Source organism: Paroedura picta, chromosome 10 (genome assembly GCF_049243985.1).
Source record: "Paroedura picta isolate Pp20150507F chromosome 10, Ppicta_v3.0, whole genome shotgun sequence".
NCBI classification, from domain to species: Eukaryota; Metazoa; Chordata; class Lepidosauria; order Squamata; family Gekkonidae; genus Paroedura; species Paroedura picta.
In genome coordinates this window covers 10,950,467-11,094,645 of record NC_135378.1, presented here as the reverse complement: position 1 = coordinate 11,094,645, position 144,179 = coordinate 10,950,467, and the positions used below count along the sequence as shown (strand labels likewise).

Sequence of the window (144,179 nt, the reverse complement as noted above, 5' to 3'; positions counted from 1 at the left end):
CTAAGCAGTTTAAAATCACCTTTTCTTTCTCTACCCATACTTCCTATGAGAGAGGTCTGAGAGAACTGGAAGGGTCCACAGTTTCCCACTAGGCCTCAGTTCTCCCTAAGCAGTTTAAAATCACCTTTTCTTTCTCTCCCCATAACATACTTCCTATGAGAGAGGTCTAAGAGAACTGGAAGGGTCCACAGTTACCCAGCAGGCCTCAGTTCTCCCTAAGCAGTTTAAAATCACCATTTCTTTCTCTCCCCATAACATTCTTCCTATGAGAGAAAACTGGAATGGTCCACAGTTACCCAGCAGGCCTCAGTTCTCCCTCAGCAGCTTAAATCATCTTTTCTTTCTCTCCCCATACTTCCTATGAGAGAGGTCTGAGAGAACTGGAATGGTCCAAAGCTACCCAGCAGGCCTCAGTTCTCCATAAGCAGCTTAAAAGTCATCTTTTCTTTCTCTCCCCATAACATCTATGAAAGAGCCTGGAATGGTCCACAGTTACCCAGCAGGCCACAGTTCTCCCTCAGCAGCTTAAATCATCTTTTCTTTCTCTCCCCATACTTCCTATGAGAGTCTGAGAGAACTGGAATGGTTGACAGTTACCCACCAGGCCCCAGTTCTCCCTAAGCAGCTTAAAAATCACCTTTTCTTTCTCTCCCCATAACATTCATCCTATGAGAGAGGTCTGAGAGAACTGGAATGTCCACAGTTACCCAGCAGGCCTCAGTTCTCCCTAAGCAGCTTAAAAATCATCTTTTCTTCATCTCCCTATAACATCCCTCCTATGAAAGAGACTGGAATGGTCCACAGTTACCCAGCAGGCCTCAGTTCTCCATAAGCAGCTGAAAAATCATCTTTTCTTTCTCTCCCCATAACATCCCTCCTATGAAAGAGCCTGGAATGGTCCACAGTTACCCAGCAGGCCTCAGTTCTCCCTCAGCAGCTTAAATCATCTTTTCTTTCTCTCCCCATACTTCCTATGAGAGAGGTCTGAGAGAACTGGGATGTCCACAGTTACCCACCAGGCCCCAGTTCTCCCTAAGCAGCTTAAAAATCACCTTTTCTTTCTCTCCCCATAACATTCATCCTATGAGAGAGGTCTGAGAGAACTGGAATGGTCCACAGTTACCCAGCAGGCCTCAGTTCTGCATAAGCAGCTTAAAAATCATCTTTTCTTTCTCTCCCCATAACATTCCTCCTATGAAAGAGACTGGAATGGTCCACAGTTACCCAGCAGGCCTCAGTTCTCCCTAAGCAGCTGAAAAATCATCTTTTCTTTCTCTCCCCATAACATTCATCCTATGAGAGAGGTCTGAGAGAACTGGAATGTCCACAGTTACCCAGCAGGCCTCAGTTCTCCCTAAGCAGCTTAAAAATCATCTTTTCTTTCTCTCCCTATAACATCCCTCATATGAAAGAGACTGGAATGGTCCACAGTTACCCAGCAGGCCACAGTTCTCACTAAGCAGCTTAAAAATCATCTTTTCTTTCTTTCCCCATAACATCCCTCCTATGAAAGAGACTGGAATGGTCCACAGTTACCCAGCAGGGCTCAGTTCTGCATAAGCAGCTTAAAAATCATCTTTTCTTTCTCTCCCCATAACATTCCTCCTATGAAAGAGACTGGAATGGTGCACAGTTACCCAGCAGGCCTCAGTTCTCCCTAAGCAGCTGAAAAATCATCTTTTCTTTCTCTCCCCATAACATGCTTCCTATGAGAGAGGTCTGAGAGAACTGGAATGTCCACAGTTACCCAGCAGGCCTCAGTTCTCCCTAAGCAGCTTAAAAATCATCTTTTCTTTCTCTCCCTATAACATCCCTCATATGAAAGAGACTGGAATGGTCCACAGTTACCCAGCAGGCCACAGTTCTCACTAAGCAGCTTAAAAATCATCTTTTCTTTCTCTCCCCATAACATCCCTCCTATGAAAGAGACTGGAATGGTCCACAGTTACCCAGCAGGCCTCAGTTGTCCATAAGCAGCTTAAAAATCATCTTTTCTTTCTCTCCCCATAACATCCCTCCTATGAAAGAGACTGGAATGGTCCACAGTGACCCAGCAGGCCTCAGTTCTCCCTCAGCAGCTTAAATCATCTTTTCTTTCTTTCCCCATACTTCCTATGAGAGAGGTCTGAGAGAACTGGAATGGTCCACAGTTACCCACTAGGCCTCAGTTCTCCCTAAGCAGTTTAAAATCACCTTTTCTTTCTCTCCCCATAACATACTTCCTATGAGAGAGGTCTGAGAGAACTGGAATGGTCCACAGTTACCCACCAGGCCTCAGTTCTCCATAAGCAGCTTAAAAATCATCTTTTCTTTCTCTCCCCATAACATCCCTCCTATGAAAGAGCCTGGAATGGTCCACAGTTACCCAGCAGGCCTCAGTTCTCCCTAAGCAGCTGAAAAATCATCTTTTCTTTCTCTCCCCATACTTCCTATGAGAGAGGTCTGAGAGAACTGGAATGGTCCACAGTTACCCAGCAGGCCTCAGTTCTCCCTAAGTAGCTTAAAAATCACCTTTTCTTTCTCTCCCCATAACATTCATCCCATGAGAGAAAGGAATATCCACAGTTACCCAATAGGCCTCAGTTCTCCCTAAGCAGCTTAAAAATCACCTTTTCTTTCTCTCCTCATATCATCCCTCCTATGTAAGAGACTGGAATGGTTGGCAGCTACCCAGCAGGCCTCAGTTCTCCCTAAACAGTTTAAAATCACCTTTTCTTTCTCTACCCATACTTCCTATGAGAGAGGTCTGAGAGACTGGATTGTCCACAGTTACCCAGCAGGCCTCAGTTCTCCATAAGCATCTTAAAAATTATCTTTTCTTTCTCTCCTCATAACATCCCTCATATGAAAGATACTGCAATGGCGCAAAGCTACCCAGCATGCCTCAGTTCTCCCTAAACAGCTTAAAAATTATCTTTTCTTTCTCTCCTCATATCATCCCTCCTATGTAAGAGACTGGAATGGTTGGCAGCTACCCAGCAGGCCTCAGTTCTCCCTAAGCAGTTTAAAATCACCTTTTCTTTCTCTACCCATACTTCCTATGAGAGAGGTCTGAGAGAACTGGAAGGGTCCACAGTTTCCCACTAGGCCTCAGTTCTCCCTAAGCAGTTTAAAATCACCTTTTCTTTCTCTCCCCATAACATACTTCCTATGAGAGAGGTCTAAGAGAACTGGAAGGGCCCACAGTTACCCAGCAGGCCTCAGTTCTCCCTAAGCAGTTTAAAATCACCTTTTCTTTCTCTCCCCATAACATTCTTCCTATGAGAGAAAACTGGAATGGTCCACAGTTACCCAGCAGGCCTCAGTTCTCCCTCAGCAGCTTAAATCATCTTTTCTTTCTCTCCCCATACTTCCTATGAGAGAGGTCTGAGAGAACTGGAATGGTCCACAGCTACCCAGCAGGCCTCAGTTCTCCATAAGCAGCTTAAATGTCATCTTTTCTTTCTCTCCCCATAACATACTTCCTATGAGAGAGGTCTGAGAGAACTGGAATGTCCGCAGTTACCCAGGAGGCCTGTTCTCCCTAAGCAGCTTAAAAATCATCTTTTCTTTCTCTCCCTATAACATCCCTCCTATGAAAGAGACTGGAATGGTCCACAGTTACCCAGCAGGCCTCAGTTCTCCATAAGCAGCTTAAAAATCATCTTTTCTTTCTCTCCCCATAACATCCCTCCTATGAAAGAGCCTGGAATGGTCCACAGTTACCCAGCAGGCCTCAGTTCTCCCTCAGCAGCTTAAATCATCTTTTCATTCTCTCCCCATACTTCCTATGAGAGAGGTCTGAGAGAACTGGAATGGTTGACAGTTACCCACCAGGCCCCAGTTCTCCCTAAGCAGCTTAAAAATCACCTATTCTTTCTCTCCCCATAACATTCATCCTATGAGAGAGGTCTGAGAGAACTGGAATGTCCACAGTTACCCAGCAGGCCTCAGTTCTCCCGAAGCAGTTTGAAATCAACTTTTCTTTCTCTCCCCATAACATCCCTCCTATGAAAGAGACTGGAATGGTCCACAGTTACCCAGCAGGCCTCAGTTCTCCCTAAGCAGCTGAAAAATCATCTTTTCTTTCTCTCCCCATAACATACTTCCTATGAGAGAGGTCTGACAGAACTGGAATGTCCACAGTTACCCAGCAGGCCTGTTCTCCCTAAGCAGCGTAAAAATCATCTTTTCTTTCTCTCCCTATAACATCCCTCCTATGAAAGAGACTGGAATGGTCCACAGTTACCCAGCAGGCCTCCATAAGCACCTTAAAAATCATCTTTTCTTTCTCTCCCCATAACATCCCTCCTATGAAAGAGACTGGAATGGTCCACAGTTACCCAGCAGGCTACAGTTCTCCCTAAGCAGCTGAAAAATCATCTTTTCTTTCTCTCCCCATACTTCCTATGAGAGAGGTCTGAGAGAACTGGAATGGTCCACAGTTACCCAGCAGGCCTCAGTTCTCCCTAAGTAGCTGAAAAATCACCTTTTCTTTCTCTCCCCATAACATTCATCCCATGAGAGAAAGGAATATCCACAGTTACCCAGTAGGCCTCAGTTCTCCCTAAGCAGCTTAAAAATCATCTTTTCTTTCTCTCCCCATAACATCCCTCCTATGAAAGAGACTGGAATGGTCCACAGTTACCCAGCAGGCTACAGTTCTCCCTAAGCAGCTTAAAAAGAATCTTTTCTTTCTCTCCCCATAACATCCCTCCTATGAAAGAGACTGGAATGGTCCACAGTTACCCAGCAGGCCTCAGTTGTCCATAAGCAGCTTAAAAATCATCTTTTCTTTCTCTCCCCATAACATCCCTCCTATGAAAGAGACTGGAATGGTCCACAGTGACCCAGCAGGCCTCAGTTCTCCCTCAGCAGCTTAAATCATCTTTTCTTTCTCTCCCCAAACTTCCTATGAGAGAGGTCAGAGAGAACTGGAATGGTCCACAGTTACCCACTAGGCCTCAGTTCTCCCTAAGCAGTTTAAAATCACCTTTTCTTTCTCTCCCCATAACATACTTCCTATGAGAGAGGTCTGAGAGAACTGGAATGGTCCACAGTTACCCACCAGGCCTCAGTTCTCCATAAGCAGCTTAAAAATCATCTTTTCTTTCTCTCCCCATAACATCCCTCCTATGAAAGAGCCTGGAATGGTCCACAGTTACCCAGCAGGCCTCAGTTCTCCCTCAGCAGCTTAAATCATCTTTTCTTTCTCTCCCCATACTTCCTATGAGAGAGGTCTGAGAGAACTGGAATGGTCCACAGCTACCCAGCAGGCCTCAGTTCTCCATAAGCAGCTTAAAAGTCATCTTTTCTTTCTCTCCCCATAACATCCCTCCTATGAAAGAGCCTGGAATGGTCCACAGTTACCCAGCAGGCCACAGTTCTCCCTCAGCAGCTTAAATCATCTTTTCTTTCTCTCCCCATACTTCCTATGAGAGAGGTCTGAGAGAACTGGAATGGTTGACAGTTACCCACCAGGCCCCAGTTCTCCCTAAGCAGCTTAAAAATCACCTTTTCTTTCTCTCCCCATAACATTCATCCTATGAGAGAGGTCTGAGAGAACTGGAATGTCCACAGTTACCCAGCAGGCCTCAGTTCTCCCTAAGCAGCTTAAAAATCATCTTTTCTTTCTCTCCCTATAACATCCCTCCTATGAAAGAGACTGGAATGGTCCACAGTTACCCAGCAGGCCTCAGTTCTCCCTAAGCAGCTTAAAAATCATCTTTTCTTTCTCTCCCCATAACATCCCTCCTATGAAAGAGCCTGGAATGGTCCACAGTTACCCAGCAGGCCTCAGTTCTCCCTCAGCAGCTTAAATCATCTTTTCTTTCTCTCCCCATACTTCCTATGAGAGAGGTCTGAGAGAACTGGGATGTCCACAGTTACCCACCAGGCCCCAGTTCTCCCTAAGCAGCTTAAAAATCACCTTTTCTTTCTCTCCCCATAACATTCATCCTATGAGAGAGGTCTGAGAGAACTGGAATGGTCCACAGTTACCCAGCAGGCCTCAGTTCTGCATAAGCAGCTTAAAAATCATCTTTTCTTTCTCTCCCTATAACATCCCTCATATGAAAGAGACTGGAATGGTCCACAGTTACCCAGCAGGCCACAGTTCTCACTAAGCAGCTTAAAAATCATCTTTTCTTTCTCTCCCCATAACATCCCTCCTATGAAAGAGACTGGAATGGTCCACAGTTACCCAGCAGGGCTCAGTTCTGCATAAGCAGCTTAAAAATCATCTTTTCTTTCTCTCCCCATAACATTCCTCCTATGAAAGAGACTGGAATGGTGCACAGTTACCCAGCAGGCCTCAGTTCTCCCTAAGCAGCTGAAAAATCATCTTTTCTTTCTCTCCCCATAACATGCTTCCTATGAGAGAGGTCTGAGAGAACTGGAATGTCCACAGTTACCCAGCAGGCCTGAGTTCTCCCTAAGCAGCTTAAAAATCATCTTTTCTTTCTCTCCCTATAACATCCCTCATATGAAAGAGACTGGAATGGTCCACAGTTACCCAGCAGGCCACAGTTCTCACTAAGCAGCTTAAAAATCATCTTTTCTTTCTCTCCCCATAACATCCCTCCTATGAAAGAGACTGGAATGGTCCACAGTTACCCAGCAGGCCTCAGTTGTCCATAAGCAGCTTAAAAATCATCTTTTCTTTCTCTCCCCATAACATCCCTCCTATGAAAGAGACTGGAATGGTCCACAGTGACCCAGCAGGCCTCAGTTCTCCCTCAGCAGCTTAAATCATCTTTTCTTTCTTTCCCCATACTTCCTATGAGAGAGGTCTGAGAGAACTGGAATGGTCCACAGTTACCCACTAGGCCTCAGTTCTCCCTAAGCAGTTTAAAATCACCTTTTCTTTCTCTCCCCATACTTCCTATGAGAGAGGTCTGAGAGAACTGGAATGGTCCACAGTTACCCACCAGGCCTCAGTTCTCCATAAGCAGCTTAAAAATCATCTTTTCTTTCTCTCCCCATAACATCCCTCCTATGAAAGAGCCTGGAATGGTCCACAGTTACCCAGCAGGCCTCAGTTCTCCATAAGCAGCTTAAAAATCATCTTTTCTTTCTCTCCCCATAACATACTTCCTATGAGAGAGGTCTGAGAGAACTGGAATGGACCACAGTTACCCAGCAGGCCTCAGTTCTCCCTAAGCAGTTTGAAATCTACTTTTCTTTCTCTCCCCATAACATCCCTCCTATGTAAGAGACTGGAATGGTTGGCAGCTACCCAGCAGGCCTCAGTTCTCCATAAGCAGCTTAAAAATCATCTTTTCTTTCTCTCCCCATAACATACTTCCTATGAGAGAGGTCTGAGAGAACTGGAATGGTCCACAGTTACCCAGCAGGCCTCAGTTCTCCCTAAGCAGTTTGAAATCTACTTTTCTTTCTCTCCCCATAACATCCCTCCTATGTAAGAGACTGGAATGGTTGGCAGCTACCCAGCAGGCCTCAGTTCTCCCTAGGCAGTTTGAAATCTACTTTTCTTTCTCTCCCCATAACATCCCTCCTATGTAAGAGACTGGAATGGTTGGCAGCTACCCAGCAGGCCTCAGTTCTCCCTAAACAGCTTAAAAATTATCTTTTCTTTCTCTCCTCATATCATCCCTCCTATGTAAGAGACTGGAATGGTTGGCAGCTACCCAGCAGGCCTCAGTTCTCCCTAAGCAGTTTAAAATCACCTTTTCTTTCTCTCCCCATACTTCCTATGAGAGAGGTCTGAGAGAACTGGAAGTGTCCACAGTTTCCCACTAGGCCCCAGTTCTCCCTAAGCAGCTTAAAAATCACCTTTTCTTTCTCTCCCCATAACATTCATCCTATGAGAGAGGTCTGAGAGAACTGGAATGGTCCACAGTTACCCAGCAGGCCTCAGTTCTGCATAAGCAGCTTAAAAATCATCTTTTCTTTCTCTCCCCATAACATTCCTCCTATGAAAGAGACTGGAATGGTCCACAGTTACCCAGCAGGCCTCAGTTCTCCCTAAGCAGCTGAAAAATCATCTTTTCTTTCTCTCCCCATAACATTCATCCTATGAGAGAGGTCTGAGAGAACTGGAATGTCCACAGTTACCCAGCAGGCCTCAGTTCTCCCTAAGCAGCTTTAAAATCATCTTTTCTTTCTCTCCCTATAACATCCCTCATATGAAAGAGACTGGAATGGTCCACAGTTACCCAGCAGGCCACAGTTCTCACTAAGCAGCTTAAAAATCATCTTTTCTTTCTCTCCCCATAACATCCCTCCTATGAAAGAGACTGGAATGGTCCACAGTTACCCAGCAGGGCTCAGTTCTGCATAAGCAGCTTAAAAATCATCTTTTCTTTCTCTCCCCATAACATTCCTCCTATGAAAGAGACTGGAATGGTGCACAGTTACCCAGCAGGCCTCAGTTCTCCCTAAGCAGCTGAAAAATCATCTTTTCTTTCTCTCCCCATAACATGCTTCCTATGAGAGAGGTCTGAGAGAACTGGAATGTCCACAGTTACCCAGCAGGCCTCAGTTCTCCCTAAGCAGCTTAAAAATCATCTTTTCTTTCTCTCCCTATAACATCCCTCATATGAAAGAGACTGGAATGGTCCACAGTTACCCAGCAGGCCACAGTTCTCACTAAGCAGCTTAAAAATCATCTTTTCTTTCTCTCCCCATAACATCCCTCCTATGAAAGAGACTGGAATGGTCCACAGTTACCCAGCAGGCCTCAGTTGTCCATAAGCAGCTTAAAAATCATCTTTTCTTTCTCTCCCCATAACATCCCTCCTATGAAAGAGACTGGAATGGTCCACAGTGACCCAGCAGGCCTCAGTTCTCCCTCAGCAGCTTAAATCATCTTTTCTTTCTTTCCCCATACTTCCTATGAGAGAGGTCTGAGAGAACTGGAATGGTCCACAGTTACCCACTAGGCCTCAGTTCTCCCTAAGCAGTTTAAAATCACCTTTTCTTTCTCTCCCCATAACATACTTCCTATGAGAGAGGTCTGAGAGAACTGGAATGGTCCACAGTTACCCACCAGGCCTCAGTTCTCCATAAGCAGCTTAAAAATCATCTTTTCTTTCTCTCCCCATAACATCCCTCCTATGAAAGAGCCTGGAATGGTCCACAGTTACCCAGCAGGCCTCAGTTCTCCCTAAGCAGCTGAAAAATCTTCTTTCTCTCCCCATACTTCCTATGAGAGAGGTCTGAGAGAACTGGAATGGTCCACAGTTACCCAGCAGGCCTCAGTTCTCCCTAAGTAGCTTAAAAATCACCTTTTCTTTCTCTCCCCATAACATTCATCCCATGAGAGAAAGGAATATCCACAGTTACCCAATAGGCCTCAGTTCTCCCTAAGCAGCTTAAAAATCACCTTTTCTTTCTCTCCTCATATCATCCCTCCTATGTAAGAGACTGGAATGGTTGGCAGCTACCCAGCAGGCCTCAGTTCTCCCTAAACAGTTTAAAATCACCTTTTCTTTCTCTACCCATACTTCCTATGAGAGAGGTCTGAGAGACTGGATTGTCCACAGTTACCCAGCAGGCCTCAGTTCTCCATAAGCATCTTAAAAATTATCTTTTCTTTCTCTCCTCATAACATCCCTCATATGAAAGATACTGCAATGGCGCAAAGCTACCCAGCATGCCTCAGTTCTCCCTAAACAGCTTAAAAATTATCTTTTCTTTCTCTCCTCATATCATCCCTCCTATGTAAGAGACTGGAATGGTTGGCAGCTACCCAGCAGGCCTCAGTTCTCCCTAAGCAGTTTAAAATCACCTTTTCTTTCTCTACCCATACTTCCTATGAGAGAGGTCTGAGAGAACTGGAAGGGTCCACAGTTTCCCACTAGGCCTCAGTTCTCCCTAAGCAGTTTAAAATCACCTTTTCTTTCTCTCCCCATAACATACTTCCTATGAGAGAGGTCTAAGAGAACTGGAAGGGCCCACAGTTACCCAGCAGGCCTCAGTTCTCCCTAAGCAGTTTAAAATCACCTTTTCTTTCTCTCCCCATAACATTCTTCCTATGAGAGAAAACTGGAATGGTCCACAGTTACCCAGCAGGCCTCAGTTCTCCCTCAGCAGCTTAAATCATCTTTTCTTTCTCTCCCCATACTTCCTATGAGAGAGGTCTGAGAGAACTGGAATGGTCCACAGCTACCCAGCAGGCCTCAGTTCTCCATAAGCAGCTTAAAAGTCATCTTTTCTTTCTCTCCCCATAACATACTTCCTATGAGAGAGGTCTGAGAGAACTGGAATGTCCGCAGTTACCCAGGAGGCCTGTTCTCCCTAAGCAGCTTAAAAATCATCTTTTCTTTCTCTCCCTATAACATCCCTCCTATGAAAGAGACTGGAATGGTCCACAGTTACCCAGCAGGCCTCAGTTCTCCATAAGCAGCTTAAAAATCATCTTTTCTTTCTCTCCCCATAACATCCCTCCTATGAAAGAGCCTGGAATGGTCCACAGTTACCCAGCAGGCCTCAGTTCTCCCTCAGCAGCTTAAATCATCTTTTCATTCTCTCCCCATACTTCCTATGAGAGAGGTCTGAGAGAACTGGAATGGTTGACAGTTACCCACCAGGCCCCAGTTCTCCCTAAGCAGCTTAAAAATCACCTTTTCTTTCTCTCCCCATAACATTCATCCTATGAGAGAGGTCTGAGAGAACTGGAATGTCCACAGTTACCCAGCAGGCCTCAGTTCTCCCGAAGCAGTTTGAAATAAACTTTTCTTTCTCTCCCCATAACATCCCTGCTATGAAAGAGACTGGAATGGTCCACAGTTACCCAGCAGGCCTCAGTTCTCCCTAAGCAGCTGAAAAATCATCTTTTCTTTCTCTCCCCATAACATACTTCCTATGAGAGAGGTCTGACAGAACTGGAATGTCCACAGTTACCCAGCAGGCCTGTTCTCCCTAAGCAGCGTAAAAATCATCTTTTCTTTCTCTCCCTATAACATCCCTCCTATGAAAGAGACTGGAATGGTCCACAGTTACCCAGCAGGCCTCCATAAGCAGCTTAAAAATCATCTTTTCTTTCTCTCCCCATAACATCCCTCCTATGAAAGAGACTGGAATGGTCCACAGTTACCCAGCAGGCTACAGTTCTCCCTAAGCAGCTGAAAAATCATCTTTTCTTTCTCTCCCCATACTTCCTATGAGAGAGGTCTGAGAGAACTGGAATGGTCCACAGTTACCCAGCAGGCCTCAGTTCTCCCTAAGTAGCTGAAAAATCACCTTTTCTTTCTCTCCCCATAACATTCATCCCATGAGAGAAAGGAATATCCACAGTTACCCAGTAGGCCTCAGTTCTCCCTAAGCAGCTTAAAAATCATCTTTTCTTTCTCTCCCCATAACATCCCTCCTATGAAAGAGACTGGAATGGTCCACAGTTACCCAGCAGGCTACAGTTCTCCCTAAGCAGCTTAAAAAGAATCTTTTCTTTCTCTCCCCATAACATCCCTCCTATGAAAGAGACTGGAATGGTCCACAGTTACCCAGCAGGCCTCAGTTGTCCATAAGCAGCTTAAAAATCATCTTTTCTTTCTCTCCCCATAACATCCCTCCTATGAAAGAGACTGGAATGGTCCACAGTGACCCAGCAGGCCTCAGTTCTCCCTCAGCAGCTTAAATCATCTTTTCTTTCTCTCCCCATACTTCCTATGAGAGAGGTCAGAGAGAACTGGAATGGTCCACAGTTACCCACTAGGCCTCAGTTCTCCCTAAGCAGTTTAAAATCACCTTTTCTTTCTCTCCCCATAACATACTTCCTATGAGAGAGGTCTGAGAGAACTGGAATGGTCCACAGTTACCCACCAGGCCTCAGTTCTCCATAAGCAGCTTAAAAATCATCTTTTCTTTCTCTCCCCATAACATCCCTCCTATGAAAGAGCCTGGAATGGTCCACAGTTACCCAGCAGGCCTCAGTTCTCCCTCAGCAGCTTAAATCATCTTTTCTTTCTCTCCCCATACTTCCTATGAGAGAGGTCTGAGAGAACTGGAATGGTTGACAGTTACCCACCAGGCCCCAGTTCTCCCTAAGCAGCTTAAAAATCACCTTTTCTTTCTCTCCCCATAACATTCATCCTATGAGAGAGGTCTGAGAGAACTGGAATGTCCACAGTTACCCAGCAGGCCTCAGTTCTCCATAAGCAGCTTAAAAATCATCTTTTCTTTCTCTCCCCATAACATACTTCCTATGAGAGAGGTCTGAGAGAACTGGAATGGTCCACAGTTACCCAGCAGGCCTCAGTTCTCCCTAAGTAGCTTAAAAATCACCTTTTCTTTCTCTCCCCATAACATTCATCCCATGAGAGAAAGGAATATCCACAGTTACCCAGTAGGCCTCAGTTCTCCCTAAGCAGCTTAAAAATCACCTTTTCTTTCTCTCCCCATAAAATCCTTCCTATGAAGGAGACTGGAATGGCCCACAGTTATCAGAACAGGTCTCAGTTCTCCCTAAGCGGCTTAAAGTCACCTTTTCTTTCTCTCTCCATAACATACTTCCTATGAGAGAGGTCTGAGAGACTGGATTGTCCACAGTTACCCAGCAGGCCTCAGTTCTCCATAAGCATCTTAAAAATTATCTTTTCTTTCTCTCCTCATAACATCCCTCATATGAAAGATACTCCAATGGCCCAAAGCTACCCAGCATGCCTCAGTTCTCCCTAAACAGCTTAAAAATTCTTTTCTTTCTCTCCTCATATCATCCCTCCTATGTTAGAGACTGGAATGGTCGGCAGCTACCCAGCAGGCCTCAGTTCTCCCTAAGCAGTTTGAAATCACCTTTTCTTTCTCTACCCATACTTCCTATGAGAGAGGTCTGAGAGAACTGGAAGGGTCCACAGTTTCCCACTAGGCCTCAGTTCTCCCTAAGCAGTTTAAAATCACCTTTTCTTTCTCTCCCCATAACATAGTTCCTATGAGAGAGGTCTAAGAGAACTGGAAGGGTCCACAGTTACCCAGCAGGCCTCAGTTCTCCCTAAGCAGTTTAAAATCTCCTTTTCTTTCTCTCCCCATAACATTCTTCCTATGAGAGAAAACTGGAATGGTCCACAGTTACCCAGCAGGCCTCAGTTCTCCCTCAGCAGCTTAAATCATCTTTTCTTTCTCTCCCCATACTTCCTATGAGAGAGGTCTGAGAGAACTGGAAGGGTCCACAGTTTCCCACTAGGCCTCAGTTCTCCCTAAGCAGTTTAAAATCACCTTTTCTTTCTCTCCCCATAACATAGTTCCTATGAGAGAGGTCTAAGAGAACTGGAAGGGTCCACAGTTACCCAGCAGGCCTCAGTTCTCCCTAAGCAGTTTAAATTCTCCTTTTCTTTCTCTCCCCATAACATTCTTCCTATGAGAGAAAACTGGAATGGTCCACAGTTACCCAGCAGGCCTCAGTTCTCCCTCAGCAGCTTAAATCATCTTTTCTTTCTCTCCCCATACTTCCTATGAGAGAGGTCTGAGAGAACTGGAATGGTTGACAGTTACCCACCAGGCCCCAGTTCTCCCTAAGCAGCTTAAAAATCACCTTTTCTTTCTCTCCCCATAACATTCATCCTATGAGAGAGGTCGGAGAGAACTGGAATGTCCACAGTTACCCAGCAGGCCTCAGTTCTCCCTAAGCAGCTTAAAAATCATCTTTTCTTTCTTTCCCTATAACATCCCTCCTATGAAAGAGACTGGAATGGTCCACAGTTACCCAGCAGGCCTCAGTTCTGCATAAGCAGCTTAAAAATAATCTTTTCTTTCTCTCCCCATAACATACTTCCTATGAGAGAGGTCTGACAGAACTGGAATGTCCACAGTTACCCAGCAGGCCTGTTCTCCCTAAGCAGCGTAAAAATCATCTTTTCTTTCTCTCCCTATAACATCCCTCCTATGAAAGAGACTGGAATGGTCCAAAGTTACCCAGCAGGCCTCCATAAACAGCTTAAAAATCATCTTTTCTTTCTCTCCCCATAACATCCCTCCTATGAAAGAGACTGGAATGGTCCACAGTTACCCAGCAGGCCACAGTTCTCCCTAAGCAGCTTAAAAATAATCTTTTCTTTCTCTCCCCATAACATCCCTCCTATGAAAGAGACTGGAATGGTCCACAGTTACCCAGCAGGCCTCAGTTGTCCATAAGCAACTTAAAAATCATCTTTTCTTTCTCTCCCCATAACATCCCTCCTATGAAAGAGCCTGGAATGGTCCACAGTGACCCAGCAGGCCTCAGTTCTCCCTCAGCAGCTTAAATCATCTTTTCTTTCTCTCCCCATACTTCCTATGAGAGAGGTCTGAGAGAACTGGAATGGTTGACAGTTACCCACCAGGCCCCAATTCTCCCTAAGCAGCTTAAAAATCACCTTTTCTTTCTCTCCCCATAACATGCATCCTATGAGAGAGGTCTGAGAGAACTGGAATGTGCACAGTTACCCAGCAGGCCTCAGTTCTCCATAAGCAGCTTAAAAATCATCTTTTCTTTCTCTCCCCATAACATACTTCCTATGAGAGAGGTCTGAGAGAACTGGAATGGTCCACAGTTACCCAGCAGGCCTCAGTTCTCCCTAAGCAGTTTGAAATCAACTTTTCTTTCTCTCCCCATAACATCCCTCCTATGAAAGAGACTGGAATGGTCCACAGTTACCCAGCAGGCCTCAGTTCTCCCTAAGCAGCTGAAAAATCATCTTTTCTTTCTCTCCCCATACTTCCTATGAGAGAGGTCTGAGAGAACTGGAATGGTCCACAGTTACCCAGCAGGCCTCAGTTCTCCCTAAGTAGCTTAAAAATCACCTTTTCTTTCTCTCCCCATAACATTCATCCCATGAGAGAAAGGAATATCCACAGTTACCCAGTAGGCCTCAGTTCTCCCTAAGCAGCTTAAAAATCATCTTTTCTTTCTCTCCCCATAACATCCCTCCTATGAAAGAGACTGGAATGGTCCACAGTTACCCAGCAGGCCACAGTTCTCCCTAAGCAGCTTAAAAATCATCTTTTCTTTCTCTCCCCATAACATCCCTCCTATGAAAGAGACTGGAATGGTCCACAGTTACCCAGCAGGCCACAGTTCTCCCTAAGCAGCTTAAAAATAATCTTTTCTTTCTCTCCCCATAACATCCCTCCTATGAAAGAGACTGGAATGGTCCACAGTGACCCAGCAGGCCTCAGTTCTCCCTCAGCAGCTTATATCATCTTTTCTTTCTTTCCCCATACTTCCTATGAGAGAGGTCTGAGAGAACTGGAATGGTCCACAGTTAACCACTAGGCCTCAGTTCTCCCTAAGCAGTTTAAAATCACCTTTTCTTTCTCTCCCCATAACATACTTCCTATGAGAGAGGTCTGAGAGAACTGGAATGGTCCACAGTTACCCACCAGGCCTCAGTTCTCCATAAGCAGCTTAAAAATCATCTTTTCTTTCTCTCCCCATAACATCCCTCCTATGAAAGAGCCTGGAATGGTCCACAGTTACCCAGCAGGCCTCAGTTCTCCATAAGCAGCTTAAAAATCATCTTTTCTTTCTCTCCCCATAACATACTTCCTATGAGAGAGGTCTGAGAGAACTGGAATGGTCCACAGTTACCCAGCAGGCCTCAGTTCTCCCTAAGCAGTTTGAAATCAACTTTTCTTTCTCTCCCCATAACATCCCTCCTATGAAAGAGACTGGAATGGTCCACAGTTACCCAGCAGGCCTCAGTTCTCCCTAAGCAGCTGAAAAATCATCTTTTCTTTCTCTCCCCATACTTCCTATGAGAGAGGTCTGAGAGAACTGGAATGGTCCACAGTTACCCAGCAGGCCTCAGTTCTCCCTAAGTAGCTTAAAAATCACCTTTTCTTTCTCTCCCCATAAAATCCCTCCTATGAAAGAGACTGGAATGGCCCACAGTTACCCAGCAGGCCTCAGTTCTCCCTAAGCAGCTGAAAAATCATCTTTTCTTTCTCTCCCCATACTTCCTATGAGAGAGGTCTGAGAGAACTGGAATGGTCCACAGTTACCCAGCAGGCCTCAGTTCTCCCTAAGTAGCTTAAAAATCACCTTTTCTTTCTCTCCCCATAACATTCATCCCATGAGAGAAAGGAATATCCACAGTTACCCAATAGGCCTCAGTTCTCCCTAAGCAGCTTAAAAATCACCTTTTCTTTCTCTCCCCATAAAATCCCTCCTATGAAAGAGACTGGAATGGCCCACAGTTATCAGAACAGGTCTCAGTTCTCCCTAAGCGGCTTAAAGTCAACTTTTCTTTCTCTCTCCATAACATACTTCCTATGAGAGAGGTCTGAGAGACTGGATTGTCCACAGTTACCCAGCAGGCCTCAGTTCTCCATAAGCATCTTAAAAATTATCTTTTCTTTCTCTCCTCATAACATCCCTCATATGAAAGATACTGCAATGGCCCAAAGCTACCCAGCATGCCTCAGTTCTCCCTAAACAGCTTAAAAATTATCTTTTCTTTCTCTCCTCATATCATCCCTCCTATGTAAGAGACTGGAATGGTTGGCAGCTACCCAGCAGGCCTCAGTTTTCCCTAAGCAGTTTAAAATCACCTTTTCTTTCTCTACCCATACTTCCTATGAGAGAGGTCTGAGAGAACTGGAAGGGTCCACAGTTTCCCACTAGGCCACAGTTCTCCCTAAGCAGCTTAAAAATAATCTTTTCTTTCTCTCCCCATAACATCCCTCCTATGAAAGAGACTGGAATGGTCCACAGTGACCCAGCAGGCCTCAGTTCTCCCTCAGCAGCTTATATCATCTTTTCTTTCTTTCCCCATACTTCCTATGAGAGAGGTCTGAGAGAACTGGAATGGTCCACAGTTAACCACTAGGCCTCAGTTCTCCCTAAGCAGTTTAAAATCACCTTTTCTTTCTCTCCCCATAACATACTTCCTATGAGAGAGGTCTGAGAGAACTGGAATGGTCCACAGTTACCCACCAGGCCTCAGTTCTCCATAAGCAGCTTAAAAATCATCTTTTCTTTCTCTCCCCATAACATCCCTCCTATGAAAGAGCCTGGAATGGTCCACAGTTACCCAGCAGGCCTCAGTTCTCCATAAGCAGCTTAAAAATCATCTTTTCTTTCTCTCCCCATAACATACTTCCTATGAGAGAGGTCTGAGAGAACTGGAATGGTCCACAGTTACCCAGCAGGCCTCAGTTCTCCCTAAGCAGTTTGAAATCAACTTTTCTTTCTCTCCCCATAACATCCCTCCTATGAAAGAGACTGGAATGGTCCACAGTTACCCAGCAGGCCTCAGTTCTCCCTAAGCAGCTGAAAAATCATCTTTTCTTTCTCTCCCCATACTTCCTATGAGAGAGGTCTGAGAGAACTGGAATGGTCCACAGTTACCCAGCAGGCCTCAGTTCTCCCTAAGTAGCTTAAAAATCACCTTTTCTTTCTCTCCCCATAACATTCATCCCATGAGAGAAAGGAATATCCACAGTTACCCAATAGGCCTCAGTTCTCCCTAAGCAGCTTAAAAATCACCTTTTCTTTCTCTCCCCATAAAATCCCTCCTATGAAAGAGACTGGAATGGCCCACAGTTATCAGAACAGGTCTCAGTTCTCCCTAAGCGGCTTAAAGTCACCTTTTCTTTCTCTCTCCATAACATACTTCCTATGAGAGAGGTCTGAGAGACTGGATTGTCCACAGTTACCCAGCAGGCCTCAGTTCTCCATAAGCATCTTAAAAATTATCTTTTCTTTCTCTCCTCATAACATCCCTCATATGAAAGATACTGCAATGGCCCAAAGCTACCCAGCATGCCTCAGTTCTCCCTAAACAGCTTAAAAATTATCTTTTCTTTCTCTCCTCATATCATCCCTCCTATGTAAGAGACTGGAATGGTTGGCAGCTACCCAGCAGGCCTCAGTTCTCCCTAAGCAGTTTAAAATCACCTTTTCTTTCTCTACCCATACTTCCTATGAGGGAGGTCTGAGAGAACTGGAAGGGTCCACAGTTTCCCACTAGGCCTCAGTTCTCCCTAAGCAGTTTAAAATCACCTTTTCTTTCTCTCCCCATAACATACTTCCTATGAGAGAGGTCTAAGAGAACTGGAAGGGTCCACAGTTACCCAGCAGGCCTCAGTTCTCCCTAAGCAGTTTAAAATCACCATTTCTTTCTCTCCCCATAACATTCTTCCTATGAGAGAAAACTGGAATGGTCCACAGTTACCCAGCAGGCCTCAGTTCTCCCTCAGCAGCTTAAATCATCTTTTCTTTCTCTCCCCATACTTCCTATGAGAGAGGTCTGAGAGAACTGGAATGGTCCACAGCTACCCAGCAGGCCTCAGTTCTCCATAAGCAGCTTAAAAGTCATCTTTTCTTTCTCTCCCCATAACATCCCTCCTATGAAAGAGCCTGGAATGGTCCACAGTTACCCAGCAGGCCTCAGTTCTCCCTCAGCAGCTTAAATCATCTTTTCTTTCTCTCCCCATACTTCCTATGAGAGAGGTCTGAGAGAACTGGAATGGTTGACAGTTACCCACCAGGCCCCAGTTCTCCCTAAGCAGCTTAAAAATCACCTTTTCTTTCTCTCCCCATAACATGCATCCTATGAGAGAGGTCTGAGAGAACTGGAATGTGCACAGTTACCCAGCAGGCCTCAGTTCTCCATAAGCAGCTTAAAAATCATCTTTTCTTTCTCTCCCCATAACATATTTCCTATGAGAGAGGTCTGAGAGAACTGGAATGGTCCACAGTTACCCAGCAGGCCTCAGTTCTCCCTAAGCAGTTTGAAATCAACTTTTCTTTCTCTCCCCATAACATCCCTCCTATGAAAGAGACTGGAATGGTCCACAGTTACCCAGCAGGCCTCAGTTCTCCCTAAGCAGCTGAAAAATCATCTTTTCTTTCTCTCCCCATACTTCCTATGAGAGAGGTCTGAGAGAACTGGAATGGTCCACAGTTACCCAGCAGGCCTCAGTTCTCCCTAAGTAGCTTAAAAATCACCTTTTCTTTCTCTCCCCATAACATTCATCCCATGAGAGAAAGGAATATCCACAGTTACCCAGTAGGCCTCAGTTCTCCCTAAGCAGCTTAAAAATCATCTTTTCTTTCTCTCCCCATAACATCCCTCCTATGAAAGAGACTGGAATGGTCCACAGTTACCCAGCAGGCCACAGTTCTCCCTAAGCAGCTTAAAAATCATCTTTTCTTTCTCTCCCCATAACATCCCTCCTATGAAAGAGACTGGAATGGTCCACAGTTACCCAGCAGGCCACAGTTCTCCCTAAGCAGCTTAAAAATCATCTTTTCTTTCTCTCCCCATAACATCCCTCCTATGAAAGAGACTGGAATGGTCCACAGTTACCCAGCAGGCCTCAGTTCTCCATAAGCAGCTTAAATGTCATCTTTTCTTTCTCTCCCCATAACATACTTCCTATGAGAGAGGTCTGAGAGAACTGGAATGTCCGCAGTTACCCAGGAGGCCTGTTCTCCCTAAGCAGCTTAAAAATCATCTTTTCTTTCTCTCCCTATAACATCCCTCCTATGAAAGAGACTGGAATGGTCCACAGTTACCCAGCAGGCCTCAGTTCTCCATAAGCAGCTTAAAAATCATCTTTTCTTTCTCTCCCCATAACATCCCTCCTATGAAAGAGCCTGGAATGGTCCACAGTTACCCAGCAGGCCTCAGTTCTCCCTCAGCAGCTTAAATCATCTTTTCATTCTCTCCCCATACTTCCTATGAGAGAGGTCTGAGAGAACTGGAATGGTTGACAGTTACCCACCAGGCCCCAGTTCTCCCTAAGCAGCTTAAAAATCACCTATTCTTTCTCTCCCCATAACATTCATCCTATGAGAGAGGTCTGAGAGAACTGGAATGTCCACAGTTACCCAGCAGGCCTCAGTTCTCCCGAAGCAGTTTGAAATCAACTTTTCTTTCTCTCCCCATAACATCCCTCCTATGAAAGAGACTGGAATGGTCCACAGTTACCCAGCAGGCCTCAGTTCTCCCTAAGCAGCTGAAAAATCATCTTTTCTTTCTCTCCCCATAACATACTTCCTATGAGAGAGGTCTGACAGAACTGGAATGTCCACAGTTACCCAGCAGGCCTGTTCTCCCTAAGCAGCGTAAAAATCATCTTTTCTTTCTCTCCCTATAACATCCCTCCTATGAAAGAGACTGGAATGGTCCACAGTTACCCAGCAGGCCTCCATAAGCACCTTAAAAATCATCTTTTCTTTCTCTCCCCATAACATCCCTCCTATGAAAGAGACTGGAATGGTCCACAGTTACCCAGCAGGCTACAGTTCTCCCTAAGCAGCTGAAAAATCATCTTTTCTTTCTCTCCCCATACTTCCTATGAGAGAGGTCTGAGAGAACTGGAATGGTCCACAGTTACCCAGCACCCTCAGTTCTCCCTAAGTAGCTGAAAAATCACCTTTTCTTTCTCTCCCCATAACATTCATCCCATGAGAGAAAGGAATATCCACAGTTACCCAGTAGGCCTCAGTTCTCCCTAAGCAGCTTAAAAATCATCTTTTCTTTCTCTCCCCATAACATCCCTCCTATGAAAGAGACTGGAATGGTCCACAGTTACCCAGCAGGCTACAGTTCTCCCTAAGCAGCTTAAAAAGAATCTTTTCTTTCTCTCCCCATAACATCCCTCCTATGAAAGAGACTGGAATGGTCCACAGTTACCCAGCAGGCCTCAGTTGTCCATAAGCAGCTTAAAAATCATCTTTTCTTTCTCTCCCCATAACATCCCTCCTATGAAAGAGACTGGAATGGTCCACAGTGACCCAGCAGGCCTCAGTTCTCCCTCAGCAGCTTAAATCATCTTTTCTTTCTCTCCCCAAACTTCCTATGAGAGAGGTCAGAGAGAACTGGAATGGTCCACAGTTACCCACTAGGCCTCAGTTCTCCCTAAGCAGTTTAAAATCACCTTTTCTTTCTCTCCCCATAACATACTTCCTATGAGAGAGGTCTGAGAGAACTGGAATGGTCCACAGTTACCCACCAGGCCTCAGTTCTCCATAAGCAGCTTAAAAATCATCTTTTCTTTCTCTCCCCATAACATCCCTCCTATGAAAGAGCCTGGAATGGTCCACAGTTACCCAGCAGGCCTCAGTTCTCCCTCAGCAGCTTAAATCATCTTTTCTTTCTCTCCCCATACTTCCTATGAGAGAGGTCTGAGAGAACTGGAATGGTCCACAGCTACCCAGCAGGCCTCAGTTCTCCATAAGCAGCTTAAAAGTCATCTTTTCTTTCTCTCCCCATAACATCCCTCCTATGAAAGAGCCTGGAATGGTCCACAGTTACCCAGCAGGCCACAGTTCTCCCTCAGCAGCTTAAATCATCTTTTCTTTCTCTCCCCATACTTCCTATGAGAGAGGTCTGAGAGAACTGGAATGGTTGACAGTTACCCACCAGGCCCCAGTTCTCCCTAAGCAGCTTAAAAATCACCTTTTCTTTCTCTCCCCATAACATTCATCCTATGAGAGAGGTCTGAGAGAACTGGAATGTCCACAGTTACCCAGCAGGCCTCAGTTCTCCCTAAGCAGCTTAAAAATCATCTTTTCTTTCTCTCCCTATAACATCCCTCCTATGAAAGAGACTGGAATGGTCCACAGTTACCCAGCAGGCCTCAGTTCTCCCTAAGCAGCTTAAAAATCATCTTTTCTTTCTCTCCCCATAACATCCCTCCTATGAAAGAGCCTGGAATGGTCCACAGTTACCCAGCAGGCCTCAGTTCTCCCTCAGCAGCTTAAATCATCTTTTCTTTCTCTCCCCATACTTCCTATGAGAGAGGTCTGAGAGAACTGGGATGTCCACAGTTACCCACCAGGCCCCAGTTCTCCCTAAGCAGCTTAAAAATCACCTTTTCTTTCTCTCCCCATAACATTCATCCTATGAGAGAGGTCTGAGAGAACTGGAATGGTCCACAGTTACCCAGCAGGCCTCAGTTCTGCATAAGCAGCTTAAAAATCATCTTTTCTTTCTCTCCCTATAACATCCCTCATATGAAAGAGACTGGAATGGTCCACAGTTACCCAGCAGGCCACAGTTCTCACTAAGCAGCTTAAAAATCATCTTTTCTTTCTCTCCCCATAACATCCCTCCTATGAAAGAGACTGGAATGGTCCACAGTTACCCAGCAGGGCTCAGTTCTGCATAAGCAGCTTAAAAATCATCTTTTCTTTCTCTCCCCATAACATTCCTCCTATGAAAGAGACTGGAATGGTGCACAGTTACCCAGCAGGCCTCAGTTCTCCCTAAGCAGCTGAAAAATCATCTTTTCTTTCTCTCCCCATAACATGCTTCCTATGAGAGAGGTCTGAGAGAACTGGAATGTCCACAGTTACCCAGCAGGCCTGAGTTCTCCCTAAGCAGCTTAAAAATCATCTTTTCTTTCTCTCCCTATAACATCCCTCATATGAAAGAGACTGGAATGGTCCACAGTTACCCAGCAGGCCACAGTTCTCACTAAGCAGCTTAAAAATCATCTTTTCTTTCTCTCCCCATAACATCCCTCCTATGAAAGAGACTGGAATGGTCCACAGTTACCCAGCAGGCCTCAGTTGTCCATAAGCAGCTTAAAAATCATCTTTTCTTTCTCTCCCCATAACATCCCTCCTATGAAAGAGACTGGAATGGTCCACAGTGACCCAGCAGGCCTCAGTTCTCCCTCAGCAGCTTAAATCATCTTTTCTTTCTTTCCCCATACTTCCTATGAGAGAGGTCTGAGAGAACTGGAATGGTCCACAGTTACCCACTAGGCCTCAGTTCTCCCTAAGCAGTTTAAAATCACCTTTTCTTTCTCTCCCCATAACATACTTCCTATGAGAGAGGTCTGAGAGAACTGGAATGGTCCACAGTTACCCACCAGGCCTCAGTTCTCCATAAGCAGCTTAAAAATCATCTTTTCTTTCTCTCCCCATAACATCCCTCCTATGAAAGAGCCTGGAATGGTCCACAGTTACCCAGCAGGCCTCAGTTCTCCATAAGCAGCTTAAAAATCATCTTTTCTTTCTCTCCCCATAACATACTTCCTATGAGAGAGGTCTGAGAGAACTGGAATGGACCACAGTTACCCAGCAGGCCTCAGTTCTCCCTAAGCAGTTTGAAATCTACTTTTCTTTCTCTCCCCATAACATCCCTCCTATGTAAGAGACTGGAATGGTTGGCAGCTACCCAGCAGGCCTCAGTTCTCCATAAGCAGCTTAAAAATCATCTTTTCTTTCTCTCCCCATAACATACTTCCTATGAGAGAGGTCTGAGAGAACTGGAATGGTCCACAGTTACCCAGCAGGCCTCAGTTCTCCCTAAGCAGTTTGAAATCTACTTTTCTTTCTCTCCCCATAACATCCCTCCTATGTAAGAGACTGGAATGGTTGGCAGCTACCCAGCAGGCCTCAGTTCTCCCTAGGCAGTTTGAAATCTACTTTTCTTTCTCTCCCCATAACATCCCTCCTATGTAAGAGACTGGAATGGTTGGCAGCTACCCAGCAGGCCTCAGTTCTCCCTAAACAGCTTAAAAATTATCTTTTCTTTCTCTCCTCATATCATCCCTCCTATGTAAGAGACTGGAATGGTTGGCAGCTACCCAGCAGGCCTCAGTTCTCCCTAAGCAGTTTAAAATCACCTTTTCTTTCTCTCCCCATACTTCCTATGAGAGAGGTCTGAGAGAACTGGAAGTGTCCACAGTTTCCCACTAGGCCCCAGTTCTCCCTAAGCAGCTTAAAAATCACCTTTTCTTTCTCTCCCCATAACATTCATCCTATGAGAGAGGTCTGAGAGAACTGGAATGGTCCACAGTTACCCAGCAGGCCTCAGTTCTGCATAAGCAGCTTAAAAATCATCTTTTCTTTCTCTCCCCATAACATTCCTCCTATGAAAGAGACTGGAATGGTCCACAGTTACCCAGCAGGCCTCAGTTCTCCCTAAGCAGCTGAAAAATCATCTTTTCTTTCTCTCCCCATAACATTCATCCTATGAGAGAGGTCTGAGAGAACTGGAATGTCCACAGTTACCCAGCAGGCCTCAGTTCTCCCTAAGCAGCTTTAAAATCATCTTTTCTTTCTCTCCCTATAACATCCCTCATATGAAAGAGACTGGAATGGTCCACAGTTACCCAGCAGGCCACAGTTCTCACTAAGCAGCTTAAAAATCATCTTTTCTTTCTCTCCCCATAACATCCCTCCTATGAAAGAGACTGGAATGGTCCACAGTTACCCAGCAGGGCTCAGTTCTGCATAAGCAGCTTAAAAATCATCTTTTCTTTCTCTCCCCATAACATTCCTCCTATGAAAGAGACTGGAATGGTGCACAGTTACCCAGCAGGCCTCAGTTCTCCCTAAGCAGCTGAAAAATCATCTTTTCTTTCTCTCCCCATAACATGCTTCCTATGAGAGAGGTCTGAGAGAACTGGAATGTCCACAGTTACCCAGCAGGCCTCAGTTCTCCCTAAGCAGCTTAAAAATCATCTTTTCTTTCTCTCCCCATAACATCCCTCCTATGAAAGAGCCTGGAATGGTCCACAGTTACCCAGCAGGCCTCAGTTCTCCCTAAGCAGCTGAAAAATCTTCTTTCTCTCCCCATACTTCCTATGAGAGAGGTCTGAGAGAACTGGAATGGTCCACAGTTACCCAGCAGGCCTCAGTTCTCCCTAAGTAGCTTAAAAATCACCTTTTCTTTCTCTCCCCATAACATTCATCCCATGAGAGAAAGGAATATCCACAGTTACCCAATAGGCCTCAGTTCTCCCTAAGCAGCTTAAAAATCACCTTTTCTTTCTCTCCTCATATCATCCCTCCTATGTAAGAGACTGGAATGGTTGGCAGCTACCCAGCAGGCCTCAGTTCTCCCTAAACAGTTTAAAATCACCTTTTCTTTCTCTACCCATACTTCCTATGAGAGAGGTCTGAGAGACTGGATTGTCCACAGTTACCCAGCAGGCCTCAGTTCTCCATAAGCATCTTAAAAATTATCTTTTCTTTCTCTCCTCATAACATCCCTCATATGAAAGATACTGCAATGGCGCAAAGCTACCCAGCATGCCTCAGTTCTCCCTAAACAGCTTAAAAATTATCTTTTCTTTCTCTCCTCATATCATCCCTCCTATGTAAGAGACTGGAATGGTTGGCAGCTACCCAGCAGGCCTCAGTTCTCCCTAAGCAGTTTAAAATCACCTTTTCTTTCTCTACCCATACTTCCTATGAGAGAGGTCTGAGAGAACTGGAAGGGTCCACAGTTTCCCACTAGGCCTCAGTTCTCCCTAAGCAGTTTAAAATCACCTTTTCTTTCTCTCCCCATAACATACTTCCTATGAGAGAGGTCTAAGAGAACTGGAAGGGCCCACAGTTACCCAGCAGGCCTCAGTTCTCCCTAAGCAGTTTAAAATCACCTTTTCTTTCTCTCCCTATAACATCCCTCCTATGAAAGAGACTGGAATGGTCCACAGTTACCCAGCAGGCCTCCATAAACAGCTTAAAAATCATCTTTTCTTTCTCTCCCCATAACATCCCTCCTATGAAAGAGACTGGAATGGTCCACAGTTACCCAGCAGGCCACAGTTCTCCCTAAGCAGCTTAAAAATAATCTTTTCTTTCTCTCCCCATAACATCCCTCCTATGAAAGAGACTGGAATGGTCCACAGTTACCCAGCAGGCCTCAGTTGTCCATAAGCAACTTAAAAATCATCTTTTCTTTCTCTCCCCATAACATCCCTCCTATGAAAGAGCCTGGAATGGTCCACAGTGACCCAGCAGGCCTCAGTTCTCCCTCAGCAGCTTAAATCATCTTTTCTTTCTCTCCCCATACTTCCTATGAGAGAGGTCTGAGAGAACTGGAATGGTTGACAGTTACCCACCAGGCCCCAATTCTCCCTAAGCAGCTTAAAAATCACCTTTTCTTTCTCTCCCCATAACATGCATCCTATGAGAGAGGTCTGAGAGAACTGGAATGTGCACAGTTACCCAGCAGGCCTCAGTTCTCCATAAGCAGCTTAAAAATCATCTTTTCTTTCTCTCCCCATAACATACTTCCTATGAGAGAGGTCTGAGAGAACTGGAATGGTCCACAGTTACCCAGCAGGCCTCAGTTCTCCCTAAGCAGTTTGAAATCAACTTTTCTTTCTCTCCCCATAACATCCCTCCTATGAAAGAGACTGGAATGGTCCACAGTTACCCAGCAGGCCTCAGTTCTCCCTAAGCAGCTGAAAAATCATCTTTTCTTTCTCTCCCCATACTTCCTATGAGAGAGGTCTGAGAGAACTGGAATGGTCCACAGTTACCCAGCAGGCCTCAGTTCTCCCTAAGTAGCTGAAAAATCACCTTTTCTTTCTCTCCCCATAACATTCATCCCATGAGAGAAAGGAATATCCACAGTTACCCAGTAGGCCTCAGTTCTCCCTAAGCAGCTTAAAAATCATCTTTTCTTTCTCTCCCCATAACATCCCTCCTATGAAAGAGACTGGAATGGTCCACAGTTACCCAGCAGGCTACAGTTCTCCCTAAGCAGCTTAAAAAGAATCTTTTCTTTCTCTCCCCATAACATCCCTCCTATGAAAGAGACTGGAATGGTCCACAGTTACCCAGCAGGCCTCAGTTGTCCATAAGCAGCTTAAAAATCATCTTTTCTTTCTCTCCCCATAACATCCCTCCTATGAAAGAGACTGGAATGGTCCACAGTGACCCAGCAGGCCTCAGTTCTCCCTCAGCAGCTTAAATCATCTTTTCTTTCTCTCCCCAAACTTCCTATGAGAGAGGTCAGAGAGAACTGGAATGGTCCACAGTTACCCACTAGGCCTCAGTTCTCCCTAAGCAGTTTAAAATCACCTTTTCTTTCTCTCCCCATAACATACTTCCTATGAGAGAGGTCTGAGAGAACTGGAATGGTCCACAGTTACCCACCAGGCCTCAGTTCTCCATAAGCAGCTTAAAAATCATCTTTTCTTTCTCTCCCCATAACATCCCTCCTATGAAAGAGCCTGGAATGGTCCACAGTTACCCAGCAGGCCTCAGTTCTCCCTCAGCAGCTTAAATCATCTTTTCTTTCTCTCCCCATACTTCCTATGAGAGAGGTCTGAGAGAACTGGAATGGTCCACAGCTACCCAGCAGGCCTCAGTTCTCCATAAGCAGCTTAAAAGTCATCTTTTCTTTCTCTCCCCATAACATCCCTCCTATGAAAGAGCCTGGAATGGTCCACAGTTACCCAGCAGGCCACAGTTCTCCCTCAGCAGCTTAAATCATCTTTTCTTTCTCTCCCCATACTTCCTATGAGAGAGGTCTGAGAGAACTGGAATGGTTGACAGTTACCCACCAGGCCCCAGTTCTCCCTAAGCAGCTTAAAAATCACCTTTTCTTTCTCTCCCCATAACATTCATCCTATGAGAGAGGTCTGAGAGAACTGGAATGTCCACAGTTACCCAGCAGGCCTCAGTTCTCCCTAAGCAGCTTAAAAATCATCTTTTCTTTCTCTCCCTATAACATCCCTCCTATGAAAGAGACTGGAATGGTCCACAGTTACCCAGCAGGCCTCAGTTCTCCCTAAGCAGCTTAAAAATCATCTTTTCTTTCTCTCCCCATAACATCCCTCCTATGAAAGAGCCTGGAATGGTCCACAGTTACCCAGCAGGCCTCAGTTCTCCCTCAGCAGCTTAAATCATCTTTTCTTTCTCTCCCCATACTTCCTATGAGAGAGGTCTGAGAGAACTGGGATGTCCACAGTTACCCACCAGGCCCCAGTTCTCCCTAAGCAGCTTAAAAATCACCTTTTCTTTCTCTCCCCATAACATTCATCCTATGAGAGAGGTCTGAGAGAACTGGAATGGTCCACAGTTACCCAGCAGGCCTCAGTTCTGCATAAGCAGCTTAAAAATCATCTTTTCTTTCTCTCCCTATAACATCCCTCATATGAAAGAGACTGGAATGGTCCACAGTTACCCAGCAGGCCACAGTTCTCACTAAGCAGCTTAAAAATCATCTTTTCTTTCTCTCCCCATAACATCCCTCCTATGAAAGAGACTGGAATGGTCCACAGTTACCCAGCAGGGCTCAGTTCTGCATAAGCAGCTTAAAAATCATCTTTTCTTTCTCTCCCCATAACATTCCTCCTATGAAAGAGACTGGAATGGTGCACAGTTACCCAGCAGGCCTCAGTTCTCCCTAAGCAGCTGAAAAATCATCTTTTCTTTCTCTCCCCATAACATGCTTCCTATGAGAGAGGTCTGAGAGAACTGGAATGTCCACAGTTACCCAGCAGGCCTGAGTTCTCCCTAAGCAGCTTAAAAATCATCTTTTCTTTCTCTCCCTATAACATCCCTCATATGAAAGAGACTGGAATGGTCCACAGTTACCCAGCAGGCCACAGTTCTCACTAAGCAGCTTAAAAATCATCTTTTCTTTCTCTCCCCATAACATCCCTCCTATGAAAGAGACTGGAATGGTCCACAGTTACCCAGCAGGCCTCAGTTGTCCATAAGCAGCTTAAAAATCATCTTTTCTTTCTCTCCCCATAACATCCCTCCTATGAAAGAGACTGGAATGGTCCACAGTGACCCAGCAGGCCTCAGTTCTCCCTCAGCAGCTTAAATCATCTTTTCTTTCTTTCCCCATACTTCCTATGAGAGAGGTCTGAGAGAACTGGAATGGTCCACAGTTACCCACTAGGCCTCAGTTCTCCCTAAGCAGTTTAAAATCACCTTTTCTTTCTCTCCCCATAACATACTTCCTATGAGAGAGGTCTGAGAGAACTGGAATGGTCCACAGTTACCCACCAGGCCTCAGTTCTCCATAAGCAGCTTAAAAATCATCTTTTCTTTCTCTCCCCATAACATCCCTCCTATGAAAGAGCCTGGAATGGTCCACAGTTACCCAGCAGGCCTCAGTTCTCCATAAGCAGCTTAAAAATCATCTTTTCTTTCTCTCCCCATAACATACTTCCTATGAGAGAGGTCTGAGAGAACTGGAATGGACCACAGTTACCCAGCAGGCCTCAGTTCTCCCTAAGCAGTTTGAAATCTACTTTTCTTTCTCTCCCCATAACATCCCTCCTATGTAAGAGACTGGAATGGTTGGCAGCTACCCAGCAGGCCTCAGTTCTCCATAAGCAGCTTAAAAATCATCTTTTCTTTCTCTCCCCATAACATACTTCCTATGAGAGAGGTCTGAGAGAACTGGAATGGTCCACAGTTACCCAGCAGGCCTCAGTTCTCCCTAAGCAGTTTGAAATCTACTTTTCTTTCTCTCCCCATAACATCCCTCCTATGTAAGAGACTGGAATGGTTGGCAGCTACCCAGCAGGCCTCAGTTCTCCCTAGGCAGTTTGAAATCTACTTTTCTTTCTCTCCCCATAACATCCCTCCTATGTAAGAGACTGGAATGGTTGGCAGCTACCCAGCAGGCCTCAGTTCTCCCTAAACAGCTTAAAAATTATCTTTTCTTTCTCTCCTCATATCATCCCTCCTATGTAAGAGACTGGAATGGTTGGCAGCTACCCAGCAGGCCTCAGTTCTCCCTAAGCAGTTTAAAATCACCTTTTCTTTCTCTCCCCATACTTCCTATGAGAGAGGTCTGAGAGAACTGGAAGTGTCCACAGTTTCCCACTAGGCCCCAGTTCTCCCTAAGCAGCTTAAAAATCACCTTTTCTTTCTCTCCCCATAACATTCATCCTATGAGAGAGGTCTGAGAGAACTGGAATGGTCCACAGTTACCCAGCAGGCCTCAGTTCTGCATAAGCAGCTTAAAAATCATCTTTTCTTTCTCTCCCCATAACATTCCTCCTATGAAAGAGACTGGAATGGTCCACAGTTACCCAGCAGGCCTCAGTTCTCCCTAAGCAGCTGAAAAATCATCTTTTCTTTCTCTCCCCATAACATTCATCCTATGAGAGAGGTCTGAGAGAACTGGAATGTCCACAGTTACCCAGCAGGCCTCAGTTCTCCCTAAGCAGCTTTAAAATCATCTTTTCTTTCTCTCCCTATAACATCCCTCATATGAAAGAGACTGGAATGGTCCACAGTTACCCAGCAGGCCACAGTTCTCACTAAGCAGCTTAAAAATCATCTTTTCTTTCTCTCCCCATAACATCCCTCCTATGAAAGAGACTGGAATGGTCCACAGTTACCCAGCAGGGCTCAGTTCTGCATAAGCAGCTTAAAAATCATCTTTTCTTTCTCTCCCCATAACATTCCTCCTATGAAAGAGACTGGAATGGTGCACAGTTACCCAGAAGGCCTCAGTACTCACCAAGCAGCTGAAAAATCATCTTTTCTTTCTCTCCCCATAACATGCTTCCTATGAGAGAGGTCTGAGAGAACTGGAATGTCCACAGTTACCCAGCAGGCCTCAGTTCTCCCTAAGCAGCTTAAAAATCATCTTTTCTTTCTCTCCCTATAACATCCCTCCTATGAAAGAGACTGGAATGGTCCACAGTGACCCAGCAGGCCTCAGTTCTCCCTCAGCAGCTTAAATCATCTTTTCTTTCTTTCCCCATACTTCCTATGAGAGAGGTCTGAGAGAACTGGAATGGTCCACAGTTACCCACTAGGCCTCAGTTCTCCCTAAGCAGTTTAAAATCACCTTTTCTTTCTCTCCCCATAACATACTTCCTATGAGAGAGGTCTGAGAGAACTGGAATGGTCCACAGTTACCCACCAGGCCTCAGTTCTCCATAAGCAGCTTAAAAATCATCTTTTCTTTCTCTCCCCATAACATCCCTCCTATGAAAGAGCCTGGAATGGTCCACAGTTACCCAGCAGGCCTCAGTTCTCCCTAAGCAGCTGAAAAATCTTCTTTCTCTCCCCATACTTCCTATGAGAGAGGTCTGAGAGAACTGGAATGGTCCACAGTTACCCAGCAGGCCTCAGTTCTCCCTAAGTAGCTTAAAAATCACCTTTTCTTTCTCTCCCCATAACATTCATCCCATGAGAGAAAGGAATATCCACAGTTACCCAATAGGCCTCAGTTCTCCCTAAGCAGCTTAAAAATCACCTTTTCTTTCTCTCCTCATATCATCCCTCCTATGTAAGAGACTGGAATGGTTGGCAGCTACCCAGCAGGCCTCAGTTCTCCCTAAACAGTTTAAAATCACCTTTTCTTTCTCTACCCATACTTCCTATGAGAGAGGTCTGAGAGACTGGATTGTCCACAGTTACCCAGCAGGCCTCAGTTCTCCATAAGCATCTTAAAAATTATCTTTTCTTTCTCTCCTCATAACATCCCTCATATGAAAGATACTGCAATGGCGCAAAGCTACCCAGCATGCCTCAGTTCTCCCTAAACAGCTTAAAAATTATCTTTTCTTTCTCTCCTCATATCATCCCTCCTATGTAAGAGACTGGAATGGTTGGCAGCTACCCAGCAGGCCTCAGTTCTCCCTAAGCAGTTTAAAATCACCTTTTCTTTCTCTACCCATACTTCCTATGAGAGAGGTCTGAGAGAACTGGAAGGGTCCACAGTTTCCCACTAGGCCTCAGTTCTCCCTAAGCAGTTTAAAATCACCTTTTCTTTCTCTCCCCATAACATACTTCCTATGAGAGAGGTCTAAGAGAACTGGAAGGGCCCACAGTTACCCAGCAGGCCTCAGTTCTCCCTAAGCAGTTTAAAATCACCTTTTCTTTCTCTCCCTATAACATCCCTCCTATGAAAGAGACTGGAATGGTCCACAGTTACCCAGCAGGCCTCCATAAACAGCTTAAAAATCATCTTTTCTTTCTCTCCCCATAACATCCCTCCTATGAAAGAGACTGGAATGGTCCACAGTTACCCAGCAGGCCACAGTTCTCCCTAAGCAGCTTAAAAATAATCTTTTCTTTCTCTCCCCATAACATCCCTCCTATGAAAGAGACTGGAATGGTCCACAGTTACCCAGCAGGCCTCAGTTGTCCATAAGCAACTTAAAAATCATCTTTTCTTTCTCTCCCCATAACATCCCTCCTATGAAAGAGCCTGGAATGGTCCACAGTGACCCAGCAGGCCTCAGTTCTCCCTCAGCAGCTTAAATCATCTTTTCTTTCTCTCCCCATACTTCCTATGAGAGAGGTCTGAGAGAACTGGAATGGTTGACAGTTACCCACCAGGCCCCAATTCTCCCTAAGCAGCTTAAAAATTACCTTTTCTTTCTCTCCCCATAACATGCATCCTATGAGAGAGGTCTGAGAGAACTGGAATGTGCACAGTTACCCAGCAGGCCTCAGTTCTCCATAAGCAGCTTAAAAATCATCTTTTCTTTCTCTCCCCATAACATACTTCCTATGAGAGAGGTCTGAGAGAACTGGAATGGTCCACAGTTACCCAGCAGGCCTCAGTTCTCCCTAAGCAGTTTGAAATCAACTTTTCTTTCTCTCCCCATAACATCCCTCCTATGAAAGAGACTGGAATGGTCCACAGTTACCCAGCAGGCCTCAGTTCTCCCTAAGCAGCTGAAAAATCATCTTTTCTTTCTCTCCCCATACTTCCTATGAGAGAGGTCTGAGAGAACTGGAATGGTCCACAGTTACCCAGCAGGCCTCAGTTCTCCCTAAGCAGTTTGAAATCAACTTTTCTTTCTCTCCCCATAACATCCCTCCTATGAAAGAGCCTGGAATGGTCCACAGTTACCCAGCAGGCCTCAGTTCTCCATAAGCAGCTTAAAAATCATCTTTTCTTTCTCTCCCCATAACATACTTCCTATGAGAGAGGTCTGAGAGAACTGGAATGGTCCACAGTTACCCAGCAGGCCTCAGTTCTCCCTAAGCAGTTTGAAATCAACTTTTCTTTCTCTCCCCATAACATCCCTCCTATGAAAGAGACTGGAATGGTCCACAGTTACCCAGCAGGCCTCAGTTCTCCCTAAGCAGCTGAAAAATCATCTTTTCTTTCTCTCCCCATACTTCCTATGAGAGAGGTCTGAGAGAACTGGAATGGTCCACAGTTACCCAGCAGGCCTCAGTTCTCCCTAAGCAGTTTGAAATCAACTTTTCTTTCTCTCCCCATAACATCCCTCCTATGAAAGAGACTGGAATGGTCCACAGTTACCCAGCAGGCCTCAGTTCTCCCTAAGTAGCTTAAAAATCACCTTTTCTTTCTCTCCCCATAACATTCATCCCATGAGAGAAAGGAATATCCACAGTTACCCAGTAGGCCTCAGTTCTCCCTAAGCAGCTTAAAAATCATCTTTTCTTTCTCTCCCCATAACATCCCTCCTATGAAAGAGACTGGAATGGTCCACAGTTACCCAGCAGGCCACAGTTCTCCCTAAGCAGCTTAAAAATCATCTTTTCTTTCTCTCCCCATAACATCCCTCCTATGAAAGAGACTGGAATGGTCCACAGTTACCCAGCAGGACACAGTTCTCCCTAAGCAGCTTAAAAATAATCTTTTCTTTCTCTCCCCATAACATCCCTCCTATGAAAGAGACTGGAATGGTCCACAGTGACCCAGCAGGCCTCAGTTCTCCCTCAGCAGCTTATATCATCTTTTCTTTCTTTCCCCATACTTCCTATGAGAGAGGTCTGAGAGAACTGGAATGGTCCACAGTTAACCACTAGGCCTCAGTTCTCCCTAAGCAGTTTAAAATCACCTTTTCTTTCTCTCCCCATAACATACTTCCTATGAGAGAGGTCTGAGAGAACTGGAATGGTCCACAGTTACCCACCAGGCCTCAGTTCTCCATAAGCAGCTTAAAAATCATCTTTTCTTTCTCTCCCCATAACATCCCTCCTATGAAAGAGCCTGGAATGGTCCACAGTTACCCAGCAGGCCTCAGTTCTCCATAAGCAGCTTAAAAATCATCTTTTCTTTCTCTCCCCATAACATACTTCCTATGAGAGAGGTCTGAGAGAACTGGAATGGTCCACAGTTACCCAGCAGGCCTCAGTTCTCCCTAAGCAGTTTGAAATCAACTTTTCTTTCTCTCCCCATAACATCCCTCCTATGAAAGAGACTGGAATGGTCCACAGTTACCCAGCAGGCCTCAGTTCTCCCTAAGCAGCTGAAAAATCATCTTTTCTTTCTCTCCCCATACTTCCTATGAGAGAGGTCTGAGAGAACTGGAATGGTCCACAGTTACCCAGCAGGCCTCAGTTCTCCCTAAGTAGCTTAAAAATCACCTTTTCTTTCTCTCCCCATAAAATCCCTCCTATGAAAGAGACTGGAATGGCCCACAGTTACCCAGCAGGCCTCAGTTCTCCCTAAGCAGCTGAAAAATCATCTTTTCTTTCTCTCCCCATACTTCCTATGAGAGAGGTCTGAGAGAACTGGAATGGTCCACAGTTACCCAGCAGGCCTCAGTTCTCCCTAAGTAGCTTAAAAATCACCTTTTCTTTCTCTCCCCATAACATTCATCCCATGAGAGAAAGGAATATCCACAGTTACCCAATAGGCCTCAGTTCTCCCTAAGCAGCTTAAAAATCACCTTTTCTTTCTCTCCCCATAAAATCCCTCCTATGAAAGAGACTGGAATGGCCCACAGTTATCAGAACAGGTCTCAGTTCTCCCTAAGCGGCTTAAAGTCAACTTTTCTTTCTCTCTCCATAACATACTTCCTATGAGAGAGGTCTGAGAGACTGGATTGTCCACAGTTACCCAGCAGGCCTCAGTTCTCCATAAGCATCTTAAAAATTATCTTTTCTTTCTCTCCTCATAACATCCCTCATATGAAAGATACTGCAATGGCCCAAAGCTACCCAGCATGCCTCAGTTCTCCCTAAACAGCTTAAAAATTATCTTTTCTTTCTCTCCTCATATCATCCCTCCTATGTAAGAGACTGGAATGGTTGGCAGCTACCCAGCAGGCCTCAGTTCTCCCTAAGCAGTTTAAAATCACCTTTTCTTTCTCTACCCATACTTCCTATGAGAGAGGTCTGAGAGAACTGGAAGGGTCCACAGTTTCCCACTAGGCCACAGTTCTCCCTAAGCAGCTTAAAAATAATCTTTTCTTTCTCTCCCCATAACATCCCTCCTATGAAAGAGACTGGAATGGTCCACAGTGACCCAGCAGGCCTCAGTTCTCCCTCAGCAGCTTATATCATCTTTTCTTTCTTTCCCCATACTTCCTATGAGAGAGGTCTGAGAGAACTGGAATGGTCCACAGTTAACCACTAGGCCTCAGTTCTCCCTAAGCAGTTTAAAATCACCTTTTCTTTCTCTCCCCATAACATACTTCCTATGAGAGAGGTCTGAGAGAACTGGAATGGTCCACAGTTACCCACCAGGCCTCAGTTCTCCATAAGCAGCTTAAAAATCATCTTTTCTTTCTCTCCCCATAACATCCCTCCTATGAAAGAGCCTGGAATGGTCCACAGTTACCCAGCAGGCCTCAGTTCTCCATAAGCAGCTTAAAAATCATCTTTTCTTTCTCTCCCCATAACATACTTCCTATGAGAGAGGTCTGAGAGAACTGGAATGGTCCACAGTTACCCAGCAGGCCTCAGTTCTCCCTAAGCAGTTTGAAATCAACTTTTCTTTCTCTCCCCATAACATCCCTCCTATGAAAGAGACTGGAATGGTCCACAGTTACCCAGCAGGCCTCAGTTCTCCCTAAGCAGCTGAAAAATCATCTTTTCTTTCTCTCCCCATACTTCCTATGAGAGAGGTCTGAGAGAACTGGAATGGTCCACAGTTACCCAGCAGGCCTCAGTTCTCCCTAAGTAGCTTAAAAATCACCTTTTCTTTCTCTCCCCATAACATTCATCCCATGAGAGAAAGGAATATCCACAGTTACCCAATAGGCCTCAGTTCTCCCTAAGCAGCTTAAAAATCACCTTTTCTTTCTCTCCCCATAAAATCCCTCCTATGAAAGAGACTGGAATGGCCCACAGTTATCAGAACAGGTCTCAGTTCTCCCTAAGCGGCTTAAAGTCACCTTTTCTTTCTCTCTCCATAACATACTTCCTATGAGAGAGGTCTGAGAGACTGGATTGTCCACAGTTACCCAGCAGGCCTCAGTTCTCCATAAGCATCTTAAAAATTATCTTTTCTTTCTCTCCTCATAACATCCCTCATATGAAAGATACTGCAATGGCCCAAAGCTACCCAGCATGCCTCAGTTCTCCCTAAACAGCTTAAAAATTATCTTTTCTTTCTCTCCTCATATCATCCCTCCTATGTAAGAGACTGGAATGGTTGGCAGCTACCCAGCAGGCCTCAGTTCTCCCTAAGCAGTTTAAAATCACCTTTTCTTTCTCTACCCATACTTCCTATGAGGGAGGTCTGAGAGAACTGGAAGGGTCCACAGTTTCCCACTAGGCCTCAGTTCTCCCTAAGCAGTTTAAAATCACCTTTTCTTTCTCTCCCCATAACATACTTCCTATGAGAGAGGTCTAAGAGAACTGGAAGGGTCCACAGTTACCCAGCAGGCCTCAGTTCTCCCTAAGCAGTTTAAAATCACCATTTCTTTCTCTCCCCATAACATTCTTCCTATGAGAGAAAACTGGAATGGTCCACAGTTACCCAGCAGGCCTCAGTTCTCCCTCAGCAGCTTAAATCATCTTTTCTTTCTCTCCCCATACTTCCTATGAGAGAGGTCTGAGAGAACTGGAATGGTCCACAGCTACCCAGCAGGCCTCAGTTCTCCATAAGCAGCTTAAAAGTCATCTTTTCTTTCTCTCCCCATAACATCCCTCCTATGAAAGAGCCTGGAATGGTCCACAGTTACCCAGCAGGCCTCAGTTCTCCCTCAGCAGCTTAAATCATCTTTTCTTTCTCTCCCCATACTTCCTATGAGAGAGGTCTGAGAGAACTGGAATGGTTGACAGTTACCCACCAGGCCCCAGTTCTCCCTAAGCAGCTTAAAAATCACCTTTTCTTTCTCTCCCCATAACATGCATCCTATGAGAGAGGTCTGAGAGAACTGGAATGTGCACAGTTACCCAGCAGGCCTCAGTTCTCCATAAGCAGCTTAAAAATCATCTTTTCTTTCTCTCCCCATAACATACTTCCTATGAGAGAGGTCTGAGAGAACTGGAATGGTCCACAGTTACCCAGCAGGCCTCAGTTCTCCCTAAGCAGTTTGAAATCAACTTTTCTTTCTCTCCCCATAACATCCCTCCTATGAAAGAGACTGGAATGGTCCACAGTTACCCAGCAGGCCTCAGTTCTCCCTAAGCAGCTGAAAAATCATCTTTTCTTTCTCTCCCCATACTTCCTATGAGAGAGGTCTGAGAGAACTGGAATGGTCCACAGTTACCCAGCAGGCCTCAGTTCTCCCTAAGTAGCTTAAAAATCACCTTTTCTTTCTCTCCCCATAACATTCATCCCATGAGAGAAAGGAATATCCACAGTTACCCAGTAGGCCTCAGTTCTCCCTAAGCAGCTTAAAAATCATCTTTTCTTTCTCTCCCCATAACATCCCTCCTATGAAAGAGACTGGAATGGTCCACAGTTACCCAGCAGGCCACAGTTCTCCCTAAGCAGCTTAAAAATCATCTTTTCTTTCTCTCCCCATAACATCCCTCCTATGAAAGAGACTGGAATGGTCCACAGTTACCCAGCAGGCCACAGTTCTCCCTAAGCAGCTTAAAAATAATCTTTTCTTTCTCTCCCCATAACATCCCTCCTATGAAAGAGACTGGAATGGTCCACAGTGACCCAGCAGGCCTCAGTTCTCCCTCAGCAGCTTATATCATCTTTTCTTTCTTTCCCCATACTTCCTATGAGAGAGGTCTGAGAGAACTGGAATGGTCCACAGTTAACCACTAGGCCTCAGTTCTCCCTAAGCAGTTTAAAATCACCTTTTCTTTCTCTCCCCATAACATACTTCCTATGAGAGAGGTCTGAGAGAACTGGAATGGTCCACAGTTACCCACCAGGCCTCAGTTCTCCATAAGCAGCTTAAAAATAATCTTTTCTTTCTCTCCCCATAACATCCCTCCTATGAAAGAGCCTGGAATGGTCCACAGTTACCCAGCAGGCCTCAGTTCTTCATAAGCAGCTTAAAAATCATCTTTTCTTTCTCTCCCCATAACATACTTCCTATGAGAGAGGTCTGAGAGAACTGGAATGGTCCACAGTTACCCAGCAGGCCTCAGTTCTCCCTAAGCAGTTTGAAATCAACTTTTCTTTCTCTCCCCATAACATCCCTCCTATGAAAGAGACTGGAATGGTCCACAGTTACCCAGCAGGCCTCAGTTCTCCCTAAGCAGCTGAAAAATCATCTTTTCTTTCTCTCCCCATACTTCCTATGAGAGAGGTCTGAGAGAACTGGAATGGTCCACAGTTACCCAGCAGGCCTCAGTTCTCCCTAAGTAGCTTAAAAATCACCTTTTCTTTCTCTCCCCATAACATTCATCCCATGAGAGAAAGGAATATCCACAGTTACCCAATAGGCCTCAGTTCTCCCTAAGCAGCTTAAAAATCACCTTTTCTTTCTCTCCCCATAAAATCCCTCCTATGAAAGAGACTGGAATGGCCCACAGTTATCAGAACAGGTCTCAGTTCTCCCTAAGCGGCTTAAAGTCACCTTTTCTTTCTCTCTCCATAACATACTTCCTATGAGAGAGGTCTGAGAGACTGGATTGTCCACAGTTACCCAGCAGGCCTCAGTTCTCCATAAGCATCTTAAAAATTATCTTTTCTTTCTCTCCTCATAACATCCCTCATATGAAAGATACTGCAATGGCCCAAAGCTACCCAGCATGCCTCAGTTCTCCCTAAACAGCTTAAAAATTATCTTTTCTTTCTCTCCTCATATCATCCCTCCTATGTAAGAGACTGGAATGGTTGGCAGCTACCCAGCAGGCCTCAGTTCTCCCTAAGCAGTTTAAAATCACCTTTTCTTTCTCTACCCATACTTCCTATGAGAGAGGTCTGAGAGAACTGGAAGGGTCCACAGTTTCCCACTAGGCCTCAGTTCTCCCTAAGCAGTTTAAAATCACCTTTTCTTTCTCTCCCCATAACATACTTCCTATGAGAGAGGTCTAAGAGAACTGGAAGGGTCCACAGTTACCCAGCAGGCCTCAGTTCTCCCTAAGCAGTTTAAAATCACCATTTCTTTCTCTCCCCATAACATTCTTCCTATGAGAGAAAACTGGAATGGTCCACAGTTACCCAGCAGGCCTCAGTTCTCCCTCAGCAGCTTAAATCATCTTTTCTTTCTCTCCCCATACTTCCTATGAGAGAGGTCTGAGAGAACTGGAATGGTCCACAGCTACCCAGCAGGCCTCAGTTCTCCATAAGCAGCTTAAAAGTCATCTTTTCTTTCTCTCCCCATAACATCCCTCCTATGAAAGAGTCTGGAATGGTCCACAGTTACCCAGCAGGCCACAGTTCTCCTTCAGCAGCTTAAATCATCTTTTCTTTCTCTCCCCATACTTCCTATGAGAGAGGTCTGAGAGAACTGGAATGGTTGACAGTTACCCACCAGGCCCCAGTTCTCCCTAAGCAGCTTAAAAATCACCTTTTCTTTCTCTCCCCATAACATTCATCCTATGAGAGAGGTCTGAGAGAACTGGAATGTCCACAGTTACCCAGCAGGCCTCAGTTCTCCCTAAGCAGCTTAAAAATCATCTTTTCTTTCTCTCCCTATAACATCCCTCCTATGAAAGAGACTGGAATGGTCCACAGTTACCCAGCAGGCCTCAGTTCTGCATAAGCAGCTTAAAAATCATCTTTTCTTTCTCTCCCCATAACATTCCTCCTATGAAAGAGACTGGAATGGTCCACAGTTACCCAGCAGGCCTCAGCTCTCCCTAAGCAGCTGAAAAATCATCTTTTCTTTCTCTCCCCATAACATTCATCCTATGAGAGAGGTCTGAGAGAACTGGAATGTCCACAGTTACCCAGCAGGCCTCAGTTCTCCCTAAGCAGCTTAAAAATCATCTTTTCTTTCTCTCCCTATAACATCCCTCATATGAAAGAGACTGGAATGGTCCACAGTTACCCAGCAGGCCACAGTTCTCACTAAGCAGCTTAAAAATCATCTTTTCTTTCTCTCCCCATAACATCCCTCCTATGAAAGAGACTGGAATGGTCCACAGTTACCCAGCAGGGCTCAGTTCTGCATAAGCAGCTTAAAAATCATCTTTTCTTTCTCTCCCCATAACATTCCTCCTATGAAAGAGACTGGAATGGTGCACAGTTACCCAGCAGGCCTCAGTTCTCCCTAAGCAGCTGAAAAATCATCTTTTCTTTCTTTCCCCATAACATGCTTCCTATGAGAGAGGTCTGAGAGAACTGGAATGTCCACAGTTACCCAGCAGGCCTCAGTTCTCCCTAAGCAGCTTAAAAATCATCTTTTCTTTCTCTCCCTATAACATCCCTCATATGAAAGAGACTGGAATGGTCCACAGTTACCCAGCAGGCCACAGTTCTCACTAAGCAGCTTAAAAATCATCTTTTCTTTCTCTCCCCATAACATCCCTCCTATGAAAGAGACTGGAATGGTCCACAGTTACCCAGCAGGCCTCAGTTGTCCATAAGCAGCTTAAAAATCATCTTTTCTTTCTCTCCCCATAACATCCCTCCTATGAAAGAGACTGGAATGGTCCACAGTGACCCAGCAGGCCTCAGTTCTCCCTCAGCAGCTTAAATCATCTTTTCTTTCTTTCCCCATACTTCCTATGAGAGAGGTCTGAGAGAACTGGAATGGTCCACAGTTACCCACTAGGCCTCAGTTCTCCCTAAGCAGTTTAAAATCACCTTTTCTTTCTCTCCCCATAACATACTTCCTATGAGAGAGGTCTGAGAGAACTGGAATGGTCCACAGTTACCCACCAGGCCTCAGTTCTCCATAAGCAGCTTAAAAATCATCTTTTCTTTCTCTCCCCATAACATCCCTCCTATGAAAGAGCCTGGAATGGTCCACAGTTACCCAGCAGGCCTCAGTTCTCCATAAGCAGCTTAAAAATCATCTTTTCTTTCTCTCCCCATAACATACTTCCTATGAGAGAGGTCTGAGAGAACTGGAATGGTCCACAGTTACCCAGCAGGCCTCAGTTCTCCCTAAGCAGTTTGAAATCTACTTTTCTTTCTCTCCCCATAACATCCCTCCTATGAAAGAGACTGGAATGGTCCACAGTTACCCAGCAGGCCTCAGTTCTCCCTAAGCAGCTGAAAAATCATCTTTTCTTTCTCTCCCCATACTTCCTATGAGAGAGGTCTGAGAGAACTGGAATGGTCCACAGTTACCCAGCAGGCCTCAGTTCTCCCTAAGTAGCTTAAAAATCACCTTTTCTTTCTCTCCCCATAACATTCATCCCATGAGAGAAAGGAATATCCACAGTTACCCAATAGGCCTCAGTTCTCCCTAAGCAGCTTAAAAATCATCTTTTCTTTCTGTCCCCATAACATACTTCCTATGAGAGAGGTCTGAGAGAACTGGAATGTCCGCAGTTACCCAGGAGGCCTGTTCTCCCTAAGCAGCTTAAAAATCATCTTTTCTTTCTCTCCCTATAACATCCCTCCTATGAAAGAGACTGGAATGGTCCACAGTTACCCAGCAGGCCTCAGTTCTCCATAAGCAGCTTAAAAATCATCTTTTCTTTCTCTCCCCATAACATCCCTCCTATGAAAGAGACTGGAATGGTCCACAGTGACCCAGCAGGCCTCAGTTCTCCCTCAGCAGCTTAAATCATCTTTTCTTTCTCTCCCCATACTTCCTATGAGAGAGGTCTGAGAGAACTGGAATGGTCCACAGTTACCCACTAGGCCTCAGTTCTCCCTAAGCAGTTTAAAATCACCTTTTCTTTCTCTCCCCATAACATCCCTCCTATGAAAGAGCCTGGAATGGTTGACAGTTACCCACCAGGCCCCAGTTCTCCCTAAGCAGCTTAAAAATCACCTTTTCTTTCTCTGCCCATAACATTGATCCTATGAAAGAGGTCTGAGAGAACTGGAATGTCCACAGTTACCCAGCAGGCCTCAGTTCTCCATAAGCAGCTTAAAAATCATCTTTTCTTTCTCTCCCCATACTTCCTATGAGAGAGGTCTGAGAGAACTGGAATGGTCAGTTACCCAGCAGCCCTCAGTTCTCCCAAAGCAGCTGAAAAATCATCTTTTCTTTCTCTCCCCATAACATTCTTCCTATGAGAAAGGTCTGAGAGAACTGGAATGGTCCACAGTTACCCAGCAGGCCTCAGTCCTCCCTAAGCAGCTTAAAAATCACCTTTTCTTTCTCTCCCCATAAAATCCCTCCTATGAAAGAGACTGGAATGGCCCACAGTTATCAGAACAGGTCTCAGTTCTCCCTAAGCGGCTTAAAGTCACATTTTCTTTTTCTCTCCATAACATACTTCCTATGAGAGAGGTCTGAGAGACTGGATTGTCCACAGTTACCCAGCAGGCCTCAGTTCTCCATAAGCATCTTAAAAGTCATCTTTTCTTTCTCTCCCATTAACATCCCTCCTATGAAAGAGCCTGGAATGGTCCACAGTTACCCAGCAGGCCTCAGTTCTCCCTCAGCAGCTTAAATCATCTTTTCTTTCTCTCCCCATACTTCCTATGAGAGAGGTCTGAGAGAACTGGAATGGTCCACAGTTACCCAGCAGGCCTCAGTTCTCCATAAGCATCTTAAAAATTATCTTTTCTTTCTCTCCTCATAACATCCCTCATATGAAAGATACTGCAATGGCCCAAAGCTACCCAGCATGCCTCAGTTCTCCCTAAACAGCTTAAAAATTCTTTTCTTTCTCTCCTCATATCATCCCTCCTATGTAAGAGACTGGAATGGTCGGCAGCTACCCAGCAGGCCTCAGTTCTCCCTAAGCAGTTTAAAATCACCTTTTCTTTCTCTACCCATACTTCCTATGAGAGAGGTCTGAGAGAACTGGAAGGGTCCACAGTTTCCCACTAGGCCTCAGTTCTCCCTAAGCAGTTTAAAATCACCTTTTCTTTCTCTCCCCATAACATTCTTCCTATGAGAGAAAACTGGAATGGTCCACAGTTACCCAGCAGGCCTCAGTTCTCCCTCAGCAGCTTAAATCATCTTTTCTTTCTCTCCCCATACTTCCTATGAGAGAGGTCTGAGAGAACTGGAATGGTTGACAGTTACCCACCAGGCCCCAGTTCTCCCTAAGCAGCTTAAAAATCACCTTTTCTTTCTCTCCCCATAACATTCATCCTATGAGAGAGGTCTGAGAGAACTGGAATGTCCACAGTTACCCAGCAGGCCTCAGTTCTCCCAAAGCAGCTTAAAAATCATCTTTTCTTTCTCTCCCTATAACATCCCTCCTATGAAAGAGACTGGAATGGTCCACAAATACCCGGCAGGCCTCAGTTCTGCATAAGCAGCTTAAAAATAATCTTTTCTTTCTCTCCCCATAACATACTTCCTATGAGAGAGGTCTGAGAGAACTGGAATGTCCACAGTTACCCAGCAGGCCTCAGTTCTCCCGAAGCAGTTTAAAATCACCTTTTCTTTCTCTCCCCATAACATTCTTCCTATGAGAGAAAACTGGAATGGTCCACAGTTACCCAGCAGGCCTCAGTTCTCCCTCAGCAGCTTAAATCATCTTTTCTTTCTCTCCCCATACTTCCTATGAGAGAGGTCTGAGAGAACTGGAATGGTTGACAGTTACCCACCAGGCCCCAGTTCTCCCTAAGCAGCTTAAAAATCACCTTTTCTTTCTCTCCCCATAACATTCATCCTATGAGAGAGGTCTGAGAGAACTGGAATGTCCACAGTTACCCAGCAGGCCTCAGTTCTCCCAAAGCAGCTTAAAAATCATCTTTTCTTTCTCTCCCTATAACATCCCTCCTATGAAAGAGACTGGAATGGTCCACAGTTACCCAGCAGGCTGCAGTTCTCCATAGCAGCTTAAAAATCATATTTTCTTTCTCTCCCCATAACATCCCTCCTATGAAAGAGACTGGAATGGTCCACAGTTACCCAGCAGGCCTCAGTTCTCCATAAGCAGCTTAAAAATCATCTTTTTTTTCTCTCCCCATAACATCCCTCCTATGAAAGAGACTGGAATGGTCCACAGTTACCCAGCAGGCCTCAGTTCTCCCTCAGCAGCTTAAATCATCTTTTCTTTCTCTCCCCATACTTCCTATGAGAGAGGTCTGAGAGAACTGGAATGTCCACAGTTACCCAGCAGGCCTCAGTTCTCCCGAAGCAGTTTGAAATCAACTTTTCTTTCTCTCCCCATAACATCCCTCCTATGAAAGAGACTGGAATGGTCCACAGTTACCCAGCAGGCCTCAGTTCTCCCTAAGCAGCTGAAAAATAATCTTTTCTTTCTCTCCCCATAACATACTTCCTATGAGAGAGGTCTGACAGAACTGGAATGTCCACAGTTACCCAGCAGGCCTGTTCTCCCTAAGCAGCGTAAAAATCATCTTTTCTTTCTCTCCCTATAACATCCCTCCTATGAAAGAGACTGGAATGGTCCACAGTTACCCAGCAGGCCTCCATAAGCAGCTTAAAAATCATCTTTTCTTTCTCTCCCCATAACATCCCTCCTATGAAAGAGACTGGAATGGTCCACAGTTACCCAGCAGGCCACAGTTCTCCCTAAGCAGCTTAAAAATAATCTTTTCTTTCTCTCCCCATAACATCCCTCCTATGAAAGAGACTGGAATGGTCCACAGTTACCCAGCAGGCCTCAGTTGTCCATAAGCAACTTAAAAATCATCTTTTCTTTCTCTCCCCATAACATCCCTCCTATGAAAGAGAATGGAATGGTCCACAGTGACCCAGCAGGCCTCAGTTCTCCCTCAGCAGCTTAAATCATCTTTTCTTTCTCTCCCCATACTTCCTATGAGAGAGGTCTGAGAGAACTGGAATGGTCCACAGTTACCCACTAGGCCTCAGTTCTCCCTAAGCAGTTTAAAATCACCTTTTCTTTCTCTCCCCATAACATACTTCCTATGAGAGAGGTCTGAGAGAACTGGAATGGTCCACAGTTACCCACCAGGCCTCAGTTCTCCATAAGCAGCTTAAAAATCATCTTTTCTTTCTCTCCCCATAACATCCCTCCTATGAAAGAGCCTGGAATGGTCCACAGTTACCCAGCAGGCCTCAGTTCTCCCTCAGCAGCTTAAATCATCTTTTCTTTCTCTCCCCATACTTCCTATGAGAGAGGTCTGAGAGAACTGGAATGGTTGACAGTTACCCACCAGGCCCCAGTTCTCCCTAAGCAGCTTAAAAATCACCTTTTCTTTCTCTCCCCATAACATTCATCCTATGAGAGAGGTCTGAGAGAACTGGAATGTCCACAGTTACCCAGCAGGCCTCAGTTCTCCATAAGCAGCTTAAAAATCATCTTTTCTTTCTCTCCCTATAACATACTTCCTATGAGAGAGGTCTGAGAGAACTGGAATGGTCCACAGTTACCCAGCAGTCCTCAGTTCTCCCTAAGCAGTTTGAAATCAACTTTTCTTTCTCTCCCCATAACATCCCTCCTATGAAAGAGACTGGAATGGTCCACAGTTACCCAGCAGGCCTAAGTTCTCCCTAAGCAGCTGAAAAATCATCTTTTCTTTCTCTCCCCATGCTTCCTATGAGAGAGGTCTGAGAGAACTGGAATGGTCCACAGTTACCCAGCAGGCCTCAGTTCTCCCTAAGTAGCTTAAAAATCACCTTTTCTTTCTCTCCCCATAACATTCATCCCATGAGAGAAAGGAATATCCACAGTTACCCAGTAGGCCTCAGTTCTCCCTAAGCAGCTTAAAAATCATCTTTTCTTTCTCTCCCCATAACATCCCTCCCATGAAAGAGACTGGAATGGTCCACAGTTACCCAGCAGGCTACAGTTCTCCCTAAGCAGCTTAAAAATCATCTTTTCTTTCTCTCCCCATACATCCCTCCTATGAAAGAGACTGGAATGGTTCACAGTTACCCAGGAGGCCTCAGTTCTCCTTAAGTAGCTTAACAATCATCTTTTCTTTCTCTCCCCATAACATCCCTCCTATGAAAGAGACTTTAATGGTCCACAGTTACCCAGCAGGCCTCCCTAAGCACCTTAAATCATCTTTTCTTTCTCTCCCCATAACATACTTCCTATGAGAGAGGTCTGAGAGAACTGGAATGGTCCACAGTTACCCACTAGGCCTCAGTTCTCCCTAAGCAGTTTAAAATCACCTTTTCTTTCTCTCCCCATACATCCCTCCTATGAAAGAGACTGGAATGGTTCACAGTTACCCAGCAGGCCTCAGTTCGCCTTAAGCAGCTTAAAAATCATCTTTTCTTTATCTCCCCATAACATACTTCCTATGAGAGAGGTCTGAGAGAAATGGAATGGTCCACAGTTACCCACTAGGCCTCAGTTCACCCTAAGCCATTTAAAATCACCTTTTCTTTCTCTCCCCATAACATGCTTCCTATGAGAGAGGTCTGAGAGAACTGGAATGGTCCACAGTTACCCACTAGGCCTCAGTTCTCCCTAAGCAGTTTAAAATCACATTTTCTTTCTCTCCCCATAACATACTTCCTATGAGAGAGGTCTGAGAGAACTGGAATGGTCCACAGTTACCCACTAGGCCTCAGTTCTCCCTAAGCAGTTTAAAATCACCTTTTCTTTCTCTCCCCATAACATACTTCCTATGAGAGAGGTCTGAGAGAACTGGAATGGTCCACAGTTACCCACTAGGCCTCAGTTCTCCCTAAGCAGTTTAAAATCACCTTTTCTTTCTCTACCCATACTTCCTATGAGAGAGGTCTGAGAGAACTGGAAGGGTCCACAGTTTCCCACTAGGCCTCAGTTCTCCCTAAGCAGTTTAAAATCACCTTTTCTTTCTCTCCCCATAACATTCTTCCTATGAGAGAAAACTGGAATGGTCCACAGTTACCCAGCAGGCCTCAGTTCTCCCTCAGCAGCTTAAATCATCTTTTCTTTCTCTCCCCATACTTCCTATGAGAGAGGTCTGAGAGAACTGGAATGGTTGACAGTTACCCACCAGGCCCCAGTTCTCCCTAAGCAGCTTAAAAATCACCTTTTCTTTCTCTCCCCATAACATTCATCCTATGAGAGAGGTCTGAGAGAACTGGAATGTCCACAGTTACCCAGCAGGCCTCAGTTCTCCCAAAGCAGCTTAAAAATCATCTTTTCTTTCTCTCCCTATAACATCCCTCCTATGAAAGAGACTGGAATGGTCCACAAATACCCGGCAGGCCTCAGTTCTGCATAAGCAGCTTAAAAATAATCTTTTCTTTCTCTCCCCATAACATACTTCCTATGAGAGAGGTCTGAGAGAACTGGAATGTCCACAGTTACCCAGCAGGCCTCAGTTCTCCCGAAGCAGTTTAAAATCACCTTTTCTTTCTCTCCCCATAACATTCTTCCTATGAGAGAAAACTGGAATGGTCCACAGTTACCCAGCAGGCCTCAGTTCTCCCTCAGCAGCTTAAATCATCTTTTCTTTCTCTCCCCATACTTCCTATGAGAGAGGTCTGAGAGAACTGGAATGGTTGACAGTTACCCACCAGGCCCCAGTTCTCCCTAAGCAGCTTAAAAATCACCTTTTCTTTCTCTCCCCATAACATTCATCCTATGAGAGAGGTCTGAGAGAACTGGAATGTCCACAGTTACCCAGCAGGCCTCAGTTCTCCCAAAGCAGCTTAAAAATCATCTTTTCTTTCTCTCCCTATAACATCCCTCCTATGAAAGAGACTGGAATGGTCCACAGTTACCCAGCAGGCTGCAGTTCTCCATAGCAGCTTAAAAATCATATTTTCTTTCTCTCCCCATAACATCCCTCCTATGAAAGAGACTGGAATGGTCCACAGTTACCCAGCAGGCCTCAGTTCTCCATAAGCAGCTTAAAAATCATCTTTTTTTTCTCTCCCCATAACATCCCTCCTATGAAAGAGACTGGAATGGTCCACAGTTACCCAGCAGGCCTCAGTTCTCCCTCAGCAGCTTAAATCATCTTTTCTTTCTCTCCCCATACTTCCTATGAGAGAGGTCTGAGAGAACTGGAATGTCCACAGTTACCCAGCAGGCCTCAGTTCTCCCGAAGCAGTTTGAAATCAACTTTTCTTTCTCTCCCCATAACATCCCTCCTATGAAAGAGACTGGAATGGTCCACAGTTACCCAGCAGGCCTCAGTTCTCCCTAAGCAGCTGAAAAATAATCTTTTCTTTCTCTCCCCATAACATACTTCCTATGAGAGAGGTCTGACAGAACTGGAATGTCCACAGTTACCCAGCAGGCCTGTTCTCCCTAAGCAGCGTAAAAATCATCTTTTCTTTCTCTCCCTATAACATCCCTCCTATGAAAGAGACTGGAATGGTCCACAGTTACCCAGCAGGCCTCCATAAGCAGCTTAAAAATCATCTTTTCTTTCTCTCCCCATAACATCCCTCCTATGAAAGAGACTGGAATGGTCCACAGTTACCCAGCAGGCCACAGTTCTCCCTAAGCAGCTTAAAAATAATCTTTTCTTTCTCTCCCCATAACATCCCTCCTATGAAAGAGACTGGAATGGTCCACAGTTACCCAGCAGGCCTCAGTTGTCCATAAGCAACTTAAAAATCATCTTTTCTTTCTCTCCCCATAACATCCCTCCTATGAAAGAGAATGGAATGGTCCACAGTGACCCAGCAGGCCTCAGTTCTCCCTCAGCAGCTTAAATCATCTTTTCTTTCTCTCCCCATACTTCCTATGAGAGAGGTCTGAGAGAACTGGAATGGTCCACAGTTACCCACTAGGCCTCAGTTCTCCCTAAGCAGTTTAAAATCACCTTTTCTTTCTCTCCCCATAACATACTTCCTATGAGAGAGGTCTGAGAGAACTGGAATGGTCCACAGTTACCCACCAGGCCTCAGTTCTCCATAAGCAGCTTAAAAATCATCTTTTCTTTCTCTCCCCATAACATCCCTCCTATGAAAGAGCCTGGAATGGTCCACAGTTACCCAGCAGGCCTCAGTTCTCCCTCAGCAGCTTAAAAATCACCTTTTCTTTCTCTCCCCATAACATTCATCCTATGAGAGAGGTCTGAGAGAACTGGAATGTCCACAGTTACCCAGCAGGCCTCAGTTCTCCATAAGCAGCTTAAAAATCATCTTTTCTTTCTCTCCCTATAACATACTTCCTATGAGAGAGGTCTGAGAGAACTGGAATGGTCCACAGTTACCCAGCAGTCCTCAGTTCTCCCTAAGCAGTTTGAAATCAACTTTTCTTTCTCTCCCCATAACATCCCTCCTATGAAAGAGACTGGAATGGTCCACAGTTACCCAGCAGGCCTAAGTTCTCCCTAAGCAGCTGAAAAATCATCTTTTCTTTCTCTCCCCATGCTTCCTATGAGAGAGGTCTGAGAGAACTGGAATGGTCCACAGTTACCCAGCAGGCCTCAGTTCTCCCTAAGTAGCTTAAAAATCACCTTTTCTTTCTCTCCCCATAACATTCATCCCATGAGAGAAAGGAATATCCACAGTTACCCAGTAGGCCTCAGTTCTCCCTAAGCAGCTTAAAAATCATCTTTTCTTTCTCTCCCCATAACATCCCTCCCATGAAAGAGACTGGAATGGTCCACAGTTACCCAGCAGGCTACAGTTCTCCCTAAGCAGCTTAAAAATCATCTTTTCTTTCTCTCCCCATACATCCCTCCTATGAAAGAGACTGGAATGGTTCACAGTTACCCAGGAGGCCTCAGTTCTCCTTAAGTAGCTTAACAATCATCTTTTCTTTCTCTCCCCATAACATCCCTCCTATGAAAGAGACTTTAATGGTCCACAGTTACCCAGCAGGCCTCCCTAAGCACCTTAAATCATCTTTTCTTTCTCTCCCCATAACATACTTCCTATGAGAGAGGTCTGAGAGAACTGGAATGGTCCACAGTTACCCACTAGGCCTCAGTTCTCCCTAAGCAGTTTAAAATCACCTTTTCTTTCTCTCCCCATACATCCCTCCTATGAAAGAGACTGGAATGGTTCACAGTTACCCAGCAGGCCTCAGTTCGCCTTAAGCAGCTTAAAAATCATCTTTTCTTTATCTCCCCATAACATACTTCCTATGAGAGAGGTCTGAGAGAAATGGAATGGTCCACAGTTACCCACTAGGCCTCAGTTCACCCTAAGCCATTTAAAATCACCTTTTCTTTCTCTCCCCATAACATGCTTCCTATGAGAGAGGTCTGAGAGAACTGGAATGGTCCACAGTTACCCACTAGGCCTCAGTTCTCCCTAAGCAGTTTAAAATCACATTTTCTTTCTCTCCCCATAACATACTTCCTATGAGAGAGGTCTGAGAGAACTGGAATGGTCCACAGTTACCCACTAGGCCTCAGTTCTCCCTAAGCAGTTTAAAATCACCTTTTCTTTCTCTCCCCATAACATACTTCCTATGAGAGAGGTCTGAGAGAACTGGAATGGTCCACAGTTACCCACTAGGCCTCAGTTCTCCCTAAGCCATTTAAAATCACCTTTTCTTTCTCTCCCCATAACATTTCCTATGAGAGAGGTCTGAGAGAACTGGAATGGTCCACAGTTACCCACCAGGCCTCAGTTCTCCCTAAGCAGTTTAAAATCACCTTTTCTTTCTCTCCCCATAACATACTTCCTATGTGAGAGGTCTGAGAGAACTGGAATGGTCCACAGTTACCCACCAGGCCTCAGTTCTCCCTAAGCAGTTTAAAATCACCTTTTCTTTCTCTCCCCATAACATACTTCCTATGAGAGAGGTCTGAGAGAACTGGAATGGTCCACAGTTACCCACCAGGCCTCAGTTCTCCCTAAGCAGTTTAAAATCACCTTTTCTTTCTCTCCCCATAACATACTTCCTATGAGAGAGACTGGAATGGTCCACAGTAACCCAGCAGGCCTCAGTTCTCCCTAAGCAGCTTAAAAATCATCTTTTCTTTCTCTCCCCATAACATCCCTCCTATGAAAGAGACTGGAATGGTCCAGAGTTACCCAGCAGGCCTCAGTTCTCCATAAGCTGCTTAAAAATCATCTTTTCTTCATCTCCCCATAACATCCCTCCTATGAAAGAAACTGGAATGGTCCACAGTTACCCAGCAGGCCTCAGTTCTCCCTAAGCAGCTTAAATCACCTTTTCTTTCTCTCCCCATAACATACTTCCTATGAGAGAGGTCTGAGAGAACTGGAATGGTCCACAGTTACCCTCTAGGCCTCAGTTCTCCCTAAGCCATTTAAATTCACCTTTTCTTTCTCTCCCCATAACACTCATCCTATGAGAAAAGGCTGAGACAATTGGAATGGTCCACAGTTACCCACCAGGCCTCAGTTCTCCCTAAGCAGTTTAAAATCACCTTTTCTTTCTCTCCCCATAACATACTTCCTATGAGAGAGGTCTGAGAGAACTGGAATGGTCCACAGTTACCCAGCAGGCCTCAGTTCTCCCTAAGCAGCTTAAAAATCATCTTTTCTTTCTCTCCCCATAACATCCCTCCTATGAAAGAGACTGGAATGGTCCACAGTTACCCAGCAGGCCTCAGTTCTCCATAAGCAGCTTAAAAATAATCTTTTCTTTCTCTCCCCATAACATCCCTCCTATGAAAGAGACTGGAATGGTCCACAGTTACCCAGCAGGCCTCCCTAAGCACCTTAAATCATCTTTTCTTTCTCTCCCCATAACATACTTCCTATGAGAGAGGTCTGAGAGAACTGGAATGGTCCACAGTTACCCACTAGGCCTCAGTTCTCCCTAAGCAGTTTAAAATCACCTTTTCTTTCTCTCCCCATACATCCCTCCTATGAAAGACACTGGAATGGTTCACAGTTACCCAGCAGGCCTCAGTTCGCCTTAAGCAGCTTAAAAATCATCTTTTCTTTCTCTCCCCATAACATACTTCCTATGAGAGAGGTCTGAGAGAAATGGAATGGTCCACAGTTACCCACTAGGCCTCAGTTCACCCTAAGCCATTTAAAATCACCTTTTCTTTCTCTCCCCATAACATGCTTCCTATGAGAGAGGTCTGAGAGAACTGGAATGGTCCACAGTTACCCACTAGGCCTCAGTTCTCCCTAAGCAGTTTAAAATCACATTTTCTTTCTCTCCCCATAACATACTTCCTATGAGAGAGGTCTGAGAGAACTGGAATGGTCCACAGTTACCCACTAGGCCTCAGTTCTCCCTAAGCAGTTTAAAATCACCTTTTCTTTCTCTCCCCATAACATACTTCCTATGAGAGAGGTCTGAGAGAACTGGAATGGTCCACAGTTACCCACTAGGCCTCAGTTCTCCCTAAGCCATTTAAAATCACCTTTTCTTTCTCTCCCCATAACATTTCCTATGAGAGAGGTCTGAGAGAACTGGAATGGTCCACAGTTACCCACCAGGCCTCAGTTCTCCCTAAGCAGTTTAAAATCACCTTTTCTTTCTCTCCCCATAACATACTTCCTATGAGAGAGGTCTGAGAGAACTGGAATGGTCCACAGTTACCCACCAGGCCTCAGTTCTCCCTAAGCTGTTTAAAATCACCTTTTCTTTCTCTCCCCATAACATACTTCCTATGAGAGAGGTGTGAGAGAACTGGAATGGTCCACTGTAACCCACCAGGCCTCAGTTCTCCCTAAGCAGTTTAAAATCACCTTTTCTTTCTCTCCCCATAACATACTTCCTATGAGAGAGACTGGAATGGTCCACAGTAACCCAGCAGGCCTCAGTTCTCCCTAAGCAGCTTAAAAATCATCTTTTCTTTCTCTCCCCATAACATCCCTCCTATGAAAGAGACTGGAATGGTCCAGAGTTACCCAGCAGGCCTCAGTTCTCCATAAGCTGCTTAAAAATCATCTTTTCTTCATCTCCCCATAACATCCCTCCTATGAAAGAAACTGGAATGGTCCACAGTTACCCAGCAGGCCTCAGTTCTCCCTAAGCAGCTTAAATCACCTTTTCTTTCTCTCCCCATAACATACTTCCTATGAGAGAGGTCTGAGAGAACTGGAATGGTCCACAGTTACCCACTAGGCCTCAGTTCTCCCTAAGCCATTTAAATTCACCTTTTCTTTCTCTCCCCATAACACTCATCCTATGAGAAAAGTCTGAGACAATTGGAATGGTCCACAGTTACCCACCAGGCCTCAGTTCTCCCTAAGCTGTTTAAAATCACCTTTTCTTTCTCTCCCCATAACATACTTCCTATGAACTGGAATGGTCCACAGTTACCCAGCAGGCCTCAGTTCTCCCTAAGCAGCTTAAAAATCATCTTTTCTTTCTCTCCCCATAACATCCCTCCTATGAAAGATACTGGAATGGTCCACAGTTACCCAGCAGGCCTCAGTTCTCCATAAGCAGCTTAAAAATAATCTTTTCTTTCTCTCCCCATAACATACTTCCTATGAGAGAGGTCTGAGAGAACTGGAATGGTCCACAGTTACCCACTAGGCCTCAGTTCTCCCTAAGCAGTTTAAAATCACCTTTTCTTTCTCTCCCCATAACATACTTCCTATGAGAGAGGTCTGAGAGAACTGGAATGGTCCACAGTTACCCACTAGGCCTCAGTTCTCCCTAAGCAGTTTAAAATCACCTTTTCTTTCTCTCCCCATAACATACTTCCTATGAGAGAGGTCTGAGAGAACTGGAATGGTCCACAGTTACCCAGCAGGCCTCAGTTCTCCCTAAGCAGCTTAAAATTCATCTTTTCTTTCTCTCCCCATAACATCCCTCCTATGAAAGAGACTGGAATGGTCCACAGTTACCCAGCAGGCCTCAGTTCTCCTAAGCAGCTTAAAAATCATCTTTTCTTTCTCTCCCCATACATCCCTCCTATGAAAGAGACTGGAATGGTTCACAGTTACCCAGCAGGCCTCAGTTCGCCTTAAGCAGCTTAAAAATCATCTTTTCTTTCTCTCCCCATAACATGCTTCCTATGAGAGGTCTGAGAGAACTGGAATGGTCCACAGTTACCCACTAGGCCTCAGTTCTCCCTAAGCAGTTTAAAATCACATTTTCTTTCTCTCCCCATAACATACTTCCTATGAGAGAGGTCTGAGAGAACTGGAATGGTCCACAGTTACCCACTAGGCCTCAGTTCTCCCTAAGCAGTTTAAAATCACCTTTTCTTTCTCTCCCCATAACATACTTCCTATGAGAGAGGTCTGAGAGAACTGGAATGGTCCACAGTTACCCACTAGGCCTCAGTTCTCCCTAAGCCATTTAAAATCACCTTTTCTTTCTCTCCCCATAACATTTCCTATGAGAGAGGTCTGAGAGAACTGGAATGGTCCACAGTTACCCACCAGGCCTCAGTTCTCCCTAAGCAGTTTAAAATCACCTTTTCTTTCTCTCCCCATAACATACTTCCTATGAGAGAGGTCTGAGAGAACTGGAATGGTCCACAGTTACCCACCAGGCCTCAGTTCTCCCTAAGCTGTTTAAAATCACCTTTTCTTTCTCTCCCCATAACATACTTCCTATGAGAGAGGTGTGAGAGAACTGGAATGGTCCACTGTAACCCACCAGGCCTCAGTTCTCCCTAAGCAGTTTAAAATCACCTTTTCTTTCTTTCCCCATAACATACTTCCTATGAGAGAGACTGGAATGGTCCACAGTAACCCAGCAGGCCTCAGTTCTCCCTAAGCAGCTTAAAAATCATCTTTTCTTTCTCTCCCCATAACATCCCTCCTATGAAAGAGACTGGAATGGTCCAGAGTTACCCAGCAGGCCTCAGTTCTCCATAAGCTGCTTAAAAATCATCTTTTCTTCATCTCCCCATAACATCCCTCCTATGAAAGAAACTGGAATGGTCCACAGTTACCCAGCAGGCCTCAGTTCTCCCTAAGCAGCTTAAATCACCTTTTCTTTCTCTCCCCATAACATACTTCCTATGAGAGTGGTCTGAGAGAACTGGAATGGTCCACAGTTACCCACTAGGCCTCAGTTCTCCCTAAGCCATTTAAATTCACCTTTTCTTTCTCTCCCCATAACACTCATCCTATGAGAAAAGTCTGAGACAATTGGAATGGTCCACAGTTACCCACCAGGCCTCAGTTCTCCCTAAGCAGTTTAAAATCAAATTTTCTTTCTCTCCCCATAACATACTTCCTATGAGAGAGGTCTGAGAGAACTGGAATGGTCCACAGTTACCCAGCAGGCCTCAGTTCTCCCTAAGCTGTTTAAAATCACCTTTTCTTTCTCTCCCCATAACATACTTCCTATGAGAGAGGTGTGAGAGAACTGGAATGGTCCACTGTAACCCACCAGGCCTCAGTTCTCCCTAAGCAGTTTAAAATCACCTTTTCTTTCTCTCCCCATAACATACTTCCTATGAGAGAGACTGGAATGGTCCACAGTAACCCAGCAGGCCTCAGTTCTCCCTAAGCAGCTTAAAAATCATCTTTTCTTTCTCTCCCCATAACATCCCTCCTATGAAAGAGACTGGAATGGTCCAGAGTTACCCAGCAGGCCTCAGTTCTCCATAAGCTGCTTAAAAATCATCTTTTCTTCATCTCCCCATAACATCCCTCCTATGAAAGAAACTGGAATGGTCCACAGTTACCCAGCAGGCCTCAGTTCTCCCTAAGCAGCTTAAATCACCTTTTCTTTCTCTCCCCATAACATACTTCCTATGAGAGAGGTCTGAGAGAACTGGAATGGTCCACAGTTACCCACCAGGCCTCAGTTCTCCCTAAGCAGTTTAAAATCACCTTTTCTTTCTCTCCCCATAACATACTTCCTATGAGAGAGGTCTGAGAGAACTGGAATGGTCCACAGTTACCCAGCAGGCCTCAGTTCTCCCTAAGCAGCTTAAAAATCATCTTTTCTTTCTCTCCCCATAACATCCCTCCTATGAAAGAGACTGGAATGGTCCACAGTTACCCAGCAGGCCTCAGTTCTCCCTAAGCAGCTTAAAATTCATCTTTTCTTTCTCTCCCCATAACATCCCTCCTATGAAAGAGACTGGAATGGTCCACAGTTACCCAGCAGGCCTCAGTTCTCCATAAGCAGCTTAAAAATAATCTTTTCTTTCTCTCCCCATAACATTCCTCCTATGAAAGAGACTGGAATGGTCCACAGTTACCCAGCAGGCCTCAGTTCTCCCTAAGCAGCTTATAAATCATCTTTTCTTTCTCTCCCCATACATCCCTCCTATGAAAGAGACTGGAATGGTTCACAGTTACCCAGCAGGCCTCAGTTCGCCTTAAGCAGCTTAAAAATCATCTTTTCTTTCTCTCCCCATAACATACTTCCTATGAGAGAGGTCTGAGAGAACTGGAATGGTCCACAGTTACCCACCAGGCCTCAGTTCTCCCTAAGCTGTTTAAAATCACCTTTTCTTTCTCTCCCCATAACATACTTCCTATGAGAGAGGTCTGAGAGAACTGGAATGGTCCACAGTTACCCAGCAGGCCTCAGTTCTCCCTAAGCAGCTTAAAAATCATCTTTTCTTTCTCTCCCCATAACATCCCTCCTATGAAAGAGACTGGAATGGTCCACAGTTACCCAGCAGGCCTCAGTTCTCCCTAAGCAGCTTAAAATTCATCTTTTCTTTCTCTCCCCATAACATCCCTCCTATGAAAGAGACTGGAATGGTCCACAGTTACCCAGCAGGCCTCAGTTCTCCATAAGCAGCTTAAAAATAATCTTTTCTTTCTCTCCCCATAACATTCCTCCTATGAAAGAGACTGGAATGGTCCACAGTTACCCAGCAGGCCTCAGTTCTCCCTAAGCAGCTTATAAATCATCTTTTCTTTCTCTCCCCATACATCCCTCCTATGAAAGAGACTGGAATGGTTCACAGTTACCCAGCAGGCCTCAGTTCGCCTTAAGCAGCTTAAAAATCATCTTTTCTTTCTCTCCCCATAACATACTTCCTATGAGAGAGGTCTGAGAGAACTGGAATGGTCCACAGTTACCCACCAGGCCTCAGTTCTCCCTAAGCTGTTTAAAATCACCTTTTCTTTCTCTCCCCATAACATACTTCCTATGAGAGAGGTGTGAGAGAACTGGAATGGTCCACTGTAACCCACCAGGCCTCAGTTCTCCCTAAGCAGTTTAAAATCACCTTTTCTTTCTTTCCCCATAACATACTTCCTATGAGAGAGACTGGAATGGTCCACAGTAACCCAGCAGGCCTCAGTTCTCCCTAAGCAGCTTAAAAATCATCTTTTCTTTCTCTCCCCATAACATCCCTCCTATGAAAGAGACTGGAATGGTCCAGAGTTACCCAGCAGGCCTCAGTTCTCCATAAGCTGCTTAAAAATCATCTTTTCTTCATCTCCCCATAACATCCCTCCTATGAAAGAAACTGGAATGGTCCACAGTTACCCAGCAGGCCTCAGTTCTCCCTAAGCAGCTTAAATCACCTTTTCTTTCTCTCCCCATAACATACTTCCTATGAGAGAGGTCTGAGAGAACTGGAATGGTCCACAGTTACCCACTAGGCCTCAGTTCTCCCTAAGCCATTTAAATTCACCTTTTCTTTCTCTCCCCATAACACTCATCCTATGAGAAAAGTCTGAGACAATTGGAATGGTCCACAGTTACCCACCAGGCCTCAGTTCTCCCTAACCAGTTTAAAATCAAATTTTCTTTCTCTCCCCATAACATACTTCCTATGAGAGAGGTCTGAGAGAACTGGAATGGTCCACAGTTACCCAGCAGGCCTCAGTTCTCCCTAAGCTGTTTAAAATCACCTTTTCTTTCTCTCCCCATAACATACTTCCTATGAGAGAGGTGTGAGAGAACTGGAATGGTCCACTGTAACCCACCAGGCCTCAGTTCTCCCTAAGCAGTTTAAAATCACCTTTTCTTTCTCTCCCCATAACATACTTCCTATGAGAGAGACTGGAATGGTCCACAGTAACCCAGCAGGCCTCAGTTCTCCCTAAGCAGCTTAAAAATCATCTTTTCTTTCTCTCCCCATAACATCCCTCCTATGAAAGAGACTGGAATGGTCCAGAGTTACCCAGCAGGCCTCAGTTCTCCATAAGCTGCTTAAAAATCATCTTTTCTTCATCTCCCCATAACATCCCTCCTATGAAAGAAACTGGAATGGTCCACAGTTACCCAGCAGGCCTCAGTTCTCCCTAAGCAGCTTAAATCACCTTTTCTTTCTCTCCCCATAACATACTTCCTATGAGAGAGGTCTGAGAGAACTGGAATGGTCCACAGTTACCCACCAGGCCTCAGTTCTCCCTAAGCAGTTTAAAATCACCTTTTCTTTCTCTCCCCATAACATACTTCCTATGAGAGAGGTCTGAGAGAACTGGAATGGTCCACAGTTACCCAGCAGGCCTCAGTTCTCCCTAAGCAGCTTAAAAATCATCTTTTCTTTCTCTCCCCATAACATCCCTCCTATGAAAGAGACTGGAATGGTCCACAGTTACCCAGCAGGCCTCAGTTCTCCCTAAGCAGCTTAAAATTCATCTTTTCTTTCTCTCCCCATAACATCCCTCCTATGAAAGAGACTGGAATGGTCCACAGTTACCCAGCAGGCCTCAGTTCTCCATAAGCAGCTTAAAAATAATCTTTTCTTTCTCTCCCCATAACATTCCTCCTATGAAAGAGACTGGAATGGTCCACAGTTACCCAGCAGGCCTCAGTTCTCCCTAAGCAGCTTATAAATCATCTTTTCTTTCTCTCCCCATACATCCCTCCTATGAAAGAGACTGGAATGGTTCACAGTTACCCAGCAGGCCTCAGTTCGCCTTAAGCAGCTTAAAAATCATCTTTTCTTTCTCTCCCCATAACATACTTCCTATGAGAGAGGTCTGAGAGAAATGGAATGGTCCACAGTTACCCACTAGGCCTCAGTTCACCCTAAGCCATTTAAAATCACCTTTTCTTTCTCTCCCCATAACATGCTTCCTATGAGAGAGGTCTGAGAGAACTGGAATGGTCCACAGTTACCCACTAGGCCGCAGTTCTCCCTAAGCAGTTTAAAATCACCTTTTCTTTCTCTCCCCATAACATACTTCCTATGAGAGAGGTCTGAGAGAACTGGAATGGTCCACAGTTACCCACTAGGCCTCAGTTCTCCCTAAGCAGTTTAAAATCACCTTTTCTTTCTCTCCCCATAACATACTTCCTATGAGAGAGGTCTGAGAGAACTGGAATGGTCCACAGTTACCCAGCAGGCCTCAGTTCTCCCTAAGCTGTTTAAAATCACCTTTTCTTTCTCTCCCCATAACATACTTCCTATGAGAGAGGTGTGAGAGAACTGGAATGGTCCACTGTAACCCACCAGGCCTCAGTTCTCCCTAAGCAGTTTAAAATCACCTTTTCTTTCTCTCCCCATAACATACTTCCTATGAGAGAGACTGGAATGGTCCACAGTAACCCAGCAGGCCTCAGTTCTCCCTAAGCAGCTTAAAAATCATCTTTTCTTTCTCTCCCCATAACATCCCTCCTATGAAAGAGACTGGAATGGTCCAGAGTTACCCAGCAGGCCTCAGTTCTCCATAAGCTGCTTAAAAATCATCTTTTCTTCATCTCCCCATAACATCCCTCCTATGAAAGAAACTGGAATGGTCCACAGTTACCCAGCAGGCCTCAGTTCTCCCTAAGCAGCTTAAATCACCTTTTCTTTCTCTCCCCATAACATACTTCCTATGAGAGAGGTCTGAGAGAACTGGAATGGTCCACAGTTACCCACCAGGCCTCAGTTCTCCCTAAGCAGTTTAAAATCACCTTTTCTTTCTCTCCCCATAACATACTTCCTATGAGAGAGGTCTGAGAGAACTGGAATGGTCCACAGTTACCCAGCAGGCCTCAGTTCTCCCTAAGCAGCTTAAAAATCATCTTTTCTTTCTCTCCCCATAACATCCCTCCTATGAAAGAGACTGGAATGGTCCACAGTTACCCAGCAGGCCTCAGTTCTCCCTAAGCAGCTTAAAATTCATCTTTTCTTTCTCTCCCCATAACATCCCTCCTATGAAAGAGACTGGAATGGTCCACAGTTACCCAGCAGGCCTCAGTTCTCCATAAGCAGCTTAAAAATAATCTTTTCTTTCTCTCCCCATAACATTCCTCCTATGAAAGAGACTGGAATGGTCCACAGTTACCCACCAGGCCTCAGTTCTCCCTAAGCAGTTTAAAATCACCTTTTCTTTCTCTCCCCATAACATCCCTCCTATGAAAGAGACTGGAATGGTCCAGAGTTACCCAGCAGGCCTCAGTTCTCCATAAGCTGCTTAAAAATCATCTTTTCTTCATCTCCCCATAACATCCCTCCTATGAAAGAAACTGGAATGGTCCACAGTTACCCAGCAGGCCTCAGTTCTCCCTAAGCAGCTTAAATCACCTTTTCTTTCTCTCCCCATAACATACTTCCTATGAGAGAGGTCTGAGAGAACTGGAATGGTCCACAGTTACCCACTAGGCCTCAGTTCTCCCTAAGCCGTTTAAATTCACCTTTTCTTTCTCTCCCCATAACACTCATCCTATGAGAAAAGTCTGAGAGAACTGGAATGGTCCACAGTTACCCACTAGGCCTCAGTTCTCCCTAAGCAGTTTAAAATCACCTTTTCTTTCTCTCCCCATAACATACTTCCTATGAGAGAGGTCTGAGAGAACTGGAATGGTCCACAGTTACCCACCAGGCCTCAGTTCTCCCTAAGCTGTTTAAAATCACCTTTTCTTTCTCTCCCCATAACATACTTCCTATGAGAGAGGTGTGAGAGAACTGGAATGGTCCACTGTAACCCACCAGGCCTCAGTTCTCCCTAAGCAGTTTAAAATCACCTTTTCTTTCTCTCCCCATAACATACTTCCTATGAGAGAGACTGGAATGGTCCACAGTAACCCAGCAGGCCTCAGTTCTCCCTAAGCAGCTTAAAAATCATCTTTTCTTTCTCTCCCCATAACATCCCTCCTATGAAAGAGACTGGAATGGTCCAGAGTTACCCAGCAGGCCTCAGTTCTCCATAAGCTGCTTAAAAATCATCTTTTCTTCATCTCCCCATAACATCCCTCCTATGAAAGAAACTGGAATGGTCCACAGTTACCCAGCAGGCCTCAGTTCTCCCTAAGCAGCTTAAATCACCTTTTCTTTCTCTCCCCATAACATACTTCCTATGAGAGAGGTCTGAGAGAACTGGAATGGTCCACAGTTACCCACTAGGCCTCAGTTCTCCCTAAGCCATTTAAATTCACCTTTTCTTTCTCTCCCCATAACACTCATCCTATGAGAAAAGTCTGAGACAATTGGAATGGTCCACAGTTACCCACCAGGCCTCAGTTCTCCCTAAGCTGTTTAAAATCACCTTTTCTTTCTCTCCCCATAACATACTTCCTATGAACTGGAATGGTCCACAGTTACCCAGCAGGCCTCAGTTCTCCCTAAGCAGCTTAAAAATCATCTTTTCTTTCTCTCCCCATAACATCCCTCCTATGAAAGAGACTGGAATGGTCCACAGTTACCCAGCAGGCCTCAGTTCTCCATAAGCAGCTTAAAAATAATCTTTTCTTTCTCTCCCCATAACATCCCTCCTATGAAAGAGACTGGAATGGTCCACAGTTACCCAGCAGGCCTCAGTTCTCCCTAAGCAGCTTAAAAATCATCTTTTCTTTCTCTCCCCATACATCCCTCCTATGAAAGAGACTGGAATGGTTAGCAGTTACCCAGGAGGCCTCAGTTCTCCTTAAGCAGCTTAAAAATCATCTTTTCTTTCTCTCCCCATAACCTCCCCCTATGAAAGAGACTGGAATGGTCCACAGTTACCCACCAGGCCTCAGTTCTCCCTAAGCTGTTTAAAATCACCTTTTCTTTCTCTCCCCATAACATACTTCCTATGAGAGAGGTGTGAGAGAACTGGAATGGTCCACTGTAACCCACCAGGCCTCAGTTCTCCCTAAGCAGTTTAAAATCACCTTTTCTTTCTCTCCCCATAACATACTTCCTATGAGAGAGACTGGAATGGTCCACAGTAACCCAGCAGGCCTCAGTTCTCCCTAAGCAGCTTAAAAATCATCTTTTCTTTCTCTCCCCATAACATCCCTCCTATGAAAGAGACTGGAATGGTCCAGAGTTACCCAGCAGGCCTCAGTTCTCCATAAGCTGCTTAAAAATCATCTTTTCTTCATCTCCCCATAACATCCCTCCTATGAAAGAAACTGGAATGGTCCACAGTTACCCAGCAGGCCTCAGTTCTCCCTAAGCAGCTTAAATCACCTTTTCTTTCTCTCCCCATAACATACTTCCTATGAGAGAGGTCTGAGAGAACTGGAATGGTCCACAGTTACCCACTAGGCCTCAGTTCTCCCTAAGCCATTTAAATTCACCTTTTCTTTCTCTCCCCATAACACTCATCCTATGAGAAAAGTCTGAGACAATTGGAATGGTCCACAGTTACCCACCAAGCCTCAGTTCTCCCTAAGCAGTTTAAAATCACCTTTTCTTTCTCTCCCCATAACATACTTCCTATGAGAGAGGTCTGAGAGAACTGGAATGGTCCACAGTTACCCAGCAGGCCTCAGTTTTCCCTAAGCAGCTTAAAAATCATCTTTTCTTTCTCTCCCCATAACATCCCTCCTATGAAAGAGACTGGAATGGTCCACAGTTACCCAGCAGGCCTCAGTTCTCCATAAGCAGCTTAAAAATAATCTTTTCTTTCTCTCCCCATAACATCCCTCCTATGAAAGAGACTGGAATGGTCCACAGTTACCCAGCAGGCCTCAGTTCTCCCTAAGCAGCTTAAAAATCATCTTTTCTTTCTCTCCCCATACATCCCTCCTATGAAAGAGACTGGAATGGTTCACAGTTACCCAGGAGGCCTCAGTTCTCCTTAAGCAGCTTAAAAATCATCTTTTCTTTCTCTCCCCATAACATCCCTCCTATGAAAGAGACTTTAATGGTCCACAGTTACCCAGCAGGCCTCCCTAAGCACCTTAAATCATCTTTTCTTTCTCTCCCCATAACATACTTCCTATGAGAGAGGTCTGAGAGAACTGGAATGGTCCACAGTTACCCACTAGGCCTCAGTTCTCCCTAAGCAGTTTAAAATCACCTTTTCTTTCTCTCCCCATACATCCCTCCTATGAAAGAGACTGGAATGGTTCACAGTTACCCAGCAGGCCTCAGTTCGCCTTAAGCAGCTTAAAAATCATCTTTTCTTTCTCTCCCCATAACATACTTCCTATGAGAGAGGTCTGAGAGAAATGGAATGGTCCACAGTTACCCACTAGGCCTCAGTTCACCCTAAGCCATTTAAAATCACCTTTTCTTTCTCTCCCCATAACATGCTTCCTATGAGAGAGGTCTGAGAGAACTGGAATGGTCCACAGTTACCCACTAGGCCTCAGTTCTCCCTAAGCAGTTTAAAATCACATTTTCTTTCTCTCCCCATAACATACTTCCTATGAGAGAGGTCTGAGAGAACTGGAATGGTCCACAGTTACCCACTAGGCCTCAGTTCTCCCTAAGCAGTTTAAAATCACCTTTTCTTTCTCTCCCCATAACATACATCCTATGAGAGAGGTCTGAGAGAACTGGAATGGTCCACAGTTACCCACTAGGCCTCAGTTCTCCCTAAGCCATTTAAAATCACCTTTTCTTTCTCTCCCCATAACATTTCCTATGAGAGAGGTCTGAGAGAACTGGAATGGTCCACAGTTACCCACCAGGCCTCAGTTCTCCCTAAGCAGTTTAAAATCACCTTTTCTTTCTCTCCCCATAACATACTTCCTATGAGAGAGGTCTGAGAGAACTGGAATGGTCCACAGTTACCCACCAGGCCTCAGTTCTCCCTAAGCTGTTTAAAATCACCTTTTCTTTCTCTCCCCATAACATACTTCCTATGAGAGAGGTGTGAGAGAACTGGAATGGTCCACTGTAACCCACCAGGCCTCAGTTCTCCCTAAGCAGTTTAAAATCACCTTTTCTTTCTCTCCCCATAACATACTTCCTATGAGAGAGACTGGAATGGTCCACAGTAACCCAGCAGGCCTCAGTTCTCCCTAAGCAGCTTAAAAATCATCTTTTCTTTCTCTCCCCATAACATCCCTCCTATGAAAGAGACTGGAATGGTCCAGAGTTACCCAGCAGGCCTCAGTTCTCCATAAGCTGCTTAAAAATCATCTTTTCTTCATCTCCCCATAACATCCCTCCTATGAAAGAAACTGGAATGGTCCACAGTTACCCAGCAGGCCTCAGTTCTCCCTAAGCAGCTTAAATCACCTTTTCTTTCCCTCCCCATAACACTCATCCTATGAGAAAAGTCTGAGACAATTGGAATGGTCCACAGTTACCCACCAGGCCTCAGTTCTCCCTAAGCTGTTTAAAATCACCTTTTCTTTCTCTCCCCATAACATACTTCCTATGAACTGGAATGGTCCACAGTTACCCAGCAGGCCTCAGTTCTCCCTAAGCAGCTTAAAAATCATCTTTTCTTTCTCTCCCCATAACATCCCTCCTATGAAAGAGACTGGAATGGTCCACAGTTACCCAGCAGGCCTCAGTTCTCCATAAGCAGCTTAAAAATAATCTTTTCTTTCTCTCCCCATAACATCCCTCCTATGAAAGAGACTGGAATGGTCCACAGTTACCCAGCAGGCCTCAGTTCTCCCTAAGCAGCTTAAAAATCATCTTTTCTTTCTCTCCCCATACATCCCTCCTATGAAAGAGACTGGAATGGTTAGCAGTTACCCAGGAGGCCTCAGTTCTCCTTAAGCAGCTTAAAAATCATCTTTTCTTTCTCTCCCCATAACATCCCTCCTATGAAAGAGACTGGAATGGTCCACAGTTACCCACCAGGCCTCAGTTCTCCCTAAGCTGTTTAAAATCACCTTTTCTTTCTCTCCCCATAACATACTTCCTATGAGAGAGGTGTGAGAGAACTGGAATGGTCCACTGTAACCTACCAGGCCTCAGTTCTCCCTAAGCAGTTTAAAATCACCTTTTCTTTCTCTCCCCATAACATACTTCCTATGAGAGAGACTGGAATGGTCCACAGTAACCCAGCAGGCCTCAGTTCTCCCTAAGCAGCTTAAAAATCATCTTTTCTTTCTCTCCCCATAACATCCCTCCTATGAAAGAGACTGGAATGGTCCAGAGTTACCCAGCAGGCCTCAGTTCTCCATAAGCTGCTTAAAAATCATCTTTTCTTCATCTCCCCATAACATCCCTCCTATGAAAGAAACTGGAATGGTCCACAGTTACCCAGCAGGCCTCAGTTCTCCCTAAGCAGCTTAAATCACCTTTTCTTTCTCTCCCCATAACATACTTCCTATGAGAGAGGTCTGAGAGAACTGGAATGGTCCACAGTTACCCACTAGGCCTCAGTTCTCCCTAAGCCATTTAAATTCACCTTTTCTTTCTCTCCCCATAACACTCATCCTATGAGAAAAGTCTGAGACAATTGGAATGGTCCACAGTTACCCACCAGGCCTCAGTTCTCCCTAAGCAGTTTAAAATCACATTTTCTTTCTCTCCCCATAACATACTTCCTATGAGAGAGGTCTGAGAGAACTGGAATGGTCCACAGTTACCCAGCAGGCCTCAGTTCTCCCTAAGCAGCTTAAAAATCATCTTTTCTTTCTCTCCCCATAACATCCCTCCTATGAAAGAGACTGGAATGGTCCACAGTTACCCAGCAGGCCTCAGTTCTCCATAAGCAGCTTAAAAATAATCTTTTCTTTCTCTCCCCATAAGATCCCTCCTATGAAAGAGACTGGAATGGTCCACAGTTACCCAGCAGGCCTCAGTTCTCCCTAAGCAGCTTAAAAATCATCTTTTCTTTCTCTCCCCATACATCCCTCCTATGAAAGAGACTGGAATGGTTCACAGTTACCCAGGAGGCCTCAGTTCTCCTTAAGCAGCTTAAAAATCATCTTTTCTTTCTCTCCCCATAACATCCCTCCTATGAAAGAGACTTTAATGGTCCACAGTTACCCAGCAGGCCTCCCTAAGCACCTTAAATCATCTTTTCTTTCTCTCCCCATAACATACTTCCTATGAGAGAGGTCTGAGAGAACTGGAATGGTCCACAGTTACCCACTAGGCCTCAGTTCTCCCTAAGCAGTTTAAAATCACCTTTTCTTTCTCTCCCCATAACATACTTCCTATGAGAGAGGTCTGAGAGAACTGGAATGGTCCACAGTTACCCACTAGGCCTCAGTTCACCCTAAGCCATTTAAAATCACCTTTTCTTTCTCTCCCCATAACATGCTTCCTATGAGAGAGGTCTGAGAGAACTGGAATGGTCCACAGTTACCCACTAGGCCTCAGTTCTCCCTAAGCAGTTTAAAATCACATTTTCTTTCTCTCCCCATAACATACTTCCTATGAGAGAGGTCTGAGAGAACTGGAATGGTCCACAGTTACCCACTAGGCCTCAGTTCTCCCTAAGCAGTTTAAAATCACCTTTTCTTTCTCTCCCCATAACATTTCCTATGAGAGAGGTCTGAGAGAACTGGAATGGTCCACAGTTACCCAGCAGGCCTCAGTTCTCCATAAGCAGCTTAAAAATCATCTTTTCTTTCTCTCCCCATAACATCCCTCCTATGAAAGAGACTGGAATGATCCACAGTTATCCAGCAGGCCTCAGTTCTCCATAAGCAGCTTAAAAATCATCTTTTCTTTCTGTCCCCATAACATCCCTCCTATGAAAGAGACTGGAATGGTCAACAGTTACCCAGCAGGCCTCAGTTCTCCCTAAGCAGCTTAAAAATCATCTTTTCTTTCTCTCCCCATAACATCCCTCCTATGAAAGAGACTGGAATGGTCCACAGTTACCCAGCAGGCCTCAGTTCTCCCTAAGCCGCTTAAAATCACCTTTTTCTCCCCATAACATTCATCCTTTGAGAGACTGGAATGGTCCACAGTTCCCCAGCAGGCCTCAGTTCTCCCTAAGCAGCTTAAAAATCACCTTTTCTTTCTCTCCCCATAACATCCCTCCCATGAAAGAGACTGGAATGGCCCATAGTTATCAGAACAGGTCTCAGGGCCATTTCGCACGGCTTCAAAATAGCACAATGGTTGCTAATTGAAAACGCTACTAATTTGGCATAACGCACGACGTCGTAGACAATCTGCAACAATCCTGAAACCGACCCGCAAAAAGCGCTTCGTTGTAGCGCTTTTAGGGGAATCCAGAAAAGTGGATTCACCCTCCGGATAGTGATACACTCCTGCAACCAATCTGCAACAGTAGCGCTAAAGACCTGTGCGTTACCATTGTTGCGGGTTCTTCAAAGTCCCTCCTCCTTAGCCTTTCCTCCAAACTTCCGGCGAACTGTTCGCCATTTTTTTTTTCTCGGACCGAGCACAGATCAACGAGGCAACGAGACAGCGACTGGCTTTCTAGCACGATCACTTTCGGAAATTCTGCCCGGACACCACAAGAGTATTTCAAAAGCACAGTAGCACACACCGTCACGTTCACAAAATTTGCCCAAAGCTTAAAACCCCGTCTACCTTCGGCCAGTACTAGCGGAGTCAACGTACAGGGAGCATTTTAAAAAACTTTCCTCTGAGCGTGCCAACGAACGTTCGCCGCTCGCAGTCTCCTGTTTAGCTTGGAGGGGTTCAATAGAAATGATTCGAGGTGATATCATGAGGGGCGGTTTATGTGTAGTGGGTCTTTGTTTGGTTCCGGGTGCGTGGTTGTGCTTGGGTGCAGACAACCCCTTCCATCGGCGGCTAGACCTCCGGCAAGCGGAGTCGCCGTCCACCGTTCATTTTTTAAAACTTTCCTCGGAGCGTGCCAACGAACGTTCGCCAGTAACATGTCATTGATTTATGCTTTGGCTGGTGAATATTATTGGGGAACTGTCGAGTACTGCTGCACTTGCTCTCGGTTGAACACCGGCATTCGTTTTTGTAATGGCGGACATTTCAGTAAAATGGCTCCCGCTGCATGTACAAACTGCTCTTCTCGCGTGTGGACGAATCAGCGCATGCGAGAAGTCAAACAACAAGAGCGCCAATCTGGCCATTAGGGGCAGATCCTGTTCCCGCGCGAGTAGTTTTGAACGTGACATGTGACCTCATGTGGCCAATGTGCGTGTCCCCTACTGCCCACCACCAATCAGGAGCCGGCTAGTCCCTTTGTCTTTGTGTGCGGGAAGGTATATGATCCGTTGCACCCTGCACCTCGCACCTCCATTTTGCTTAGCTACTCGCGAAGGCAGCATGGAATCTTCTTCACAGCCGTCGTCCGTCCAGGCAACCGGGAGGGGGCCAACATGGAGGGACGCGGAGATCAGGGACCTGATCGCTATTTTTTCAGAAGAGAAAATCCAGGACGCCTTCTAGTCCTCACACAGGAATCGGGAGGTTTTCGAGCAAGTGGCCATTAAGATGCGTGCCCTGGGCCGGCCTTGAAGGACCGGCCTTGAATGCCGGCCAAAAACAAAAACAATGTGGGCGGAGTACATGCGTGCCATGAACCACAATAAGGGTTCCGGCAACGAGAAAGTGACCTGCCCGTACTTCGAGGAGCAGCGGCCACTGTACGGCGACGGGGACGGAGCCGGCAGGCCGAAGCGCGTCGGGAGGAGCCTGAAGGTGGTTCGTAAGCCGGCTGCCCCGGTGGAGGAACCACCCGCTGAGGAGGATCCCGGAGAGGGCACCTCGTCCACCGTCCGGCCTCCACCCCAGGTCCAGCACCGCAGTGCGGACATCGTGACGCTGGACCTGCTCGCCATTGTTCCTGGGGAGCCAGAAGAAATTCCGCAGCAGACGCCCCTTGCCTCCGGTAAGCACTTTTATTTTAATTTTATATTTAATTTTGAGCAAATGTGTGTTCTGACGTTTGGAAATCGTTTTCTCGTGTGTTCGTTGCAACGCATAAGATGGTAGGCTGTTTGTGGACTGCTTGCTATGGTGGCTTTTTAAAACGGTACTGTTTAACCAACAACCCAAAAAGTTTTGCTGCATGCCTCAGCCATAGGCCTTCTGCAGTGCTTTGGCCACTACTTTGGGAGCTTGCTGTGTGGTTCAGGTTGTATGCTTGCTCCTTTTTCACTATTGTATGCCTTGTGTTCGTTGCAACGCATAATATGTTAGCCTGTTTGTGGACTGCTTGCTATGGTGGCTTTTTAAAACGGTACTGTTTAACCAACAACCCAAAAAGTTTTGCTGCATGCCTCAGCCATAGGCCTTCTGCAGTGCTTTGGCCACTACTTTGGGAGCTTGCTGTGTGGTTCAGGTTGTATGCTTGCTCCTTTTTCACTATTTTCTGCTATTGTCCACAGAGACACAGATGCCAGGGACGGTGGTCCTCGAGTCCCCAGCAGCGGTGGACGAGGATAGTGATTCTGGGGCATCAACAAACATTGGTAAGTTTCAGTTACAATAAGGGGGGGGGGCTGTTTTAACTGCTTTGTGCTTTTCTGTTTGTGCAGGGCAGCAGCACTGCTAAGAGACAGAAGAGAGTCCCTCTACGTTGCTGCTTTAGGCTTTGAAGCTTGCTTTGCCACCCTTTGGTCCTAGATCTGTTTTTTTTCTTCTTCGCAGATTTCATACCCGGGACACAGGAGGAGGAGCGTGGGGTGGCTGGACCTCCTGCCCAGCGCAGGCGGATACAGATTCGAGATGGTGAGCGTGCATGAACTGTTCCTTTCGAGCCATAGCTGAAGGACAATGTCGCAAGCCACTAACCATGTGCTCCCTTTTCATTGTTGTGAGTCTGGCTGTGAAAGTAGGAAAAGGAAAAAGCCCACCATGGGCAAACAAACACTAACCATGTGCTCCCCGGGCATTGTTTAGAGTCTTGGTTTAACAATATGTAACCAAAAAAGGCCACCATGTGCACCAGGGTGGGTTTTGACTGTCTACTAACAGTTCTGTTTCTCATTTTTTGCCAACAGAGGTCCTTTCAGATGATGATGAGCCAGCCCTGGGTCCAGCCAGCTCACCACCTAGAGGTGCTCTCCAAGCAGAGGAGAGGCTTGCGAGGGAACGCGGCAGGCTGAGGCGCGTCTCCATCTTGACAAGCGTTGGAGAGAGGATCCTTGAGCACTGCCAGGAGGAGTCAAGGCGTGCCGCGGCCGCAGACCAAGCAATGCTCGGCCTCATGGCCCAGGAGGGGAAAAAACTGCGGGCAATCCTTAGGGAGTCAAACCAATCCCTACGCGAAAGCGTGGAGGAGGTGAGACTGATAAGGAGACTGATGGAGAGGGCGGTCGTGGTAATGGAGACGGCCACCCCTCCTCAGATTACAGTGCACGTCCCCCCCCCCCACCCACACCTCCCCCACCACCTCCAGCACCCACCCCACCGACCCCGTCTCAGAATGCCTCCACCCAAACTAGAAGGAGGACTGTTCTCGGGAAGAGAATAATAAAACCCGCGGACAAGTTCTCCCCCTCCTAGTTTGGGCCAGTTTGTCTATTTAACGTTATCTGTGTTTGCTGTTGTTTGTTAAATAAAGTTTATATTTTTGATTCTGTCTCCGTGTACCCTACTGTAGAATCAGGAAGGCCGAAAGCGGCCTCTCTAGTGATTGTGTCTATTCTGGTACTGTTGTGTGGGTTGGAGGTTGGAGGGGTGTCAGTTAAAGGCGTTTTAGGAGTGTGGGGTGAAAGGTGTGCGAGTGTAAGGAGTCACACTGGAGTCTTTTTCAGAAAATTTGCAATAACATTTTATTTTCAAAAACAGTTCAACAGGGGAAAAAAATTAGGGAATATAACTTGGACCCACCCCCACCCTCCAGGAAAGCCAACTTTTTTTTAACAAATGTATATATTTAACAGGGATAAAAAATTAGGGAATGTAACTTGGACCCCCCCCCACCACCCCCCACCCCAAAACACACACAGAAAACAATACTCAGGTCCCACTGCTCCCCTCACCAGCCCCTTCCCCTCTGGCTTCCGCCATCTCCCTCACTCTTCTGCACAACCGTGCCGTTGTTCCCCTGACTTTTCGGCGGAACAAGTCCTCGTCCTCCTTCTTAACTGTGTGGGGAGGGAGAACAAGTACACATTAGTGCCACACATATTTTCCAATCTGGAGTTTACATGGATACACTCTTTAGTGGCCTTAGCCACAGTGTGAGGAGAGTTGGGCAGTGGGGAACATAACCTACGTTCTTCCGCCTCCCTCTGCTGCCTCTGCCTCTCCATCTCCCCTTTTAGGTCAGCCACTTCTGCCTGCCCTGCAAATGGGTTCAAAACAAATGGTTAGCCATATATGTAGGCTAAAGTCACACAACCCACACCCAAGCACAGGTGCAGTACTCACAGTCCCTTCTCTGCTGCTCGACTAGCCCCTCCAAGGATGTCACCCTGGCCTCCATGGCACGCATCCTTGCCTCCATTGTTTCTGCTATAGAAATCAAATAAAGAATTCAATCACACTTCAAATGGAAGCATCACAGCAGGCTCCCTTAGGGCTCCATGGGGGTACACACACATGGGTCTCCCTCAAAGACATAAAACTCTCACCTGCAGCCTGTCCTGAGGTGGAAGGTCCCTCTTCCTCCCCTTCCTCACGCTCAGGTAATTTTGCAAGTTTGGATGGTGATTGTGTAGCTTGGCGAAGAAAAAGAGAAATCATAAGTAAAAGCACACAAACCAAAAATAAAACACAGCTGATGGCCACACCACAATCAGAGCCAAAGCGCATTACCAAAGTGGTTCGACAGTACTGGCGGGCTAAGTCAGAGGGAGTTGACAGCATCTTAATACTTTCTCGAATATCATGGAGACAGTAGGGGAAAGAGGCATCTAGACATTCCATGCATGCTTAAGGGTAAAACATAACGAGGGCAGCACTCACCCATATGCCTCCTCATCTCCAGGGGGGGCTTCCCAGCCTTCTCCCATATCTGGACCATCAGGTCGTGGAAGACCGTTCTCCCACTTGGCTGCGGGACCCCCCCCCCCACTGTTCCAGACTGTTGAGGAAGTCCAGATTCACCCTCTTAAATTTCGTCCGGACCTGCTCCCAGGTCCGGACGTAGCCCCTCTCCCTCAGCTTGGATGCCAACACCAGGTAAGCACCCTTGGTGTGGCAGTGGGTGCTGGCCATAAGGCGGCCAACGCTTTTAGACTGGAGAACCAGCTCCAGAAGTGCCTCAGCCTCGGCGCGCTGCCAGAAGGAGCCCTTCCGTGGCTTCGGCATCTTCGGAATGACGGTTAGGGAACGAACATGCGTTGCTCCGATCGACCACCCCTATTTTAAATGTATCAAAGCCGCCCACCAATAAAATTATTCCTTGGAACATCAGTGGTTTTATCCTCCAGTTTGACAGGGGTCGCCAATACTTCCTGGCTACCCACCTCCCCAACCTTTCCCTGTTCTGCGCTTCCGTACTGTGTTTGTCAACTTCAGCGTGGAGTTAGCATGAAGGGTGCTTTTGTCAAAGTGCTTTAGGACCAGAGATTCCCCGTTTTTTGGCTGGCTAAATAGACAAACCGCACAAGACAAGGTTAAACAAAGAACATAAACCTTTATTTTACAACTGAGTAGAAAAAACATTCAAACACGCCTCCTATTTCTGTAGAGGTGGGTGGCTATAGCGTCCCGAACCTTGCACCCCTCCGCATAGATCCTTTTTTTCCTTGCTTCAGGGATGTCTTGTGTGTCCTCAAGGACTACAGGATCAGGTTCATCCACAGGGAAGGGGATGTTATGTCCCTTGTCCTCGCATATGTTGTGCAAAATGACACACGCGATGATCAGCGGAGTCACATTGTCTATATGCACATGGAGTCGGGACATCAGGCAACGGAACCGGGACTTCAAACGTCCAAAGGCACGCTCCACTACATTCCTTGCCCGGGAGTGACTGAGGTTGTAGTGGCTCTGCACGTCTGTCCTTGGCCGCTTGTAGGGAGTCATGAGCCAGCGTCGTAATGGGTAGGCTCCGTCCCCGAGCACCAACGCCGGCACACGCACGCCCTCAATGGTGGCGGTGGGGTTTCCTGGAACAAAGACCCCTTCGTCCATGGCTTTCCTGAGGTTCGATTCCCTGAAAACAAGGGCATCATGCCTCCTGCCACTCCACCCCACCTCGGCATCTATAAACCGTCCGGAGAAGTCCACAGTTCCTTGCAGGAGAACAGAACAAAAGTCCTTCCTGTTCCCGTACTCCTTTATGCTTCCCCCGGGTGCACGGATAGGGATGTGGCTTCCATCGACGGCCGCAAAACAATGCGGGAATCCAAGCCTGGCAAACCCGTCCATACTCTGGAATAAGGGAAAGAAAAGAATATAAACCATGGCATGTCAGCGTGGGGTGCATCGTGTCTTCGTTGCTGACCTGTCAAACAAGAAAAAAAAATTTAAAGGGCAAAGGGGATAGAATGACACTCACCGCTCCAAGGCGGTCTCCGAGGCACACCACTTTGCTGAACAATTCCGCCTCCATGGCGAGGCAGAACTCCTTAAGGATATCGCCAACCGTTGTGACTCCGAGTCCGAATTGCTGGGCTACTGTCCGGAAGTACTGAGGGGTGGCCAAGTACCACAATGCGGCCGCCACCCTTTTTTCCACTGGCACGGGGCGCCGCATGCCAGTGACTTGCCTTTCCATGCGGCCACGTAGAGCCTCCACGAGTTCAAAAAATGTTCCCCTAGACATTCTAAAGTTGGCAATCCAGTGGTCATCATCCCAGCGAGACCACACAAAATTTTCCCACCAGTCAGAGGATCTTTCGTCCACCCAGAACCGGGTGGGGAACCGGACCTCTGCCAGAGCTTGCAAGTGCTTCTTTGCCGCCATGGTTGCCCGTAGAGAACGTCTTCTACTGGTGGTCATCGCTCCGGCAATACGTTCTCGGTACTCCGCGATAGCAGCCCTCCTATGCCGCACGGTGGTATGGACACGCTGGACCACCGCAAGCATCTGAGCCAACAATTGAAAAATAATCCTCTCCATTGCAACGTTAACCTGTGCTGCGGGCAGTAGGCTACGCAAACAAAGAGTGAGGCCGACCGCGTGTCTGCCCAGGTGCATATAAGCAGGTAACCTGTGGGCGTGTACTGTGGGCGGGGATTAACCAATCAAACATATCAATGCATCAACCTCTGGTTCATAGAAAACAATAGAAAACACGTTCCAACGGCGCCAATGATTTGACGATAACGCGTTGCTACGGGGTTTCCTGGTTTTTTTTTAAAAAAAGGGAACCCCGACAAGTCCGGCTTTAGGGTCGAGGTCAAAGGTGTGCCTGCAGTTTGACTGACGGGCACGGGAGGCCAGAAGCGCTAAAAAGGGACCTCCTTTGTAGCGATAAGACGGAGACCGGAAGCCTGTGGGTTACGAAAGTGACGAGAAGTGAAAGTGCTAAATTCCACAAAAACCGCAGCTGTGCGTTACGGGCACAGCTAGTGACATTTCGCTAGTTAAAGTAGCGATTTCGCAAACAGCAACCAAATAGCCACTTTGAGCTCTGTGCGAAATGGCCCTCAGTTCTCCCTAAGCGGCTTAAAGTCACCTTTTCTTTCTCTCCCCATAACATACTTCCTATGAGAGAGGTCTGAGAGACTGGATTGTCCACAGTTACACAGCAGGCCTCAGTTCTCCATAAGCATCTTAAAAATTATCTTTTCTTTCTCTCCTCATAACATCCCTCATATGAAAGATACATCAATGGCCCAAAGCTACCCAGCATGCCTCAGTTCTCCCTAAACAGCTTAAAAATTATCTTTTCTTTCTCTCCTCATATCATCCCTCCTGTGTAAGAGACTGGAATGGCCAACAGTTACCCAGCAGGCCTCAGTTCTCCTTAAGCAGTTTAAATTCACATTTTCTTTCTTTCCCCATAACATTCATCCTATGAGAGAGGTCTGAGAGAACTGGAATGGTCCACAGTCAACCACCAGGCCTCCCTAAGCAGCTTAAAAATCATCTTTTCTTTCTGTCCCCATAACATCCCTCCTATGAAAGAGACTGGAATGGTCCACAGTTACCCAGCAGGCCTCAGTTCTCCCACAGCAGCTTAAATCATCTTTTCTTTCTCTCCCCATACTTCCTATGAGAGAGGTCTGAGAGAACTGGAATGGTCCACAGTTACCCACTAGGCCTCAGTTCTCCCTAAGCAGTTTAAAATCACCTTTTCTTTCTCTCCCCATAACATTCCAGTTCTCTCAGACCTCTCTCATAGGAACTGGAATGGTCCACAGTTACCCACCAGGCCTCAGTTCTCCATAAGCAGCTTAAAAATCATCTTTTCTTTCTCTCCCCATAACATCCCTCCTATGAAAGAGCCTGGAATGGTCCACAGTTACCCAGCAGGCCTCAGTTCTCCCTCAGCAGCTTAAAAATCATCTTTTCTTTCTCTCCCTATAACATCCCTCCTATGAAAGAGACTGGAATGGTCCACAGTTACCCAGCAGGCTTCAGTTCTCCCTAAGCAGCTTAAAAATCATCTTTTCTTTCTCTCCCTATAACATCCCTCCTATGAAAGAGACTGGAATGGTCCACAGTTACCCAGCAGGCCTCAGTTCTCCATAAGCCGCTTAAAAATCATCTTTTCTTTCTCTCCCCATAACATCCCTCCTATGAAAGAGACTGGAATGGCCAACAGTTACCCAGCAGGCCTCAGTTCTCCTTAAGCAGTTTAAATTCACATTTTCTTTCTTTCCCCATAACATTCATCCTATGAGAGAGGTCTGAGAGAACTGGAATGGTCCACAGTCAACCACCAGGCCTCCCTAAGCAGCTTAAAAATCATCTTTTCTTTCTGTCCCCATAACATCCCTCCTATGAAAGAGACTGGAATGGTCCACAGTTACCCAGCAGGCCTCAGTTCTCCCACAGCAGCTTAAATCATCTTTTCTTTCTCGCCCCATACTTCCTATGAGAGAGGTCTGAGAGAACTGGAATGGTCCACAGTTACCCACTAGGCCTCAGTTCTCCCTAAGCAGTTTAAAATCACCTTTTCTTTCTCTCCCCATAACATTTCAGTTCTCTCAGACCTCTCTCATAGGAACTGGAATGGTCCACAGTTACCCACCAGGCCTCAGTTCTCCATAAGCAGCTTAAAAATCATCTTTTCTTTCTCTCCCCATAACATCCCTCCTATGAAAGAGCCTGGAATGGTCCACAGTTACCCAGCAGGCCTCAGTTCTCCCTCAGCAGCTTAAAAATCATCTTTTCTTTCTCTCCCTATAACATCCCTCCTATGAAAGAGACTGGAATGGTCCACAGTTACCCAGCAGGCTTCAGTTCTCCCTAAGCAGCTTAAAAATCATCTTTTCTTTCTCTCCCTATAACATCCCTCCTATGAAAGAGACTGGAATGGTCCACAGTTACCCAGCAGGCCTCAGTTCTCCATAAGCCGCTTAAAAATCATCTTTTCTTTCTCTCCCCATAACATCCCTCCTATGAAAGAGAATGGAATGGTCCACAGTTACCCAGCAGGCCACAGTTCTCCCTAAGCAGCTTAAATCATCTTTTCTTTCTCTCCCCATAACATACTTCCTATGAGAGAGGTCTGAGAGAACTGGAATGGTCCACAGTTACCCACTAGGCCTCAGTTCTCCCTAAGCAGTTTAAAATCACCTTTTCTTTCTCTCCCCATAACATACTTCCTATGAGAGAGGTCTGAGAGAACTGGAATGGTTGACAGTTACCCACCAGGCCCCAGTTCTCCCTAAGCAGCTTAAAAATCACATTTTCTTTCTCTCCCCATAACATTCATCCTATAAGAGAGGTCGGAGAGAACTGGAATGTCCACAGTTACCCAGCAGGCGTCAGTTCTCCCTAAGCAGTTTAAAAATCATCTTTTCTTCCTCTCCCTATAACATCCCTCCTATGAAAGAGACTGGAATGGTCCACAGTTACCCAAAAGGCCTCAGTTCTCCATAAGCAGCTTAAAAATCATCTTTTCTTTCTCTCCCCATAACATCCCTCCTATGAAAGAGAATGGAATGGTCCACAGTTACCCAGCAGGCCACAGTTCTCCCTAAGCAGCTTAAATCATCTTTTCTTTCTCTCCCCATAACATACTTCCTATGAGAGAGGTCTGAGAGAACTGGAATGGTCCACAGTAACCCACCAGGCCTCAGTTCTCCCTAAGCAGTTTAAAATCACCTTTTCTTTCTCTCCCCATAACATTCATCCCATGAGAGAAAGGAATGTCCACAGTTACCCAGCAGGCCTCAGTTCTCCCTAAACAGTTTAAAATCACCTTTCTTTCTCTCCCCATAACATAATTCCTATGAGAGAGGTCTGAGGGAACTGTATTGGTCCACAGTTACCCTCCAGGCAGTTCTCCCTAAGCAGTTTAAATTCACCTTTTCTTTCTCTCCCCATAACATTCATCCTATGTCTGAGAGAACTGGAATGGTACACAGTTACCTACTAGGCCTCAGTTCTCCATAAGCAGCTTAAAAATCATCTCTTCTTTCTCTCCCCATAACATCCCTCCTATGAAAGAGACTGGAATGGTCCACAGTTACCCAGCAGGTCTCAGTCCTCCCTAAGCAGTTTAAAATCACCTTTTCTTTCTCTCCCCATAACATACTTCCTATGAGAGAGACTGGAATGGTCCACAGTTACCCAGCAGGCCTCAGTTCTCCACAAGCAGCTTAAAATCATCTTTTCTTTCTCTCCCCATCCCTCCTATGAAAGAGACTGGAATGTTCCACAGTTACCCAGCAGGCCTCAGTTCTCCCTAAGCAGCTTAAATCATCTTTTCTTTCTCTCCCCATAACATACTTCCTATGAGAGAGGTCTGAGAGAACTGGAATGGTCCACCAGGCCTCAGTTCTCCCTAAGCAATTTAAAATCACCTTTTTCTTTTTCTCCCTATAACATGCTTCCTATGAGAGGGGTCTGAGAGAACTGGAATGGTCCACAGTTACCAAGCAGGCCTCAGTTCTCCCTGAGCAGCTTAAAAATCATCTTTTCTTTCTCTCCCCATAACATCCCTCCTATGAAAGAGACTGGAATGGTCAACAGTTACCCAGCAGGCCTCAGTTCTCCCTAAGCAGCTTAAAAATCATCTTTTCTTTCTCTCCCCATAACATCCCTCCTATGAAAGAGACTGGAATGGTCCACAGTTACCCAGCAGGCCTCAGTTCTCCCTAAGCAGCTTAACACCACCTTTTCTTTTTCTCCCCATAACATTCATCCTATGAGAGACTGGAATGGTCCACAGTTACCCAGCAGGCCTCAGTTCTCCCTAAGCAGCTTAAAAATCACCTTTTCTTTCTCTCCCCATAACATTCATCCCATGAGAGAAAGGAATGTCCACAGTTACCCAGTAGGCCTCAGTTCTCCCTAAGCAGCTTAAAAATCACCTTTTCTTTCTCTCCCCATAACATCCCTCCTATGAAAGAGACTGGAATGGTCCACAGTTACCCAGCAAGCCTCAGTTCTCCATAAGCAGCTTAAAAATCATCTTTTCTTTCTCTCCCCATAACATCCCTCCTATGAAAGAGACTGGAATGGTCCACAGTTAAAATCACCTTTTCTTTCTCTCCCTATAACATACTTCCTATGAGAGAGGTCTGAGAGAACTGGAATGGTCCACAGTTACCCACCAGGCCTCAGTTCTCCATAAGCAGCTTAAAAATCATCTTTTCTTTCTCTCCCCATAACATCCCTCCTATGAAAGAGCCTGGAATGGTCCACAGTTACCCAAAAGGCCTCAGTTCTCCCTCAGCAGCTTAAATCATCTTTTCTTTCTCTCCTCATACTTCCTATAAGAGAGGTCTGAGAGAACTGGAATGGTCCACAGTTACCCACTAGGCCTCAGTTCTCCCTAAGCAGTTTAAAATCACCTTTTCTTTCTCTCCCCATAACATACTTCCTATGAGAGACGTCTGAGAGAACTGGAATGGTCCACAGTTACCCACCAGGCCTCAGTTCTCCATAAGAAGCTTAAAAATCATCTTTTCTTTCTCTCCCCATAACATCCCTCCTATGAAAGAGCCTGGAATGGTCCACAGTTAGCCAGCAGGCCTCAGTTCTCCCTCAGCAGCTTAAATCATCTTTTCTTTCTCTCCCCATAACATCCCTCCTATGAAAGAGAATGGAATGGTCCACAGTTACCCAGCAGGCCACAGTTCTCCCTAAGCAGCTTAAAAATCATCTTTTCTTTCTCTCCCCATAACATCCCTCCTATGAAAGAGACTGGAATGGTCCACAGTTACCCAGCAGGCCTCAGTTCTCCATAAGCCGCTTAAAAATCATCTTTTCTTTCTCTCCCCATAACATCCCTCCTATGAAAGAGAATGGAATGGTCCACAGTTACCCAGCAGGCCACAGTTCTCCCTAAGCAGCTTAAATCATCTTTTCTTTCTCTCCCCATAACATACTTCCTATGAGAGAGGTCTGAGAGAACTGGAATGGTCCACAGTTACCCACTAGGCCTCAGTTCTCCCTAAGCAGTTTAAAATCACCTTTTCTTTCTCTCCCCATAACATACTTCCTATGAGAGAGGTCTGAGAGAACTGGAATGGTTGACAGTTACCCACCAGGCCCCAGTTCTCCCTAAGCAGCTTAAAAATCACCTTTTCTTTCTCTCCCCATAACATTCATCCTATAAGAGAGGTCGGAGAGAACTGGAATGTCCACAGTTACCCAGCAGGCGTCAGTTCTCCCTAAGCAGTTTAAAAATCATCTTTTCTTCCTCTCCCTATAACATCCCTCCTATGAAAGAGACTGGAATGGTCCACAGTTACCCAAAAGGCCTCAGTTCTCCATAAGCAGCTTAAAAATCATCTTTTCTTTCTCTCCCCATAACATCCCTCCTATGAAAGAGAATGGAATGGTCCACAGTTACCCAGCAGGCCACAGTTCTCCCTAAGCAGCTTAAATCATCTTTTCTTTCTCTCCCCATAACATACTTCCTATGAGAGAGGTCTGAGAGAACTGGAATGGTCCACAGTAACCCACCAGGCCTCAGTTCTCCCTAAGCAGTTTAAAATCACCTTTTCTTTCTCTCCCCATAACATTCATCCCATGAGAGAAAGGAATGTCCACAGTTACCCAGCAGGTCTCAGTTCTCCCTAAACAGTTTAAAATCACCTTTCTTTCTCTCCCCATAACATAATTCCTATGAGAGAGGTCTGAGGGAACTGTATTGGTCCACAGTTACCCTCCAGGCAGTTCTCCCTAAGCAGTTTAAATTCACCTTTTCTTTCTCTCCCCATAACATTCATCCTATGTCTGAGAGAACTGGAATGGTACACAGTTACCTACTAGGCCTCAGTTCTCCATAAGCAGCTTAAAAATCATCTCTTCTTTCTCTCCCCATAACATCCCTCCTATGAAAGAGACTGGAATGGTCCACAGTTACCCAGCAGGTCTCAGTTCTCCCTAAGCAGTTTAAAATCACCTTTTCTTTCTCTCCCCATAACATACTTCCTATGAGAGAGACTGGAATGGTCCACAGTTACCCAGCAGGCCTCAGTTCTCCACAAGCAGCTTAAAATCATCTTTTCTTTCTCTCCCCATCCCTCCTATGAAAGAGACTGGAATGTTCCACAGTTACCCAGCAGGCCTCAGTTCTCCCTAAGCAGCTTAAATCATCTTTTCTTTCTCTCCCCATAACATACTTCCTATGAGAGAGGTCTGAGAGAACTGGAATGGTCCACCAGGCCTCAGTTCTCCCTAAGCAATTTAAAATCACCTTTTTCTTTTTCTCCCTATAACATGCTTCCTATGAGAGGGGTCTGAGAGAACTGGAATGGTCCACAGTTACCAAGCAGGCCTCAGTTCTCCCTGAGCAGCTTAAAAATCATCTTTTCTTTCTCTCCCCATAACATCCCTCCTATGAAAGAGACTGGAAAGAGACTGGAACCCAGCAGGCCTCAGTTCTCCCTAAGCAGCTTAAAAATCATCTTTTCTTTCTCTCCCCATAACATCCCTCCTATGAAAGAGACTGGAATGGTCCACAGTTACCCAGCAGGCCTCAGTTCTCCCTAAGCAGCTTAAAACCACCTTTTCTTTTTCTCCCCATAACATTCATCCTATGAGAGACTGGAATGGTCCACAGTTACCCAGCAGGCCTCAGTTCTCCCTAAGCAGCTTAAAAATCACCTTTTCTTTCTCTCCCCATAACATTCATCCCATGAGAGAAAGGAATGTCCACAGTTACCCAGTAGGCCTCAGTTCTCCCTAAGCAGCTTAAAAATCACCTTTTCTTTCTCTCCCCATAACATCCCTCCTATGAAAGAGACTGGAATGGTCCACAGTTACCCAGCAGGCCTCAGTTCTCCCTAAGCAGCTTAAAAATCATCTTTTTTTTCTCTCCTTATAACATCCCTCCTATGAAAGAGACTGGAATGGTCCACAGTTACCCAGCAGGCCTCAGTTCTCCATAAGCAGCTTAAAAATCATATCTTCTTTCTCTCCCCATAACATCCCTCCTATGAAAGAGACTGGAATGGTCCACAGTTACCCAGCAGGTCTCAGTTCTCCCTAAGCAGTTTAAAATCACCTTTTCTTTCTCTCCCCATAACATACTTCCTATGAGCGAGACTGGAATGGTCCACAGTTACCCAGCAGGCCTCAGTTCTCCCTAAGCAGCTTAAAAATCATCTTTTTTTTCTCTCCTTATAACATCCCTCCTATGAAAGAGACTGGAATGGTCCACAGTTACCCACCAGGCCTCAGTTCTCCATAAGCAGCTTAAAAATCATCTTTTCTTTCTCTCCCCATAACATCCCTCCTATGAAAGAGAATGGAATGGTCCACAGTTACCCAGCAGGCCACAGTTCTCCCTAAGCAGCTTAAATCATCTTTTCTTTCTCTCCCCTTAACATACTTCCTATGAGAGAGGTCCGAGAGAACTGGAATGGTCCACAGTTACCCACTAGGCCTCAGCTCTCCCTAAGCCATTTAAAATCACCTTTTCTTTCACCATAACATGCTTCCTATGAGAGAGGTCTGAGAGAACTGGAATGGTCCACAGTTACCCAGCAGGCCTCAGTTCTCCCTAAGCAGCTTAAAAATCATCTTTTTTTTCTCTCCTTATAACATCCCTCCTATGAAAGAGACTGGAATGGTCCACAGTTACCCAGCAGGCCTCAGTTCTCCATAAGCAGCTTAAAAATCATCTCTTCTTTCTCTCCCCATAACATCCCTCCTATGAAAGAGACTGGAATGGTCCACAGTTACCCAGCAGGTCTCAGTTCTCCCTAAGCAGTTTAAAATCACCTTTTCTTTCTCTCCCCATAACATACTTCCTATGAGAGAGACTGGAATGGTCCACAGTTACCCAGCAGGCCTCAGTTCTCCACAAGCAGCTTAAAAATCATCTTTTCTTTCTCTCCCCATAACATCCCTCCTATGAAAGAGACTGGAATGGTCCACAGTTACCCAGCAGGCCTCAGTTCTCCATAAGCAGCTTAAAAATAATCTTTTCTTTCTCTCCCCATAACATCCCTCCTATGAAAGAGACTGGAATGGTCAACAGTTACCCAGCAGGCCTCAGTTCTCCCTAAGCAGCTTAAAAATCATCTTTTCTTTCTCTCCCCATAACATCCCTCCTATGAAAGAGACTGGAATGGTCCACAGTTACCCAGCAGGCCTCAGTTCTCCCTAAGCAGCTTAAAACCACCTTTTCTTTTTTTCCCCATAACATTCATCCTATGAGAGACTGGAATGGTCCACAGTTACCCAGCAGGCCTCAGTTCTCCCTAAGCAGCTTAAAAATCACCTTTTCTTTCTCTCCCCATAACATTCATCCCATGAGAGAAAGGAATGTCCACTGTTACCCAGTAGGCCTCAGTTCTCCCTAAGCAGCTTAAAAATCACCTTTTCTTTCTCTCCCCATAACATCCCTCCTATGAAAGAGACTGGAATGGCCCACAGTTATCAGAACAGGTCTCAGTTCTACCTAAGCGGCTTAAAGTCACCTTTTCTTTCTCTCCCCATAACATACTTCCTATGAGAGAGGTCTGAGAGACTGGATTGTCCACAGTTACCCAGCAGGCCTCAGTTCTCCATAAGCAGCTTAAAAATCACCTTTTCTTTCTCTCCCCATAACATACTTCCTATGAGACAGGACTGAGGGAACTGTATTGGTCCACAGTTACCCTCCAGGCAGTTCTCCCTAAGCAGCTTAAAATCATCTTTTCTTTCTCTCCCTATAACATCCCTCCTATGAAAGAGACTGGAATGGTCCACAGTTACCCAGCAGGCCTCAGTTTTCCATAAGCAGCTTAAAAATCATCTTTTCTTTCTCTCCCCATAACATCCCTCCTATGAAAGAGACTGGAATGGTCCACAGTTACCCAGCAGGCCTCAGTTCTCCCTCAGCAGCTTAAATCATCTTTTCTTTCTCTCCCCATACTTCCTATGAGAGAGGTCTGAGAGAACTGGAATGGTCCACAGTTACCCACTAGGCCTCAGTTCTCCGTAAGCAGTTTAAAATCACCTTTTCTTTCTCTCCCCATAACATTCATCCCATGAGAGAAAGGAAGGTCCACAGTTACCCAGCAAGCCTCAGTTCTCCATAAGCAGCTTAAAAATTATCTTTTCTTTCTCTCCTCATAACATCCCTCATATGAAAGATACTGCAATAGCCCGCAGCTACCCCGCAAGCCTCAGTTCTCCCTAAACAGTTTAAAATCACCTTTCTTTCTCACCCCATAACATAATTCCTATGAGAGAGGTCTGAGGGAACTGTATTGGTCCACAGTTACCCTCCAGGCAGTTCTCCCTAAGCAGTTTAAATTCACCTTTTCTTTCTCTCCCCATAACTTTCATCCTATGAGAGAGGTCTGAGAGAACTGGAATGGTCCACAGTTACCTACTAGGCCTCAGTTCTCCCTAAGCAATTTAAAATCACCTTTTCTTTCTCTCCCCATAACATGCTTCCTATGAGAGAGGTCTGAGAGAACTGGAATGGTCCACAGTTACCCAGCTGGCCTCAGTTCTCCCTAAGCAGCTTAAAATCATCTTTTCTTTCTCTCCCTATAACATCCCTCCTATGAAAGAGACTGGAATGGTCCACAGTTACCCAGCAGGCCTCAGTTCTCCCTAAGCAGCTTAAATCATCTTTTCTTTCTCTCTCCATAACATATTTCTTATGAGAGAGGTCTGAGAGAACTGGAATGGTCCACCAGGCCTCAGTTCTCCCTAAGCAATTTAAAATCACCTTTTTTTTTTTTCTCCATATAACATGCTTCCTATGAGAGGGGTCTGAGAGAACTGGAATGGTCCACAGTTACCCAGCAGGCCTCAGTTCTCCCTGAGCAGCTTAAAAATCATCTTTTCTTTCTCTCCCCATAACATCCCTCCTATGAAAGAGACTGGAATGGTCCACAGTTACCCAGCTGGCCTCAGTTCTCCCTAAGCAGCTTAAAAATCATCTTTTCTTTCTCTCCCCATAACATCCCTCCTATGAAAGAGACTGGAATGGTCCACAGTTACCCAGCAGGCCTCAGTTCTCCCTCAGCAGCTTAAATCATCTATTCTTTCTCTCCCCATACTTCCTATGAGAGAGGTCTGAGAGAACTGGAATGGTCCACAGTTACCCACTAGGCCTCAGTTCTCCCTAAGCAGTTTAAAATCACCTTTTCTTTCTCTCCCCATAACATACTTCCTATGAGAGAGGTCTGAGAAAACTGGAATGGTCCACAGTTACCCAGCAGGCCTCAGTTCTCCCTAAGCAGCTGCAAAATCATCTTTTCTTTCTCTCCCCATAACATACTTCCTATGAGAGAGGTCTGAGAGAACTGGAATGGTCCACAGTTACCCAGCAGGCCTCAGTTCTCCCTAAGCAGCTTAAAATCACCTTTTCTTTTTCTCCCCATAACATTCATCCTATGAGAGACTGGAATGGTCCACAGTTACCCAGCAGGCCTCAGGCCTCCCTAAGCAGTTTAAAATCACCTTTTCTTTCTCTCCCCATAACATACTTCCTATGAGAGAGGTCTGAGAGAACTGGAATGGTCCACAGTTACCCAACAGGCCTCAGTTCTCCATAAGCAGCTTAAAAATCACCTTTTCTTTCTCTCCCCATAACATACTTCCTATGAGAGAGACTGGAATGGTCCACAGTTACCCAGCAGGCCTCAGTTCTCCATAAGCAGCTTAAATCATCTTTTCTTTCTCTCCCCATACTTCCTATGAGAGAGGTCTGAGAGAACTGGAATGGTCCACAGTTACCCACTAGGCCTCAGTTCTCGCTAAGCAGTTTAAAATCACCTTTTCTTTCTCTCCCCATAACATATTTCCTATGAGAGAGGTCTTAAGAGAACTGGAAAGGTCCACAGTTACCCAGCAGGCCTCAGTTCTCCATAAGCAGCTTAAAAATCACCTTTACTTTCCCTCCCCATAACATACTTCCTATGAGAGAGGTCTGAGGGAACTGTATTGGTCCACAGTTCCCCACCAGGCCTCAGTTCTCCCTAAGCAGTTTAAAATCACCTTTTCTTTCTCTCCTCATAACATACTTCCTATGAGAGAGACTGGAATGGTCCACAGTTACCCAGCAGGCCTCAGTTCTCCATAAGCAGCTTAAAAATCATCTTTTCTTTCTCTCCCCATAACATCCCTCCTATGAAAGAGACTGGAATGGTCAACAGTTACCCAGCAGGCCTCAGTTCTCCCTAAGGAGCTTAAAAATCATCTTTTCTTTCTCTCCCCATCCCTCCTATGAAAGAGACTGGAATGGTCCACAGTTACCCAGCAGGCCTCAGTTCTCCCTAAGCAGTTTAAATTCACCTTTTCTTTCTCTCCCCATAACATTCATCCTATGAGAGAGGTCTGAGAGAACTGGAATGGTCCACAGTAACCCACCAGGCCTCAGTTCTCCCTAAGCAGTTTAAAATCACCTTTTCTTTCTCTCCCCATAACATACTTCCTATGAGAGAGACTGGAATGGTCCACAGTTACCCAGCAGGCCTCAGTTTTCCCTAAGCAGTTTAAAATCACCTTTTCTTTCTCTCCCCATAACATACTTCCTATGAGAGAGGTCTGAGAGAACTGGAATGGTCCACAGTAACCCACCAGGCGTCAGTTCTCCCTAAGCAGTTTAAAATCACCTTTTCTTTCTCTCCCCATAACATCCCTCCTATGAAAGAGCCTGGAATGGTCCACAGTTACCCAAAAGGCCTCAGTTCTCCCTCAGCAGCTTAAATCATCTTTTCTTTCTCTCCTCATACTTCCTATAAGAGAGGTCTGAGAGAACTGGAATGGTCCACAGTTACCCACTAGGCCTCAGTTCTCCCTAAGCAGTTTAAAATCACCTTTTCTTTCTCTCCCCATAACATACTTCCTATGAGAGACGTCTGAGAGAACTGGAATGGTCCACAGTTACCCACCAGGCCTCAGTTCTCCATAAGAAGCTTAAAAATCATCTTTTCTTTCTCTCCCCATAACATCCCTCCTATGAAAGAGCCTGGAATGGTCCACAGTTAGCCAGCAGGCCTCAGTTCTCCCTCAGCAGCTTAAATCATCTTTTCTTTCTCTCCCCATACTTCCTATGAGAGAGGTCTGAGAGAACTGGAATGGTTGACAGTTACCCACCAGGCCCCAGTTCTCCCTAAGCAGCTTAAAAATCACCTTTTCTTTCTCTCCCCATAACATTCATCCTATAAGAGAGGTCGGAGAGAACTGGAATGTCCACAGTTACCCAGCAGGCCTCAGTTCTCCCTAAGCAGTTTAAAAATCATCTTTTCTTCCTCTCCCTATAACATCCCTCCTATGAAAGAGACTGGAATGGTCCACAGTTACCCAAAAGGCCTCAGTTCACCATAAGCAGCTTAAAAATCATCTTTTCTTTCTCTCCCCATAACATCCCTCCTATGAAAGAGAATGGAATGGTCCACAGTTACCCAGCAGGCCACAGTTCTCCCTAAGCAGCTTAAATCATCTTTTCTTTCTCTCCCCATAACATACTTCCTATGAGAGAGGTCTGAGAGAACTAGAATGGTCCACAGTAACCCACCAGGCCTCAGTTCTCCCTAAGCAGTTTAAAATCACCTTTTCTTTCTCTCCCCATAACATTCATCCCATGAGAGAAAGAAAGGTCCACAGTTACCCAGCAGGCCTCAGTTCTCCATAAGCAGCTTAAAAATTATCTTTTCTTTCTCTCCTCATAACATCCCTCATATGAAAGATACTGCAATAGCCCGCAGCTACCCAGCAGGCCTCAGTTCTCCCTAAACAGGTTAAAATCACCTTTCTTTCTCTCCCCATAACATAATTCCTATGAGAGAGGTCTGAGGGAACTGTATTGGTCCACAGTTACCCTCCAGGCAGTTCTCCCTAAGCAGTTTAAATTCACCTTTTCTTTCTCTCCCCATAACATTCATCCTATGAGAGAGGTCTGAGAGAACTGGAATGGTCCACAGTAACCCACCAGGCCTCAGTTCTCCCTAAGCAGTTTAAAATCACCTTTTCTTTCTCTCCCTATAACATACTTCCTATGAGAGAGGTCGGAGAGAACTGGAATGGTCCACAGTTAGCCACCAGCCCTCAGTTCTCCATAAGCTGCTTAAAAATCATCTTTTCTTTTTCTCCCCATAACATCCCTCCTATGAAAGAGCCTGGAATGGTCCACAGTTACCCAAAAGGCCTCAGTTCTCCCTCAGCAGCTTAAATCATCTTTTCTTTCTCTCCCCATACTTCCTATGAGAGACGTCTGAGAGAACTGGAATGGTCCACAGTTACCCACCAGGCCTCAGTTCTCCATAAGCAGCTTAAAAATCATCTTTTCTTTCTCTCCCCATAACATCCCTCCTATGAAAGAGCCTGGAATGGTCCACAGTTAACCAGCAGGCCTCAGTTCTCCCTCAGCAGCTTATATCATCTTTTCTTTCTCTCCCCATACTTCCTATGAGAGAGGTCTGAGAGAACTGGAATGGTTGACAGTTACCCACCAGGCCCCAGTTCTCCCTAAGCAGCTTAAAAATCACCTTTTCTTTCTCTCCCCATAACATTCATCCTATAAGAGAGGTCGGAGAGAACTGGAATGTCCACAGTTACCCAGCAGGCCTCAGTTCTCCCTAAGCAGTTTAAAAATCATCTTTTCTTCCTCTCCCTATAACATCCCTCCTATGAAAGAGACTGGAATGGTCCACAGTTACCCAAAAGGCCTCAGTTCTCCATAAGCAGCTTAAAAATCAACTTTTCTTTCTCTCCCCATAACATACTTCCTATGAGAGAGGTCTGAGAGAACTAGAATGGTCCACAGTAACCCACCAGGCCTCAGTTCTCCCTAAGCAGTTTAAAATCACCTTTTCTTTCTCTCCCCATAACATTCATCCCATGAGAGAAAGGAAGGTCCACAGTTACCCAGCAGGCCTCAGTTCTCCATAAGCAGCTTAAAAATTATCTTTTCTTTCTCTCCTCATAACATCCCTCATATGAAAGATACTGCAATAGCCCGCAGCTACCCAGCAGGCCTCAGTTCTCCCTAAACAGTTTAAAATCACCTTTCTTTCTCTCCCCATAACATAATTCCTATGAGAGAGGTCTGAGGGAACTGTATTGGTCCACAGTTACCCTCCAGGCAGTTCTCCCTAAGCCGTTTAAATTCACCTTTTCTTTCTCTCCCCATAACATTCATCCTATGAGAGAGGTCTGAGAGAACTGGAATGGACCACAGTTACCAACTAGGCCTCAGTTCTCCCTAAGCAATTTAAAATCACCTTTTCTTTTTCTCCCCATAACATGCTTCCTATGAGAGAGGTCTGAGAGAACTGGAATGGTCCACAGTTACCCAGCAGGCCTCAGTTTTCCATAAGCAGCTTAAAAATCATCTTTTCTTTCTCTCCCCATAACATACTTCCTATGAAAGAGACTGGAATGGTTCACAGTTACCCAGCAGGCCTCAGTTCTCCCTAAGCAGCTGAAAAATCATCTTTTCTTTCTCTCCCCATAACATATTTCCTGACTTGACTTTCCCTGGAGAGGAGGGGATGTCTGCTACAAGCAGGGGGGATATCACAACACACCAGGAGTCACAGGGGAAGCCAACCTCCACCTTGAAACAGGTTACCAACTGAAATGACGTCACAAAGTGCTCACCTGAGTTCCCCTGGAGAGCAGGGGATGTCTGTTACAAGCAGGAGGGATATCACAAAGCGCTCACCTGAGTTCCCCTGGTGAGGAGGGGATGTCTGTTACAAGCAGGGGGGATATCACAACACACAAGGAGTCACAGGGGAAGCCAACCTCCACCTTGAAACAGGTGACTAACTGAAATTACATCACAAAGCGCTCACCTGAGTTCCCCTAGAGATGAGGGGATGTCTGTTACAAGTAGGGGGGATATCACAACACGTCAGGATTCACAGGGGAAGCTAACCTCCACCTTGAAACAGGTGACCAACTGAAATGACATCGCAAAGCGCTCACCTGAATTCATCAGGAGAGAAGGCAATGTCTGTTACAGGCAGGAGGGATATCACAAAGCGCTCACTTGACTTCCCCTGGAGAGGACAAGGTGTCTTTTACAAGCAGGGGGGATAACACAACACACCAGGAGTCAGAGGGGAAGCCAACCTCCACCTTGAAACAGGTGGCCAACTGAAATGACATCACAAAGCGCTCACCTGAGTTCCCCTATAGAAGAGGGGATGTATGTTACAAGCAGGGGGGATACCACAACACAACAGGAGTCACAGGGGAAGCCTACCTCCACCTTGAAACAGGTGGCCAACTGAAATGACATCACAAAGCGCTCACCTGAGTTCCCCTATTGAAGAGGGGATGTCTGTTACAAGCAGGGGGGATACCACAACATACCAGGAGTCACAGGGGAAGCCAACCTTCACCTTGAAACAGGTGACCAACAGAAATGGCATCACAAAGCGCTCACCTGAGTTCCACTAGAGATGAGGGGATGTCTGTTACAAGCAGGGGGGATATCACAACACACGAGGAGTCACAGGGGAAGCCAATCTCAACCTTGAAACAGGTGACCAACTGAAATGACATCAGAAAGCGCTCACCTGAGTTCACCTGGAGAGGTGGGGATGTCTGTTATAAGCAGTGGGGATATCAGAAAGCGCTCACCTGAGTTCACCAGGAGAGGAGGGAATCTCTGTTACAGGCAGGAGGGATATCACAAAGCGCTCACTTGAGTTCCCCTGGAGAGGACGGTGTGTCTGTTACAAGCAGGGGGGGTACCACAACACACCAGGAGTCACAGGGGAAGCCAACCTCCACCTTGAAACAGGTGACCAACTGAAATGACTTCACAAAGCACTGACTTGACTTTCCCTGGAGAGGAGGGGATGTCTGTTACAAGCAGGGGGGATATCACAACACAACAGGAGTCACAGGGGAAGCCAACCTCCACCTTGAAACAGGTAACCAACAGAAATGGCATCACAAAGCGCTGACTTGACTTTCCGTAGAGAGGAAGGGATGTATGTTACAAGCAGGGGGGATATGACAACACACCAGGAGTCACAGGGGAAGCCAACCTCCACCTTGAAACAGGTGACCAACTGAAATGACTCACTCACTCACTTCCATTGGAGATGAGGAAATGTCTCTTAATGTCATGGCGGATAACATAACACACTAGAAGTCAGAGTCAAAGCCATCCTCCAACTAGAACCTTAAGACCTACTGAAATGACATCACAAAGAGCTCAACTCTATTCCCATGGAGACAAACGAATGTCTCTTACTGGCATGGCGGAACACATAACACACTAGACCAGAGGGGAAGCCAAGCTCCAGATGGAATCTTGTGACGTACTACAATGACATCACAAAGCACTCACCTCAGTTCCCCTGGAGATGAGGGAATGTCTCTTCTGGCATCGGGGATAACGTAACACACTGGAACTCAGAGGGCAAGCCAAGCTCCAGTTAGAATCTGGAGACCTACTAAAATGACATCACAAAGTGACAACCTCCAGCTAGAAACTGGACACCTGTTGAAATGACATCACAAAGATCTTACCTGAGTTCCCCTAAAGACAAGGGGTTCATCAGTTAGTGGCAGGGAGTATATCAGAACACATTAAGAGTAACAGGGGAAGCCCACCTCCAGCTGGAATTTGGAGACCTAGTGAAATGACATCTCAATGCACTCACCTCAGTTCCCCTGGAGAGGAGGAGATGTCTGTTACAAGCAGGGGGGATATCACAAAGCGCTCACCTTAGTTCCCCTGGAGAGGAGGGGATGTCTGTTACAAGCAGGGGGGATATCACAAAGCGCTCACCTTAGTTCCCCTGGAGAGGAGGGGATGTCTGTTACAAGCAGGGGGGATATCACAAAGCGCTCACCTGAGTTCCCCTGGAGAGGAGGGGATGTCTGTTACAAGCAGGGGGGATATCACAAAGCGCTCACCTGAGTTCCCCTGGAGAGGAGACACATTAAGAGTAACAGGGGAAGCCCACCTCCAGCTGGAATTTGGAGACCTAGTGAAATGACATCTCAATGCACTCACCTCAGTTCCCCTGGAGAGGAGGAGATGTCTGTTACAAGCAGGGGGGATATCACAAAGCGCTCACCTTAGTTCCCCTGGAGAGGAGGGGATGTCTGTTACAAGCAGGGGGGATATCACAAAGCGCTCACCTTAGTTCCCCTGGAGAGGAGGGGATGTCTGTTACAAGCAGGGGGGATATCACAAAGCGCTCACCTGAGTTCCCCTGGAGAGGAGGGGATGTCTGTTACAAGCAGGGGGGATATCACAAAGCGCTCACCTGAGTTCCCCTGGAGAGGAGGGGATGTCTGTTACAAGCAGGGGGGATATCACAACACACCAGGAGTCACAGCGGAAGCCAACCTCCACCATGAAACAGGTGACCAACTGAAATGACATCACAAAGCGGTCACCTGAGTTAACTTGGAGAAGAGGGGATGTCTGTTACAAGCAGGGGGGATATCACAACACACCAGGAGTCACAGGGGAAGCCAACCTCCACCTTGAAACAGGTGACCGACTGAAATGACATCACAAAGCGGTCACCTGAGTTCCCCTGGAGAGGTGGGGATGTCTGTTACAAATAGGGGGGATATCACAACACACCAGGAGTCACAGGGGAAGCCAACCTCAACCTTGAAACAGGTGACTAACTGAAATGACATCACAAAGCTCTCACCTGAGTTCACCTGGAGAGGAGGGGATGTCTGTTACAAGCAGGGGGGATATCACAAAGCGCTCACCTGAGTTCCCCTGGAGAGGAGGGGATGTCTGTTACAAACAGGGGGGATATCACAACACACCAGGAGTCACCGCGGAAGCCAACCTCCACCATGAAACAGGTGACCAACTGAAATGACATCACAAAGCGCTCACCTGAGTTAACTTGGAGAAGAGGGGATGTCTGTTACAAGCAGGGGGGATATCACAACACACCAGGAGTCACAGGGGAAGCCATTCTCCACCTTGAAACAGGTGACCGACTGAAATGACATCACAAAGCGCTCACCTGAGTTCCCCTGGAGAGGAGGGGATGTCTGTTACAAGTAGGGGGGATATCACAACACACCAGGAGTCACAGGGGAAGCCAACGTCAAACAGGTGACAGACTGAAATGACATCACAAAGCGCTCACCTGAGTTCCCCTGGAGAGGAGGGGATGTCTGTTACAAGTAGGGGGGATATCACAACACACCAGGAGTCACAGGGGAAGCCAACCTCAACCTTGAAACAGGTGACTAACTGAAATGACAAAACAAAGCTCTCACCTGAGTTCACCTGGAGAGGAGGGGATGTCTGTTACAAGCAGGGGGGATATCACAAAGCGCTCACCTGAGTTCCCCTGGAGAGGAGGGGATGTCTGTTACAAGCAGGGGGGATATCACAACACACCACGAGTCACAGGGGAAGGCAACCTCCACCTTGATACAGGTGACCAACTGAAATGACATCACAAAGCGCTCACCTGAGTTCACCTGGAGAAGTGGGGATGTCTGTTACAGGCAGGAGGGATAACACAACACACCAGGATTCAAAGGGGAAGACAACCTCCACCTTGAAACAGGTAACCAACTGAAATGGCATCACAAAGCGCCCATCTGAGTTCACCTGGAGAAGTGGGGATATCTGTTACAGACAGGAAGGATATCACAAAGCGCTCACCTGAGTTCCCCTGGAGAGGACGGGGTGTCTTTTACAAGCAGGGGGGATAACACAACACAACAGGAGTCACAGGGGAAGCCAACCTCCACCTTGAAACAGGTAACCAACTGAAATGTCATCACAAAGCGCTCACCTGAGTTCCCCTGGAGAGCAGGGGATGTCTCTTACAAGCAGGGGGGATATCACAACACACCAGGAGTCACAGGAGAAGCCAACCTCCACCTTCAAACAGGTAACCAACTGAAATGTCATCACAAAGCGCTCACCTGTGTTCCCCTATTGAAGAGGGGATGTCTGTTACAAGCCGGGGGGATATCACAACACACCAGGAGTCACAGGGGAATCCAACCTCCACCTTGAAACAGGTGACCGACTGAAATGACATCACAAAGCGCTCACCTGAGTTCCCCTGGAGAGGAGGAGATGTCTGTTACAAGCAGGGGGGATATCAAAAAGCGCTCACCTTAGTTCCCCTGGAGAGGAGGGAATGTCTGTTACAAGCAGGGGGGATATCACAAAGCGCTCACCTTAGTTCCCCTGGAGAGGAGGGGATGTCTGTTACAAGCAGGGGGGATATCAAAAAGCGCTCACCTGAGTTCCCCTGGAGAGGAGGGGATGTCTGTTACAAGCAGGGGGGATATCACAACACACCAGGAGTCACAGCGGAAGCCAACCTCCACCATGAAACAGGTGACCAACTGAAATGACATCACAAAGCGGTCACCTGAGTTAACTTGGAGAAGAGGGGATGTCTGTTACAAGCAGGGGGGATATCACAACACACCAGGAGTCACAGGGGAAGCCAACCTCCACCTTGAAACAGGTGACCGACTGAAATGACATCACAAAGCGGTCACCTGAGTTCCCCTGGAGAGGTGGGGATGTCTGTTACAAGTAGGGGGGATATCACAACACACCAGGAGTCACAGGGGAAGCCAACCTCAACCTTGAAACAGGTGACTAACTGAAATGACATCACAAAGCTCTCACCTGAGTTCACCTGGAGAGGAGGGGATGTCTGTTACAAGCAGGGGGGATATCACAAAGCGCTCACCTGAGTTCCCCTGGAGAGGAGGGGATGTCTGTTACAAACAGGGGGGATATCACAACACACCAGGAGTCACCGCGGAAGCCAACCTCCACCATGAAACAGGTGACCAACTGAAATGACATCACAAAGCGCTCACCTGAGTTAACTTGGAGAAGAGGGGATGTCTGTTACAAGCAGGGGGGATATCACAACACACCAGGAGTCACAGGGGAAGCCATTCTCCACCTTGAAACAGGTGACCGACTGAAATGACATCACAAAGCGCTCACCTGAGTTCCCCTGGAGAGGAGGGGATGTCTGTTACAAGTAGGGGGGATATCACAACACACCAGGAGTCACAGGGGAAGCCAACGTCAACCTTGAAACAGGTGACAGACTGAAATGACATCACAAAGCGCTCACCTGAGTTCCCCTGGAGAGGAGGGGATGTCTGTTACAAGTAGGGGGGATATCACAACACACCAGGAGTCACAGGGGAAGCCAACCTCAACCTTGGAACAGGTGACTAACTAAAATGACAAAACAAAGCTCTCACCTGAGTTCACCTGGAGAGGAGGGGATGTCTGTTACAAGCAGGGGGGATATCACAAAGCGCTCACCTGAGTTCCCCTGGAGAGGAGGGGATGTCTGTTACAAGCAGGGGGGATATCACAACACACCACGAGTCACAGGGGAAGGCAACCTCCACCTTGATACAGGTGACCAACTGAAATGACATCACAAAGCGCTCACCTGAGTTCACCTGGAGAAGTGGGGATGTCTGTTACAGGCAGGAGGGATAACACAACACACCAGGATTCAAAGGGGAAGACAACCTCCACCTTGAAACAGGTAACCAACTGAAATGGCATCACAAAGCGCCCATCTGAGTTCACCTGGAGAAGTGGGGATATCTGTTACAGACAGGAGGGATATCACAAAGCGCTCACCTGAGTTCCCCTGGAGAGGACGGGGTGTCTTTTACAAGCAGGGGGGATAACACAACACAACAGGAGTCACAGGGGAAGCCAACCTCCACCTTGAAACAGGTAACCAACTGAAATGTCATCACAAAGCGCTCACCTGAGTTCCCCTGGAGAGCAGGGGATGTCTCTTACAAGCAGGGGGGATATCACAACACACCAGGAGTCACAGGAGAAGCCAACCTCCACCTTCAAACAGGTAACCAACTGAAATGTCATCACAAAGCGCTCACCTGTGTTCCCCTATTGAAGAGGGGATGTCTGTTACAAGCCGGGGGGATATCACAACACACCAGGAGTCACAGGGGAATCCAACCTCCACCTTGAAACAGGTGACCGACTGAAATGACATCACAAAGCGCTCACCTGAGTTCCCCTGGAGAGGAGGGGATGTCTGTTACAAGTAGGGGGGATATCACAACACACCAGGAGTCACAGGGGAAGCCAACCTCAACCTTGAAACAGGTGACTAACTGAAATGACATCACAAAGCTCTCACCTGAGTTCACCTGGAGAGGAGGGGATGTCTGTTACAAGCAGGGGGGATATCACAAAGCGCTCACCTGAGTTCCCCTGGAGAGGTGGGGATGTCTGTTATAAGCAGGGGGGATATCACAAAGCGCTCACCTGAATTCACCAGGAGAGGAGGGAATCTCTGTTACAGGCAGGAGGGATATCACAAAGCGCTCACCAGAGTTCCCCTGGAGAGGAGGGGATGTCTGTTACAAGCAGGGGGGATATCACAACACACCACGAGTCACAGGGGAAGGCAACCTCCACCTTGATACAGGTGACCAACTGAAATGACATCACAAAGCGCTCACCTGAGGTCACCTGGAGAAGTGGGGATGTCTGTTACAGGCAGGAGGGATAACACAACACACCAGGATTCAAAGGGGAAGACAACCTCCACCTTGAAACAGGTAACCAACTGAAATGGCATCACAAAGCGCCCATCTGAGTTCACCTGGAGAAGTGGGGATATCTGTTACAGACAGGAGGGATATCACAAAGCGCTCACCTGAGTTCCCCTGGAGAGGACGGGGTGTCTTTTACAAGCAGGGGGGATAACACAACACAACAGGAGTCACAGGGGAAGCCAACCTCCACCTTGAAACAGGTAACCAACTGAAATGTCATCACAAAGCGCTCACCTGAGTTCCCCTGGAGAGCAGGGGATGTCTCTTACAAGCAGGGGGGATATCACAACACACCAGGAGTCACAGGAGAAGCCAACCTCCACCTTCAAACAGGTAACCAACTGAAATGTCATCACAAAGCGCTCACCTGTGTTCCCCTATTGAAGAGGGGATGTCTGTTACAAGCCGGGGGGATATCACAACACACCAGGAGTCACAGGGGAATCCAACCTCCACCTTGAAACAGGTGACCGACTGAAATGACATCACAAAGCGCTCACCTGAGTTCCCCTGGAGAGGAGGGGATGTCTGTTACAAGTAGGGGGGATATCACAACACACCAGGAGTCACAGGGGAAGCCAACCTCAACCTTGAAACAGGTGACTAACTGAAATGACATCACAAAGCTCTCACCTGAGTTCACCTGGAGAGGAGGGGATGTCTGTTACAAGCAGGGGGGATATCACAAAGCGCTCACCTGAGTTCCCCTGGAGAGGTGGGGATGTCTGTTATAAGCAGGGGGGATATCACAAAGCGCTCACCTGAATTCACCAGGAGAGGAGGGAATCTCTGTTACAGGCAGGAGGGATATCACAAAGCGCTCACCAGAGTTCCCCTGGAGAGGAGGGGATGTCTGTTACAAGCAGGGGGGATATCACAACACACCACGAGTCACAGGGGAAGGCAACCTCCACCTTGATACAGGTGACCAACTGAAATGACATCACAAAGCGCTCACCTGAGGTCACCTGGAGAAGTGGGGATGTCTGTTACAGGCAGGAGGGATAACACAACACACCAGGATTCAAAGGGGAAGACAACCTCCACCTTGAAACAGGTAACCAACTGAAATGGCATCACAAAGCGCCCATCTGAGTTCACCTGGAGAAGTGGGGATATCTGTTACAGACAGGAGGGATATCACAAAGCGCTCACCTGAGTTCCCCTGGAGAGGACGGGGTGTCTTTTACAAGCAGGGGGGATAACACAACACAACAGGAGTCACAGGGGAAGCCAACCTCCACCTTGAAACAGGTAACCAACTGAAATGTCATCACAAAGCGCTCACCTGAGTTCCCCTGGAGAGCAGGGGATGTCTCTTACAAGCAGGGGGGATATCACAACACACCAGGAGTCACAGGAGAAGCCAACCTCCACCTTGAAACAGGTGACCGACTGAAATGACATCACAAAGCGCTCACCTGAGTTCCCCTGGAGAGGAGGGGATGTCTGTTACAAGTAGGGGGGATATCACAACACACCAGGAGTCACAGGGGAAGCCAACCTCAACCTTGAAACAGGTGACTAACTGAAATGACATCACAAAGCTCTCACCTGAGTTCACCTGGAGAGGAGGGGATGTCTGTTACAAGCAGGGGGGATATCACAAAGCGCTCACCTGAGTTCCCCTGGAGAGGAGGGGATGTCTGTTACAAGCAGGGGGGATATCACAACACACCAGGAGTCACCGCGGAAGCCAACCTCCACCATGAAACAGGTGACCAACTGAAATGACATCACAAAGCGCTCACCTGAGTTAACTTGGAGAAGAGGGGATGTCTGTTACAAGCAGGGGGGATATCACAAAGCGCTCACCTGGGTTCCCCTGGAGAGGAGGGGATGTCTGTTACAAGCAGGGGGGATATCACAACACACCAGGAGTCACAGGGGAAGCCAACCTCCACCTTGAAACAGGTGACCGACTGAAATGACATCACAAAGCGGTCACCTGAGTTCCCCTGGAGAGGTGGGGATGTCTGTTACAAGTAGGGGGGATATCACAACACACCAGGAGTCACAGGGGAAGCCAACCTCAACCTTGAAACAGGTGACTAACTGAAATGACATCACAAAGCTCTCACCTGAGTTCACCTGGAGAGGAGGGGATGTCTGTTACAAGCAGGGGGGATATCACAAAGCGCTCACCTGAGTTCCCCTGGAGAGGAGGGGATGTCTGTTACAAACAGGGGGGATATCACAACACACCAGGAGTCACCGCGGAACCCAACCTCCACCATGAAACAGGTGACCAACTGAAATGACATCACAAAGCGCTCACCTGAGTTAACTTGGAGAAGAGGGGATGTCTGTTACAAGCAGGGGGGATATCACAACACACCAGGAGTCACAGGGGAAGCCATTCTCCACCTTGAAACAGGTGACCGACTGAAATGACATCACAAAGCGCTCACCTGAGTTCCCCTGGAGAGGAGGGGATGTCTGTTACAAGTAGGGGGGATATCACAACACACCAGGAGTCACAGGGGAAGCCAACGTCAACCTTGAAACAGGTGACAGACTGAAATGACATCACAAAGCGCTCACCTGAGTTCCCCTGGAGAGGAGGGGATGTCTGTTACAAGTAGGGGGGATATCACAACACACCAGGAGTCACAGGGGAAGCCAACCTCAACCTTGGAACAGGTGACTAACTGAAATGACAAAACAAAGCTCTCACCTGAGTTCACCTGGAGAGGAGGGGATGTCTGTTACAAGCAGGGGGGATATCACAAAGCGCTCACCTGAGTTCCCCTGGAGAGGAGGGGATGTCTGTTACAAGCAGGGGGGATATCACAACACACCACGAGTCACAGGGGAAGGCAACCTCCACCTTGATACAGGTGACCAACTGAAATGACATCACAAAGCGCTCACCTGAGTTCACCTGGAGAAGTGGGGATGTCTGTTACAGGCAGGAGGGATAACACAACACACCAGGATTCAAAGGGGAAGACAACCTCCACCTTGAAACAGGTAACCAACTGAAATGGCATCACAAAGCGCCCATCTGAGTTCACCTGGAGAAGTGGGGATATCTGTTACAGACAGGAGGGATATCACAAAGCGCTCACCTGAGTTCCCCTGGAGAGGACGGGGTGTCTTTTACAAGCAGGGGGGATAACACAACACAACAGGAGTCACAGGGGAAGCCAACCTCCACCTTGAAACAGGTAACCAACTGAAATGTCATCACAAAGCGCTCACCTGAGTTCCCCTGGAGAGCAGGGGATGTCTCTTACAAGCAGGGGGGATATCACAACACACCAGGAGTCACAGGAGAAGCCAACCTCCACCTTCAAACAGGTAACCAACTGAAATGTCATCACAAAGCGCTCACCTGTGTTCCCCTATTGAAGAGGGGATGTCTGTTACAAGCCGGGGGGATATCACAACACACCAGGAGTCACAGGGGAATCCAACCTCCACCTTGAAACAGGTGACCGACTGAAATGACATCACAAAGCGCTCACCTGAGTTCCCCTGGAGAGGAGGGGATGTCTGTTACAAGTAGGGGGGATATCACAACACACCAGGAGTCACAGGGGAAGCCAACCTCAACCTTGAAACAGGTGACTAACTGAAATGACATCACAAAGCTCTCACCTGAGTTCACCTGGAGAGGAGGGGATGTCTGTTACAAGCAGGGGGGATATCACAAAGCGCTCACCTGAGTTCCCCTGGAGAGGTGGGGATGTCTGTTATAAGCAGGGGGGATATCACAAAGCGCTCACCTGAATTCACCAGGAGAGGAGGGAATCTCTGTTACAGGCAGGAGGGATATCACAAAGCGCTCACCAGAGTTCCCCTGGAGAGGAGGGGATGTCTGTTACAAGCAGGGGGGATATCACAACACACCACGAGTCACAGGGGAAGGCAACCTCCACCTTGATACAGGTGACCAACTGAAATGACATCACAAAGCGCTCACCTGAGGTCACCTGGAGAAGTGGGGATGTCTGTTACAGGCAGGAGGGATAACACAACACACCAGGATTCAAAGGGGAAGACAACCTCCACCTTGAAACAGGTAACCAACTGAAATGGCATCACAAAGCGCCCATCTGAGTTCACCTGGAGAAGTGGGGATATCTGTTACAGACAGGAGGGATATCACAAAGCGCTCACCTGAGTTCCCCTGGAGAGGACGGGGTGTCTTTTACAAGCAGGGGGGATAACACAACACAACAGGAGTCACAGGGGAAGCCAACCTCCACCTTGAAACAGGTAACCAACTGAAATGTCATCACAAAGCGCTCACCTGAGTTCCCCTGGAGAGCAGGGGATGTCTCTTACAAGCAGGGGGGATATCACAACACACCAGGAGTCACAGGAGAAGCCAACCTCCACCTTCAAACAGGTAACCAACTGAAATGTCATCACAAAGCGCTCACCTGTGTTCCCCTATTGAAGAGGGGATGTCTGTTACAAGCCGGGGGGATATCACAACACACCAGGAGTCACAGGGGAATCCAACCTCCACCTTGAAACAGGTGACCGACTGAAATGACATCACAAAGCGCTCACCTGAGTTCCCCTGGAGAGGAGGGGATGTCTGTTACAAGTAGGGGGGATATCACAACACACCAGGAGTCACAGGGGAAGCCAACCTCAACCTTGAAACAGGTGACTAACTGAAATGACATCACAAAGCTCTCACCTGAGTTCACCTGGAGAGGAGGGGATGTCTGTTACAAGCAGGGGGGATATCACAAAGCGCTCACCTGAGTTCCCCTGGAGAGGTGGGGATGTCTGTTATAAGCAGGGGGGATATCACAAAGCGCTCACCTGAATTCACCAGGAGAGGAGGGAATCTCTGTTACAGGCAGGAGGGATATCACAAAGCGCTCACCAGAGTTCCCCTGGAGAGGAGGGGATGTCTGTTACAAGCAGGGGGGATATCACAACACACCACGAGTCACAGGGGAAGGCAACCTCCACCTTGATACAGGTGACCAACTGAAATGACATCACAAAGCGCTCACCTGAGGTCACCTGGAGAAGTGGGGATGTCTGTTACAGGCAGGAGGGATAACACAACACACCAGGATTCAAAGGGGAAGACAACCTCCACCTTGAAACAGGTAACCAACTGAAATGGCATCACAAAGCGCCCATCTGAGTTCACCTGGAGAAGTGGGGATATCTGTTACAGACAGGAGGGATATCACAAAGCGCTCACCTGAGTTCCCCTGGAGAGGACGGGGTGTCTTTTACAAGCAGGGGGGATAACACAACACAACAGGAGTCACAGGGGAAGCCAACCTCCACCTTGAAACAGGTAACCAACTGAAATGTCATCACAAAGCGCTCACCTGAGTTCCCCTGGAGAGCAGGGGATGTCTCTTACAAGCAGGGGGGATATCACAACACACCAGGAGTCACAGGAGAAGCCAACCTCCACCTTGAAACAGGTGACCGACTGAAATGACATCACAAAGCGCTCACCTGAGTTCCCCTGGAGAGGAGGGGATGTCTGTTACAAGTAGGGGGGATATCACAACACACCAGGAGTCACAGGGGAAGCCAACCTCAACCTTGAAACAGGTGACTAACTGAAATGACATCACAAAGCTCTCACCTGAGTTCACCTGGAGAGGAGGGGATGTCTGTTACAAGCAGGGGGGATATCACAAAGCGCTCACCTGAGTTCCCCTGGAGAGGAGGGGATGTCTGTTACAAGCAGGGGGGATATCACAACACACCAGGAGTCACCGCGGAAGCCAACCTCCACCATGAAACAGGTGACCAACTGAAATGACATCACAAAGCGCTCACCTGAGTTAACTTGGAGAAGAGGGGATGTCTGTTACAAGCAGGGGGGATATCACAAAGCGCTCACCTGAGTTCCCCTGGAAAGGAGGGGATGTCTGTTACAAGCAGGGGGGATATCACAACACACCAGGAGTCACAGGGGAAGCCAACCTCCACCTTGAAACAGGTGACCAACTGAAATGAGTCACTCACTCACTTCCATTGGAGATGAGGAAATGTCTCTTAATGTCATGGCGGATAACATAACACACTAGAAGTCAGAGTCAAAGCCATCCTCCAACTAGAACCTTAAGGCCTACTGAAATGACATCACAAAGCGCTCAACTCTATTCCCATGGAGACAAAGGAATGTCTCTTACTGGCATGGCGGAACACATAACACACTTGACCAGAGGGGAAGCCAAGCTCCAGATGGAATCTTGTGACGTACTACAATGACATCACAAAGCACTCACCTCAGTTCCCCTGGAGATGAGGGAATGTCTCTTCTGGCATCGGGGATAACGTAACACACTGGAACTCAGAGGGCAAGCCAAGCTCCAGTTAGAATCTGGAGACCTACTAAAATGACATCACAAAGCGACAACCTCCAGCTAGAAACTGGACACCTGTTGAAATGACATCACAAAGATCTTACCTGAGTTCCCCTAGAGACAAGGGGTTCATCAGTTAGTGGCAGGGAGTATATCAGAACACATTAAGAGTAACAGGGGAAGCCCACCTCCGGCTGGAATTTGGAGACCTAGTGAAATGACATCTCAATGCACTCACCTCAGTTCCCCTGGAGAGGAGGAGATGTCTGTTACAAGCAGGGGGGATATCAAAAAGCGCTCACCTTAGTTCCCCTGGAGAGGAGGGAATGTCTGTTACAAGCAGGGGGGATATCACAAAGCGCTCACCTTAGTTCCCCTGGAGAGGAGGGGATGTCTGTTACAAGCAGGGGGGATATCACAAAGCGCTCACCTGAGTTCCCCTGGAGAGGAGGGGATGTCTGTTACAAGCAGGGGGGATATCACAACACACCAGGAGTCACAGCGGAAGCCAACCTCCACCATGAAACAGGTGACCAACTGAAATGACATCACAAAGCGGTCACCTGAGTTAACTTGGAGAAGAGGGGATGTCTGTTACAAGCAGGGGGGATATCACAACACACCAGGAGTCACAGGGGAAGCCAACCTCCACCTTGAAACAGGTGACCGACTGAAATGACATCACAAAGCGGTCACCTGAGTTCCCCTGGAGAGGTGGGGATGTCTGTTACAAGTAGGGGGGATATCACAACACACCAGGAGTCACAGGGGAAGCCAACCTCAACCTTGAAACAGGTGACTAACTGAAATGACATCACAAAGCTCTCACCTGAGTTCACCTGGAGAGGAGGGGATGTCTGTTACAAGCAGGGGGGATATCACAAAGCGCTCACCTGAGTTCCCCTGGAGAGGAGGGGATGTCTGTTACAAGCTCACCTGAGTTAACTTGGAGAAGAGGGGATGTCTGTTACAAGCAGGGGGGATATCACAACACACCAGGAGTCACAGGGGAAGCCATTCTCCACCTTGAAACAGGTGACCGACTGAAATGACATCACAAAGCGCTCACCTGAGTTCCCCTGGGGAGGAGGGGATGTCTGTTACAAGTAGGGGGGATATCACAACACACCAGGAGTCACAGGGGAAGCCAACGTCAACCTTGAAACAGGTGACAGACTGAAATGACATCACAAAGCGCTCACCTGAGTTCCCCTGGAGAGGAGGGGATGTCTGTTACAAGTAGGGGGGATATCACAACACACCAGGAGTCACAGGGGAAGCCAACCTCAACCTTGGAACAGGTGACTAACTGAAATGTCATCACAAAGCGCTCACCTGTGTTCCCCTATTGAAGAGGGGATGTCTGTTACAAGCAGGGGGGATAACACAACACAACAGGAGTCACAGGGGAAGCCAACCTCCACCTTGAAACAGGTAACCAACTGAAATGTCATCACAAAGCGCTCACCTGAGTTCCCCTGGAGAGCAGGGGATGTCTCTTACAAGCAGGGGGGATATCACAACACACCAGGAGTCACAGGAGAAGCCAACCTCCACCTTCAAACAGGTAACCAACTGAAATGTCATCACAAAGCGCTCACCTGTGTTCCCCTATTGAAGAGGGGATGTCTGTTACAAGCAGGGGGGATATCACAACACACGAGGAGTCACAGGGGAAGCCAATCTCAACCTTGAAACAGGTGACCAACTGAAATGACATCACAAAGCGCTCACCTGAGTTCACCTGGAGAGGTGGGGATTTCTGTTACAGACAGGAGGGATATCACAAAGCGCTCACCTGAGTTCCCCTGGAGAGGACGGGGTGTCTTTTACAAGCAGGGGGGATAACACAACACAACAGGAGTCACAGGGGAAGCCAACCTCCACCTTGAAACAGGTAACCAACTGAAATGTCATCACAAAGCGCTCACCTGAGTTCCCCTGGAGAGCAGGGGATGTCTCTTACAAGCAGGGGGGATATCACAACACACCAGGAGTCACAGGAGAAGCCAACCTCCACCTTCAAACAGGTAACCAACTGAAATGTCATCACAAAGCGCTCACCTGTGTTCCCCTATTGAAGAGGGGATGTCTGTTACAAGCAGGGGGGATATCACAACACACGAGGAGTCACAGGGGAAGCCAATCTCAACCTTGAAACAGGTGACCAACTGAAATGACATCACAAAGCGCTCACCTGAGTTCACCTGGAGAGGTGGGGATGTCTGTTACAAGCAGGGGGAATATCAAAAGCGCTCACCTTAGTTCCCCTGGAGAGGAGGAGATGTCTGTTACAAGCAGGGCGGATATCACAACATACCAGGAGTCACAGGGGAAGCCAACCTCCACCTTGAAACAGGTGACCAACAGAAATGGCATCACAAAACGCTGACTTGACTTTCCGTAGAGAGGAAGGGATGTATGTTACAAGCAGGGGGGATATCACAACACACCAGGAGTCACAGGGGAAGCCAACCTCCACCTTGAAATAGGTGACCAACTGAAAGGACTCACTCACTTACTTCCCCTGGAGATGAGGACATGTCTCTTAATGTCAGGGCGGATAACATAACACACTACAAGTCAGAGTCAAAGCCATCCTCCAACTAGAACCTTAAGACCTACTGAAATGACATCACAAAGCGCTCAACTCTATTCCCATGGAGACAAAGGAATGTCTCTTACTGGCATGGCGGAACACATAACACACTAGACCAGAGGGGAAGCCAAGCTCCAGCTGGAATCTTGTGACGTACTACAATGACATCACAAAGCACTCACCTCAGTTCCCCTGGAGATGAGGGAATGTCTCTTCTGGCATCGGGGATAACGTAACACACTGGAACTCAGAGGGCAAGCCAACCTCCAGTTAGAATCTGGAGACCTACTAAAATGACATCACAAAGCGACAACCTCCAGCTAGAAACTGGACACCTGTTGAAATGACATCACAAAGATCTTACCTGAGTTCCCCTAGAGACAAGGGGTTCATCAGTTAGTGGCAGGGAGTATATCAGAACACATTAAGAGTAACAGGGGAAGCCCACCTCCGGCTGGAATTTGGAGACCTAGTGAAATGACATCTCAATGCACTCACCTCAGTTCCCCTGGAGAGGAGGAGATGTCTGTTACAAGCAGGGGGGATATCAAAAAGCGCTCACCTTAGTTCCCCTGGAGAGGAGGGGATGTCTGTTACAAGCAGGGGGGATATCACAAAGCGCTCACCTGAGTTCCCCTGGAGAGGAGGGGATGTCTGTTACAAGCAGGGGGGATATCACAACACACCAGGAGTCACAGCGGAAGCCAACCTCCACCATGAAACAGGTGACCAACTGAAAGGACATCACAAAGCGGTCACCTGAGTTCCCCTGGAGAGGTGGGGATGTCTGTTACAAGTAGGGGGGATATCACAACACACCAGGAGTCACAGGGGAAGCCAACCTCAACCTTGAAACAGGTGACTAACTGAAATGACATCACAAAGCTCTCACCTGAGTTCACCTGGAGAGGAGGGGATGTCTGTTACAAGCAGCGGGGATATCACAAAGCGCTCACCTGAGTTCCCCTGGAGAGGAGGGGATGTCTGTTACAAGCAGGGGGGATATCACAACACACCAGGAGTCACCGCGGAAGCCAACCTCCACCATGAAATAGGTGACCAACTGAAATGACATCACAAAGCGCTCACCTGAGTTAACTTGGAGAAGAGGGGATGTCTGTTACAAGCAGGGGGGATATCACAACACACCAGGAGTCACAGGGGAAGCCATTCTCCACCTTGAAACAGGTGACCGACTGAAATGACATCACAAAGCGCTCACCTGAGTTCCCCTGGAGAGGAGGGGATGTCTGTTACAAGTAGGGGGGATATCACAACACACCAGGAGTCACAGGGGAAGCCAACGTCAACCTTGAAACAGGTGACAGACTGAAATGACATCACAAAGCGCTCACCTGAGTTCCCCTGGAGAGGAGGGGATGTCTGTTACAAGTAGGGGGGATATCACAACACACCAGGAGTCACAGGGGAAGCCAACCTCAACCTTGAAACAGGTGACTAACTGAAATGACAAAACAAAGCTCTCACCTGAGTTCACCTGGAGAGGAGGGGATGTCTGTTACAAGCAGGGGGGATATCACAAAGCGCTCACCTGAGTTCCCCTGGAGAGGAGGGGATGTCTGTTACAAGCAGGGGGGATATCACAACACACCACGAGTCACAGGGGAAGGCAACCTCCACCTTGATACAGGTGACCAACTGAAATGACATCACAAAGCGCTCACCTGAGTTCACCTGGAGAAGTGGGGATGTCTGTTACAGGCAGGAGGGATAACACAACACACCAGGATTCAAAGGGGAAGACAACCTCCACCTTGAAACAGGTAACCAACTGAAATGGCATCACAAAGCGCCCATCTGAGTTCACCTGGAGAAGTGGGGATATCTGTTACAGACAGGAGGGATATCACAAAGCGCTCACCTGAGTTCCCCTGGAGAGGACGGGGTGTCTTTTACAAGCAGGGGGGATAACACAACACAACAGGAGTCACAGGGGAAGCCAACCTCCACCTTGAAACAGGTAACCAACTGAAATGTCATCACAAAGCGCTCACCTGAGTTCCCCTGGAGAGCAGGGGATGTCTCTTACAAGCAGGGGGGATATCACAACACACCAGGAGTCACAGGAGAAGCCAACCTCCACCTTCAAACAGGTAACCAACTGAAATGTCATCACAAAGCGCTCACCTGTGTTCCCCTATTGAAGAGGGGATGTCTGTTACAAGCAGGGGGGATATCACAACACACGAGGAGTCACAGGGGAAGCCAATCTCAACCTTGAAACAGGTGACCAACTGAAATGACATCACAAAGCGCTCACCTGAGTTCACCTGGAGAGGTGGGGATTTCTGTTACAAGCAGGGGGAATATCACAAAGCGCTCACCTTAGTTCCCCTGGAGAGGAGGAGATGTCTGTTACAAGCAGGGCGGATATCACAACATACCAGGAGTCACAGGGGAAGCCAACCTCCACCTTGAAACAGGTGACCAACAGAAATGGCATCACAAAGCGCTGACTTGACTTTCCGTAGAGAGGAAGGGATGTATGTTACAAGCAGGGGGGATAGCACAACACACCAGGAGTCACAGGGGAAGCCAGCCTCCACCTTGAAACAGGTGACCAACTGAAATGACATCACAAAGCGCTCACCTGAGTTCCCCTGGAGAGGAGGGGATGTCTGTTACAAGCAGGGGGGATATCACAACACACCAGGAGTCAGACGGGAAGCCAACCTCCACCTTGAAACAGGTGACCAACTGAAATGAGTCACTCACTCACTTCCATTGGAGATGAGGAAATGTCTCTTAATGTCAGGGCGGATAACATAACACACTAGAAGTCAGAGTCAAAGCCATCCTCCAACTAGAACCTTAAGACCTACTGAAATGACATCACAAAGCGCTAAACTCTATTCCCATGGAGACAAAGGAATGTCTCTTACTGGCATGGCGGAACACATAACACACTAGACCAGAGGGGAAGCCAAGCTCCAGCTGGAATCTTGTGACGTACTACAATGACATCACAAAGCACTCACCTCAGTTCCCCTGGAGATGAGGGAATGTCTCTTCTGGCATGGTGGATAACATAACACACTGGCAAGCCAACCTCCACCTTGAAACAGGTGACCTACTGAAATGACATCACAAAGCGCTCACCAGAGTACACCTGGAGACGAGGGGATGTCTGTTACAAGCAGGGGGGATATCACAACACACCAGGAGTCACAGGGGAAGACAACCTCCACCTTGAAACAGATGACCAACTGAAATGACATCACAAAGCGCTCACCTGAGTTCCCCTGGAGAAGAGGGGATGTTTGTTACAAGCAGGGGGAATATCACAAAGCGCTCACCTGAGTTCCCCTGGAGTGGAGGGGATGTCTATTACAACAAGGGGGGATATCAAAACACACCAGGAGTCAGAGGGGAAGCCAACCTCCACCTTGAAACAGGTGACCAACTGTAATGACATCACAAAGCGCTCACCTGGGTTCCCCTAGAGATGAGGGAATGTCTCTTCTGGCATGGGGGATAACATAACACACTGGCAAGCCAACCTGCACCTTGAAACAGGTGACCAACTGAAATGACATCACAAAGCGCTCACCTGGGTTCCCCTGGAGAGCAGGGGACCTCTGTTACAAGCAGGGGGGATATCACAAAGCGCTCACCTGAGTTCCCCTGGAGAGGAGGGAATGTCTGTTACAAGCAGGGGGGATATCACAACACACCAGGAGTCACAGGGGAAGCCAACCTCCACCTTGAAACAGGTGACCAACTGAAATGACATCACAAAGCGCTGAAGTGAGTTCCCCTGGAGAGCAGGGGATCTCTGTTACAAGCAGGGGGGATATCACAAAGTGCTCACCTGAGTTCCCCTGGAGAGGAGGGGATGTCTATTACAAGAAGGGGGGATATCAAAACACACCAGGAGTCAGAGGGGAAGCCAACCTCCACCATGAAACAGGTGACCAACTGAAATGACATCACAAAGCGCTCACCTGAGTTAACTTGGAGAAGAGGGGATGTCTGTTACAAGCAGGGGGGATATCACAACACACCAGGAGTCACAGGGGAAGCCAACCTCCAACTTGAAACAGGTGACCAACTGAAATGACATCACAAAGCGCTCACCTGAGTTCCCCTGGAGAGCAGGGGAAGTCTGTTACAAGCAGGGGGGATATCAGAAAGCGCTCAACTGAGTTCCCCTGGTGAGGAGGGGATGTCTGTTACAAGCAGGGGGGATATCACAACACACCAGGAGTCACAGGGGAAGCCAACCTCAACCTTGAAACAGGTGACCAACTGAAATGACATCAAAAAGCGCTCACCTGAGTTCCCCTAGAGATGAGGGGATGTCTGTTAAAAGCAGGAGGGATATCAAAACACGCCCGGATTCACAGGGGAAGACAATCTCAACCTTGAAACAGGTGACCAACTGAAATGACATCACAAAGCGCTGAAGTGAGTTCCCCTGGAGAGCAGGGGATCTCTGTTACAAGCAGGGGGGATATCACAAAGCGCTCACCTGAGTTCCCCTGGAGAGGAGGGGATGTCTATTACAAGAAGGGGGGATATCAAAACACACCAGGAGTCAGAGGGGAAGCCAACCTCCACCATGAAACAGGTGACCAACTGAAATGACATCACAAAGCGCTCACCTGAGTTAACTTGGAGAAGAGGGGATGTCTGTTACAAGCAGGGGGGATATCACAACACACCAGGAGTCACAGGGGAAGCCAACCTCCAACTTGAAACAGGTGACCAACTGAAATGACATCACAAAGCGCTCACCTGAGTTCCCCTGGAGAGCAGGGGAAGTCTGTTACAAGCAGGGGGGATATCAGAAAGTGCTCAACTGAGTTCCCCTGGTGAGGAGGGGATGTCTGTTACAAGCAGGGGGGATATCACAACACACCAGGAGTCACAGGGGAAGCCAACCTCAACCTTGAAACAGGTGACCAACTGAAATGACATCAAAAAGCGCTCACCTGAGTTCCCCTAGAGATGAGGGGATGTCTGTTAAAAGCAGGAGGGATATCAAAACACGCCCGGATTCACAGGGGAAGACAATCTCAACCTTGAAACAGGTGACCAACTGAAATGACATCACAAAGCGCTCACCTGAGTTCCCCTGGAGAGCAGGGGACCTCTGTTACAAGCAGGGGGGATATCACAAAGTGCTCACCTGAGTTCCCCCGGTGAGGAGGGGATGTCTGTTACAAGCAGGGGGGATATCACAACACGCCAGGAGTCACAGGGGAAGCCAACCTCCACCTTGAAACAGGTGACCAACTGAAATGACATCACAAAGCGCTCACCTGGGTTCCCCTAGAGATGAGGGAATGTCTCTTCTGGCATGGGGGATAACATAACACACTGGCAAGCCAACCTGCACCTTGAAACAGGTGACCAACTGAAATGACATCACAAAGCGCTCACCTGAGTTCCCCTGGAGAGGAGGGGATGTCTGTTACAAGCAGGGGGGATATCACAACACACCAGGAGTCAGACGGGAAGCCAACCTCCACCTTGAAACAGGTGACCAACTGAAATGAGTCACTCACTCACTTCCATTGGAGATGAGGAAATGTCTCTTAATGTCAGGGCGGATAACATAACACACTAGAAGTCAGAGTCAAAGCCATCCTCCAACTAGAACCTTAAGACCTACTGAAATGACATCACAAAGCGCTAAACTCTATTCCCATGGAGACAAAGGAATGTCTCTTACTGGCATGGCGGAACACATAACACACTAGACCAGAGGGGAAGCCAAGCTCCAGCTGGAATCTTGTGACGTACTACAATGACATCACAAAGCACTCACCTCAGTTCCCCTGGAGATGAGGGAATGTCTCTTCTGGCATGGTGGATAACATAACACACTGGCAAGCCAACCTCCACCTTGAAACAGGTGACCTACTGAAATGACATCACAAAGCGCTCACCAGAGTACACCTGGAGACGAGGGGATGTCTGTTACAAGCAGGGGGGATATCATAACACACCAGGAGTCACAGGGGAAGACAACCTCCACCTTGAAACAGATGACCAACTGAAATGACATCACAAAGCGCTCACCTGAGTTCCCCTGGAGAAGAGGGGATGTTTGTTACAAGCAGGGGGAATATCACAAAGCGCTCACCTGAGTTCCCCTGGAGTGGAGGGGATGTCTATTACAACAAGGGGGGATATCAAAACACACCAGGAGTCAGAGGGGAAGCCAACCTCCACCTTGAAACAGGTGACCAACTGAAATGACATCACAAGGCGCTCACCTGAGTTCCCCTGGAGAGGAGGGGATGTCTGTTACAAGCAGGGGGGTTATCACAACACACCAGGAGTCACAGCGGAAGCCATCCTCCACCATGAAACAGGTGACCAACTGAAATGACATCACAAAGCGCTCACCTGGGTTCCCCTGGAGAGCAGGGGACCTCTGTTACAAGCAGGGGGGATATCACAAAGCGCTCACCTGAGTTCCCCTGGAGAGGAGGGAATGTCTGTTACAAGCAGGGGGGATATCACAACACACCAGGAGTCACAGGGGAAGCCAACCTCCACCTTGAAACAGGTGACCAACTGAAATGACATCACAAAGCGCTGAAGTGAGTTCCCCTGGAGAGCAGGGGACCTCTGTTACAAGCAGGGGGGATATCACAAAGTGCTCACCTGAGTTCCCCTGGAGAGGAGGGGATGTCTATTACAAGAAGGGGGGATATCAAAACACACCAGGAGTCAGAGGGGAAGCCAACCTCCACCATGAAACAGGTGACCAACTGAAATGACATCACAAAGCGCTCACCTGAGTTAACTTGGAGAAGAGGGGATGTCTGTTACAAGCAGGGGGGATATCACAACACACCAGGAGTCACAGGGGAAGCCAACCTCCAACTTGAAACAGGTGACCAACTGAAATGACATCACAAAGCGCTCACCTGAGTTCCCCTGGAGAGCAGGGGAAGTCTGTTACAAGCAGGGGGGATATCAGAAAGCGCTCAACTGAGTTCCCCTGGTGAGGAGGGGATGTCTGTTACAAGCAGGGGGGATATCACAACACACCAGGAGTCACAGGGGAAGCCAACCTCAACCTTGAAACAGGTGACCAACTGAAATGACATCAAAAAGCGCTCACCTGAGTTCCCCTAGAGATGAGGGGATGTCTGTTAAAAGCAGGAGGGATATCAAAACACGCCCGGATTCACAGGGGAAGACAATCTCAACCTTGAAACAGGTGACCAACTGAAATGACATCACAAAGCGCTGAAGTGAGTTCCCCTGGAGAGCAGGGGATCTCTGTTACAAGCAGGGGGGATATCACAAAGCGCTCACCTGAGTTCCCCTGGAGAGGAGGGGATGTCTATTACAAGAAGGGGGGATATCAAAACACACCAGGAGTCAGAGGGGAAGCCAACCTCCACCATGAAACAGGTGACCAACTGAAATGACATCACAAAGCGCTCACCTGAGTTAACTTGGAGAAGAGGGGATGTCTGTTACAAGCAGGGGGGATATCACAACACACCAGGAGTCACAGGGGAAGCCAACCTCCAACTTGAAACAGGTGACCAACTGAAATGACATCACAAAGCGCTCACCTGAGTTCCCCTGGAGAGCAGGGGAAGTCTGTTACAAGCAGGGGGGATATCAGAAAGTGCTCAACTGAGTTCCCCTGGTGAGGAGGGGATGTCTGTTACAAGCAGGGGGGATATCACAACACACCAGGAGTCACAGGGGAAGCCAACCTCAACCTTGAAACAGGTGACCAACTGAAATGACATCAAAAAGCGCTCACCTGAGTTCCCCTAGAGATGAGGGGATGTCTGTTAAAAGCAGGAGGGATATCAAAACACGCCCGGATTCACAGGGGAAGACAATCTCAACCTTGAAACAGGTGACCAACTGAAATGACATCACAAAGCGCTCACCTGAGTTCCCCTGGAGAGCAGAGGACCTCTGTTACAAGCAGGGGGGATATCACAAAGCGCTCACCTGAGTTCCCCCGGTGAGGAGGGGATGTCTGTTACAAGCAGGGGGGATATCACAACACGCCAGGAGTCACAGGGGAAGCCAACCTCCACCTTGAAACAGGTGACCAACTGAAATGACATCACAAAGCGCTCACCTGAGTTCGCGTGGAGAGGAGGGGATGTCTGTTACAAGAAGGGGGGTTATCACAACACCCCAGGAGTCACAGCGGAAGCCAACCTCCACCATGAAACAGGTGACCAACTGAAATGACATCACAAAGCGCTCATCTGAGTTAACTTGAAGAGGGGATATCTGATACAAGCAGGGGGGATATCACAACACACCAGGAGTTACAGGGGAAGACAACCTCCAACTTGAAACAGGTGACCAACTGAAATGACATCACAAAGCGCTCACCTGAGTTCCCCTAGAGATGAGGGGATGTCTGTTACAAGCAGGGGGGATATCACAACACGCCAGGAGTCACAGGGGCAGCCAACCTTCACCTTGAAACAGGTGACCAACTGAAATGACTCACTCACTCACTTCCCCTGGAGATGAGGAAATGTCTCTTAATGTCATGGCGGATAACATAACACACTAGAAGTCAGAGTGAAAGCCATCGTCCAACTAGAACCTTAAGACCTACTGAAATGACATCACAAAGCGCTCAACTCTATTCCCGTGGAGACAAAGTAATGTCTCTTACTGGCATGGCGGAACACATAACACACTAGACCAGAGGGGAAACCAAGCTCCAGCTGGAATCTTGTGACGTACTACAATGACATCACAAAGCACTCACCTCAGTTCCCCTGGAGATGAGGGAATGTCTCTTCTGGCATGGTGGATAACATAACACACTGGCAAGCCAACCTCCACCTTGAAACAGGTGACCTACTGAAATGACATCACAAAGCGCTCACCAGAGTACACCTGGAGACGAGGGGATGTCTGTTACAAGCAGGGGGGATATCATAACACACCAGGAGTCACAGGGGAAGACAACCTCCACCTTGAAACAGATGACCAACTGAAATGACATCACAAAGCGCTCACCTGAGTTCCCCTGGAGAAGAGGGGATGTTTGTTACAAGCAGGGGGAATATCACAAAGCACTCACCTGAGTTCCCCTGGAGTGGAGGGGATGTCTATTACAACAAGGGGGGATATCAAAACACACCAGGAGTCAGAGGGGAAGCCAACCTCCACCTTGAAACAGGTGACCAACTGTAATGACATCACAAAGCGCTCACCTGGGTTCCCCTAGAGATGAGGTAATGTCTCTTCTGGCCTGGGGGATAACATAACACACTGGCAAGCCAACCTGCACCTTAAAACAGGTGACCAACTGAAATGACATCACAAAGCGCTCACCTGAGTTCCCCTGGAGAGGAGGGGATGTCTGTTACAAGCAGGGGGGTTATCACAACACACCAGGAGTCACAGGGGAAGCCAACCTCCACCTTGAAACAGGTGACCAACTGAAATGACATCACAAAGCGCTCACCTGAGTTCCCCTGGAGAGGAGGGGATGTCTGTTACAAGCAGGGGGGTTATCACAACACACCAGGAGTCACAGCGGAAGCCATCCTCCACCATGAAACAGGTGACCAACTGAAATGACATCACAAAGCGCTCACCTGGGTTCCCCTAGAGATGAGGGAATGTCTCTTCTGGCATGGGGGATAACATAACACACTGGCAAGCCAACCTCCACATTGAAACAGGTGACCAACAGAAATGACATCACAAAGCGCTCACCTGAGTTCCCCTGGAGAGCAGGGGAAGTCTGTTACAAGCAGGGGGGATATCAGAAAGCGCTCAACTGAGTTCCCCTGGTGAGGAGGGGATGTCTGTTACAAGCAGGGGGGATATCACAACACACCAGGAGTCTTAGGGGAAGCCAACCTCAACCTTGAAACAGGTGACCAACTGAAATGACATCAAAAAGCGCTCACCTGAGTTCCCCTAGAGATGATGGGATGTCTGTTAAAAGCAGGAGGGATATCACAACACGCCCGGATTCACAGGGGAAGACAATCTCAACCTTGAAACAGGTGACCAACTGAAATGACATCACAAAGCGCTCACCTGAGTTCCCCTGGAGAGCAGGGGACCTCTGTTAAAAGCAGGGGGGATATCACAAAGCGCTCACCTGAGTTCCCCTGGTGAGGAGGGGATGTCTGTTACAAGCAAGGGGGAAATCACAACACACCAGGAGTCACAGGGGAAGCCAACCTCCACCTTGAAACAGGTGACCAACTGAAATGACATCATAAAGCGCTCACCTGAGTTCCCGTGGAGAGGAGGGGATGTCTGTTACAAGAAGCGGGGTTATCACAACACCCCAGGAGTCACAGCGGAAGCAAACCTCCACCATGAAACAGGTGACCAACTGAAATGACATCACAAAGCGCTCACCTGAGTTAACTTGGAGAAGAGGGGATGTCTGTTACAAGCAGGGGGGATATCACAAAACACCAGGAGTCACAGGGGAAGCCAACCTCCAACTTGAAACAGGTGACCAACTGAAATGACATCACAAAGCGCTCACCTGAGTTCCCCTGGAGAGCAGGGGAAGTCTGTTACAAGCAGGGGGGATATCAGAAAGTGCTCAACTGAGTTCCCCTGGTGAGGAGGGGATGTCTGTTACAAGCAGGGGTGATATCACAACACACCAGGAGTCATAGGGGAAGCCAACCTCAACCTTGAAACAGGTGACCAACTGAAATGACATCAAAAAGCGCTCACCTGAGTTCCCGTGGAGAGGAGGGGATGTCTGTTACAAGAAGGGGGGTTATCACAACACCCCAGGAGTCACAGCGGAAGCCAACCTCCACCATGAAACAGGTGACCAACTGAAATGACATCACAAAGCGCTCACCTGAGTTAACTTGGAGAAGTGGGGATGTCTGTTACAAGCAGGGGGGATATCACAACACACCAGGAGTCACAGGGGAAGCCAACCTCCAACTTGAAACAGGTGACCAACTGTAATGACATCACAAAGCGCTCACCTGAGTTCCCTTGGAGAGGAGGGGATGTCTGTTACAAGCAGGGGGGTTATCACAACACACCAGGAGTCACAGCGGAAGCCATCCTCCACCATGAAACAGGTGACCAACTGAAATGACATCACAAAGCGCTCACCTGGGTTCCCCTAGAGATGAGGGAATGTCTCTTCTGGCATGGGGGATAACATAACACACTGGCAAGCCAACCTGCACCTTGAAACATGTGACCAACTGAAATGACATCACAAAGCGCTCACCTGAGTTAACTTGGAGAAGAGGGAATATCTGTTACAAGGAGGGGGGATATCACAACATACCAGGAGTCACAGGGGAAACCAACCTCCACCTTGAAACAGGTGACCAACTGAAATGACATCACAAAGCGCTCACCTGAGTTCCCCTGGAGAGCAGGGGATGTCTGTTACAAGCAGGAGGGATATCACAAAGCGCTCACCTGAGTTCCCCTGGAGAGGAGGGGATGTCTGTTACAAGCAGGGGGGTTATCACAACACACCAGGAGTCACAGCGGAAGCCATCCTCCACCATGAAAAAGGTGACCAACTGAAATGACATCACAAAGCGCTCACCTGGGTTCCCCTAGAGATGAGGGAATGTCTCTTCTGGCATGGGGGTAACATAACACACTGGCAAGCCAACCTCCACCTTGAAACAGGTGACCAACTGAAATGACATCACAAAACGCTCACCTGAGTTCCCGTGGAGAGGAGGGGATGTCTCTTACAAGCAGGGGGGATATCACAACACACCAGGAGTCACAGGGGAAGCCAACCTCCACCTTGAAACAGGTGAACAATTGAAATGACATCACAAAGCGCTCACCAGAGTTCCCCTATAGAGGAGGGAATGTCTGTTACAAGCAGGGGGGATATCACAACACACCAGGAGTCACAGGGGAAGCCAACCTCCACCTTGAAACAGGTGACCAACTGAAATGACATCACAAAGCGCTGAAGTGAGTTCCCCTGGAGAGCAGGGGATCTCTGTTACAAGCAGGGGGGATATCACAAAGCGCTCACCTGAGTTCCCCTGGAGAGGAGGGGATGTCTATTACAAGAAGGGGGGATATCAAAACACACCAGGAGTCAGAGGGGAAGCCAACCTCCACCATGAAACAGGTGACCAACTGAAATGACATCACAAAGCGCTCACCTGAGTTAACTTGGAGAAGAGGGGATGTCTGTTACAAGCAGGGGGGATATCACAACACACCAGGAGTCACAGGGGAAGCCAACCTCCAACTTGAAACAGGTGACCAACTGAAATGACATCACAAAGCGCTCATCTGAGTTAACTTGGAGAAGAGGGGATATCTGATACAAGCAGGGGGGATATCACAACACACCAGGAGTTACAGGGGAAGACAACCTCCAACTTGAAACAGGTGACCAACTGAAATGACATCACAAAGCGCTCACCTGAGTTCCCCTAGAGATGAGGGGATGTCTGTTACAAGCAGGGGGGATATCACAAAGCGCTCACCTGAGTTCCCCCGGTGAGGAGGGGATGTCTGTTACAAGCAGGGGGGATATCACAACACGCCAGGAGTCACAGGGGAAGCCAACCTCCACCTTGAAACAGGTGACCAACTGAAATGACATCACAAAGCGCTGAAGTGAGTTCCCCTGGAGAGCAGGGGATCTCTGTTACAAGCAGGGGGGATATCACAAAGCGCTCACCTGAGTTCCCCTGGAGAGGAGGGGATGTCTATTACAAGAAGGGGGGATATCAAAACACACCAGGAGTCAGAGGGGAAGCCAACCTCCACCATGAAACAGGTGACCAACTGAAATGACATCACAAAGCGCTCACCTGAGTTAACTTGGAGAAGAGGGGATGTCTGTTACAAGCAGGGGGGATATCACAACACACCAGGAGTCACAGGGGAAGCCAACCTCCAACTTGAAACAGGTGACCAACTGAAATGACATCACAAAGCGCTCATCTGAGTTAACTTGGAGAAGAGGGGATATCTGATACAAGCAGGGGGGATATCACAACACACCAGGAGTTACAGGGGAAGACAACCTCCAACTTGAAACAGGTGACCAACTGAAATGACATCACAAAGCGCTCACCTGAGTTCCCCTAGAGATGAGGGGATGTCTGTTACAAGCAGGGGGGATATCACAAAGCGCTCACCTGAGTTCCCCCGGTGAGGAGGGGATGTCTGTTACAAGCAGGGGGGATATCACAACACGCCAGGAGTCACAGGGGAAGCCAACCTCCACCTTGAAACAGGTGACCAACTGAAATGACATCACAAAGCGCTCACGTGAGTTCGCGTGGAGAGGAGGGGATGTCTGTTACAAGAAGGGGGGTTATCACAACACCCCAGGAGTCACAGCGGAAGCCAACCTCCACCATGAAACAGGTGACCAACTGAAATGACATCACAAAGCGCTCATCTGAGTTAACTTGGAGAAGAGGGGATATCTGATACAAGCAGGGGGGATATCACAACACACCAGGAGTTACAGGGGAAGACAACCTCCAACTTGAAACAGGTGACCAACTGAAATGACATCACAAAGCGCTCACCTGAGTTCCCCTAGAGATGAGGGGATGTCTGTTACAAGCAGGGGGGATATCACAACACGCCAGGAGTCACAGGGGCAGCCAACCTTCACCTTGAAACAGGTGACCAACTGAAATGACTCACTCACTCACTTCCCCTGGAGATGAGGAAATGTCTCTTAATGTCATGGCGGATAACATAACACACTAGAAGTCAGAGTGAAAGCCATCGTCCAACTAGAACCTTAAGACCTACTGAAATGACATCACAAAGCGCTCAACTCTATTCCCGTGGAGACAAAGGAATGTCTCTTACTGGCATGGCGGAACACATAACACACTAGACCAGAGGGGAAGCCAAGCTCCAGCTGGAATCTTGTGACGTACTACAATGACATCACAAAGCACTCACCTCAGTTCCCCTGGAGATGAGGGAATGTCTCTTCTGGCATGGTGGATAACATAACACACTGGCAAGCCAACCTCCACCTTGAAACAGGTGACCTACTGAAATGACATCACAAAGCGCTCACCTGAGTTCCCCTGGAGACGAGGGGATGTCTGTTACAAGCAGGGGGGATATCATAACACACCAGGAGTCACAGGGGAAGACAACCTCCACCTTGAAACAGATGACCAACTGAAATGACATCACAAAGCGCTCACCTGAGTTCCCCTGGAGAAGAGGGGATGTTTGTTACAAGCAGGGGGAATATCACAAAGCGCTCACCTGAGTTCCCCTGGAGTGGAGGGGATGTCTATTACAACAAGGGGGGATATCAAAACACACCAGGAGTCAGAGGGGAAGCCAACCTCCACCTTGAAACAGGTGACCAACTGTAATGACATCACAAAGCGCTCACCTGGGTTCCCCTAGAGATGAGGGAATGTCTCTTCTGGCATGGGGGATAACATAACACACTGGCAAGCCAACCTGCACCTTGAAACAGGTGACCAACTGAAATGACATCACAAAGCGCTCACCTGAGTTAACTTGGAGAAGAGGGAATGTCTGTTACAAGCAGGGGGGATATCACAACACACCAGGAGTCACAGGGGAAACCAACCTCCACCTTGAAACAGGTGACCAACTGAAATGACATCACAAGGCGCTCACCTGAGTTCCCCTGGAGAGGAGGGGATGTCTGTTACAAGCAGGGGGGTTATCACAACACACCAGGAGTCACAGGGGAAGCCAACCTCCACCTTGAAACAGGTGACCAACTGAAATGACATCACAAAGCGCTCACCTGAGTTCCCCTGGAGAGGAGGGGATGTCTGTTACAAGCAGGGGGGTTATCACAACACTCCAGGAGTCACAGCGGAAGCCATCCTCCACCATGAAACAGGTGACCAACTGAAATGACATCACAAAGCGCTCACCTGGGTTCCCCTAGAGATGAGGGAATGTCTCTTCTGGCATGGGGGATAACATAACACACTGGCAAGCCAACCTCCACATTGAAACAGGTGACCAACAGAAATGACATCTCAAAGCGCTCACCTGAGTTCCCCTGGAGAGCAGGGGAAGTCTGTTACAAGCAGGGGGGATATCAGAAAGCGCTCAACTGAGTTCCCCTGGTGAGGAGGGGATGTCTGTTACAAGCAGGGGGGATATCACAACACACCAGGAGTCTTAGGGGAAGCCAACCTCAACCTTGAAACAGGTGACCAACTGAAATGACATCAAAAAGCGCTCACCTGAGTTCCCCTGGAGAGGAGGGGATGTCTATTACAAGCAGGGGGGATATCACAACACACCAGGAGTCACAGTGGAAGCCAACCTCCACCTTGAATCAGGTGACCAACTGAAATGACATCACAAAGCGCTCACCTGAGTTCCCCTGGAGAGCAGGGGATGTCTGTTACAAGCAGGGGGGATATCAGAAAGCGCTCACCTGAGTTCCCCTGGTGAGGAGGGGATGTCTGTTACAAGCAGGGGGGATATCACAACACACCAGGAGTCACAGGGGAAGCCAACCTCAACCTTGAAACAGGTGACCAACTGAAATGACATCAAAAAGCGCTCACCTGAGTTCCCCTAGAGATGATGGGATGTCTGTTACAAGAAGGGGGGTTATCACAACACCCCAGGAGTCACAGCGGAAGCCAACCTCCACCATGAAACAGGTGACCAACTGAAATGACATCACAAAGCGCTCACCTGAGTTAACTTGGAGAAGTGGGGATGTCTGTTACAAGCAGGGGGGATATCACAACACACCAGGAGTCACAGGGGAAGCCAACCTCCAACTTGAAACAGGTGACCAACTGAAATGACATCACAAAGCGCTCACCTGAGTTCCCGTGGAGAGGAGGGGATGTCTGTTACAAGAAGGGGGGTTATCACAACACACCAGGAGTCACAGCGGAACCGAACCTCCACCATGAAACAGGTGACCAAGGGTAATGACATCACAAAGCGCACACCTGAGTTCCCCTGGAGAGGGGGGGTTGTCTGTTACAAGCAGGGGCGATATCACAACACACCAGGAGTCACAGGGGAAGCCAACCTCCACCTTGAATCAGGTGACCAACTGAAATGACATCACAAAGCGCTCACCTGAGTTCCCCTGGAGAGCAGGGGAAGTCTGTTACAAGCAGGGGGGATATCAGAAAGCGCTCAACTGAGTTCCCCTGGTGAGGAGGGGATGTCTGTTACAAGCAGGGGGGATATCACAACACACCAGGAGTCACAGGGGAAGCCAACCTCCACCTTGAAACAGGTGACCAACTGAAATGACATCACAAAGCGCTCACCTGAGTTCCCCTGGAGAGGAGGGGATGTCTGTTACAAGCAGGGGGGTTATCACAACACTCCAGGAGTCACAGCGGAAGCCATCCTCCACCATGAAACAGGTGACCAACTGAAATGACATCACAAAGCGCTCACCTGGGTTCCCCTAGAGATGAGGGAATGTCTCTTCTGGCATGGGGGATAACATAACACACTGGCAAGCCAACCTCCACATTGAAACAGGTGACCAACAGAAATGACATCTCAAAGCGCTCACCTGAGTTCCCCTGGAGAGCAGGGGAAGTCTGTTACAAGCAGGGGGGATATCAGAAAGCGCTCAACTGAGTTCCCCTGGTGAGGAGGGGATGTCTGTTACAAGCAGGGGGGATATCACAACACACCAGGAGTCTTAGGGGAAGCCAACCTCAACCTTGAAACAGGTGACCAACTGAAATGACATCAAAAAGCGCTCACCTGAGTTCCCCTGGAGAGGAGGGGATGTCTATTACAAGCAGGGGGGATATCACAACACACCAGGAGTCACAGTGGAAGCCAACCTCCACCTTGAATCAGGTGACCAACTGAAATGACATCACAAAGCGCTCACCTGAGTTCCCCTGGAGAGCAGGGGATGTCTGTTACAAGCAGGGGGGATATCAGAAAGCGCTCACCTGAGTTCCCCTGGTGAGGAGGGGATGTCTGTTACAAGCAGGGGGGATATCACAACACACCAGGAGTCACAGGGGAAGCCAACCTCAACCTTGAAACAGGTGACCAACTGAAATGACATCAAAAAGCGCTCACCTGAGTTCCCCTAGAGATGATGGGATGTCTGTTACAAGAAGGGGGGTTATCACAACACCCCAGGAGTCACAGCGGAAGCCAACCTCCACCATGAAACAGGTGACCAACTGAAATGACATCACAAAGCGCTCACCTGAGTTAACTTGGAGAAGTGGGGATGTCTGTTACAAGCAGGGGGGATATCACAACACACCAGGAGTCACAGGGGAAGCCAACCTCCAACTTGAAACAGGTGACCAACTGAAATGACATCACAAAGCGCTCACCTGAGTTCCCGTGGAGAGGAGGGGATGTCTGTTACAAGAAGGGGGGTTATCACAACACACCAGGAGTCACAGCGGAACCGAACCTCCACCATGAAACAGGTGACCAAGGGTAATGACATCACAAAGCGCACACCTGAGTTCCCCTGGAGAGGGGGGGTTGTCTGTTACAAGCAGGGGCGATATCACAACACACCAGGAGTCACAGGGGAAGCCAACCTCCACCTTGAATCAGGTGACCAACTGAAATGACATCACAAAGCGCTCACCTGAGTTCCCCTGGAGAGCAGGGGAAGTCTGTTACAAGCAGGGGGGATATCAGAAAGCGCTCAACTGAGTTCCCCTGGTGAGGAGGGGATGTCTGTTACAAGCAGGGGGGATATCACAACACACCAGGAGTCACAGGGGAAGCCAATCTCAACCTTGAAACAGGTGACCAACTGAAATGACATCACAAAGCGCTCACCTGAGTTCCCCTGGAGAAGAGGGGATGTTTGTTACAAGCAGGGGGAATATCACAAAGCGCTCACCTGAGTTCCCCTGGAGTGGAGGGGATGTCTATTACAACAAGGGGGGATATCAAAACACACCAGGAGTCAGAGGGGAAGCCAACCTCCACCTTGAAACAGGTGACCAACTGTAATGACATCAAAAAGTGCTCAGCTGAGTTCCCCTGGAGAGGAGGGGATGTCTGTTACAAGCAGGGGGGTTATCACAACACACCAGGAGTCACAGCGGAAGCCATCCTCCACAATGAAACAGGTGACCAACTGAAATGACATCACAAAGCGCTCACCTGAGTTAACTTGGAGAAGAGGGGATGTCTGTTACAAGCAGGGGGGATATCACAACAAACCAGGAGTCACAGGGGAAGCCAACCTCCAACTTGAAACAGGTGACCAACTGAAATGACATCACAAAGCGCTCACCTGAGTTCCCGTGGAGAGGAGGGGATGTCTGTTACAAGAAGGGGGGTTATCACAACACACCAGGAGTCACAGCGGAACCGAACCTCCACCATGAAACAGGTGACCAAGGGTAATGACATCACAAAGCGCACACCTGAGTTCCCCTGGAGAGGGGGGGTTGTCTGTTACAAGCAGGGGCGATATCACAACACACCAGGAGTCACAGGGGAAGCCAACCTCCACCTTGAATCAGGTGACCAACTGAAATGACATCACAAACCGCTCACCTGAGTTCCCCTGGAGAGCAGGGGAAGTCTGTTACAAGCAGGGGGGATATCAGAAAGCGCTCAACTGAGTTCCCCTGGTGAGGAGGGGATGTCTGTTACAAGCAGGTGGGATATCACAACACACAAGGAGTCACAGGGGAAGCCAACCTCAACCTTGAAACAGGTGACCAACTGAAATGACATTACAAAGCACTCACCTGAGTTCCCCTGGAGAGCAGGGGATTGTTACAAGCAGGAGGGATATCACAAAGCGCTCACCTGAGTTCCCCTGGTGAGGAGGGGATGTCTGTTACAAGTAGGGGGGATATCACAACACACCAGGAGTCACAGGGGAAGCCAACCTCAACCTTGAAACATGTGACCAACTTTAATGACATCACAAAGCGCTCACCTGAGTTCCCCTAGAGATGAGGGGATGTCTGTTACAACAAGGGGGGATATCACAAAGCGCTCACCTGAGTTCCCCTGCTGAGGAGGGGATGTCTGTTACAAGCAGGGGGGATATCACAACACACCAGGAGTCACAGGGGAAGCCAACCTCCACCTTGAAACAGGTGACCAAGTGAATTGACATCACAAAGCGCTGACTTGACTTTCCATTGAGAGGAGGGGATGTCCGTTACAAGCAGGGGGGATATCACAACACACCAGGAATCACAGGGGAAGCCAACCTCCACCTTGAAACAGGTGACCAACTGTAATGACATCACAAAGCCCTGACCTGAGTTCCCCTGGAGAGCACGGGATCTCTGTTACAAGCAGGGGGGATATCACAACACACCAGGAGTTACAGCAGAAGCCAACCTCCACCATGAAACAGGTGACCAACTGAAATGACATCACAAAGCGCTCACCTGAGTTAACTTGGAGAAGAGGGGATGTCTGTTACAAGCAGGGGGGATATCACAACACACCAGGAGTCACAGGGGAAGCCAACCTCCAACTTGAAACAGGTGACCAACTGAAATGACATCACAAAGCGCTCACCTGAGTTAACTTGGAGAAGAGGGGATGTCTACTACAAGAAGGGGGGATATCAAAACACACCAGGAGTCAGAGGGGAAGCCAACCTCCACCTTGAAACAGGTGACCATCTGAAATGACATCACAAAGCGCTCACCTGAGTTCCCGTGGAGAGGAGGGGATGTCTGTTACAAGAAGGGGGGTTATCAGAACACACCAGGAGTCACAGCGTAAGCCAACCTCCACCATGAAACAGGTGACCAACTGAAATGACATCACAAAGCGCTCACCTGAGTTAACTTGGAGAATAGGGGATGTCTGTTACAAGCATGGGGGATATTACAACACACCAGGAGTCACAGAGGAAGACAACCTCTACCTTGAAACAGATGACCAACTGAAATGACATCACAAAGCGCTCACCTGAGTTCCCCTGGAGAAGAGGGGATGTTTGTTACAAGCAGGGGGGATATCACAAAACGCTCACCTGAGTTCCCCTGGAGAGGAGGGGATGTCTATTACAAGAAGGGGGGATATCAAAACACACCAGGAGTCAGAGGGGAAGCCAACCTCCACCTTGAAACAGGTGACCAAGGGTAATGACATCACAAAGCGCACACCTGAGTTCCCCTGGAGAGGAGGGGATGTCTGTTACAAGCAGGGGGGTTATCACAACACACCAGGAGTCACAGCGGAAGCCAACCTCCACCATGAAACAGGTGACCAACTGAAATGACATCACAAAGCGCTCACCTGAGTTAACTTGGAGAAGAGGGGATGTCTGTTACAAGCAGGGGGGATATCACAAAGCGCTCACCTGAGTTCCCCTGGAGAGGAGGGGATGTCTATTACAAGAAGGGGGGATATCAAAACACACCAGGAGTCAGAGGGGAATCCAACCTCCACCTTGAAACAGGTGACCAACTGAAATGACATCACAAAGCGCTCACCTGAGTTCCCGTGGAGAGGAGGGGATGTCTGTTACAAGAAGGGGGGTTATCACAACACACCAGGAGTCACAGCGGAACCGAACCTCCACCATGAAACAGGTGACCAAGGGTAATGACATCACAAAGCGCACACCTGAGTTCCCCTGGAGAGGAGGGGATGTCTGTTACAAGCAGGGGCGATATCACAACACACCAGGAGTCACAGGGGAAGCCAACCTCCACCTTGAATCAGGTGACCAACTGAAATGACATCACAAAGCGCTCACCTGAGTTCCCCCGGAGAGCAGGGGAAGTCTGTTACAAGCAGGGGGGATATCAGAAAGCGCTCAACTGAGTTCCCCTGGTGAGGAGGGTATGTCTGTTACAAGCAGGGGGGATATCACAACACACCAGGAGTCACAGGGGAAGCCAACCTCAACCTTGAAACAGGTGACCAACTGAAATGACATCACAAAGCGCTCACCTGAGTTCCCCTGGAGAAGAGGGGATGTTTGTTACAAGCAGGGGGAATGTTTCTGTTTCAAGCAGGGGGGATATCACAAAGCGCTCACCTGAGTTCCCCTGGAGAGGAGGGGATGTCTATTACAAGCAGGGGGGATATCACAACACACCAGGAGTCACAGGGGAAGCCAACCTCCAACTTGAAACAGGTGACCAACTGAAATGACATCACAAAGCGCTCACCTGAGTTAACTTGGAGAGGAGGAGATGTCTGTTACAAGAAGGGGGGTTATCAGAACACACCAGGAGTCACAGCGTAAGCCAACCTCCACCATGAAACAGGTGACCAACTGAAATGACATCACAAAGCGCTCACCTGAGTTAACTTGGAGAATAGGGGATGTCTGTTACAAGCATGGGGGATATTACAACACACCAGGAGTCACAGAGGAAGACAACCTCTACCTTGAAACAGATGACCAACTGAAATGACATCAGAAAGCGCTCACCTGAGTTCCCCTGGAGAAGAGGGGATGTTTGTTACAAGCAGGGGGGATATCACAAAACGCTCACCTGAGTTCCCCTGGAGAGGAGGGGATGTCTGTTACAAGAAGGGGGGATATCACAACACACCAGGAGTCACAGGGGAAGCCAACCTCAACCTTGAAACATGTGACCAACTGAAATGATATCACAAAGCGCTCACCTGAGTTCCCCTGCTGAGGAGGGGATGTCTGTTACAAGCAGGGGGGATATCACAACGCACCAGGAGTCACAGGGGAAGCCAACCTCAACCTTGAAACATGTGACCAACTGAAATGATATCACAAAGCGCTCACCTGAGTTCCCCTGGTGAGGAGGGGATGTCTGTTACAAGCAGGGGGGTTATCACAACACACCAGGAGTCACAGCGGAAGCCAACCTCCAACTTGAAACAGGTGACCAACTGAAATGACATCACAAAGCGCTCACCTGAGTTCCCCTGGAGAGCAGGGGATGTCTGTTACAAGCAGGGGGGATATCAGAAAGCGCTCACCTGAGTTCCCCTGGTGAGGAGGGGATGTCTGTTACAAGCAGGGGGGATATCACAACACACCAGGTGTCACAGGGGAAGCCTACCTGAACCTTGAAACAACTGACCAACTGAAATGACATCAAAAAGCGCTCACCTGAGTTCCCCTAGAGATGAGGGGATGTCTGTTAAAAGCAGGAGGGATATCACAACACGCCCGGATTCACAGGGGAACACAATCTCAACCTTGAAACAGGTGACCAACTGAAATGACATCACAAAGCGCTCACCTGAGTTCCCCTGGAGAGCAGGGGACCTCTGTTACAAGCAGGGGGGATATCACAAAGCGCTCACCTGAGTTCCCCTGGTGAGGAGGGGATGTCTGTTACAAGCAGGGGGGATATCACAACACGCCAGGAGTCACAGGGGAAGCCAACCTCCACCTTGAAACAGGTGACCAACTGAAATGACATCACAAAGCGCTCACCTGAGTTCCCGTGGAGAGGAGGGGATGTCTGTTACAAGAAGGGGGGTTATCACAACACCCCAGGAGTCACAGCGGAAGCCAACCTCCACCATGAAACAGGTGACCAACTGAAATGACATCACAAAGCGCTCACCTGAGTTAACTTGGAGAAGTGGGGATGTCTGTTACAAGCAGGGGGCATATCACAACACACCAGGAGTCACAGGGGAAGCCAACCTCCACCATGAAACAGGTGACCAACTGAAATGACATCACAAAGCGCTCACCTGAGTTCCCCTAGAGATGAGGGGATGTCTGTTACAAGCAGGGGGGATATCACAAAGCGCTCACCTGAGTTCCCCTCGTGAGGAGGGGATGTCTGTTACAAGCCGGGGGTCATATCACAAAACGCCAGGAGTCATAGGGGAAGCCAACCTCCACCTTGAAACAGGTGACTAACGGAAATGACATCACAAAGCGCTCACCTGAGTTCCCCTGGAGAGCAGGGGATGTCTCTTACAAGCAGGAGGGATATCACAAAGCGCTCACCTGAGTTCCCCTGCTGAGGAGGGGATGTCTGTTACAAGCAGGGGGGATATCACAACACACCAGGAGTCACAGGGGCAGCCAACCTTCACCTTGAAACAGGTGACCAACTGAAATGGGGGATAACATAACACAAGGGCAAGCCAACCTCACTCACTTCCCCTGGAGATGAGGAAATGTCTCTTAATGTCATGGCGGATAACATAACACACTAGAAGTCACAGTGAAAGCCATCCTCCAACTAGAACCTTAAGACCTACTGAAATGACATCACAAAGCGCTCAACTCTATTCCCATGGAGACAAAGGAATGTCTCTTACTGGCATGGCGGAACACATAACACACTAGACCAGAGGGGAAGCCAAGCTCCAGCTGGAATCTTGTGACGTACTACAATGACATCACAAAGCGCTCACCTGAGTTCCCCTGGAGAGGAGGGGATGTCTGTTACAAGCAGGGGTGATATCACAAAGCGCTCACCTGAGTTCCCCTGGAGAGTAGGGGATATCTCTTACTAGAACCTTAAGACCTACTGAAATGACATCACAAAGCGCTCAACTCTATTCCCATGGAGACAAAGGAATGTCTCTTACTGGCATGGCGGAACACATAACACACTAGACCAGAGGGGAAGCCAAGCTCCAGCTGGAATCTTGTGACGTACTACAATGAACTCACAAAGCACTCACCTCAGTTCCCCTGGAGATGAGGGAATGTCTCTTCTGGCATGGGGGATAACGTAACACACTGGCAAGCCAACCTCCACCTTGAAACAGGTGACCTACTGAAATGACATCACAAAGCGCTCACCAGAGTACACCTGGAGAAGAGGGGATGTCTGTTACAAGCAGGGGGGTTATCACAACACACCAGGAGTCACAGCGGAAGCCATCCTCCACCATGAAACAGGTGACCTACTGAAATGACATCACAAAGCGCTCACCTGGGTTCCCCTAGAGATGAGGGAATGTCTCTTCTGGCATGGGGGATAACATAACACAAGGGCAAGCCAACCTGCACCTTGAAACAGGTGACCAACTGAAATGACATCACAAAGCGCTCACCTGAGTTAACTTGGAGAAGAGGGAATGTCTGTTACAAGGAGGGGGGATATCACAACACACCAGGAGTCACAGGGGAAGCCAACCTCCACCTTGAAACAGGTGACCAACTGAAATGACATCACAAAGCGCTCACCTGAGTTCCCCTGGAGAGCAGGGGATGTCTGTTACAAGCAGGAGGGATATCACAAAGCGCTCACCTGAGTTCCCCTGCTGAGGAGGGGATGTCTGTTACAAGTAGGGGGGATATCACAACACACCAGGAGTCACAGCGGAAGCCATCCTCCACCATGAAACAGGTGACCTACTGAAATGACATCACAAAGCGCTCACCTGGGTTCCCCTAGAGATGAGGGAATGTCTCTTCTGGCATGGGGGATAACATAACACAAGGGCAAGCCAACCTGCACCTTGAAACAGGTGACCAACTGAAATGACATCACAAAGCGCTCACCTGAGTTAACTTGGAGAAGAGGGAATGTCTGTTACAAGGAGGGGGGATATCACAACACACCAGGAGTCACAGGGGAAGCCAACCTCCACCTTGAAACAGGTGACCAACTGAAATGACATCACAAAGCGCTCACCTGAGTTCCTCTGGAGAGCAGGGGATGTCTGTTACAAGCAGGAGGGATATCACAAAGCGCTCACCTGAGTTCCCCTGGTGAGGAGGGGATGTCTGTTACAAGTAGGGGGAATATCACAAAGCGCTCACCTGAGTTCCCCTGCTGAGGAGGGGATGTCTGTTACAAGTAGGGGGGATATCACAACACACCAGGAGTCACAGGGGAAGCCAACCTCAACCATGAAACATGTGACCAACAGAAACGACATCACAAAGCGCTCACCTGAGTTCCCCGAGAGATGAAGGGATGTCTGTTACAAGAAGGGGGGATATCACAACACACCAGGAGTCACAGGGGAAGCCAACCTCAACCTTGAAACAAGTGACCAACTGAAATGATATCACAAAGCGCTCACCTGAGTTCCCCTGCTGAGGAGGGGATGTCTGTTACAAGCAGGGGGGATATCACAACACACCAGGAGTCACAGGGGAAGCCAACCTCCACCTTGAAACAGGTGACCAACTGAAATGACATCACAAAGCGCTCACCTGAGTTCCCGTGGAGAGGAGGGGATGTCTGTTACAAGAAGGGGGGTTATCACAACACACCAGGAGTCACAGCGGAAGCCAACCTCCACCTTGAAATAGGTGACCAACTGAAATGACATCACAAAGCGCTCACCTGAGTTCCCCTGGAGAGCAGGGGATGTCTGTTACAAGCAGAGGGGATATCAGAAAGCGCTCACCTGAGTTCCCCTGGTGAGGAGGGGATGTCTGTTACAAGCAGGGGGGATATCACAACACACCAGGTGTCACAGGGGAAGCCTACCTGAACCTTGAAACAGGTGACCAACTGAAATGACATCAAAAAGCGCTCACCTGAGTTCCCCTAGAGATGAGGGGATGTCTGTTAAAAGCAGGAGGGATATCACAACACGCCCGCATTCACAGGGGAACACAATCTCAACCTTGAAACAGGTGACCAACTGAAATGACATCACAAAGCGCTCACCTGAGTTCCCCTGGAGAGCAGGGGACCTCTGTTACAAGCAGGGGGGATATCACAAAGCGCTCACCTGAGTTCCCCTGGTGAGGAGGGGATGTCTGTTACAAGCAGGGGGGATATCACAACACGCCAGGAGTCACAGGGGAAGCCAACCTCCACCTTGAAACAGGTGACCAACTGAAATGACATCACAAAGCGCTCACCTGAGTTCCCGTGGAGAGGAGGGGATGTCTGTTACAAGAAGGGGGGTTATCACAACACCCCAGGAGTCACAGCGGAAGCCAACCTCCACCATGAAACAGGTGACCAACTGAAATGACATCACAAAGCGCTCACCTGAGTTAACTTGGAGAAGTGGGGATGTCTGTTACAAGCAGGGGGGATATCACAACACACCAGGAGTCACAGGGGAAGCCAACCTCCACCATGAAACAGGTGACCAACTGAAATGACATCACAAAGCGCTCACCTGAGTTCCCCTAGAGATGAGGGGATGTCTGTTACAAGCAGGGGGGATATCACAAAGCGCTCACCTGAGTTCCCCTCGTGAGGAGGGGATGTCTCTTACAAGCCGGGGGTCATATCACAAAACGCCAGGAGTCATAGGGGAAGCCAACCTCCACCTTGAAACAGGTGACTAATGGAAATGACATCACAAAGCGCTCACCTGAGTTCCCCTGGAGAGCAGGGGATGTCTCTTACAAGCAGGAGGGATATCACAAAGCGCTCACCTGAGTTCCCCTGCTGAGGAGGGGATGTCTGTTACAAGCAGGGGGGATATCACAACACACCAGGAGTCACAGGGGCAGCCAACCTTCACCTTGAAACAGGTGACCAACTGAAATGACTCACTCACTCACTTCCCCTGGAGATGAGGAAATGTCTCTTAATGTCATGGCGGATAACATAACACACTAGAAGTCACAGTGAAAGCCATCCTCCAACTAGAACCTTAAGACCTACTGAAATGACATCACAAAGCGCTCAACTCTATTCCCATGGAGACAAAGGAATGTCTCTTACTGGCATGGCGGAACACATAACACACTAGGCCAGAGGGGAAGCCAAGCTCCAGCTGGAATCTTGTGACGTACTACAATGAACTCACAAAGCACTCACCTCAGTTCCCCTGGAGATGAGGGAATGTCTCTTCTGGCATGGGGGATAACGTAACACACTGGCAAGCCAACCTCCACCTTGAAACAGGTGACCTACTGAAATGACATCACAAAGCGCTCACCAGAGTACACCTGGAGAAGAGGGGATGTCTGTTACAAGCAGGGGGGTTATCACAACACACCAGGAGTCACAGCGGAAGCCATCCTCCACCATGAAACAGGTGACCTACTGAAATGACATCACAAAGCGCTCACCTGGGTTCCCCTAGAGATGAGGGAATGTCTCTTCTGGCATGGGGGATAACATAACACAAGGGCAAGCCAACCTGCACCTTGAAACAGGTGACCAACTGAAATGACATCACAAAGCGCTCACCTGAGTTAACTTGGAGAAGAGGGAATGTCTGTTACAAGGAGGGGGGATATCACAACACACCAGGAGTCACAGGGGAAGCCAACCTCCACCTTGAAACAGGTGACCAACTGAAATGACATCACAAAGCGCTCACCTGAGTTCCCCTGGAGAGCAGGGGATGTCTGTTACAAGCAGGAGGGATATCACAAAGCGCTCACCTGAGTTCCCCTGGTGAGGAGGGGATGTCTGTTACAAGTAGGGGGAATATCACAAAGCGCTCACCTGAGTTCCCCTGCTGAGGAGGGGATGTCTGTTACAAGTAGGGGGGATATCACAACACACCAGGAGTCACAGCGGAAGCCATCCTCCACCATGAAACAGGTGACCTACTGAAATGACATCACAAAGCGCTCACCTGGGTTCCCCTAGAGATGAGGGAATGTCTCTTCTGGCATGGGGGATAACATAACACAAGGGCAAGCCAACCTGCACCTTGAAACAGGTGACCAACTGAAATGACATCACAAAGCGCTCACCTGAGTTAACTTGGAGAAGAGGGAATGTCTGTTACAAGGAGGGGGGATATCACAACACACCAGGAGTCACAGGGGAAGCCAACCTCCACCTTGAAACAGGTGACCAACTGAAATGACATCACAAAGCGCTCACCTGAGTTCCCCTGGAGAGCAGGGGATGTCTGTTACAAGCAGGAGGGATATCACAAAGCGCTCACCTGAGTTCCCCTGGTGAGGAGGGGATGTCTGTTACAAGTAGGGGGAATATCACAAAGCGCTCACCTGAGTTCCCCTGCTGAGGAGGGGATGTCTGTTACAAGTAGGGGGGATATCACAACACACCAGGAGTCACAGGGGAAGCCAACCTCAACCATGAAACATGTGACCAACAGAAACGACATCACAAAGCGCTCACCTGAGTTCCCCGAGAGATGAGGGGATGTCTGTTACAAGAAGGGGGGATATCACAACACACCAGGAGTCACAGGGGAAGCCAACCTCAACCTTGAAACAAGTGACCAACTGAAATGATATCACAAAGCGCTCACCTGAGTTCCCCTGCTGAGGAGGGGATGTCTGTTACAAGCAGGGGGGATATCACAACACACCAGGAGTCACAGGGGAAGCCAACCTCCACCTTGAAACAGGTGACCAACTGAAATGACATCACAAAGCGCTGAAGTGAGTTTCCCTGGAGAGCAAGGGATCTCTGTTACAAGCAGGGGGGATATCACAAAGCGCTCACCTGAGTTCCCCTGGAGAGGAGGGGATGTCTATTACAAGAAGGGGGGATATCAAAACACACCAGGAATTAGAGGGGAAGCCAACCTCCGCCTTGAAACAGGTGACCAACTGGAATGACATCACAAAGCGCTCACCTGAGTTCCCGTGGAGAGGAGGGGATGTCTGTTACAAGAAGGGGGGTTATCACAACACACCAGGAGTCACAGCGGAAGCCAACCTCCACCATGAAACAGGTGACCAACTGAAATGACATCACAAGGCGCTCACCTGAGTTAACTTGGAGAAGAGGGGATGTCTGTTACAAGCAGGGGGGATATCACAACACACCAGGAGTCACAGGGGAAGCCAACCTCCAACTTGTAACAGGTGACCAACTGAAATGACATCACAAAGCGCTCACCTGAGTTCCCCTGGAGAGCAGGGGATGTCTGTTACAAGCAGGGGGGATATCAGAAAGCGCTCACCTGAGTTCCCCTGGTGAGGAGGGGATGTCTGTTACAAGCAGGGGGGATATCACAACACACCAGGAGTCACAGGGGACGCCTACGTGAACCTTGAAACAGGTGACCAACTGAAATGACATCAAAAAGCGCTCACCGGAGTTCCCCTAGAGATGAGGGGATGTCTGTTAAAAGCAGGAGGGATATCACAACACGCCCGGATTCACAGGGGAACACAATCTCAACCTTGAAACAGGTGACCAACTGAAATGACATCACAAAGCGCTCACCTGAGTTCCCCTGGAGAGCAGGGGACCTCTGTTACAAGCAGGGGGGATATCACAAAGCGCTCACCTGAGTTCCCCTGGTGAGGAGGGGATGTCTGTTACAAGCAGGGGGGATATCACAACACGCCAGGAGTCACAGGGGAAGCCAGCCTCCACCTTGAAACAGGTGACCAACTGAAATGACATCACAAAGTGCTCACCTGAGTTCCCGTGGAGAGGAGGGGATGTCTGTTACAAGAAGGGGGGTTATCACAACACCCCAGGAGTCACAGCGGAAGCCAACCTCCACCATGAAATAGGTGACCAACTGAAATGACATCACAAAGCGCTCACCTGAGTTCCCCTGGAGAGGAGGGGATGTCTGTTACAAGCAGGGGGGATATCACAAAGCGCTCACCTGAGTTCCCCTGGAGAGGAGGGGATATCTCTTACTAGAACCTTAAGACCTACTGAAATGACATCACAAAGCGCTCAACTCTATTCCCATGGAGACAAAGGAATGTCTCTTACTGGCATGGCGGAACACATAACACACTAGACCAGAGGGGAAGCCAAGCTCCAGCTGGAATCTTGTGACGTACTACAATGAACTCACAAAGCACTCACCTCAGTTCCCCTGGAGATGAGGGAATGTCTCTTCTGGCATGGGGGATAACGTAACACACTGGCAAGCCAACCTCCACCTTGAAACAGGTGACCTACTGAAATGACATCACAAAGCGCTCACCAGAGTACACCTGGAGACGAGGGGATGTCTGTTACAAGCAGGGGAGATATCATAACACACCAGGAGTCACAGGGGAAGACAACCTCCACCTTGAAACAGATGACCAACTGAAATGACATCACAAAGCGCTCACCTGAGTTCCCCTGGAGAAGAGGGGATGTCTGTTACAAGCAGGGGGGTTATCACAACACACCAGGAGTCACAGCGGAAGCCATCCTCCACCATGAAACAGGTGACCTACTGAAATGACATCACAAAGCGCTCACCTGGGTTCCCCTAGAGATGAGGGAATGTCTCTTCTGGCATGGGGGATAACATAACACAAGGGCAAGCCAACCTGCACCTTGAAACAGGTGACCAACTGAAATGACATCACAAAGCGCTCACCTGAGTTAACTTGGAGAAGAGGGAATGTCTATTACAAGAAGGGGGGTTATCACAACACACCAGGAGTCACAGCGGAAGCCAACCTCCACCATGAAACAGGTGACCAACTGAAATGACATCACAAGGCGCTCACCTGAGTTAACTTGGAGAAGAGGGGATGTCTGTTACAAGCAGGGGGGATATCACAACACACCAGGAGTCACAGGGGAAGCCAACCTCCAACTTGAAACAGGTGACCAACTGAAATGACATCACAAAGCGCTCACCTGAGTTCCCCTGGAGAGCAGGGGATGTCTGTTACAAGCAGGGGGGATATCAGAAAGCGCTCACCTGAGTTCCCCTGGTGAGGAGGGGATGTCTGTTACAAGCAGGGGGGATATCACAACACACCAGGAGTCACAGGGGAAGCCTACCTGAACCTTGAAACAGGTGACCAACTGAAATGACATCAAAAAGCGCTCACCGGAGTTCCCCTAGAGATGAGGGGATGTCTGTTAAAAGCAGGAGGGATATCACAACACGCCCGGATTCACAGGGGAACACAATCTCAACCTTGAAACAGGTGACCAACTGAAATGACATCACAAAGCGCTCACCTGAGTTCCCCTGGAGAGCAGGGGACCTCTGTTACAAGCAGGGGGGATATCACAAAGCGCTCACCTGAGTTCCCCTGGTGAGGAGGGGATGTCTGTTACAAGCAGGGGGGATATCACAACACGCCAGGAGTCACAGGGGAAGCCAACCTCCACCTTGAAACAGGTGACCAACTGAAATGACATCACAAAGCGCTCACCTGAGTTCCCGTGGAGAGGAGGGGATGTCTGTTACAAGAAGGGGGGTTATCACAACACCCCAGGAGTCACAGCGGAAGCCAACCTCCACCATGAAACAGGTGACCAACTGAAATGACATCACAAAGCGATCACCTGAGTTAACTTGGAGAAGTGGGGATGTCTGTTACAAGCAGGGGGGATATCACAACACACCAGGAGTCACAGGGGAAGCCAACCTCCAACTTGAAACAGGTGACCAACTGAAATGACATCACAAAGCGCTCACCTGACTTCTCCTGGAGAGCAGGGGATGTCTGTTACAAGCAGGGGGGATATCAGAAAGCGCTCACCTGAGTTCCCCTGGTGAGGAGGGGATGTCTGTTACAAGCAGGGGGGATATCACAACACACCAGGAGTCACAGCGGAAGCCATCCTCCACCATGAAACAGGTGACCTACTGAAATGACATCACAAAGCGCTCACCAGAGTTCCCCTGGAGTGGAGGGGATGTCTATTACAACAAGGGGGGATATCAAAACACACCAGGAGTCAGAGGGGAAGCCAACCTCCACCTTGAAACAGGTGACCAACTGTAATGACATCACAAAGCGCTCACCTGAGTTAACTTGGAGAAGAGGGAATGTCTGTTACAAGGAGGGGGGATATCACAACACACCAGGAGTCACAGGGGAAGCCAACCTCCACCTTGAAACAGGTGACCAACTGAAATGACATCACAAAGCGCTCACCTGAGTTCCCCTGGAGAGCAGGGGATGTCTGTTACAAGCAGGAGGGATATCACAAAGCGCTCACCTGAGTTCCCCTGGTGAGGAGGGGATGTCTGTTACAAGTAGGGGGAATATCACAAAGCGCTCACCTGAGTTCCCCTGCTGAGGAGGGGATGTCTGTTACAAGTAGGGGGGATATCACAACACACCAGGAGTCACAGCGGAAGCCATCCTCCACCATGAAACAGGTGACCTACTGAAATGACATCACAAAGCGCTCACCTGGGTTCCCCTAGAGATGAGGGAATGTCTCTTCTGGCATGGGGGATAACATAACACAAGGGCAAGCCAACCTGCACCTTGAAACAGGTGACCAACTGAAATGACATCACAAAGCGCTCACCTGAGTTAACTTGGAGAAGAGGGAATGTCTGTTACAAGGAGGGGGGATATCACAACACACCAGGAGTCACAGGGGAAGCCAACCTCCACCTTGAAACAGGTGACCAACTGAAATGACATCACAAAGCGCTCACCTGAGTTCCCCTGGAGAGCAGGGGATGTCTGTTACAAGCAGGAGGGATATCACAAAGCGCTCACCTGAGTTCCCCTGGTGAGGAGGGGATGTCTGTTACAAGTAGGGGGAATATCACAAAGCGCTCACCTGAGTTCCCCTGCTGAGGAGGGGATGTCTGTTACAAGTAGGGGGGATATCACAACACACCAGGAGTCACAGGGGAAGCCAACCTCAACCATGAAACATGTGACCAACAGAAACGACATCACAAAGCGCTCACCTGAGTTCCCCGAGAGATGAGGGGATGTCTGTTACAAGAAGGGGGGATATCACAACACACCAGGAGTCACAGGGGAAGCCAACCTCAACCTTGAAACATGTGACCAACTGAAATGATATCACAAAGCGCTCACCTGAGTTCCCCTGCTGAGGAGGGGATGTCTGTTACAAGCAGGGGGGATATCACAACACACCAGGAGTCACAGGGGAAGCCAACCTCCACCTTGAAACAGGTGACCAACTGAAATGACATCACAAAGCGCTGAAGTGAGTTTCCCTGGAGAGCAAGGGATCTCTGTTACAAGCAGGGGGGATATCACAAAGCGCTCACCTGAGTTCCCCTGGAGAGGAGGGGATGTCTATTACAAGAAGGGGGGATATCAAAACACACCAGGAATTAGAGGGGAAGCCAACCTCCGCCTTGAAACAGGTGACCAACTGGAATGACATCACAAAGCGCTCACCTGAGTTCCCGTGGAGAGGAGGGGATGTCTGTTACAAGAAGGGGGGTTATCACAACACACCAGGAGTCACAGCGGAAGCCAACCTCCACCATGAAACAGGTGACCAACTGAAATGACATCACAAGGCGCTCACCTGAGTTAACTTGGAGAAGAGGGGATGTCTGTTACAAGCAGGGGGGATATCACAACACACCAGGAGTCACAGGGGAAGCCAACCTCCAACTTCAAACAGGTGACCAACTGAAATGACATCACAAAGCGCTCACCTGAGTTCCCCTGGAGAGCAGGGGACCTCTGTTACAAGCAGGGGGGATATCACAAAGCGCTCACCTGAGTTCCCCTGGTGAGGAGGGGATGTCTGTTACAAGCAGGGGGGATATCACAACACGCCAGGAGTCACAGGGGAAGCCAACCTCCACTTTGAAACAGGTGACCAACTGAAATGACATCACAAAGCGCTCACCTGAGTTCCCGTGGAGAGGAGGGGATGTCTGTTACAAGAAGGGGGGTTATCACAACACCCCAGGAGTCACAGCGGAAGCCAACCTCCACCATGAAACAGGTGACCAACTGAAATGACATCACAAAGCGCTCACCTGAGTTAACTTGGAGAAGTGGGGATGTCTGTTACAAGCAGGGGGGATATCACAACACACCAGGAGTCACAGGGGAAGCCAACCTCCAACTTGAAACAGGTGACCAACTGAAATGACATCACAAAGCGCTCACCTGAGTTCTCCTGGAGAGCAGGGGATGTCTGTTACAAGCAGGGGGGATATCAGAAAGCGCTCACCTGAGTTCCCCTGGTGAGGAGGGGATGTCTGTTACAAGCAGGGGGGATATCACAACACACCAGGAGTCACAGGGGAAGCCAACCTCAACCTTGAAACATGTGACCAACTGAAATGATATCACAAAGCGCTCACCTGAGTTCCCCTGCTGAGGAGGGGATGTCTGTTACAAGCAGGGGGGATATCACAACACACCAGGAGTCACAGGGGCAGCCAACCTTCACCTTGAAACAGGTGACCAACTTAAATGATTCACTCACTCACTTCCCCTGGAGATGAGGAAATGTCTCTTAATGTCATGGCGGATAACGTAACACACTAGAAGTCACAGTGAAAGCCATCCTCCAACTAGAACCTTAAGACCTACTGAAATGACATCACAAAGCGCTCAACTCTATTCCCATGGAGACAAAGGAATGTCTCTTACTGGCATGGCGGAACACATAACACACTAGACCAGAGGGGAAGCCAAGCTCCAGCTGGAATCTTGTGACGTACTACAATGAACTCACAAAGCACTCACCTCAGTTCCCCTGGAGATGAGGGAATGTCTCTTCTGGCATGGGGGATAACGTAACACACTGGCAAGCCAACCTCCACCTTGAAACAGGTTACCTACTGAAATGACATCACAAAGCGCTCACCAGAGTACACCTGGAGACGAGGGGATGTCTGTTACAAGCAGGGGAGATATCATAACACACCAGGAGTCACAGGGGAAGACAACCTCCACCTTGAAACAGATGACCAACTGAAATGACATCACAAAGCGCTCACCTGAGTTCCCCTGGAGAAGAGGGGATGTCTGTTACAAGCAGGGGGGTTATCACAACACACCAGGAGTCACAGCGGAAGCCATCCTCCACCATGAAACAGGTGACCTACTGAAATGACATCACAAAGCGCTCACCTGGGTTCCCCTAGAGATGAGGGAATGTCTCTTCTGGCATGGGGGATAACATAACACAAGGGCAAGCCAACCTGCACCTTGAAACAGGTGACCAACTGAAATGACATCACAAAGCGCTCACCTGAGTTAACTTGGAGAAGAGGGAATGTCTATTACAAGAAGGGGGGTTATCACAACACACCAGGAGTCACAGCGGAAGCCAACCTCCACCATGAAACAGGTGACCAACTGAAATGACATCACAAGGCGCTCACCTGAGTTAACTTGGAGAAGAGGGGATGTCTGTTACAAGCAGGGGGGATATCACAACACACCAGGAGTCACAGGGGAAGCCAACCTCCAACTTGAAACAGGTGACCAACTGAAATGACATCACAAAGCGCTCACCTGAGTTCCCCTGGAGAGCAGGGGATGTCTGTTACAAGCAGGGGGGATATCAGAAAGCGCTCACCTGAGTTCCCCTGGTGAGGAGGGGATGTCTGTTACAAGCAGGGGGGATATCACAACACACCAGGAGTCACAGGGGAAGCCTACCTGAACCTTGAAACAGGTGACCAACTGAAATGACATCAAAAAGCGCTCACCGGAGTTCCCCTAGAGATGAGGGGATGTCTGTTAAAAGCAGGAGGGATATCACAACACGCCCGGATTCACAGGGGAACACAATCTCAACCTTGAAACAGGTGACCAACTGAAATGACATCACAAAGCGCTCACCTGAGTTCCCCTGGAGAGCAGGGGACCTCTGTTACAAGCAGGGGGGATATCACAAAGCGCTCACCTGAGTTCCCCTGGTGAGGAGGGGATGTCTGTTACAAGCAGGGGGGAAATCACAACACGCCAGGAGTCACAGGGGAAGCCAACCTCCACCTTGAAACAGGTGACCAACTGAAATGACATCACAAAGCGCTCACCTGAGTTCCCGTGGAGAGGAGGGGATGTCTGTTACAAGAAGGGGGGTTATCACAACACCCCAGGAGTCACAGCGGAAGCCAACCTCCACCATGAAACAGGTGACCAACTGAAATGACATCACAAAGCGATCACCTGACTTCTCCTGGAGAGCAGGGGATGTCTGTTACAAGCAGGGGGGATATCAGAAAGCGCTCACCTGAGTTCCCCTGGTGAGGAGGGGATGTCTGTTACAAGCAGGGGGGATATCACAACACACCAGGAGTCACAGGGGAAGACAACCTCCACCTTGAAACAGATGACCAACTGAAATGACATCACAAAGCGCTCACCTGAGTTCCCCTGGAGAAGAGGGGATGTCTGTTACAAGCAGGGGGGTTATCACAACACACCAGGAGTCACAGCGGAAGCCATCCTCCACCATGAAACAGGTGACCTACTGAAATGACATCACAAAGCGCTCACCAGAGTTCCCCTGGAGTGGAGCGGATGTCTATTACAACAAGGGGGGATATCAAAACACACCAGGAGTCAGAGGGGAAGCCAACCTCCACCTTGAAACAGGTGACCAACTGTAATGACATCACAAAGCGCTCACCTGAGTTAACTTGGAGAAGAGGGAATGTCTGTTACAAGGAGGGGGGATATCACAACACACCAGGAGTCACAGGGGAAGCCAACCTCCACCTTGAAACAGGTGACCAACTGAAATGACATCACAAAGCGCTCACCTGAGTTCCCCTGGAGAGCAGGGGATGTCTGTTACAAGCAGGAGGGATATCACAAAGCGCTCACCTGAGTTCCCCTGGTGAGGAGGGGATGTCTGTTACAAGTAGGGGGAATATCACAAAGCGCTCACCTGAGTTCCCCTGCTGAGGAGGGGATGTCTGTTACAAGTAGGGGGGATATCACAACACACCAGGAGTCACAGCGGAAGCCATCCTCCACCATGAAACAGGTGACCTACTGAAATGACATCACAAAGCGCTCACCTGGGTTCCCCTAGAGATGAGGGAATGTCTCTTCTGGCATGGGGGATAACATAACACAAGGGCAAGCCAACCTGCACCTTGAAACAGGTGACCAACTGAAATGACATCACAAAGCGCTCACCTGAGTTAACTTGGAGAAGAGGGAATGTCTGTTACAAGGAGGGGGGATATCACAACACACCAGGAGTCACAGGGGAAGCCAACCTCCACCTTGAAACAGGTGACCAACTGAAATGACATCACAAAGCGCTCACCTGAGTTCCCCTGGAGAGCAGGGGATGTCTGTTACAAGCAGGAGGGATATCACAAAGCGCTCACCTGAGTTCCCCTGGTGAGGAGGGGATGTCTGTTACAAGTAGGGGGAATATCACAAAGCGCTCACCTGAGTTCCCCTGCTGAGGAGGGGATGTCTGTTACAAGTTGGGGGGATATCACAACACACCAGGAGTCACAGGGGAAGCCAACCTCAACCATGAAACATGTGACCAACAGAAACGACATCACAAAGCGCTCACCTGAGTTCCCCGAGAGATGAGGGGATGTCTGTTACAAGAAGGGGGGATATCACAACACACCAGGAGTCACAGGGGAAGCCAACCTCAACCTTGAAACATGTGACCAACTGAAATGATATCACAAAGCGCTCACCTGAGTTCCCCTGCTGAGGAGGGGATGTCTGTTACAAGCAGGGGGGATATCACAACACACCAGGAGTCACAGGGGAAGCCAACCTCCACCTTGAAACAGGTGACCAACTGAAATGACATCACAAAGCGCTGAAGTGAGTTTCCCTGGAGAGCAAGGGATCTCTGTTACAAGCAGGGGGGATATCACAAAGCGCTCACCTGAGTTCCCCTGGAGAGGAGGGGATGTCTATTACAAGAAGGGGGGATATCAAAACACACCAGGAATTAGAGGGGAAGCCAACCTCCGCCTTGAAACAGGTGACCAACTGGAATGACATCACAAAGCGCTCACCTGAGTTCCCGTGGAGAGGAGGGGATGTCTGTTACAAGAAGGGGGGTTATCACAACACACCAGGAGTCACAGCGGAAGCCAACCTCCACCATGAAACAGGTGACCAACTGAAATGACATCACAAGGCGCTCACCTGAGTTAACTTGGAGAAGAGGGGATGTCTGTTACAAGCAGGGGGGATATCACAACACACCAGGAGTCACAGGGGAAGACAACCTCCAACTTGAAACAGGTGACCAACTGAAATGACATCACAAAGCGCTCACCTGAGTTCCCCTGGAGAGCAGGGGATGTCTGTTACAAGCAGGGGGGATATCAGAAAGCGCTCACCTGAGTTCCCCTGGTGAGGAGGGGATGTCTGTTACAAGCAGGGGGGATATCACAACACACCAGGAGTCACAGGGGAAGCCTACCTGAACCTTGAAACAGGTGACCAACTGAAATGACATCAAAAAGCGCTCACCGGAGTTCCCCTAGAGATGAGGGGATGTCTGTTAAAAGCAGGAGGGATATCACAACACGCCCGGATTCACAGGGGAACACAATCTCAACCTTGAAACAGGTGACCAACTGAAATGACATCACAAAGCGCTCACCTGAGTTCCCCTGGAGAGCAGGGGACCTCTGTTACAAGCAGGGGGGATATCACAAAGCGCTCACCTGAGTTCCCCTGGTGAGGAGGGGATGTCTGTTACAAGCAGGGGGGATATCACAACACGCCAGGAGTCACAGGGGAAGCCAACCTCCACCTTGAAACAGGTGACCAACTGAAATGACATCACAAAGCGCTCACCTGAGTTCCCGTGGAGAGGAGGGGATGTCTGTTACAAGAAGGGGGGTTATCACAACACCCCAGGAGTCACAGCGGAAGCCAACCTCCACCATGAAACAGGTGACCAACTGAAATGACATCACAAAGCGCTCACCTGAGTTAACTTGGAGAAGTGGGGATGTCTGTTACAAGCAGGGGGGATATCACAACACACCAGGAGTCACAGGGGAAGCCAACCTCCAACTTGAAACAGGTGACCAACTGAAATGACATCACAAAGCGCTCACCTGACTTCTCCTGGAGAGCAGGGGATGTCTGTTACAAGCAGGGGGGATATCAGAAAGCGCTCACCTGAGTTCCCCTGGTGAGGAGGGGATGTCTGTTACAAGCAGGGGGGATATCACAACACACCAGGAGTCACAGGGGAAGCCTACCTCAACCTTGAAACAGGTGACCAACTGAAATGACATCAAAAAGCGCTCACCTGAGTTCCCCTAGAGATGAGGGGATGTCTGTTAAAAGCAGGAGGGATATCACAACACGCCCGGATTCACAGGGGAACACAATCTCAACCTTGAAACAGGTGACCAACTGAAATGACATCATGTCGTGGTTCGGTCCTTGGTGGCTTGGGAACCGGACCGAACCCCGCCATCAGAGGCGCCCGCGATCACGGAGGTAGGGCATGGTGATCATAGGCAAGCCGGCAGCTGGGCGCCCCACCCGATCGTTGAGGTGGCAATGGCCGCTAAAGAACCTCAATGTCCCCCTCCACCTTTTGACAAGGGCCCGGAGATGGCCCTTTGTTCCAGGAAAATGGGCCATCAGGAACCCCGTAAAACCTCGCATATGTGCATGAGTCATGATTGTATCAGCATGTTCCCTCCGCAAGTACTGGGTGGGGCAATACAGCCTAAGGAGGTGGGTTTTGTATAAAAGGGAGCTTCCACCTGGAGTTCGGTGGAAGCTCTTACTCCATACCAGCGGACTCCACGTTGCTGAAATAAAGCTTGTTCCTGTTGTATCGTTCACCAGGCCTGGCGTGACGTTTTCTTCAAAGGGGCACCCTGGTTTTTCAGTTAGCAAGCGGGTTCCCGACATCGTAAGAGCTTCCCACCGAACTCCAGGGTCGGCATCGCATCCGAACGCTTATCGGGACGGATCCAGAGATGGCGTTTTCAAGCAACGGGGCGGTCTCGACCCCCACGAACCCCGGGAACATGAGTTTAATGTCCCCGGGAGATTTCCTCCGAAAATCGGGGGGCCAGGAGCAGCTGTCCGGGACCCCGAGACCCTCGGCAGCGGCGGCCAAGGGAAGGCGCCGGGCCATGGGGTTCCCAAGCACGGCGGGGAGCGCGCCGAGGTCTGGGGGGTTGGCCCCAACCTGGGACACCCAGCTGAGGCAGGCGCTTCGCCCGGTAGGACCTGAGGAATCCCTAGAGGACCTGCGGCGGGCCATGGCGGACTTGGCCAGGCGCTTGCAGGCAGCTGAAGCCCGTGAGCAAGCTCGGGCCGGGCCCGGAGGGACTGGTAATACAACGGCGGAGGGGATCGCGTCGAGTGAGGACGTCTCCAGCGACGAGGACGAGCCCGGCACTGGTGAGCGGGCCCCGGACCCCGACCCGGAGCA

The 144,179-nt window shown here is 47.9% G+C and overlaps 1 long non-coding RNA gene across 1 annotated transcript; it reads right to left on the bottom strand.

Annotated features, from left to right (window-relative positions):
* Nucleotides 1-70,653: 70,653 nt before the first annotated feature.
* Nucleotides 70,654-71,092, bottom strand: LOC143819343 (uncharacterized). Its single transcript, XR_013224931.1, has 3 exons — nt 71,009-71,092; nt 70,806-70,889; nt 70,654-70,719 (listed from the first exon to the last, which is right to left on the bottom strand). It is a non-coding gene; the product is annotated as an uncharacterized LOC143819343 (long non-coding RNA).
* Nucleotides 71,093-144,179: the final 73,087 nt, after the last annotated feature.